General features: G+C 36.2%; 1 protein-coding gene and 1 long non-coding RNA gene across 6 annotated transcripts in view; one reads left to right on the top strand and one right to left on the bottom strand.

The window, feature by feature from the left end:
* LOC148130440 (uncharacterized) overlaps positions 1 to 3,093 on the bottom strand; it is a 3,750-nt gene extending 657 nt beyond the window's left edge. The window contains exons 1-2 of the long non-coding RNA XR_015749797.1: positions 2,981 to 3,093; positions 2,247 to 2,322 (exon numbers count right to left, since the gene is read on the bottom strand). This is a non-coding gene — a long non-coding RNA (uncharacterized LOC148130440). The remainder of the gene's footprint in view (positions 1 to 2,246; positions 2,323 to 2,980) is intronic.
* A 55,658-nt stretch (positions 3,094 to 58,751) lies between these two features.
* On the top strand, positions 58,752 to 140,591 carry CBLB (Cbl proto-oncogene B). Of its 5 annotated transcripts, XR_015749796.1 has the most exons (20): positions 59,231 to 59,854; positions 60,419 to 60,593; positions 68,088 to 68,338; positions 91,643 to 91,789; positions 96,166 to 96,322; positions 97,204 to 97,325; positions 98,028 to 98,165; positions 99,080 to 99,167; positions 100,786 to 100,917; positions 109,745 to 109,948; positions 112,674 to 112,859; positions 114,867 to 115,235; positions 116,107 to 116,201; positions 122,082 to 122,219; positions 124,426 to 124,514; positions 124,604 to 124,732; positions 126,769 to 126,912; positions 130,746 to 130,865; positions 131,569 to 131,697; positions 136,664 to 137,852. XR_015749796.1 is itself a non-coding variant. In XM_087966497.1 (19 exons), the coding sequence occupies exons 2-19, from the start codon at positions 60,426 to 60,428 to the stop codon at positions 136,918 to 136,920; spliced, it is 2,934 nt and encodes a 977-aa protein (XP_087822623.1). In that variant the 5' UTR covers positions 58,752 to 58,885; positions 60,419 to 60,425; the 3' UTR covers positions 136,921 to 140,591. The 5 variants fall into 5 exon arrangements, 4 of the variants coding, with proteins under 4 accessions (XP_087822623.1, XP_026519742.1, XP_087822624.1 ...); XM_087966497.1 differs by lacking the exons at positions 59,231 to 59,854; positions 131,569 to 131,697 and adding an exon at positions 58,752 to 58,885 and having other exon boundaries at positions 136,664 to 140,591; XM_026663957.2 differs by lacking the exon at positions 131,569 to 131,697 and having other exon boundaries at positions 59,227 to 59,854; positions 136,664 to 140,591.
* The last annotated feature ends 3,588 nt before the right edge of the window (positions 140,592 to 144,179 follow it).

Genomic DNA, 144,179 nt, shown 5'->3' with positions numbered 1-144,179 from the left:
ACAACTGCAGCGATTCACTTAACAACTATGGCAAGAAAGGATGTAAAATGGGGCAGAACTCACTTAACAAATGTCTCACTTAACAACAGGCATTTTAAGCTTGTGATTGTAAGTCCACCTGTTTTATCTGTATGGCAGAAATAAATAAAACAGGACCACCTGTTTTATCTGTATGGCAGAAATAAATAAAAAGCCAAGCCATATATACTGGATACACTGGATGCAAAGTATAAAACAAGCAAAAACAAGCAATACAAAAACCCTTCGGCTGAACTTTAGCTGGTGCTTCTAATTGAACCATAAACCAATTCTTTGAGGTGCAACTGGATATCATTATCACTCTATCTTCCACAATTATGCACATTTAAAGTGTTCCAGAAAATAGTAGAACCAGATGAAAAGGATATAAGGGACCATAAATGTTTTGTCCTACTGAAAAATTAGAAAAAGGTTGTTGCATTTCTGCTTATTGGTGGAAAGTTTACTAAGAGTGGGAAAATGGATAGAGAAAGTTAGACATGGAAATATTAATAAAAAGGTTACCAGAGGGCTTGCAGAACCACTGGGTTAAAATTCAAGGCACTTCAGGTTAAATATTAGGAGGAACTACTAGACCAGATTGTTCCTCCCACCCCTTTAAAACAGTGAGTTATTTTGTTTTCTGAAGACCAACATCCTATTTCTGCCCAGAGGTGGTATTTAGCAGGTTCTGACTAGTTCTGGTAGCAGAAATTTTGAGTAGTTCGGAGAACTGGCAAATACCACCTCTGGGTGGAGATTTTACAGTATCCTTTCCCCTGCCCCACCAAGCCACACCCACAGAACCGGTAGTAAATTTTTTTGAATCCCACCACTGTACCAGACTCTATGAATTAGCAGCCATTGGAAAACACTGCCACATGCAATGGTTATGTACACTTCACCAAAGGTCTTCAAAGAGCCCTTTTTAAAAAGAATTTGCATGGAAGAAAGAGTTGGATGAAATAACCTCCAAGGTCATTCCCAATTCTTTAATTGCATGAATTTAAAGCAGATACATTCCAGTTCTCTATTTATAAAATCTCAAACTAATTTCTTCTCTGTTTTTTATCTCTATTAATGAAATATCCTGCCATAATTATTTTTAAAGGGTAATAATAAAGTCTGTGGGTCTAATGTAGTGAGCTATTATTATCAGTGCATACTTTGGCCTCAGAGTCCACTTCAGAAGTAAGGATGTGAAACAGCAAATACTGTGATTGGCTGAGAGTGTGAAGCATCAGATTAGTTTTGAATCTTTGCCATATCAGAAGGGTCGGGTAAGTCATTAATTTCAGAGACCCTGGACTGGAAAGTGATCTTGTAGCCTCGTACTTCAGAATATCAATTGACTTTCCCTCTCTGAATAGCCACATAAAGTGTATGTGTGTGTTTCTAATGTCTACAGCAGGAAGGCAGTGAGCATGTATATTTCCTATGTACATAATAATGTCTTATAAATTGAGGGGGAAAATAGAGGCAAGAATATGGTGAACATGATTTGTATTTTAAGCAGCATAATTTCACACAAGGAGAGCACATTCCTTGATTTTTCACTACACACAGACACAAACACACATCCCACGTTCCCACCCCCACACATACACACACATACACACTCACATACATAGACACACACATTCATTTGTGAGTCATGTCTCTAGCTGAGCCTCTTAGTGCTTGAGGTTCTGCCTTGCCAAAAACTGTGGTTTTAAAAAGCTCTCTAGAGAGCATTAGGCATAAAAGGTTGAGCAATCCATGCCTAGTCATGCTTCTCATTAAATGCATTTTTTAATGGGTCATTCAAAAACAAAGCAGCTCTGTTTGTTGGGGAAATCACCACTTGGAGGTCAAAACAGATAGACATTTTTAAATTGCTTCTGTTTGTTTATGGGAATGAAGTGTTTAGGGAGCACATATAAACATTTAACCAATAGTAGTGGGTCTGCAAAAGCCTGTATACATTGCAAATTATTATTAAAATTTTGTAATAACATTTAAAAAATATGGATTAAATGTTGAGATCACAGGCTGTTTAATGGGCTACTGAACCATCAGCATTAGGATTGCTTATTTGGGTAGTTCTTCAATGCACAGTGGTTTTGATGGAGATTGTCTTCCATTATACAGATAAAGACAAATAAATTTTGGAACTAAGTTTTCCTTCATCCAGAGATCTATATCAAAACAAGGACATGAATTAACAGAGGAGGCAACCTTCCACTCACCTTCTGGTTTCAGTTACAGTTTCCATCAGCATGATCCTGTACATTCAATTACCAGGAATGATGGGAACTGTCAACTCTAAAAATTTAAAGGTGTGAAGTTAACAAAAAAAATATTGAAGATCCTTCAGAAACACATTCCAAACTGATTGTATATTTTTGAAACCAGCAAGAAACATTTTTTTACAGTAAGGGACAACAATTTGAACATGAAATTTCATGAAAACTTCAACTGACATGTTTGTAGTCTTATGAGATCAAATGTTCTGAATCATTAATTTAATGAATTTAAAATAAATTAAGTAATAAGCAAGTGCACAAACAAATATCTTATCTACAAGCTAAGAAAAACTGAAAACCTTGGCTCTGGCCCACCCTTTTTCATTATTGCAAGTACTGCAATATTACAAAATACATTAGGTACAGCTTATTACCACTAAACCTGGCCATTTTTTATTCACTCACAGTATATATTAGACAAATATAATAAATACCTACATTTTAGGTATTTCATTGCCCAAACAGAGAAACAGACTGACCATGGGTATGAAAAAAAAGAACAGTGGGAATGACCTCTAACTTCCTTCCAGCTTCCCCATTGAGTTTCCTTGTGGGAAGCTGGCAGGAAGAATCAGAAATCTTCCTTCCTTCTTCCCTTCCCTTCCCTTGGAAAAAGACCTAGTTTCCCTAACAAAAAAACTTTATGGATCAGCTCAAAGATGTAGAAGATATGGTACCAAGGAGTGAGTCCCCTTGTCTGATACATCTCATTCTGTGTAAAATGTGAGTCATTGTACCCGGATCAGGAAGCCACTGTAAGAATAGAATATGGAGACACAAAATGGTTCAGAATTGAAAAAGGCTCTTGAAAAATTTCAGCTTGTCACTTATACATGTAGTTGTTGAGTTACGAATGTAACGGAGCCTGCCCATTCCATTCATAACCTGAGCATTTGTAGGAGCGAATTACGTAACTTGAAAGCAAGCACTCCCTCCTTTCGCCGACACATTCACTAATCAAATGCATGGTTTGTTAAGTACACATAAGATATCTCTGAGTGGGGAAGGCCATGGGGCACCTAGCAATGGAATAGGCCACCTGCTTCAAACCACCCAAGGCCTCCCTCGACCCATTGAGATACCTCACTCTCCCATCCCTGGGGTCCCCACAATTGCTTCCCCCACTATCCTGCTGCACCGGGTCACTTACATTATGAAGATCTGTCTCCTCTCCGCCTCTCTGATTCTTTGCCCACTCCCTCTTTCTTATTGGCAAAGCACTTAATGAAGCCTTCATGAAGCCCTTCAGCAGTGAAAAAGGAGGCCTGGAAGGGTGTGCGTGGCTCTCTGAGCCTCATTTTTTTGCCACCGAAGCCTTCATCAAGTGGTTTGGCGGCGAGAAAAGAGACCCAGAAGGATGCTGAAAAAGAGAGATAGAAGAAGGTGGATCCCTTTAAACTCTGGTATTGGAGGCAACTATTATGTATCCATGGACTGGAAAAATAACAAACAAGTAAGTGCTAGACCCAGACCGAACCTCAGCAAAAATATCACTTGAAGCCAAATCACCAAACAGAGGTTCTCGTATCATGAGAGCTGACTCACTCGAAAAGTCAATAATGCTGGGAATGATCAATGGAAAAAGGAGATGGAGATGCCCTAATCTCATAGCTGGACAGTACAAAGGACGATGACATGATGACCATGGTGGATCTGAAGGAGGCAGTGCAAGACAGAGGAGCATGGTGAGTGCTGATCCATAGAGTGGCTGAGGATCAGACATAAAGGAATTATTGATGACTATGACAACCTTTCCTTCCTCCTTTCTTTCCTGGCATAACTCTAGGTAACTACATTCAGTTTACTTGATAATACTAGGAGTGGTTTGTCATAGCATCTGTCTGGACTGTTATTCACTTTTTAAGTGTAACTTATTATTTTGGAATTCTATGGTACTTTCCCATCCAGGTACTAATGAAATCCAAGGCTGTTTATTTCTAACCGTGACAATGTAAGACTGCTAATACAAAACTTTTATTACTGCTCAAAGTTCTGTTCAATTTATTTATTTAACCTCTGTTATCATTGATTATATTCCCTCTGTCAGAGGCACAAAATCTTGTCTGCCTCTTGTTCTCCATGCTTCATGAATCTAGTATTAGAGAGGTGAGTAAGGACATGAAGAAGGAAATGACATGATCATCTATTCATATCCCATTAGTATATGTTGTAATTTATGATACTAATATAATTAAAATAGATCCAGCTCCAAATTGCATACAAATTATATCTAGAGGTTATGGGAGAAACAAAATATAAAAAAGTGAAACAGGGTGAAGAGATTTTATTTATTTATTCATTCAATCATTTAAAATATTTGTATGGCCACCCATCTTACAATATAACTCTGGGCGACTCACAACAATAATAAAAATACAAATAATAAAAACTAAAACCATGAACTAAAAAAAACAGTGAAAGGAGACGAAAGAATTTCACTAGGCTTTATTTTTGCTATGGTAAAGACCAAAATTGGAGGCTGCAAGTTATAGAAGGACCAAAGTACAGGTTATTGGGGAAAACATGCTTCCAAGCTAGCTGTTAATAAAGACTAATGTCAGCATTCTGCATGTCTGAAACTCAGCTGCCTGTGTGACATTCAGTTTCTATACAAGAATGCCTGCAGGATAATCACATGACATGTTTGGTATTTAGAAGTCACCTAGTGCAGGGGTCCCCAACCGCCGGTCCGCGGACCGGTACCGGGCCGCGGAACAACCCTTACCGGGCAGCTGGTTGCTGGGCGCCGCATCTTTTTTGGTAAAAAGCGCTTCTGGTGAGCTTTTCCGGGTAGAAAGCTCACCGGGCGCTGTTTCGTCATAAAAAGATGGTGGCGCTAGCGCCGGTGAGCTTTTCCGGTAGAAAGCCATTTCTACCCGAAAAGCTCACCAGAAGCGCATGGCGCCTATCTTTTATGACGAACAGCGCTCCGGTGACGTCACCGAAGCGCCTTTTCGTCATAAAAGATGGCGGCGCCCAGTTGACGCCGATACCGGGCCGCGCGCCCAGCTGATGTCGGAACCGGGCCGCGGCGTCGAAAAGGTTGGGGATCCCTGACCTAGTGAACATTATATAAAGGACACAGAATTTAACTTGCCAGCTTTCTTTGCATATTGTTGAAGACATCCTCATAGGTGTTCAAGTCCAAGAAATAATGTGATTATTTAATATGCACATTGTGAAAAACAGAATAAAATCACCACCATCATCTTCATTTGTTGATTAACTCAGTTAAAAGTCTAACTCCTGCCAAATAGTGGCACTGATTACCAAAATATATTCAGTCTGTTACAAAAATAATAAATAATTAAAAAACATATTATATACTAACAGCATTAAAACATATAATTAATATTCAGATTAACAGTTGTATTGGAATGTACAAGACGAGTGGAATAAATGAATCTTTATTTCATTTATTTATTCAATTTCTATAGCTGCTCAACTCAACCAAGTGACTCTGGGCAGTTTACAACGCCAATCATACAGTGAATATCATTACATGCTGTAGAAAGTGAATAAATTATAGATTTGGATCAAAGAAACCAGGTCAGGTCTTTGCTCAGCCATGAAGTTTGCTGAATAGTGTTCCATTGCATTGAATGTCCTCATGTTTTTTTCTGTTTGGTTGTGATTTTATTTTAATTTAATTTTATTCATTTATTTTTGTCAACTGCTTACAAGATAATAGGTACAAGTAAAAACATAGTTATGAATACATGCATACATATAAGAAAAATAAAAGAAATAAAAGAAACAATAGGACAGGGACGGTAGGCACGTTGATGGGTTTGTAATTTTCACCTAGGCTGGGGTCTCCCCTTTTTTCAAGATGCGGATGACCGTGGCTTGTGACCATAGTTTTGGCAAGGAGCTGGTCCTGAAAGATTATGCTTAGAGGTTCGGTTATGGCAGTGGATAGCTTTTTGAAGAAGTAGGCTCTATCTTAATAGATAGAGATGGTTTTAGATTGTGTAGTGCTTTTTCAAAATTGTCTTCTGTAAAATACGTGATAATTGGTGCCTTCAGTTTTTATCTGGTGCCATAAATTTTTGTATCGGCTTTTGAAGTTGGCAACGTGACCAGATTTGTTTTTCCGCCAAAATGATTTCTTTTGGGATTGAAGCTTCCTTATTGTTATGGGTAATTTGTTTTTTTCTGGTTTTGGGAGTTGTTAATGGTACATATAGTTTGATGACTCTTTTGACTTCAAGTAAAAATATGTTGTAATGGTCTTCTACAGTATTGCATCCAGAGAATAGAAATTGCCAATCAAGGGATGAGAGATCATTGTTTATAAGATCATAGTTGCCTTTTTTGAAGTGATAATTGAGAATTTCATCGTTGTGATGATTTTTGTGTGGACGTATATTGAGACAAAAGTCAATCATGTTGTGGTCACTGTTGGAAAAGGGTTCTTTAATTTGTATTCTGTAAATTGAATTCAAACTATTGCAAAAGATGAGATCAAGACAGTTGTTAAGTCTAGTGTTGTTGGTTACTAGTTGTTCTAGTCCCAAATTTGTTACTGCATTGTAGAAGGTTGCATGTGTGGATTCAGTTGTACATTCGTTAAGGGTCCAGTTAATATGAGGTAGATTGAAGTCACCAAGAAACATAAAAGTGTGTGGGCAGGATGCTGCCCATGTTAGCAGTGTATTTAGCTTGTTTGTGTGTTCAATGTCATAATCAGGGGCTCTGTAACATAGTAAGAACTGAAATATGATATTTAAGGTCAGTTCACAGATGATGGTCTCAGGAATAGCAAGCTCCTGGGTAACTTGGGTGTTTTTTAGATGTAAGGACTTTTTATATAAGATAGCAACACCACCTCCTCTACGAATTTCATGATCTGATTGGTAAACATGATAGCCTCTTACTGTGGTAATGGAGTCAGGGAGAGATGCGTTGAGCCATGTTTCACAGACAAATATAATGTCGAATTTAGCCATGTTTAGTATTTATTTTATTTATTTATTTTGATTTGTCAATCACTTACAAGATAATTGGTATAAGTATATACATAGTTATGAATACATGAAAGGGATACATATAAGAAAAATAAATAGAAACAACAGGACAGGGACGGTAGGCACATTGGTGCGCTTATGCACGCCTCCTACAGACCTCTTAGGAAAAGGGTGAGGTCAATAGTAGACAGTCTAAGGTTACAGTTTTTGGGGTTTGGGGAAGAAACCACAGAGTCAGGTGGAGTATTCCAGACATTGACCACTCTGTTGCTGAAGTCATATTTCCTGCAATCAAGTTTGGTGCGGTTAACTTTGAGTTTGTATCTATTGTGTGCTCTTGTGTTGTTATGGTTGAAGCTGAAGTATTCATTGACAGGTAAGTCATTGCAATGTATGATTTTATATACCATACTTAGATCAGACCGAAGACAGCGTAATTCAAGGTTTTCTAGGTCTAGAATTTCAAATCTGGTGGCATAAAGTATTCTACAATGAGTAGAGGAGTGGAGAACTTTTCTTGTGAAATATTTCAGGACTTTTTCAACTGTGCTAATATTAGATACGTAATGTGGGTTGCAGACTGATGAGCTATATTCGAGTATTGGTCTAGCAAATGTTTTGTACGCTCTAGTTAGTAGTGTGATATTACCAGAGAAAAAGCTACGTAGGATTAGGTTAACAACTCTTAATGCCTTTTTGGCTATGTAGTTACAGTGGTAGCTTATAGTAATAGTAATAATGGTAACTATGTACTTACAGTAGTAAGAGGAGAAATTCAGGTATTTTATTTACAAGGCTTCTTGCATTGAGTAGCTTGCAATTAAGGCCAGTTGTGGTTGGAATAGAGGTAGTTAGGGTAATGCATGCCTTGTTTTGAGTGATGTTGGATTGGATGAGGAGTTGCGGGTTGTGTGACTTTCTTTTGATGCAATCAGCTCTGTAGTCAATGTATAGATCCTTTTCTTTTTTTGTGATGGTTTATACTAATATATAATATTTTATATATATAATATTTTGTGATGGTTTATACTAATATGGAGCCATTTGCCTTGAATTAGGTATAAAGCTGTCAACTATGACAAAAAGGTGTAGATATGACAAGCATAAATCATTTAATAATAATGCAATGAAACCTCAATATTTGGCAAAGAAGTGCTATAATAAATCCATTTAATAGAAACTAATTAGGGACATATGTCAAACATTTGGAAAAAAAACCCCATAATTTTTCACAAGCATCTTAACATGAAAACACAGCTGTTAGGACATCTCAAATCTGTTAGATTTGATTTTACAAATCAAATGCATCATTTAAGGGTTAAATAAACACGCTCATCTTTTAAATTGAATCACTGGCTTTTTAACACTGTCAGAATTAATTCTTCCCCATTGCTTCTGATTGTTGGTACTTGTTGAACTAACTGTTCCCAATCTGTACGTTATTGTTCATTCCCTCCTAATTAGTTAATAAAAAGAGATATTCATTTTAAATTGTACTGCATATCGTATCTCAGTTAAAAGGTACCTTATTCTGGCTTCTTCTACAGGCATGCACAAGATAAAGTAGCTCTGACAGCTGGAAGACATTTAGATTAATATTTACAAAAGGATAGAAGAACCCCCCCAAATATCCTGTTATTGATAGGCATGGTGTATGTCTTCTCAGTATTATCTTTCATTTGTAGAATTTCATCTATGATTGAGCATTTGTTTGCTAATTTTCAGGAAGTATCTTCCAGTTTTACTAATTTTTGGACTAACTTTAACAAAGGTGGATTTCTCAGTATTTATGCTGAGATTTATTTTTATCTAGCTATTCTGAAGGTATCATTTGTTTGTATTACTATTGTGTTTAGTTACTATTTTATATTTGTATCAAGTCCTTTTTTTAACATTACTTGTCATGTTTATTTGTCTATTGTATGATGCCCCAACTCTGTTTAAGTTGGGTCACCTTATAACTCTAAAAAGTAAATAAATAAATTCGACTTTAGAAGTATAAATGTTGATGGTTAATAATACTGCTGCTTTTTAATTTTGTTTTGTTTTAATTTTTGCTGTAAATAATAAAGAACAACATTGAAAAGTGACCATGGCCTTATCAGTAATAAATAAATATGAATAATCAATAAATATTAAAATACTGTTTTCAGATCAGTTACATAACTCAGAAGAAATAGAAGTTTTAAGTTCAGAATGCCTGTGTCTTATGTCTTATAATAATACAGTTCATAAGACAGTTGTGAGATGAGAAAATCTTTCTATGTTCTAAAGCATGCAAGATACATAAATAATTGACAATTAGTATAAATCTCCTGGCTACCCAATATATATTTAATAAATCAGAAAACTGGTACCTATGCACATAAGAAGTCTTATTATAAACATCTATGAAACTGACAAAGTAGAAGATGCAGGATAAAAAGATACTGTAGATTTAATAAAATAAAATAAAACAACCCCAACAAAATGCATAACATTACCGTGGTGTACTGCTATTCTACCAATAAAGACTTACAAATTCCAGTTCCTCAAACCACTGCTATCTGTCTGATTCACTGACCTCAGAAAAATCTCTCTCCAGTAGTTTTTCCTGAAAGAACAAAACTGCATTCTTTGCCATAACCATTGTTTGTCTGTTCTTTTCATAAATGTCAGGACTCTCATGCCAATGTTCTTGCAATGTTCATATTCCTATAAAATGGGTACATTTTATTAGGGATAATAATGAATTCAACTTATTTTCATCAATATACTGATCAAGTAATGTATTTTTAACATTAGGTTCTATTTTTAAACTATTTTTAACTATTAGGACTGTTAAATCATTAAGTATCCAGAATGTATGATTAAATACTGTTTCAAAAATCGTATTGCATAGGAATATTTTTGAAAAGCAGGACATTGGATGGGTACAATCATATTAAATCATATTTTTGTTATTGCCATATACCCAATAGCATTTTTTCTGTCAGTTTGTTGGACGTTTTTCTCCAGACATCTATATAAATGATAAAAAAACACAGCACCACTTTTAAAAGCCTCTTTGTGTCAAACTGATACTCTCTTAACAGTTGAGCAAATAGTAGCAAAAAATGCCCAACGAGAAAGTGAGTGATTTACCTAAGTGCCATCTTAGTAATTATTTGATTGTTGATATCTGTAGGTTAATTGTACTTTAATTAATACATAGATTTTTTTATCACTTAATGTGATTTAAATACATTTTGGATATTTTGGGCAAACATGACTTACAATACTTGTACACCACATATGTGAAACTGCGTACTTGTATACCACATAATGATATATTCCGCTGATTGAATTATTTGCCTATTTTGTAAACATTCAAGAAACAATTGTAAAATACATAATTAAATCCCCAATTAAAATCTGTAGGCTTCAACTCCTTTGTTTTCTATTTTGTAAATGTCAGGCCCAGCAATAATTGCAATTGTAGTCACAGTTTATTGCTGTTATGGTGGAAGGCGGAGGCAAAAATGAAATTGAAGTGTATGTCTTAACATTTTAGTTTTAGATACAATTAGATCTTCAAAGCAAAATAGTTATCACCTCATTGACACCCATTACAACCTTATCAATTTTTTATCCTCTCACAATCCACTGTCTGGATCCATTTCTTATTCTATCATTTGGTATTTTAATGTGCTACAAGGGCTGATGCTGTGCCATCTTTAAACAAAAATGGGGGGAAAGTATTCAGAATTTACATAAAATTTCCTGGTTGGGGAAAAAGTGAAAAAGAATGTAGAAGCCAAGGTTTATCAGCTGGGAAAGACCCTTGTGCTCAGGTCATATCCATTGCCTAAATCACAGTACCTTATAGAAATGGAGACATTTTTCATCTTTTTTCCCCCTCTCAATTTAAACTAGTCTATTTTCCATATGTTGTGTGTTCAGAATCATTGGCCCCTAATAAAACAACAACAACACTTCATTCATAGTCTTTCAGGTAAAGATACATTCCCTATTCATTCTTATTAACAGCTGTATTGGAATTGCTCTATAGAAATGATTCCATATCAGTTGCCCCTATTAATAAACAAAAATTGATGTATTTACAATAGGCCACTCATTTAACTGGACTATTGTAACATTATCTAAACTTCTGTTTCTTTATAAAGTCTTTATTTTATAGTCTATATTTTAAAAATGGAAATAATTTTGAATCTGTGTCACATTAAAACTAGAAAAACAACATGCATTAACATGGCATGTATAAGAGATGTACTTGTACATTCTACTCAGTGTGCTAAAAGCATTTAAATATATTTTCTTCTACTATTTAAAAATATGCTTTTCAAAAATTACACGCTACATCTTTATCAGCATAATCATTTATATCCAAAAGTGTAATATTCCCTGCCATAATATCATTGGATTGTTTACCAGTCCAATAGACATCAAATAATGTGTAGCATTTTGTGACTGTTAAAAGACATAAACAAAACTTGGCTGGCATTTTTCTCCAAGGGTGGGAGAAAGAAATACATAGGCAGCTGCAAAGCTGATACATTAGTTTAATTTACAAATAAAAATTCCTTACTGGCATTCTAGTGTACATTTAGGCCTTCCAATAAACTTTGGACTCTTTCTGCACAATTTGCTATTCATAGTCCAGTGATAACCAGCAAAGAATCTTTACAGGAGACATCCTTAGGACACAGCTTTTGACTCACCTTCAGCTTATTAAGGAGGCAGCCAAAATTTGTCTACAGCCATTTCAATCTTAAAGTGGTTTTCCCCCCCCTTCTTTTCTTGCTGTATGAAAGAACTCTGACATATCTTTTACATCTTGGCCATTATGCGATCAAGGCTTGCATTTGTCAAAAACCTATTGGTTAGTTAAGGCTACTGTAGCCATACTCTTTTTTTTTTTAGTCACTTGGCACTGCCATCCATGGTCAATTTGGCTTATATACAATGAACATCAATACTAAAAAGATGTTGTGCTTATGTTTATACCATGTGGAGATTGTGTTAGCTTCTATTTCACTTACAGATTGATTGAAATATATAATTTGACTAGGGCAACAAAACATTTGCATGTAGCTGAATATTCTTCATATAAACTTGTGCAGACATCTTCAAACTGATTATGTAAGTTGGGTAGAGATAATTTACCCGGGATAGATTTAGCATTTCTTGTGTGAAGTGTTTTTTTAAAGAAAGTAACTTAACAGTTCTTGTGCAATATTTATTCTACATAGTTTTAAAATAATATTTCCTTCAGCATTCACTTGTTGAATGGCTACTTTCAGGCAATGGTAAATATAACTTCATAACATTGAAAAATGAGGAAGTTTTCTGAAATGTGTTGGGCCTAAATGAAAATTTTGTATGTTATCAAAAAGGATCAGAGAAGAATCCCAAGTGCTAGTACAAAGTGGCACAGCATACCCAAGATGAAAAGATGTACAGAATACCATTCTTCAAGGCATAGTTTAAACCAGCGGTCGCCAACCGGTGGGCCGCGAGAAAATTTTGGTGGGCCGCAGAGAAATCTCACCCTCAGAGCACCCCCCCAAAGCAATTAATCCAGGCTGTGCAGAAACACAAGGCTGTGCCGCCCACATGGCCCGTGGGAACCATCCCCGCTCACTCACTCCTTACCTGGTCTGCTAAATTGCTATTTTTCCTTTTTCCAACCATCATCTGTTCTGCTGTGCTGGAAGATTAGCTAGGAAGCAGGAAATTGTTGGATTTCTTGCTTTCTAGCTAGTCTTTAGATCTTCGGCTCTGCTTTTAAGTACAGCCGAACGTTAGGACTGAAGGTTTGGTTGCAAGCAAATTCAGTGCAGACTCACAGCAAGCAAATTTGAGAGACTGAGCTAGCCAATGGCAGATAGATTGATCACTGAATGATTCTGTGAGCAACTCAATCTGCCTGCCTGCTTTGCCTGATTTTGGGTAAAAGTTGCTCTTTTTTAAATAAAAAATTCAATATTTACATGCATGGTGTGTTGTGAGTTAATTTTGTGAGTTTGCTTGCAAGCAAATTTTATGTGACAGACTGAGCTAGCCAATGGCAGATAGATAGATTTCTGAATGATCTGTGATTCTGTGAGCAACTCAATCTGCCTGCCTGCTTTGCCTGATTTGGGGTAAAAGTTGCTCTTTTTTATAAAAAATTCAATATTTATATAAATATTTATATATTTACATACAAGCCATGCCCAGTCAGTCACATGACCATTAAGCCACACCCACAAACTAGGCCACACCCACAGAACCAGTTAGTGGTCCCTGGGATCTAAAATTATGAGTTTGGTGGTCCCTGAGGTCCAAAAGGTTGGCAACCCCTGGTTTAAACACACTATCTAAAACCAGTTCAATTCCCAATGCTAAATGGTGGGGAAACCTATCCCTGTTCTTTTGAGCCTCAAGTGAATAAAAATGCTTAAGGCCTCTTTGAAAAAGTTTTCCTGTCTAATTTCCAAGACATTTAAGATTCTTAAATTACAATTTTAAAAAATTATTTACATATTTTGTCTGTGTGTCTTGGCATTTGTATGATGAGATAAATAAGTTGGTTTATTATAATATCACTTTAACCTTTTATAGTCATTTTATTATGATTATGATTATTTTGTCTTCAAGTTTTTCTTGTCTCCTAGTGACTACCTGGGTAAGTCCCTACAATAGTTTGTAATTGTCTTCTTCCTGAAAGAGAATGACCAGTCTCAAATCACCAAAATGGCAAAGCTAGAACTCACAGTGTCTTGATTTCTTAGCTGTTGCCTTTGTAAATAGTCTCCTTATACAGACCTTTGTACATCTTGGGAGGTGGAAAGCTGTTTATTAATTTGGTAAAATAAATGAGCTAAATGCCTATTAGTCATAAAATTGGGATCCAAAACAGCAGACTAGTTTTCAATCCCCTCACCCTAGATCTCATCTTACTGAGTATTCTTTACAAGGTGATAATGAAGGGGTTTTCCTGAATACACTTCGCAGTAAAACAGAAATGCCTATGCCATAATTAATTAAAAAATAGTAATGTCAATTTAAATTAAATAATATACTATTTGTTTGTTTATATTTATATTTTATTGTTTTTTCATTAAATTGAAAATGTACTGTAAGTTTGTTGAAATAAATATTATTTAAATAAGTATTTATTCATTCATTCATTTATATCACATCTATATTGTTTTTAAATGTCCTTAGAAAGTTTTTTCAGAAGAGGAGAGTGGAAGATACCTAAAACTAGTTGGTTCCATGTACTGTGAATGCCATCTACTATTACCTCTGCTGTGTCTTGTTTTTATTTCTTTTTGTGGTTTCTTTCTTCTGGTTTGGTCTTAATGAGGTATTAGTGGGGAAATAATTACGGATTCCCCTGTTAAATTCCCAAAACTCTTTTTACTTCTCTCTGTATGCTGGATCAGGCTGCCTTATATTTTTTTTATAGTCTTAGTTTATTCAGCAGGAAGTAATCCCCCACAATGGACAGTAATCTCCAATCAGGACATGCACTACACAATCCACATCTATTCAGGTAATGCCTTTTTCTTCCATCTCAACTTAGCAGACAATCCTAGACCAGCTTTTCTGGTCATTCCTTTTTCTTCCTCCTATTGACTTCCCTGGCAAAATCTTCTTAGTTATCCTGTTTGGCAACTCAGTGAACAGAACATACAAAGGATTTACTGCACAGACTGAGTAAATAGCTGGCCTTGTTCATGCACAACATTAAGCAATAAATCGTGGTTTAATAACTGGACTCAATTGCTGGACTCAAACAATATGCCAAGCTAAAACAAAACTAACAGTATTATGGCAATCACAATATGAACTAATTATTCTTTCTTTGTCCATTCTATCATCTATATTTATTATGAGAATAATAAACATGATTCTAGTCTGAATACTCTATGGGAAAAAGTAGAATAAAACATAATAAATAGAATATTGTTCAACTTAAGAGACAGAAAGATATTGTTCAGTTGGTACATAAACTCAGAGACACAGCTATATTGTGATGGACTAAATAATGAAAAATGACAAAACATTTTCAAATGTTTATTTGTACTTTATAGATCTTCAAATGCATACATTTGGCTAAGAATATAACTGGATATAGTAAAGAAGAAGAGGAAGTGAGTTTTGTTTTATGCTATCACACTGAATTGAAGATCTCCCTTATTATGTTTGAAAATACATTGAATTTAAGGTGGAAGTTCAAACAACTTTCCCCAACTTTTCTGTTGTATTGGATTATAATTCCTATTATCAAAACTGAACTGAAAGAAAGTACAGGATAACACATATGAAGCTGCATAGTTAAAGCTGGAAGATTCTTTTGGAGAAACAGAGGGAGCAGATATTTTAATACCACTGTTATGAATTTCCAGTAAAAATAAAATAATTGTTACTAATACAAAAACATGCTCTTAAGTTTACTAGTGAAGATTGAGGGAGGGTTTTTAGTACTCAATGCTGCTAAAGAACAGTAGAGAATCTTCAGCTTTATACTGAATTCCATTGGGCTCCTTTATCTTAACTTTCTCTGAGGCACAATGACAGATCTGCAGGTATTTCCACAAGAATAAGTTCATAATGTATGCCTATGTATGTATGTATGTATGTATGTATGTATGTATGTATGTATGTATGGCATTCAGCTTTGTTTGGGTATTTTCCCACGTCATAGTACTTGTGCTTTTAAAGTTGTAGCAACGTTTTGGCAGAATCTCATCTGCCATCATCAGGCTTCTGTATAGTGTTCATCTGTGAGTCAGGCTTTTACAGTGGTTTCAGATTTGAATTTGGGGCAGCCTATTGCTGTGCCAGAATGGTTTTTTCTTCATCCTGATTGGTTGAGAGTCTTGGTCTGTGTTTATTGGTCTTGGAGTTTGCTGTGTTCTGCTTGATTGGTGTTTCTAATATCTTCTGTCTGTTTTTTTGGCTCTTTTTGTATCTTGATTGGCTGGCAACATTGTGTTACTTTATTGGAGGCCTTTAGTGCAGCTTGGCTCCGGGTAAATGGACGGCTATCATTAGTTAGGAAGCTAGGTTTCATCTGGGTGCCTGGTTGGGGTGTGTTTGAGCTGGAGGTATCAGGGGGGATCTGTTTGTGCCCAGGTGTTTGCCTGGCTTGTGGTGTGGAGATTTTTTTGTTTGTGAGTGCAGGCTTCCAAATGATTGACAGTCTGGTGGAATCATCTCTTCTGTTCATGCTTTCTGGTCTTTTTTCAATCTCTATGGCTTCTCTGATGATTCTGTGGCTGGGGTTTTCTATAGTGGCTAGGGTTTTGGTGCCATTGAAGTTGATGCTATGACCTGTGGCTTCCATGTGTTGGACTAGTGAGGAAGTGTGTTACAGCTTTTTGACTGCATTTTTGTGTTCATCCAGGTGGGTACTTATTCTTCTATTGGTCTGTCCAATGTTGGCTGTCAGTACTTTGGTCAGGGTGCATAGTTCAGTCTTAATGTGTGTCTTGGCAGTCAAGGCAGCAAAGTGGGGAATAAATGGCAGACAAGACACACATTAAGACTGAACTATGCACCCTGACCAAAGTACTGACAGCCAACGGCTTCCACAAAAGCAAAATCACCGGCTTGATCCACAAAAACACACTGAGACATAATAGAGACCCAGAAGATGAACAGACCTATGGAACAGCTGTCCTGCCCTACATAAGAGGCACTACAGACAAAATTAGTAAGATACTACACAGACACCACATCAAGACTGCCTTCAAAACAGACAGAAAAATAGCAGCCATCCTCAGAAACCCCAAAGATAAAATTGACCTGGAAAACCAAGGCATATACAAAGTCCCCTGTGCATCATGCCCAGCCACATACATTGGACAGACCAATAGAAGAATAAGTACCCACCTGGATGAACACAAAAATGCAGTCAAAAAGCTGTAACACACTTCCTCACTAGTCCAACACATGGAAGCCACAGGTCATAGCATCAACTTCAATGGCACCAAAACCCTAGCCACTATAGAAAACCCCAGCCACAGAATCATCAGAGAAGCCATAGAGATTGAAAAAAGACCAGAAAGTATGAACAGAAGAGATGATTCCACCAGACTGTCAATCATTTGGAAGCCTGCACTCACAAACAAAAAAATCTCCACACCACAAGCCAGGCAAACACCTGGGCACAAACAGATCCCCCCTGATACCTCCAGCTCAAACACACCCCCAACCAGGCACCCAGATGAAACCTAGCTTCCTAACTAATGATAGCCGTCCATTTACCCGGAGCCAAGCTGCACTAAAGGCCTCCAATAAAGTAACACAATGTTGCCAGCCAATCAAGATACAAAAAGAGCCAAAAAAACAGACAGAAGATATTAGAAACACCAATCAAGCAGAACACAGCAAACTCCAAGACCAATAAACACAGACCAAGACTCTCAACCAATCAGGATGAAGAAAAAACCATTCTGGCACAACAATAGGCTGCCCCAAATTCAAATCTGAAACCACTGTAAAAGCCTGACTCACAGATGAACACTATACAGAAGCCTGATGATGGCAGATGAGATTCTGCCGAAACGTCGCTACAACTTTAAAAGCACAACTACTATGACGTGGGAAAATACCCGAACAAAGCTGAATGCCATACATACATACATACATACATACATACATACACACACACACACACACACACACACACACACACACACATATATATATATATATGGATCTTTGATTAGGATCTTTGGCGAGAACCTCAGAAAACATATATATATCAAGATACAATCAAGATACAAAAAGAGCCAAAAAACAGACAGAAGATATCAGAAACACCCATCAAGCAGAACACAGCAAACTCCGAGACCAATAAACACAGACCAAGACTCCCAACCAATCAGGATGAAGAAAAACCATTCTGGCACAGCAATAGGCTGCCCCAAATTTAAATCTGAAACCACTGTAAAAGTCTGACCCACAGACGGACACAATACAGAAGCCTGATGATGGCAGATGAGATTCTGCTGAAACGTTGCTACAACTTTAAAAGAACTACAATGACGTGGGAAAATACCCGAACCAAGCCGAACACCATACATGTAAGTACCCGAAAACTTAAGAAAACAAATATCAAACCTCTACGGGAGGAAATAAACAGCCAGATCAAAACCTACGAGAAACTGGAAATTAAAAGAGCAGGAATACTATGTGACCTCCAATTCCTACGCAGCTGCAGAGACAACAATACTACACCAACCTGCTTCAAATTAACATTTCATCAAAGCACAGCAGCCACTAAACGTATCCTGAAAAGAACTGAAATGGCTTTACTACGGAACGAGCTCCACAGTAAGAGATTCCGATTAGATCAGTTAAACAAAGATTTGCTAGCACTACACCTGGAACTGAGCAGCAAAATCCACCCTCTACTTTGGGACAAGATAAAACAACTTACAACTTGGAGAGCTGATTCTGAAGGTATTTACAAACAGGAAAAATTATTGAAAAATTAAAGAAATTAGAACATGACAAGAAAACCCCCAACAACTCACAACAACACCTGAAACAATTAGTGCACAACGTTTCCAACAGAGAACTCACCAAAACAGAAACAGATGTTCTAACCAAAGGATTCAATTATGCTATAGCACCCAAAAAATCCCCACAGAATCCATCATATGTGCAGTAGAATCCAGCCTAACTAAATTAAATACAGATGAAGCTGATAAAATAAGACACCAAGTTACCAATATCCTATGCACAAGCAAGCCACCCAAAAGCAACTTACAGAAAAATGAAATTAAAGCACTACAAACCCTGAAAAGAGATAGCAGCATAATCATCCTCCCAGCAGACAAAGGAAATGCCACTGTAGTAATGGACAGAAAAGACTACGAAACAAAATTGACAGACCTACTCCAAGACTCCACATACAAACCCATAAACACAGACCCAACCACATATCTGGAAAAATTAACCAAGAAGAAAATTATAACCAGCCACATAAGCAAAGAGATCCAACACACGATTATACCCAGAGAGAAATCTTCCAGATGCCCCAAACTATACGGCCTCCCAAAAATACACAAAGAAGGCATACCTCTCAGACCCATAGTCAGCTCCAGAGGAGCACCACTACAAAACCTAGCCAAATACCTAGCAAAGCAGCTACAGCCCCATGCTGAAACAGCAGCTTCACATGTACAAAACTCATACCACTTCTTGGAAATGATCAAAGATCTACACGTGGAGCAAGAAGATCTGCTTGTAAGTTTTGACGTGGTTTCCTATTCACTCAAGTCCCGATAAAGAGACCCTTGAAATCATCAAAAATAAATACCAACCAGCCAAACACCTCATGGAACTAACAGAACACTGCTTAACCAACACATATTTCATATACAAAGGACAAAGATACAAACAAATAGAAGGAGCCCCATGGGATCACCACTGTCACCTGTCATTGCTAACCTGTTCATGGAAGAATTGAATCCAGAGCCCTGGCCAATGCCATCCTCAAACCCAAACTATGGTTAAGATACATCGATGACACATTCGTGATTTGGCCCCATGGACAAGAAAACCTAAACAATTTCCTAACACACCTAAACAGCGCACACCCCAAAATCAAGTTCACCATGGAAACAGAAACAAACAAACAACTACCATTCCTAGATGTACTAATCTACAAAAAAACAGATGGCACACTAGGACACACCATATACCAGAAGAAAACACACACCAACCGCTACCTCAACGCCCAATCCCACCACCACCCAGCACAGATAAACTCCGTGGCTAAAACACTAATTACCAGAACCAAACGCCTGGCAGACAAGACACACATTAAGGCTGAACTATGCACCCTGACTAAAGTACTGACAGCCAACGGCTTCCACAAAAGCAAAATCACCAGCTTGATCCACAAAAACACACTGAAACATAATAGAGACCCAGAAGATGAACAGACCTATGGAACAGCTGTCCTGCCCTACATAAGAGGTACTACAGACAAAATTAGTAAGGTACTACACAGACATCACATCAGGACTGCCTTCAAAACAGACAGAAAAATAGCAGCCATCCTTAGCAACCCCAAAGATAAAATTGACCTGGAAAACCAAGGCGTATACGAAGTCCCCTGTGCATCATGCCCGGCCACATACATTGGACAGACCAATAGAAGAATAAGTACCCGCCTGGATGAACACAAAAATGCAGTCAAAAAGCTGGAACACACTTCCTCACTAGTCCAACACATGGAAGCTACAGGTCATAGCATCAACTTCAATGGCACCAAAACCCTGGCCACTATGGAAAACCCTAGCCACAGAGTCATCAGAGAAGCCATAGAGATTGAAAAAAAGACCAGAAAGCATGAACAGAAGAGATGATTCCACCAGGCTGTCAATCATTTGGAAGCCTGCACTCACAAACAAAAAAATCTCCACACCACAAGCCAGGCAAACACCTGGGCACAAACAGATCCCCCTGATACCTCCAGCTCAAACACACCCCAACCAGGCACCCAGATGAAACCCAGCTTCCTAACTAATGATAGCCGTCCATTTACCCGAAGCCAAGCTGCACTAAAGACCTCCATTAAAGTAACACAATGCTGCCAGCCAATCAAGATACAAAAAGAGCCAAAAAACAGACAGAAGATATCAGAAACACCCATCAAGCAGAACACAGCAAACTCCGAGACCAATAAACACAGACCAAGACTCCCAACCAATCAGGATGAAGAAAAAAAACCATTCTGGCACAGCAATAGGCTGCCCCAAATTTAAATCTGAAACCACTGTAAAAGTCTGACCCACAGACGGACACAATACAGAAGCCTGATGATGGCAGATGAGATTCTGCTGAAACGTTGCTACAACTTTAAAAGAACTACAATGACGTGGGAAAATACCCGAACCAAGCCGAACACCATACATGTAAGTACCCATGAAAACTTAAGAAAACATATATATATATATATATATATATATGCTGTGATGACCCGTAGTCTCTCAAAATAACCCCAAACCCAAAACATACATTAAACTCTGGTAATGCCTTCAACTTAACTTCACTATTTTATTAGGCACAGTTTAAAGTCACAAAAGTAAATAATGAGGCAAAAAGAAAACCAAAACAAACCGCATTGACGAGAGTTCCAAAGCAAGCCAAGATAATTAATCATACATTCCGGAAGATAAGTGAGGAGAGTCCATGGGAAGAACTCCAGCAAACTTAAACCTCTTTCAAAGTAAACACTAAACTTTGACTCGAGCAATTCTGACAACGCAGTTACAAACTTATATACATAGCTCCTAGCTGCAAGCCACGAGGAGGATCATGTTAATCTCCTCCTGAGTAGACCTCACTTTTCCCTGATCCTCTCCTCCCTGCATGACCTAGGATGGATAGGGGATGGGCCTGGATCCTCCTCTGATTGCTCAGCCGGCCTTTGCCCTTCCCCAGCCTTCTCCAACACCTCTGGAGCCACATTCCCATTCCCTGTTGGCTGTTCTTCCTCTTCCTCAGAGTCAGTCTCCACCAGGGGCATGACACTATTCCCCCCCTCCCCACATGGCCCCCTCCCCTGGGACCAGGCGGACGAGGACATTGAGGAAACCGAGCATGAAATTCCTGGACCAAACGAGGAGCATGAACATCAGTGGAATCGACCCAGGTGAAATCCTCTGGTCCATAACCTTTCCATGCCACCAAATACTGAAATCAGCCTAGCAGCTGGCGTGAATCTCAGATGCTATCCACTTCGTACTCCTCCTCTCCCAGAGGGGCTACTGGGGCCGGCTGTGATGGAGCCGGTCTATGTGGACTGTCGGCCGAGGCAGGGGCTAACAGGGAACGATGAAAAACAGGATGGATATGCATGGTCCGTGTCAGGGAGAGACGATAAGCCACAGGAAAAGGTCTCAAGTAATGGTGATCGAGCTTTTTCGATGGTCGCATCATTGGTAAGTATCGAGTAGAGAGCCAAACCCGATCGCCTATCACTAAAGGCGGAACATCACGATGATGTCGGTCTGCAAACCATTTATAGTCCTCCTTGGTTCTCTCCAGTTGATCACGGACCATGTGGTGCACGGCTTTTAACTCCTGCAAGAACATATCCACTGCCGGGACTGGGGAATCAGACAGGGCTAAAGGAAAAAGTCATGGATGAAACCCATAGTTAGCAAAGAAAGGGGGCACACGGGTGGATGCATGTTGAGCATTGTTATAAGCAAATTCTGCCACTGACAGCACTTCCACCCAATTGTCTTTTTGAATATTGCTGAAACAGTGGAGGTACTGCTCCAAAATAGCATTCACTCTCTCTGTCTTCTGTCAGTTTTGGGGTGATGAGCAGACGACAGACATGCCTGAACCTGCAATTTCGCGAGTGGGTCTGCCAGAAGCGTGCCGTAAATTGTACCCCCGATCTGATTCCATGTGGTCTGGTAACCCATGCAACCGGAAAACATGGGAGATAAACAATTGAGCCATTATCTTGGCCGATGGAAGACCCGCACACGGAATAAAGTGGGCCATTTTAATCAACATATCCACCATCACCAAAATGGTTGTGGCACCATTTGATAGAGGTAACTCAATGATGAAATCCAATGAAACTGCCCCCCACGGTCATTCTGGCATGGGCAAGGACTGCAAGAGACCAGGGGGAACACCAGGAGCATACTTGGCTTGGCGACAGATCCCACAGGACGCTACATATCCCGACACGTCATGTTTAAGTCTCGGCCACCAAAGTGTCCTAGAGATGAGGTGCAGTGTTTCAAATACCCCAAAGTGTCCCACCACCAGACTATCATGACATTGACGTAGGATAAGGCCATGAAGAAGACCTCCAGGCACGTAAATGCGATCACGGAACCGCAATAGGTCCCCAATATATGCCCAAGGAGTCTCTTGTCTCCCATTCTCATCCAATTCTCGACATCAAGCTGCCACAAATGGGTCCAGCCGCTGCACCTTCTGAATCCTCACTCGGAGGTCCACAGGTTCTTCGGCCGCAAACTGCTCCAACGGAATCACCATCCGGGGCAAGATTTTATCCTCCCTTCGGGTATACTCAGGCTTCCGAGATAGGGCGTCGGTGCATTGATTCCCTCCACTCGGAACATAGGTCACCTGAAAATCAAATTGAGCAAAGAATAAGGACCATCTCAGCTGACGCTAGTTCAATGTCTGAGCTGTATGTTGGTGTTCCAAATTGCGATGATCCATCCGAACCTCGATTTGGTGTCGAGCCCCCTCCAGTTGGTGCTGCCATGTCTCAAAAGCGACCTTAACTGCCAATAGCTCCTTGTCCCAAATCATATAGCTGCACTCTCAAGCCGACAACTTCCGGGAATAATAAACGCATGGGAACAAGGTGCCTGCAAGAGCATAGGCCTGGAGGAGCACCACACCAACAGCCACATCAGAAGCATCTGTTTCCACCACAAATGGCTGGCCTGGATGAGGGTGTTTGAGGATAGGCTCGGAAGCAAAGGCGACTTTCAACACCTCGAAAGCTGCCTGCTCCTCAGCACCCCAATGGAACTTCTCCCCCTTCTTGAGCAGATTAGAAAGGAGAGCAGTCAAGGCAGCAAAGTGGGGAATAAATGTGCAGTAGTAGTTCGCAAACCCCAACAGTCATTGCACATCCTTAACCCGCTGTGGAGGTTCCCACGCCTGCAATGATTGTATCTTTTCCGGGCCCATTTCCACCCCAGCAGGTGAAATACGATGTCCCAAGACGTCAATCATGGTTTATGCAAACTGACACTTCTCACGTTTAGCAAACAGGTGGTTATCACGCAAATGTTGCAACACCAGCCGCACATGTTGCCAGTGTTCCTGCAGGGAGTCTGAGTAAATTAAAATGTCACCTAAATAAATGACCACGAATTGATCCAACAAATCACGGAAAACACTGTGTATGATATGCATGAACACAACTGGGGCACTGGTTAATCCAAAAGGCATCACGGTATACTCAAAATGCCCATACCTCATCCCAAAAGCTGTTTTCCACTCGTCCCCTGCACGAATGCGAACCAGATTGTAGGCCCCATGCAAGTCCAACTTCATAAAGATCTTAGCTTGACAAAGCCACTCAATCAGTTCAGGTATGAAGGGAAGCGGGTACTGATTCCTCACTGTGATTGCATTCAACTTGCGGTAATCACAACACAAACGTAGCTCCCCTGATTTATTTTTTACAAAAAGCACCGGTGCAGCCAATGGGGAGGTAGAAGGCCAGATAAGCCCTTTCCGGAGGTTTTGTCAATAAAATCCCACAACGCGGCCAACTCCGGTTCCGACAGGGAATATATCTGACCCACTGGCAATTTTGCATCGGGCAACAAGTCAATTGGAGATTCATACGCCCGATGCGGAGGCAACTGATCCACCTCCTTCTCCCCAAACACATCAGCAAAGTCCACCAACTCCACAGGTTGATCCAGGTCCATGGGCATAACCACACTCCCTGCACAGGAGCGCAAGCAATGGTTGGTGCACTTCATATCAAGGAACTGCACAGCTCCAGAAGACCAGACAATCTGTGGATCATGGGCCTGTAACCACTCCAAACCCAGCACCACCAGAAAATGAGGCACTGCGATAATATAGAACACGGTTTCCTTCACATGCTGCCCAATATGCACGCATAGGGGTTTTGATTGCAGCAACCACAGGTCCCGAACGAAGGGGCCGACCATCAATTGTCTCTACCATTACTGGCGGGGACACTTGTTGCTGAGGAATGAACCACTGCTCTGCAAAATGAGCATCCATGAAATTGGCTGTGGCCCCTGAGTCGATCAAGGCTTGGATCTCCACCACTCCCACACCAGGCACAAACACACTTGCTGTCAGCACAAGATGCTTCACCAATAACAATTGTGGTGGAGATGTCAAAGGTGGCAAGGATGGCAAGGTTGGCGAAGATGGTGGGCCTAAGGACTTCACAACCCGACCTACAGACCCCCGTAGGCTGAGCAATGCTCGTTTCCCACCATCGCAGGCGTCGCTGCTGTGGATGTCTTAACAGAACACTTGGCCGCAAAATGGCCTCGATTGCCACAAAAGAGGTATAAACCATCACAACGATGTCTATTATTTTCTACTTGAGTCAGGCAAGGGCGGCCAGCCCCCAGCTGCATGGGTTCCTCCAAGGGCACTTCCACCAAGGACATCGTCTTGCTGGAAACAGATACGGTCTCTGTCCGTCATCGCATCCATCGCTGCTGAAGTCTAGCATCGATACAAAGACACAGATGCATGAGCTCCTGAAGGGTGCGAGGGCATTCAGTGCGTGCCAACTGGTCCAGGAGCTCCAACGACAAACCCTCCTGGAACTGGTCATTCCATTGTACATCCTGAGCAACCACCTGAAAACTTGCAATATAATCCATGAGTGAGCCATGCCCCTGCTTTAACTCACTCAAACGTCTGTTTGCTATTTGGCTTCGAACAGGGTCCTCAAACATGGCCTGAAACTGATGGCAAAACTCGGCGTAATTGTCCAATACCTGGTTGGGCTGGGTCAACAGAGGCGTCGCCCAACATGCTGCAGAGCCTGACAACAAACTAATCAAAAACCCCACCTTATCCCGGTCAGTGGGAAAGTCCTCAGGCCGAAGGCTCATGTAAAGCTGGCACTGCCCAAAAAATGCTGGAAATTGGGCCAGCGAACCATCAAATTTATCTGGCACTGCCACTGGGCATTTTTGGCATGTCCGGCCAGCTTGCATTTGTGCCACCTGTACAGTCAAAAGAGCCACTTGCTGGCTTAACTGGGCCAATCTCTGCTCTGAGCTGATCCATGGACACTCCACAAAAAGCAAAAATAAGTTGAAGGGGTGGCTGGAGTCAAAATGTGATGACCCGTAGTCTCTCAAAATAACCCAAAACCCAAAGCATACATTAAAGTCCAGTAATGATTTCAACTTAACTTCACTGTTTTAATAGGCACAGTTTAAAGTCCCAAAAGTAAATAATGAGGCAAAAAGAAAATCAAAACAAACCGCATTGACGAGAGTTCCGAAGCAAGCCAAGATAATTAATCATACATTCCAGGAAGATAACTGAGGAGACTCATATGGGAAGAACACCAGCAAAGATAAACCTCTTTCAAAGTAAACACTAAAGTTTGACTCCAACAATTTTGACTATGCAGTTACAAACTTATATACATAGCTCCTGGTTGCAAGCCACAAGGAGGATCATGGTAATCTCCTCCTGAGTAGACCTCACTTTTCCCTGATCCGCTCCTCCCTGTGTGACCTAGGATGGATAGGGGATGGGCCTGGATCCTCCTCTGATTGCTCAGCCGGCCTCTGCCCTTCCCCAGCCTCCTCCACCACCTCTGGAGCCACATTCCCATTCCCTGTTGGCTGTTCCTCCTCTTCCTCAGAGTCGGTCTTCACCAGGGGCATGACAGATGCATTTGAAAGAAGGATTCTGTGGCATGGAGGAGCATATTTGCCACTATTTATTTTGTAATGTTTTATATTAAATTTTTAGTGCTTGTAATAATGTTCTAAGGCATGGGTGTCAAATTCACCATGTCACATTGCCATTATGTGACATTTTGTGAGTTTTTTCCATTCACAGAGCTGGGGTGGCCGTGGCCTGTGCAAGACGCAGTTTGTTCAGGTTTGGATATTGCAAATATTTAAAAACTGGTCATACTCCTGCTCGTGGTTAATACATTGGCATCTTGAATGAACTATAATAAACAATTCATGTTGCTAAGCAAAAAGTAAATGACTTTGTTATTTAGGCAATATGTAAGTCTATCCATTTACAGCTGAAGAAAATAAAGGAAGAAAAGCTAATTATATTACCGACATTTTCCCATTACTTTTTTACATAATTTCTCATATACAATCCCTCCAAAAAAGAAATGTTATGAAACGCTTCCTACAATTTCTCCATCTATAGAAATAATGGAGTATTCCCAATTATGTGTTCATATTTAAAGTAGAAAATATATAAATTTTTGCCTCTGCTGAGGAAAAGCTAGCAGTTACAATTAATGAAGAAGAAGACAAAACATGCAGATACATTTCAGAATCACAACAGTCATGGACAATTTTCTAAATATGCATCAGTCTATTTTTTATATGGCAAATAAAAAAAGAATTAATATCACTATTCCTTCTTGTTAAACATGCTAATATTATTTTGAATCATATTCATAAATTGCAGAATGTTTTAGAAACATTTAGGTTCAAGATAATTATGTTAAGAGACTGGAAAAAATACTAATATCCTGGATAGAAATGATTGGTTTCAAGAACTCTGCAATAGATCAATTTTTGAAAAGACTGTTAATGTTAAAATGACATAAGCAGTCCCTTTGGCACAGACTTCATAACATTTTAACTTTGGTATGTGAATTTTTATACTGTATTGTTTATTTGTTCATTTTATTTTATTTTTATTATGTTTAGAATTACAGTTTCATTAACTAATGGATTTGTTGAGTGTTATTTTCTTTTGATTTGTTATGCAGTGTTTTCACTATATTCCTTTTTCATGAATTTAATGCTACAATGTCCTATTTCAACTTGCAAGTGAATGGTCACAGATCTATGTAATCCTTCATAATATAATATATCTATGTTTTATTTATTTAAAAATAACTTCCACAGTTTACATCATTTAAAAAAAATCCATGAAACATATTAAAAACATAACATCAAGTTAAAAATAAACCTGCAATAATAAAGTAGGAATAGTGATATGAGCAGTGATGACCACAAGCCATTTAATTTTTCGCTAGAATAAAGTAATACAGAAATAAGTCAGCCTGAAGAAAAAGGTCTGAGAAAAATCTTGATCCATATATCTCTTTTGTTTTTGTTCTTTTTTAAATTGGATGACAATCCTTGTTTTGCATGAAATTCATTCATTCATTCATTCATTCAATATTTTGGCAGCCCATCTCCAGTGGGGAGATGGGAGTCCTAAAGCTAAAAGACAACTAAAAATATATCAACAGACAGCGTGGACTAATATGCTCTATAACAAAATCCCCAAAACAAAACAAAACAAGGGCCATTAAACAAATAACAAACATCAATGGTCTGGGACCATTGCCAGGTTTTCAAACCTTTCCAGAATCCTAGAAGACAGGGTGCTGTCTTTACTTCTGGGAGGATGCAGTTCCAGAAATGGAAATGCACCCATATTTAAAGAGATTTTGCTTGTCTGTTCCTTTTCAGAAGGCAATATTTCTTTAGCTTCCCCTTTTCATTTAATAACAGATGTTTTCCACGAGTATACTTGGCATGAAAAGTCCTATGACTGCTTTAACTTCCTTTTGCAAAGGTATTTAAAGCTCTTAGAAGTGATAGTTCTGGGAACAGCTTAAGAACAGAATGTTCCCCTGACTGCCTTCACGCCACTTCATTGAATGATTTAACTAGCCCATTAGTACTGTATAGGGATAACATTGGCTGAAATACATGTGAAAAACCTAGTTTTCCTGAAATGAAGAGAAATAACTTGGTCATTAAAATAATTACTTCTGTTAGTTGCAATTTAAGTCATATATGATATATTAAATTAATATAAATTAATATATATATAAATTAATACAATGCAAGCATTTGAGATGTTTTATACTTTAGATATGCAGTTGGCATAGTATTGATAATGCAGAATTAAGAAGCCATATGCATCAATGAATAGAAGTTCATTTATAGATTATACTATTTAGGACAGTCTCTAGGTTATTATTTTTTCTATCCCTACCTTGATTATATTTATTAGTGAGAAGAAAATCTCTTGCAGACAAATTTATCAGGAGTTAAATCCTGACTAGAGTAGAGCCTAGCAATATGATAAGTTTTATATTCAGGTATAACTCTACAAGGAAGAAACAGTAACAAAGAAAATCTGTCAGCAGCAACTCATACCATGTTTTATGAATTCACATAAATATGGTAAACCAAACTGAACTACTCATTATGTAAAATAAGAAATACTTTCCTAAAAATCAATCCATACTGAGAAAAAAACACCCTGTTATGTCCTTGAAGTTTGATTTTTTTTTTTATTGGCAAGCCAAGTCTTGCTTCTTCCTCCACTATCCAAATGCATGCACATATACTAGTCATGCCTCATTTACTATTTGTTCATTCCATTCCATTCATAAGTGATTGGCTGAGAACTCTAGTTCCAATACCCAAATTACTTCAAATAAAAGGAGGGATAGAGCAACAGGAAGAGGGATTTCTAATTTAATACCTCCCTATTTTCAAACATTTTTTTTAAATGAAAACATTTCCTTGTAGATGCTCACCACTCTTTTTTTCAATAAACTTTCACATTGGTGAAGAACCATTTCATGGGACATTCATGTTCATTGTAGAGTAAACATTTTAATCCAGAAATCTGTATAGCATAAAGCTAACCTATCCCCCATTTATACATTTCGTCTTAGACAGATAAGTGTTACTGTTGTGACAATTACCAGTGGCATAGAGATAAAATCAAACTGTCAATTCAGGAAGATACATCAAAATAACTCTTGAATGTTTTTGAAGGGGCACTCTTTGCTATCTTATAAATATATTGCCTGAGGCAGTTCAGTGGAATCCAAAGCTGGAATCAAAAGCTCAGCTGTCCTCTGGCTTTGAAAAGTAAACAAACAATCCTCGGCAGCAAGTCTCTTTCTTTGTAAAATATGCACAATTTTAAAAATGTACATGAACACAGAGAAGTCTTTACTGTATGAATTCTAAAGCCAAGTGCGACTTGCTAAAAAAATGCTTAGCCTTGATCCTATCTACAGTAAATTTGTAACAACTTTAGAATTTTGAAAACAACAAACATTAGTGCCTTAGAGCAAAAGCAATGCTTACTAAAAACAGTATAGCTACAAATATAGAGAGAATTGTCACATTAATATGGAACCGAAAAGAGGAATGTTGAGTATTAGGCGCTCTGGAAGCTAACCCAAATGTATTTCAGGTACTTCCCTGAAGTTGCAATGACGTAGACCTCTTATACAGCCTCTCATTCTACTTTTGAAAAACTTTATTTTAACCAGATATATGTTTCATCAGAAATGCCTAACAGTCCTCTTTGTTAGAATGCACCTTGTGATTAGGAGGGGGAAAAAAATCACAACAATTTTCTTTTCTGGTTTTATTATCTTAGTGATGAGTTGGAGGGGGTGGGGTATTTGTTTTTTTACATTTTCTCTCTCTTTTTTTCAAATTTGTGCACCAATTTTAATCAAATACATGTTTACAAGAAGAGTGGGTAATCCTGGCATCTTGATACAATTTTAAAGTCCCTTGGTATATATTTTATTTATTTTTTACATAGATTTAAGAGAACACCCAACTGCAATTGCCTCTAAGCACTTTTCATAGTAGAAAGGACCTATTCTTCCCCTAGCCTTCACATTTGATAGAGAGAAACAGACAGACAGAAAGGAAAAAAAAACATTAGATTGAAGATAATGGCTTTACATAATGGAAAGACTGTATGAGAGATAAAGGCTTATAAAAGATGTATTTTTAATTTAGTCTTTCTCTAGGCGGGTGCTTGTATGAAAGAAAGCTAAAAATAATGTTTATTTATAATGCTTTCTTTCATTATGAAACGAAAATGGGTCACCAGGGATACCTGAAGTGCACAGGTCATAGTCAGTGCTGAACTGAGAGGGGAGGGAAGTGATGAAGGCCCTGCAAAGGACACTCTATCTACTAGGAAGCATGATACAAAGACACATGCAAAGTAAGTGATTTGGACAAGGAAAGGTGATTAAAGTGAATAATCCCTCTGCTAATTATTTTAACATGTCCCTTTAATACTAGTAGTAGTATGAGTGGATTTTTGGATGCAGGGAGCCATAATGTAGCTTGATTCCAACAAAATTGATTCCACTTATGATTCCACTTATACTTATTCCACTTATTACTTGATTCCACTTATACTTATTATCTTGTAAACAATTGGCAAATCAAATAAATAAATAAATAAATAAATAAATAAAAGGATGGTTAAAAAAGAGAGAGACTCAACTTTTTGTTGTTGTTGTTCTGCCCTTCCTTTTTCTGCCACTAAGGTTATTGATAGATTGTTACCAGAGAGGTGTGGCCCTTGATACAGAAAAGATTCTTATTGAAGTTCCACAGATTTGGTGCCTGATGTTCAAAACAGATTCCGATGTACCTTTTAGAAAATAAACTGCTATAGAAGCTTAGACTGCCATATGGAAGACTGATGAACATTTACTTTCCATATGTGTATTTCAGTAATCATTGTTAGCAAGCTGGATATGGATGCATACTGTACTGTGCATATGTGTGCTCATATTGTACATACAAATAATACATACAAATAGTAATCACATCTTGAAATGCCTTCAGTGTAGGAATGCAGCATAGTTGAACTCCACCTTCGTGGCTAAGTAGTCACTGAATGATCAAGTTAACAAAGTTTCAAAATGGTTTTCTTATAATAATATCTAAAAGTATAATTTTGTAACTTAATATGGATCCACAAAATCAGGGAGCTGTGCGGGAATTGCCTGAATATTTTTATTCCCTATATATTACCTTTTATAAAGATATAAAACATATGATGCAGTGGTGGGATTCAAATGTTTTTACTACCGGTTCTGTGGACGTGTCTTGGTGGGTGTGGCAGGGGAAGGATACTGTAAAATCTCCAGTCAGAGGTGGTATTTGCCGGTTCTCCAAACTACTCAGAACTGGTCAGAACCTGCTGAATACTACCTCTGATATGATGGAAAATTTAATATTTGAGTGCATAACCTGCCTTTCCATTTTGCCTCTAGGTGGTTCAGCGGCACAATTACTTGTTTACTGGTGACCTTATAAGTAGCAATGCATAATTTCCATCCTTGAATTGAGTCTAAGAGTTTGGAATAAGAGTCAGCATCTTATGGAGCTAGGACAATGTGATGGAAAACTGAATTGAGAAATACAAATAATTGAAAAGGATCCAAAGATCATTTTATTATTTCTAAAGCTGCAGGCTATAGTAAATCAATGTCTCTTCCACACAGGCAAGTAAAAAGCAAGAGCCATAAAGTTACATAGACCTTGCATGTATATTGATCAAAGTGAGTATATTCTGTGTAATGAGTTTCTTTCTGACAGATAAAGGATGCAGGAAAATGAGAAGAAAGACAAGAATATAATTTAAAATGTGAAGATACTACAGTAACATTCTTTGAAATGCAATACTATAGCAGCTTTGATATACAAGAGGTGTTACTCTTAACAAGATGACTCTATCCTTAGCTGTAAGGAAAGATAAGACATGACTATCACCTTTCTGTGCCTGCTGCATTTCACTAAAGACATACATTCTATAAGTTTTTTACATTCTATAAGTCATTGAAGGAACAGTGGCACAAATATAAAGAATCCTATAATTAAATGAAAAGCAAGATTTTGCACTTAGGCAAGAAAAAAGTAAAATTTTACATTTAGGCAAGAAAAATCAAATGCACAAGTATAGAATAGGTGGTACCTGGCTCAACAGTAGTAATTGCAAGAGGGATCTTGAATTGCTCCAGAAGTTGTGGGTGCTCCAACACTGCAGGTTTTAAAGAAGAGATTGGACAGCCATTTGTCTGAACGTTTCCTGCTTGAGTAGGGGGTTGGACAAGAAGACCAGTGGTGGGATTCAATTTTTTTTACTACCAGTGGGCGTGGCTTGGTGGGCGTGGCAGGGGAAGGATACTGCAAAATCTCCATTCTCTCCCCACCCCACTAACCTGCTTTCCTGCTCCGTTCTCCTGTGCAGGGCAACAAAAGAGGACCCAGCTGATCAGCTGGGACTTGGGAGGCAGATAATAGATTGGGGCAGGCCAGTCAGAGATCTCAAAATTTCCGCTACCAGTTCTCCAGAACTAGTCAGAACCTGCTGAATACCACCTCTAAAAAAGACAATCAATTAATGGAATAGCTTGCCTTCAGAAGTTGTGGGAGCTTCATCAGCAAAAGCTTTTAAGAAAAGACAGGACTGCTATCGTCTGAAATGGTGTAGGGTCTCCTGCTTGGGTGAGGGGTTGGACTAGATGACCTCCATGGTCCCTTCCAATTCTGTTATTCTATTATATTAAAGACTTCCAAGGTCCCTTCCAACTCTGTTATTGTTGTTCTGAATACTGAACTTCGTTTCATGCAGTCACACATACCTCTTTCAAAATTTCAAAAGCTGTCTGTAATTACTCCATTGGACAAGGGAATACCAGGAAGAGAGAAGAAATAATCCATGCTCAGTCTTTAATATATTTTAAGATCTATATATAACTTTATGGTTTATTTACAAATGTATATGTATATATGTGTTGTACATGTCACTGCAGGCTACAGTGAATCTGTGGTCTCTTGCACCCAAACAAGTCAAAAGCAAAAACCATAAAGTTAGGTTTTTGCTTCTGACTTGTTTGGGTGCAAGAGATCATAGATTCACTGCAGCCTGCAGTGACATGTACATGTGTGTGTGTGTGTGTGTGTGTGTGTGTGTGTGTGTGTGTGTTTGATATTGTACCTCTGACTCTTGTTCCTCCCATTCTAGATGATGATGATGATACTGCACCTTTTCACCAAGCACTTAACGTATCTTATATCAGTGTCTCCATTTAGTTTATTTCTAGTAATTTTAGTAATTTAACAATTAACATTAATTAAATTTATAATTTTAGTCATATCCTAAAATTGCCTTCATTTCTTTAAAATGGAAACCTTGTTTTGGGTTCATGTATTATTATACATTCTTCATTTTATTATTTACTGTGTTAAGCATGACCAACTCTCCCAAATACAGTATTTAAGGTAATTCATCACATTGCAGGCAGATGCTAGAAAATATTTTTTTCCAAGATAAGCCCATTTTGACCTAAAGGCCCGGATTGCAAACAAACCTTGACATCCTCATATGTATATTAAATATGTAGGGTATAACTTGAATAAGATAAATTGATGACATAACAGATATTAAACTGCACTTCATTTCCTAAGGAATCTGTTATTATGTATGAAATGAAGAATACTAACCTTTAATATTCATCTGTACTGATCAGTTTCTTCAGGTTGTCAAGATAAAATAGCAACAAAAAGTTATGTGCTGACCTTCTAAAACAATTCATTTTCAAATAGAAGTTCAAAGTCTCTCTTTTCACATTTGGATGCATGCTTAAGTTTTCCTTTGATTTTTATACAAAGTCTGTATAAAACAGCTTCAAAGCCCATTTGGGGAAATTGAGAGAAAAGTCCAAAACCATGAAAATGTTTTAAATCCCCCCCCCTCCCCCCAGAATAGCTGATAGCTTCTGAAAAGAGGCAGTTTTGAAACTTTAACAGTTCCTTGAGAATTGGAAAGGGGGGAAAAGTCATTACTACAGATGACTTTAAAAAAAAAATCCATCTGATTAGTTCACAGATTCTGGAAATAATTAATTAAACATTGCCTTTGCATGTACAGGGTTTGCCAAGGGTTACAAAAAGTAGGACTAGATCAGGAGTAGTGAGATAGTCCCAATGCAACCCTATGGACACAAACTCAGTAATGAAATTTTTTTATTGCATATAAAACTGCAGAATTTATCTCTACATCCCCTCCTGAATCTCAAAATTGAGCCATTTGAAGAAGAGCAAAAAATTGTAAAAAATAAAATAAATAAATATCATATGCTCTCCAGAAATAATAAATATCGTCTGTGAAATTAGGCGTAGCTGGAAAGATTAAAAATGGCTAGTGAATTATTGACCACATATCTTGCATCATGTGCTGCCTGTACCTAAAAACGAATTTATAGACTAGGGAGAGGATGCCTGGGTCATTTGTGTTGTGCTTCAAATGTACTTTCTTGTAAAATGCTGCTCTGAACAAAGATCCATTCATTTCAAAAGAAAAAAAAAGTACAGTGAGCATATTCCTAAACTGGTCACTATGTTTTCATATTCAAGCGAATTTCCAATGTTTTGGCTTCCTGTTGCTTTGTTTATGAAAGCATTTGCTTTGTGTGATTGCTTTCTGCTCTTTTACTGAAGCCAAATGAATAAACAAATGACATCTCACTCCCACTTCCTGCTCTCCCACTGACAATCCTACTTCATTCTTATGTGGGATGTAGTATTTAGCAGAGCAAGCAATTTGTGATGTGACAAGATATGTGGCAAATATTCTAAGGTAATCCAAAGACTGTTTCACTACAACAGTCTGAATGTTGTAGTACTTGAACTGACTAAGACGTTAAATATATCTCTAAATGAACTTAAAAAAAAACCTGTACAATTAGGCTGCCTTTGCTTAACTAAGGAAGGATTTTGAGGTTTTATTGCACCATCAGCAGTTTCTATATTTGTTTTATGCAAAGATACTGGAAAAATATTTAAAACTTTTTTCATCATTATAGTTTTGTCACAATATCCTAAGGACAATTTTTTAAAATTATCTTTTGAATCTTGAAATAGATTGAATCAAATAGGGCTTTTTCAAATGGTGATTCACAACTTAAATTGAATCAGACTTCTTTCAGCTGTAAATCTCCAGTTCAGTTTAGGTCTGACCCATGTAGGCCTACCGACTATTGTACATTGGTTAATGCATTAACAGTCAATAAAAGGTGTGTCTATATGCCAGGTTTGACCTATGTTAAAGAAGAGCAGGGCTTTAACTGATTTCTTAATCTAGATGCACATTGCATTTTGGGTATGGATGCATGCACGCTTTGGACACACACACGCTTTGGGTGCACACATGCTTTGGGTACTTGGTGCCGAAAAGATAAGCTATAACTGATCTAGAATACATCCCTATCATCTATCTTAAAAGTTTTGAAAATTAAATAAATGCAGTGGGCCTATCAGGACAGGACCCTGAACGATTTTGCTGGAGCTGTAGTAGAACTTTGTTTTTCTGAGGGCATCAGGGAAAGAGGTTTATTTCCCTACTAAGCCCTTTTTCTGTTTGTACAAGACAGTGGACAGGACGGAGTTAAATATAGCTGCGAACAGGTCTGCGGTTGTTTAAGGTTAAAGCTATTCTCTTTACTGCTGACTGGGGTTATAGAGTTCATGTGATACATTAACTCTGACCCCAATAGGATGTCAGGTGAAAAGGGCCATTAGGATGTTTTGAGAAGCCTTATTTGTTTAAAAAATTTTTTTCTCATTTCTGCAAACCTTTTGTTTCTTGAAGTATTCATTTCAATTCTCTTAATTGTAACCACAAAAATCTTTTAGAAGAATTAGATATAACAATGTCACTGGACTCATTATTTATTTCAAATAATAGCTTGAAGCCATCCTTCATTGGATAATTCTAAGTCATATAGAGAATAAAATAGAAAAAAAAACTCAATTATAAAAAAAAATTATAAATAAACCTCTCATACAACTTATATTAATAGAAGTACTACATTAGATTTCAGAAAACACCTGAGCTAAATAGAGAGAGAGAGGTATCTATGTACTATATATATATATGTAGTCGTGTATGTACACACACATACACTCATACTCACACCCCACCTCAGCAATAGGTAGGCCAGCATTCCACCTCAGCAATAGGTAGGCTAGAAAACAACTATTAACTGAACATCCTACTTTAACCCCAAGAATGTTTGGAGAGAGAAATGGTCTAAGGTCCTTTCTTGTGGCCTGTTCATTAATGATCACTCTACCAAACCACCTGATTTTAATCTGCCTTGCTCTGTCTGGATGAAATTGAACAACATTAGGTGTGATACTGGAAGAAGTGCCTCTGCCCTGTAACGGTGGGGATGGAAAGATTCCCTTGTTGTGTCTGTGTTCCTGATATGCAAACTATTAAACATATTGTGCAAGATTGCCCAGAACTGTATTCTCTGGTTTCCTAGAAGATCTGCACAAAGAAACGTCAGAGGCAAACACCTAAACAACTAAATTGGGCATCCAGTTATAAGGCCATCTCCAAACCTCCATAGAAAATTTGTATACATTTATGTGGGTTGTGTTTATTTCTCTTCTGTCATGTTCATCATCATATGCTAAAATAATAATAATATGACTATGTATGATGAAAATTAAATTCTGAGGAAGGTCAGGTTTAGTAGCTAAAATTGGTCTTTTATAAGTGAGTGCTCTTTTTGCAGTATGTACTATCACTAACAAAATCCTCCTTATTGACTGTAGCTATCTAACAGAGTCTAATAGGCAGCATTCCAAGTAATGTAGGCCAAGTTATTCAAGACTCATAAGTTAGCAACATTACAATAAAGTTTAGCATCTGACTTTCATCTCAGCAATAATTTATTGTAGGTAACTGTGTTAGAAGAATATAGTCTACATCAAAAAACCAAATTTGCCAGATTTGAAAACTATTTCTTTTAACTGTAATTCACAGCAATTGCATGTTCTTTTTTTATATTTAATGATCTGAACTGTTCACATGTACAATCATAAGGCACAACCATTAGTCAGTCTTCAACCAAGTTCAGTGAACCAGAACCAGTCACTTCTCTGCAGCATATCATTAAGTGAAATATTCAGCTTTGAACTTGCAGCACATAAATAATTAAAAGTGGAAGGGAAATGAATTGGAAAAAAAGAGAACCACCCTAAAATATAAGACTAATGTAATGCTAGTGTCTCTGAAGGTCTGCTCTAGCAAGAGAACAAATGGAATGTCAAAATTATTGCAGTCTCCATTTTCCTACTAAAATCTGTTCAGGGCAATAAGAATTCTCTCTCTCTCTCTCTCCCTCTCCCCACCTCTCTCCTTCCCTTCCTCCCTCCCTCCCTCTCTCTCTCAATGCATGTGTGTGTGTGTGTGTGTGTGAAGTGCAATGCTTCTTCAGATCCATTGACAGGCCACCTCTGTTTCTGGACAAACAAGGTAACCTGAAAGAGAAAGGAGTGACTTACAAGATTTAAAAGTAATCCTAGGAGATTCCAAAATCTAAAAAGTTATTGAATATTTTAGGAAAGTTCAAATGACTGTGGCTAATAGACTTGTCAAGACAACAAATTTGCTGTGATCCTTAAATCTTTCTGGGACATCCTTAAATCTTTCCAGTGGCAAAGAGCCTGAGATTTTGTTTGTTTATTTTTAATAATAAAAGACTATTCTACAGCTAGTGACTAAAATGGCACATGAGTTATGGTGGAACTAAATGTACACTTGAGTAAATAGTCATGCCCCTTGGGAATCAGCAAAGGCATTTTTCTTCTACCTGTTCAAGAGGTGAAAAGTTTACTGATATTTGCTTCAGTGAATAAAATATGTGTCAGAATCTTCCAGTTTTGTGATCTATCAGTTATGGAAGTCTGAAAATATAGACAACAGCTTGTAGCTATATGACCAAGACTGTGTTCCCTTGGCTTATATCCTCCAGGCTTTCCAAAGTCAGCTAGGGATAATTTTATTTTTACAAGTCCATTTCATTCTGGCTTCAGATTTATTTTGCTATTGTAGATTACCACCTTTGGAAGAGATATATCAGAGATATAGTATATCTAGCTATACTTACATGAAATCTATAATGGAGTCAGGGAATTGGATTAATATATCATGTGTGGTGTAGCCTAATGAATTAATTATCTTCCAGAACTAATCCAAAGGCTTCAAATAATCCTGGAACTATTTGAGCTAAATGATTTCCCCCCTAACAACAGTAGATCAACAGTAAAAGAACAAGCAATAACAAAATATGCTGTAGACTAGCACTTGGTTCAACAACATAAAGGCCTCAATAAAGATATTCAGATCACATGGTGTGCCCATACCTGCAATGATCAAAATAGTGTAAGCAACAATATTTCCTGTGATACTCTATGGAAGCAAATATTGGACTTTGAAGATGCACTATAAGGAGGAGTATTGATGCATCCATTTGGTGGCGAAGAGGACTTTTGAGAATAACATGTCTGAGAAAAAGCACCCAAATCAATCATTGAATGAGGCACAAGTGAACAGTTCAAATTATCCTATTTTGGACACATTATTATAAAAAAAAACCTGGTTCTCTGGACAAGGCTCTGGTGCTTAGAATGGGAGAATAAAAGAGAAGACAAGGTTGACCAAGAGCAAGGTAAGTGAACTCAGTTGTAGTGGCAACGAGTGCACTTGTAAAGAGTAAAGAACCAGGTGAGGGCTATGGGCAAACAATAGATGAAAAAGAGATAGAGATAGAAAATAGGAGATTGATTGTGTCTGCTAGCTTATAAAACCCCACATATCTTGGTATCAAAGAATTTGCAGGATTGCTGACTTCAACCAATGTTTCTCACCCAAGAAGCTTCTTCCAGGAAATCCTAAAGACAGTGGTCTCTTTTTTGTGAGGTGAAGAAAACATTTTTTAAATCAAATGAATCTGTTTTTTGGAATGGCTACCTTAGACTACCTTACTTAGCAATGTTCTTTTAGGAGCTAGCAAGGGTCAAATTCCAGACCCTCTATTGAGGGAATCTGAGATGTAATCCTTTGATATAATTTATTCTTTATTGTGTATATATCTTGTGTTTTAATATTGTTTGAGGCTTTTGAGTTATTCAAGATTATGGTACTGGGGGACGGCTGTAGAACAAATTTTAAACTATATCCCTCCCCATTAGGTTTTCTTATTGGGTTTTCATTTATTTTTCTTATTCTGACTGTTTAATGTACTTTATTTTGTTTAAATTGCTGGGAATCATAATGATTCAGGAGCTTACAAACTTAATAAATAAGATAAATACTGACATTGCTTGCTAGATTAGTTTTTCTGAAGTCATTGATCTTTAAAGCTAACTGGTCCCAGGTCATTTAAAATTTGCCTTTATCCATATGTATCTATTCCAGCACATGTGCAATTTCCTCTATGTTGTAAGGCAAAGAAGACCTGCATCTTGTAGGTTATGGAATATCTCCTAAGGCTTGATTGATGGTTATTAATGGCTTCTGAGGTGCCACATGTTGCACTTTTGCACTCTTTAGGTAGTATCTTTTTGGTATTTTTCCTTTTAAAAATACCACAAGCTATCAACACTGCATGTTGCTCTTTTCATTTAGCCACTTAACATTAGATACTGGTTTGTGAAGCATCAAATTTTGTCAAAAATTACAAATCAAATGTTCTCAAGATCTCTTCCAAAGATATTTCAACCTTTAGAAATTTATCATAACATCTAAAGAAGCGAAAACATCTTGCCAACATTATCAGTTTTCACTTATACTCACAGAAAATTATTATGTGTTCCAGAAAGCATTCTGAACTGACAGTAATGGAACTGAAAGCTCTGGGTATGTATTACATTAATTAAATCTGCACCCAAAAACATGTCCTTGAATCTGGAAACTCACAGAGATTATATGGCAGCAAGGTTTTTTTTTTAGTAGATGTTGTCAAGGAATATTTTCCTTAACATTCAATGCTGGTGTACAGCAAGGAATTCAAATTCTAGTAAGATTAAACTTCTAGTATATAACCATTTCATTTTAGATAATTATATCTCAGAAATGTTAAACTGTAATTTCTTTGTACTTCACCAATTCAGCAGAGTATTAAATTACCCAATTCATTTATTGGACAAAAATAAAACTACCAATCAAATGCCTTTTAAAAAATTATATGTACAGTATATTTGTATATATCATCAAAGTACTGCATTAAATTAAGATTTTTACCAATTTTAGCTATATTTGAAATTGTTGTCAGAGTACAGAGAATCTATACACTGCAAGTCTCTGAAGTATTGTTAAGAGCATCTGATTGTTTGGGCAGAATGTGCCAGTATTTTTACTTCAGGCAGAAATAACATTCCATAGAAGAAACTATTGCTCAATCCAAAGCCCTCGTGTCCTTATAAGGCTACTGGAAGTGTTGAATGAAGGTAAAGCTTTTTCTTCAGTTTTAGATTCCCAACTAGTGGAATAATAATTAAGTTTCCAAATGACATAGCTAAATTTGTGGTTGAGAATCCTGTCTAAAGGGGAGGGGGAGTCAAAGCCTAGATTAGTAACATCAACAACATTTCCCTTTCCTGCAAACAGTCAGAAAGGGTATGTGCAGTTATTCACAAAAACTCAGCAGAAATACATACCACATGGGAATGAAGCATTACTGGAGAGTCACAAATAGTTGGAAAGATCTGCTCTTATGCAATTCCTTACGTCAATAAAGTTTTCCTTCATTCTTTTTTCCCCAAAATCCCATGAATCATTAAAACTGGAAAAGGAAAATATAGCAGATAAATATTTCTCCACCAGAGCTAGGTCCTTTTGTAACCAAATGAACCTTTTTTTTTTTTTTTTGCAAGGATAAGCAGGACATTTGATAGATCCAAGTGTTAAAATATTTTATAGATTCATTTTATAAGATTGAAAATTGCTTTATATTTCTAAAAACAAACAAACATATTTAGACACAAAATGGCATTGGGAGGCTTTACCTCCAAATAACTCAAATGTTGTATATCCATTGATAGTAGCCAGTATTCAAAGATGTTTCTTGGTGCACAAACATTCCCTGTTTGAAAAAATGTGACAAAACTAGAGAGCTGGCTTGCTGAAAAATACTTTCCCATACCACATTTATTTGTAGGAAGTCTGGACCCCACCAAAATAGAGAATGTAATAAAGCTAGCTGGTTTTCTGGTAAATAGGTGTTTGGCAGGGGTGTTAGAATAGTTTGTCTCAAATGGTGCTTTGCATTACAGATGCAATAGAGATTGCCTTATTGTGGCATAGAGGCAACATCATTTATTGCTATCATATTACCTCAAAGCCTCAATTGTCAATTCTATCATGCAGAGCAAGTTTCCGACCTTGTGTTATGCATTTACAGAAGCCATTTGCTATGTTAGCAGTAACTGATACAGGTTGGCCATTTAATTTTTAAATTACATGGCCGTGTATTTTTGGAAAATACACAAATTTCCACAGGCCTACTATTTTGTGACCATTGACTCTTATGAAACTCTTACATCTTCCATGGTAGCTATTTTGTGAATGAATCCACTATGTGCTTTCAGAATTTAACTGTGTCTTGAGCGAAAAGGTTGTCTACCAGTGGTGGGATTCAATTTTTTTTACTACCAGTTCTGTGGGCATGGCTTGGTGGCGTGGTGTGTGTTGGTGGGCATGGAAGGGGAAGGATACTGTAAAATCTCCATTCCCACCCCACTCCTGGGGGGAAGGTTATTGCAAAATCCGATCCCTCCCCACTCCACTAACCTGCTTTCCAGCTCATGTGCAGAGCAACAAAAGAAGACCGAGCCAATCAGCTGGGACTCGAGAGGCAGAGAATAGAGGGGGACAGGGTCAATCAGAGGTTCTGTGGGCATGGCTTGGTGGGCGTGGCAGGGGAAGGATACTGTAAAATCTCCAGTCAGAGGTGGTATTTGCTGGTTCTCCAAACTATTCAAAATTTCCATTACCGGTTCTCCTGAACTGGTCAGAACCTACTGAATACCACCTCTGTTGTCTACCCTAGTGCTGCATCATAGTTTTGAATCACTTCACACCTAGTAACAGTGTGCTTATGGTGTCAAAAATGTAGGGATACTTGTACTAAGTACTATTTTTCTAGTAATATGTATAGTAATTTGTGGGGAAACCTATAGGGCATGGTAAACAAACAACAATCTAAAAGTCTGAAATGACTTTTTTGTTAAATATAAAAGGTGTTGTGAAGATTTATAAAGTAAATAAAATATTTATAAGGTACACTTGGCTGATGTTTTTAAGCTTCTACTCTACCAAAATATTGCAATAAAATACAAGAAATGTTGAAAACCATTTTGTCTAATACCTGCCCATCAGAATCCACTATCTTAGCTTTTCAAACAGATGGTCATCCAGCTTCTGTTTAAACACTTCCTGCAGTTAGTTCCTCATTTCTCCTGTTGTTCAAAAAAAAATCTATTTGCTTGCAATTTATCATCTTAATCACTCTTCTCTGTACATCAACATTTGTCAATGTCCTCTTCAATGTGGCAGTGCCCAGAATTCGACCTTAAAGTTTCTACCCAGCAGTAGGTGGATGTCAGCCTTACTAGGTACATCTGATCATGTTACCTAGTTTGTAAGAAACAATCAAGCTCAAAGAGCATCAAAGACCCCATTTACCATGTAGACCTGATTCGAAACATAACTATATAAACTAATTCTATTTTATTGTAAAGCCATATTAACATAGTCTTGCAAGTCTGAAAGTATAATTGCCCCAGACTCACCTTTATAGCCCAAGGACTTAGGGAGTCTCTCCTGAGACTTTTGCTCTACTCATTAGGTAGCTACAGACTATGCTGTGTCTAATCTGACCATTCCCTAGGCAATACCGTCTATCACGGTCTATCTATCCCACATATAATTACACTGGAAGCTTTATGGTGCGATATCCAAACCTCACCTAACAAGGAATTTCCTGGCCATAACAGCTATTAAGTATGAAACAATGAGCTCCCTAAAGTTGTGGGTGCTCCATCGCTGGAAATTTTCAAGAAAAACAAGACAGCCATTTGTCCAGAATAGTATGAAGGGTTTTGGCATTGGGCAAAGGATTAGACTAAAAGACTTCCAAGACCTTTCCAACCCTACGGACCCAGAGGATGCCACAGTCACACCCACACGATGCACAACAAATAAATGCTTTTTCAATTATTTATTTTGGCTTCCATCTTCAATGGTGAGCTTGCTATCTGGAAACATGTCTTGTTTTTATGTCTTATGATGCCTCAATTGAATCAGCAGCAAGCAACATTTTCAAGCATACTTTAATAAGTAAATTTCTGAGAATAACATAATAGAAATAACATCAAACAGATATGGTTTATTTTCTGATTGTAGATGCATCAGATTTACCTACATTTGGGGGGGGGGGCAACAAGAGGGTCCATGTCAAATAAAGATTTCATCAAAATGCTGAAATATCCATTGTGACATCACAGTGTAAAATAGTCCCTTATGTACACCTTTAAGAGGTAAAGGGAAAGGTAGCAAAAGTCGCTCCTCCATCCTCATCACAGATATCCCTTGTACACAATGTTTTTCAATTTGTCAAACATAACTACAAAGAAGCAAGAAAGAAGCAAAGATTTCGGAAAAGCATTTCTATTATTAGTCAGCAGAAAAAATACATATAATCTTGAAAAAACATATAATCTTGAAAATTCCCAGGCAGACTTCTTTGAATAGCACCCATACCAGGGCTGTATTGTTTCTGCTCATATAAATTGAACTTCTCTTCTCCTACTTTCTTTCCTAAAATTCTCACTCAGCTGAAGATAATGTTTATTTTAGAATGTTATAAACTTGCCCTTTTAGTAGCATTATAAAAACTCTGTTCCAATAAGTGGGCAAAGTTGTGGGTGAAACCATGAGGTAATGAAATTTGATGCATATTGATTTAATTGATATGTTTAATATCTATATTTAATATCATTTAATATATAGATATTATGACTATCCACTTTATGAAATATAAATCTGACTACATTGCAGTAAAGAACAAACAATAAGCAGAATGTCAGCCATACCTCTTGCTTTAAATAAAATGTTCAATAAAGAATTGAAAGAATAAGGAATAAAGCAAGAAAGTAGAAATCATTGAAAGATAACTTGGCACCGACCGAATTTTAAATATATAAAGTAATACAATGAAAGTCCCTTTGTTTTAATAATTTTATACCGTAGATAACATAGGTGCTCTGTGTTGTTCTTTGTAAATAGAGTATCATATAATAAAATACATGAGATCTGCAAATACAGTGGATATACTGTATTTGTATAAACCTGGCAAAAATCATGCCAGGATTTTGAGATGTAAAAAAACAATAAGACCAAGTTAAATTACTTCAGATTTTTTCCCCATGCTTAATATGGTATAACTATATGTACCGTATTTGTACAATTCAACTGAAAAACAAACTGAAATCTTTTGGGGGAGGGAGGGATAATAACAACAGCAAAAAACCCCACCTTACAATAAAAACTAGGAAACTGCGAGCTCTAGTCCTATCTAAGGCTTGAAAAATGGCTGGGAGACTTTGGGCCAGTCACACTGTCTCATCCCAGCCCACCTTATGGGATTGTTGTGGGGAAAATTGCAGGAGAAAGGAGTGTTAGATATGTTTGCCACTTTGAGTTATTTATAAAAATAATAAATATGGGAAATAAAAACATTAGTAAACAGTTATAAAGAACACTGAACATTTTATCTCTCATTAATTCAGACTGAATATTTATCTCATTTGAGATTTTAAGATTTATTGCTATGGAGGCCAATAGAATTCTGACTCATTCCTAATGACTTGCTTGTACTAGAAACCCTTAGATATGATGAAATCTGGATGTATTCACAACTGACTTCATTCATATGATGTAGCATGATAAAAGCACAATCAACTACATTTTTATGTTGTAGCTTACAAAATTACCAAATTTTATGACTTCATTGTACTGAAAAGACTAGACAGAAATTACAAAAGTAGCCCATCAAAGATTACTTGCTGTCTAACACTGGTTTATTTCAGTTTCTCTGAAAATTCATCCGAAGCCTCTCTGAAATGAACAGATGTTAACAGTACTTGGGCTAAAAGAAAAAAATAAATGGTGACTATTTTAAGGACACTGAAGAATCTAAACAGAAAAATGAAGGTGGCTGCAGCAATTTTTAATTTTTTAAAAAGTGATCCTTCTACCAACAGAATAAAATTTCATGATCTTTTTGTACTGATGCAAGTTAACTGCTTATTTCTGAGTTGTGTTTCTATGTTGTGCTAACTGGTTAAATAAGATTCTGATACTGCTCAAGAATACACAGTGCATAAATATAAAAATGTGTGATAGAAATATTGGAATAAGGAAAGATTCTTAAAAGGGTATAAGTTTCATATTTGCAGAATCAAGAAAAGGGAGATTTGACAACTGCAAAGACACATTGCCTGTGGTTACAGTTCTTACTTCCGTTGACATTAACAAGGCTAATTCAACTGAAAAGGGGAAAGCCCCTTAGCAAAAGATCATGGACACTTACGGTAAGTATTTAAATTTACTCGTTCATAGTCCAATGTTGTAAGTGTTATGTGGTGTTTGAAACTGTGAGTTGTCAGAATATCAGTCCAAAATATACTTGCAGAAGTAGTTAGTCTAATCTGTTTTTCCCCGTTTTGTTTTTCAGATAAACCTAGTATAGCAGTGTGAAACCCAACACTCACAATAGTATCACAAAGAAAATGGTTAACGCAAGACCACACATTCTTAAATGAACAGTGGTATTTTCAGAGGTGGGATTCAAAATTTTAAGCAACCGATTCTGTGGGCGTGACTTAATTTGTGGGTGTGGTTTGGTGGTCATGTGACTGGGTGGGTGTGGCTTGGTGGTCACGTGACTAGGTGGGCATGGCTTGGTGGTCACGTGACCAGCTGGGCGTGGTTTGGGGGTCATGTGACTGGGCGGGTGTGGCCAGGTGGCCATGTGACTGGCAAATCAAATACAAGTGGACCTCGCTTAATGGCCGGTTGCTTAGCAAGTGTTCTAATTTATGACTGACCTCCCCAGTTACTTGACCTATTTTTGGAGTTTTGACAGCCACGCACCCACACCCACCCACACCCACCCTTCTAACCCTGCTGGAGGGGTTGGATTAGAAGATGACCTCCGAGATCCCTTGCAGGCCAGCCCTAGATTGCTGTGCTGTTTTGAAGAGTCTTCTGAAGCCAGGGTTTGTGTCCTTCCTTCCTTTTTTTTTCTCTCTCCCTCTCTCCCTCCTTCCATGTATCTATCCATCCATCCATATATCTCATTCACTTTCTCCTCCCTTTTTCTTTCTTTCTTTTTCTTTTTTCTTCCTTTCCTTCCATTCCCCCTTTCTTTGCCTACCCCTTTTCTTCCTTTCTCTTCCTCTCTCCCTTTTTCTTTCTTTCCCTTTTCTCTTTCTTTTCTTTCTTGTCTCTTCCTTCTCTCTTCTCTCTCTTTCTTTCCCTCCCTCCATTCATTCACTTTCTCCTTCCCCTCTTCCTTTCTCTCTCTTTTCCTCTTTCTTTCTCTTTCCTCTCCCTCTTTTTTCTTCCTTTCCTTCCATTCCCCCTTTCTTTGCCTACCCCTTTTCTTCCTTTCTCTTCCTCTCTCCCTTTTTCTTTCTTTCCCTTTTCTCTTTCTTTTCTTTCTTGTCTCTTCCTTCTCTCTTCCTCTCCCTCCCTTCCTCCATTCAGTTTCTCCTCCCTCCCTCTTCCTTTCTTTCTGTCTTTTCCTCTTTCTTTCTCTCTTTCCCTCTCCCTCTATCTTTCTTTCTGTTCCTTCCTTCCACCCCTTTTCTTTGTCTATCCCTTTTCTTCCTTTCTCTCCCTTTTCCTTTTCTTTCTTTACTTTCTTGTCTGTTCCTTCTCTCTTTCCCTCTCTCCCTTTTCTCTCTTTCTCTTTCTCTCTTTCCTTATCTTTCCCTCTCTTTCTATCCCTTCCCTAATGTATCTACTTATTTTCTGCCCAGGCAGACCTAGCCTACTCTGTCAAAGGCCTGGGCTAATCCTGCCTGCTGCCTGCTCTCCCTTCACCAATCACACGCATCACCCCATTTCCCCTTTCAGAGGCCTTGACCCTTAATCTCCCCATTTCCTCCTCCCCGACCGCCTTTCATCGTCCCATGGCCATGACTGAGACATTGTTGTCACTGGGCTCCCTGCCAGCCCATGTCACCCTTGTCATGAAAGCTTGCAGCTGCCGTGTGTTTTTTTCAGTGTGGCTGGACTCCAGCCGCATCAAAAAAAAAGATGCAGTGTCTGGAGGCTTGTTGCAGTGAAAATTACCGACCTCCAGCTTTGCTTGCTCTGCTTCTCCAATGCGCCACCATGGCCACATTCTAGGCACCGGCCATGAAGGTCCACCCCATTGATCCTGCTGCACTGGAGAGACTTGCCTAAGGAAATCCAAGCGAAGCAGTACAGCAGTCAATGGGATGAGCCTGCATGGCCAGCACCTAGAATGTGGTGGCAGTGGTGCATTGGAGAAACAGAACAAGCAAAGCCAGAGGTCAGTAATTTTCACTGCAACAAGCCTCCAGATACCGCATCTTTTTGCCGTTTCTTTGCTAGCCTTGCCACTTCTTTGCTAAAACAGTCCTGATTTGAGGAGGTTGTCAATTTTTGAATCAATACACCTATACTAGTGATAAGTTGGAAGTGCTCCTTTATTGGCTTAGGAATTAATAAATGCAAGACAAAACCCTGATCTCAGTTTCACATTCAAAAAATATAATATTTATTTATTTAAAAAATTGATATAGCTGCCCAACTCACTCTTGATTATTCCAGGCAGCCCTATTTTTCGCAGAATGAATAAGCCACGGTGAGTAACAGGGGCAGAAGTAAAGGAGGACAACAATGGCAATGTCTCCGCTGTTACCATTCAGCCCACCACAACTATTCATCTGTCCCAGAAGACAAAAATTAATAATTCACCTTCAGATTTGGCAAAAAAACAGCTTCATTGCTAGTACTGTATTTAAATAATAGCCAATTTCAAGCCAGGAGGCCTTCCAAATGTGAAATGTCTTTTGTCCTTTGCCATATACTGGGATGGGCCTAGCCAAACTTTCACTTATGTTGTGATAATGTAACATAAGATTGCTGGTCTTACAACCCAAGGCCATGGGTTTCTAAACTCTGTTAGCTTTTTGTCATTCTCATGACTACAGTGGAGATTCAAGGACTCAGATGAGATCACCAAAACACATGGTTCTGCTGCTTTTTCTTATAGAGCAATGTGTGATAACCCGGGGTGTGGCACAAAAGCAACAAAGTCACAAAAATAGGTAAAGTCCCTTTAATACCTCCAACTTGGCCCCCAATGTCCAGTTATCATCAGCTGGAAAAAAAACTCTCCCAAGAACAGTTTTTAAAGGGAAGTAATTCCGTACAAATCCAAAGTACATATAAATTATAAATAAAAACCAACACAAACTATGCTGCAGCAATTAACAAGACAGGGAAGGATAAGGAATTGAAGACTTCAAAAGATAACAAAACACACACAGTTGGACAGTGATGGGATTCAAAAATTTTTACTACTGGTTCTGTGAGCGTGGCTTAGTGAGCATGGCAGGGGGAGGATACTGTAAAATCTCCAGTCAGAGGTGGTATTTGCTGGTTTTCCGAACTACTCAAAATTTTTGCTACCAGTTCTCCAGAACTGGTCAGAACCTGCTGAACACCACCTCTGCAGTTGGGAGGACGCCAGTACTCAGATAAGACTTGACTAACCAAAATAATTCATGCTTTGCTTCCAACAAGGAGCTGTGCACAAACACCCTCTTTATCCTGTTTCCCCAGCTGCAGCTAATGAAGGGAATCAGGGCCTTTTTCTCCCCCATAACCCGCATTGCTCCCTTATCCATTCCTCCCTGTGTGCCCTAGGATGAAGGGGGTGGGTGGGCCTGGGTCTTCCTTTGAATACCCAGCTGGACTGTGCCCTTCCCCAGTTTCCTCCACAGCCACCGGAGCCACACTCCCACTCCCTGTCACCTGTTCCACCTCTCTACCTGTTCCTTGGAATCAGATTCCAACAGGGTTATGTAATTTTACATATAAATATGTGGATGGATGGACAGGCATAGATAGATAATTAGTCCAGTATAAACAACCTGCATGCTCAGGGGAACATGGAATTCACAGTGATCCTTGGAATACCTTTGATTCTGATTACTATTTTTTTTTAGAAGTTTCTATGGGAAAATTAAATTGAAAATTGTAATATATGATTTGAAAGAGGCATATGTTCCAAAGAAACTCCCCAAAGCTATCCCACCCACATGTATAATGTGGTCTACAACTTTGTATCTTTTAACCATCTTCAAAATGTAAAATACAATCAGTGGTCATACAAAAATTACCAGGTTTCAAATCTTTAATTTAAAATGTATACACTGGTTACTTATTCCCAGCATATTTATTATTTTTGCTAGAAAATCTATAAATAGTTTAGTACATTCAGTCAAGAGACACTACACACACAATCTACAAACTTCTAAACTACTTCATTTTTCAAGAAATGTAAATGATATACTTAGAAGGATGATAATTACGATCATACTCTTGATATTTTGATGTGAAGGTTTTGCCAGATTTGTCTCAAAAACTATGTTTTCATATATATTGTTACAAACCACCTTTAAGTTAAACATACTTCTTATTGTGGGATCCTTGGTGTTGTTTGAGCTCAGTGGTGTTTCTGCAAGATGCGCTGCACTGATGATGTTATCTAGTTTGGTAATGAAACATTTGCAAGCAAACTCCCAAGCTCAGAGACCACCAAGGATCTCACAATTTAATCCAGAGTTACAAATACTCTCTTTTATTGATATTTTATTACTGTTCAATAAACATCATGCAGTGTGGATATGCAACAGCAAATAATTAATGCAACAGCACTTAGATTTCACATATCTTACAACTTTGCAAGATCACTCTTTCAGGGCAACTCTATACCACTAAAAATAATCATTATAGCAATGTTTTTAATAATGGGAAAGAATATAGAAAAGGTACTTGGTATTTATACTCATAGTCATTCTGGTAAATAAGTAGAGAACTTCAGTTTTTCTACTATTGATTCCTGAGCCACTATACAGGTATGACAACAGAAAGGCATAAACAGTTTTTAGTAGAGGAAGCAGAACTGAAAGAGACCAACCCTATTAAGAGACATGATGAGACTTAAATTTTGGCTGCCGTGAAGGCATGACAAATTATCAACTTTTATCAGCGTGTATTTTAGGATCCACTTAACATAAATAGATTAATAAAGATGAGCAGAACATGTTGATTCATGGAAAAGTCAAGCTGCATGAAAGAAAGAGACTCAAGAATAAACAATAAAATATTGTAGGTTTAAGCTATAGGGAACTGTGACTATAGACATATAATTTTGCATTCTCTTGCTTTCACCCCTCTCCCCCAGAAGACACTTAAGGCTTCAGATGAGTTTTCATTCCAAGGGAAAAGAGTGGACAGAATTATCTCTGGCAATTATTTTACTGTAAGCGAGGAAGCCATCTCGATTCTGTCTCAAAATATAAATGCCTTGCTTGTGCCAAATCTAAGTACTAGACAGATACAAATTCATGTTCAAAATCTTGACCTTAACCTTGTAATACTTTACAAACTATTTTTGCTGAATCAAATCTAATGCAGCAGGATTTCTTTTCCCACAGCAAAAATATTGTGAATACCTTAAAAAGACAAATATAAAAATACAAAGTATTGGTTTCCATATAATTTTTTGCACAATTATTTAGCAGGTAGTAACATCTGGCTGACATTGTTTGGTTTAGAAACTATGTATGATTATGCTAAGCCGTTACACGGATTGAAGATCTGCAGGGAGTACAGGATTGTAGGCAATACTAGAAGTCGCAAACTGATCCATGATGAAGATAGTGCCAATTATTTCTGCCCCTCTAGCAAAAATGCTACATCGATACATTCATACAGGGTCAAGCTCAAACTAAACCATTTTATTTACTCTCCACACAGTGACATCTTAGTGCTTTTATCTTTGCCATTCTTCAGAAACAAGCTGAAGACATAATACTGTAGAACATTTAACTTTTTATAGCTCTCCCACAGCAAGCTAAAAAGATAAGAAAAAAGAATGTTAGGAATTGGTTTCTATATCTGTTTTTTTATTTTGCAATGCTATTTTAATAAAATTAGCAGATACACCACTGCTCTGAATTGCACAGAGCATGACATTACTTATTTAAATTAAATCATTTATTTATTATCAAAGATTGTCAATATATTACCACCAGATTAAATCAAATAATTAAAAGAAAGGATTGTCAAGCTACATTTGAAGTGAGTTGTCACTTTGTTTTAACTACTGTAACTATACATTTGCCTACCATGTGATTTTGTAGTTTGACTCTCAGAATAGGCATAAAAATTATCCATTCTCCCAGGTGCACTTAGTAAAAGACAGGTCACAATGTCCTTTTTGAGGTCTATATAAAGGTTCTAGTTAAAAAAGAGAGAGAGATGTTGAATTGTATCAATTTCCCCAGTACAGGTAAGTATGCTGAGCTAGATGAATATTGGCAATACTTGCCAGATAGAGGGATGTTATATGTGGTGCTACTTTTAGTATCTTGTAGGTTTATAGCATCCTATATCTAGCATACTTCTGGGATTCTGAGACCATGAATATCAGACTGATATTCAATGTCATCCAATCTTTGCATCACTAGTTTTTTGGCCTGAACGAAGTCAAGTTAATAAGAATATACAGGCACTCCAGATAGTCTTAGTTTTCTGCTGTACTGCTTTTGTCCAAAATGAGAGATAATGAGCCTATAAGGATAAACTCTGATGTTTAACCAATATGCTGTTGATAGTCTCTATGCCACATTCAGTTTCAGCAGGTGTTTAATATGGCAAAATCTGGGGGCCCTGTTATTTGCCTCACTGAGTTCTAGGTATAGAGCTCTAAATGTTCCTCTTATATTTGTTCGAGAGAACTGATTATGAGAGTTCTTAACAGTTTCCATTCAGGGTCTTGCCTTGGCACAGTACTTTCTCTGCTTGATCTTTTTTCCGTGTTTCTTGCTGCCTCAGGCATTCTCTCAGAACTCAAAGAAACTTTATGGTGAACTCGCGGGTGTTCTGGGGTTCAATCAGGACAGTGGCTTTGACAATAACTCTGTCCATCTTCTTTCCAACTGGTGTACAGCCTCTGGGTTTGGAGTTGGCATGGAAATCTCTGAACATTGTGAGCAGAGGTGATATTCAGCAGGTTCTGACCAGTTCTGGAGAAACAGTAGCAGAAATTTTGAGTAGTTCGGAGAACCGGCAAATACCTCGTCTGACTGGCCCCACCCACATCTATTCTCTGTCTCCCGAGTCCCATCTGATTGGCTGGGTCTTCTTTGGTTGCCCTGCACAGGAGAATGGAGCTGGAAATAGGTTAAGTAGGGTAGAGAGGGAATGGCATTTTGCAGTAACCTTGCCCCAGGAGTGGGGAGGGAATGGGGATTTTACAGTATCCTTCCCTTGGAGTGGGGAGGAAATGGGGATTTTACAGTATCCTTCCCTGGAGTGGGGTGGGAATGGAGATTTTGCAGTAACCTTCCCCAGGAGTGGAGCAGGGCTAGAGATTTACAGTATCCTTCCTCTGCCACGCCCACCAAGCCACACCCACAGAGCTGGTAGTATTATTTTTAATTCCACCGATTGCGAACAGCTTTGGAGTCTTTACATCGGTAGTCTACATGTCCCTCTTTGGAGCTCACAGTACTAGTAGGGTATCTGATAAATTGCAAGGTGTATGAGTTGATAGTGAGGATCTTATAAAGGAGAATATTTGTAGCTCAGGATTGAAATGATGGGTGCTTGAAGCTCTCTGAGCTTGGTTGTTTTCTTGCAGAGGTTTCATTACCCAAACTAGGTAACATCAGTGCTAGTCACTGCAGATCTTGTTTTCCCCACTGAGCTGGCTTTTTAGGACCTGTAATGTCCTGTAATGTCTTGCATTGTCCTGATTGTCATATGAGTGTGGGATACCAAGATCTGTGTGCTGTATTGTATACTAAGGTAGTTCCATCCTATGAGTCTTAAATACCTTCCCTCTTTTAACTACCTGTCTACATTTCTTCAATCCAAGTTACTTGCCAATGTCCTCAATGTAGATCCATATCAGGTGAATCAGCAAATGAATGTCTTGTTCACTCAGCATACAGCTTGATCTCATCCATAAAGACAATGTGGCTAATGGTAGTTCTGTATTCTAACCTTATGGCTGCAGAGGTTCAAGCCTGTGCTGAACAACAGCAGAGATAGCATATCACCTTGTCCTATCACCTTGTTCTACACTTGTTAGCTACTTGTGCAAGCTGTCTTAAGTTCATTTAAGTTGACTGTCCAGTGTTCCAAAGTCCCATTGATTTCTTGAGGGTGGTTCTTAAGATCCTGTTCACTTTGTATAATATCAACTGTTCATGTGTGCAGGATTGAGTTATAGGCTTTCCTGTAGCCAATCTGAATTGTGCTCAGATTGGTATGTCTAGACCTTGCATCCCTGATGACTGTCATATATTAGAAACTGGTGTCTTTCTCTGTGGTGCTGTTCCTAAAGCCCTTCTGAGCTCAGCTTAATGCGACAATAAGTAAGTATGTGTGCATGTGTATGTGTGTGTATTGCAATTTTTAGAATGATTCATGAGTTTGAAAAGTGCTTCAAGATCTTCATCTTCCTATTAGTCAGAAAATATTCTGTGAAAGATTCAGATCAATGTTCCAAAGTGCAAGCAGTTGCTTCTTGTCTATCCAGCAGGTTCTTCCCTCCAGTAATAAAGACTGTAATAAAGACCCAAGACTGTTTAATCAATATTTCACCCTCCAAATTATTCTAAATTATGGAAGTCTTTTTAATTTTTCTGACTGTGTCCTATTTCAACATATATAAATGCAATAGGATAAGTGCAAAGAAAAGTATATTTAAATCCTAGAAATTTTCAGTACTGTATTTATGGTTTTCATTCTTCCTAATTACAGGGAATGCTTTCTAGTTTACAGATTAATGTAATGTTCTAGTATATACATGTTTATGTAGGGTGACATCCTAGAACTACTTTACTGGCATTCATTCATTCATTTTTAAAAAATATTTCCTGAAATACACCAATGCCTGTACATTACAAGGTGATAAGAACAAAATTTATTACTTGTATTTTCCCTAGCAATTCTTAAAAATATAAGGCCTCAAAAATATTCATAATCTTATCTTCTAAAGATAAAGTCCCTTTGTAAAATTTAATTAAGAATGCAACAAGATTGTCTAAAATTTACTGTACTGTGCCAAAAGCACTATGCCTATTATATAATTTAATTGGTTAAAGTACATATTCCCTCAGTTTAATTTTTGACAGCCAGATCCATTTATCTATGTTATATTCCTCACAATAATAATTTCAAGTATGCCATCTTTATTCTATATTACTGTCCTGTAAAGCAATACAAATCACTTTTCTGAGGATCAGAAGACTACCTAAAAGACTAAATGCACCTGCAGTTTTAGAATCTCAGAGACGAGAAAGTAGCTTGCACTATTATAAATGCTTCTATTGTAAATACAATTACTACACAGATTAATACTCTCAAATACATTTACATTGGTTAGAAGAATCTGAATTTCAAATCATATCACTGGAAGTGATAATGTTAGGAAGAATTCTTCCAAAATTTTACTACATGGGTAGCCTGTAATATCAAGATTATGGAATCAGTTTGACATCCTTTTCTGCAACTGGAGAAACAGCTTCAACGTCAGATGAATCAATTCTCTTCCTATCTCCCTGTCACACTTTTTTCTTCTGAGATGGCTGAATTTGGTCTAGCAGGGGTGTACAAGACTGTACTGGTAATACCTGTATAGCTGAAATAACAAAAAGCAAGTTTGTCTGCCAAGACCTTCTTCTGTTCTTGAAACAGCTGGCAGTAGATGGCAAGAATGAAAAAAACAATGAATGACTGCAAAGCAATCTATTCTGACACTTTTTGTCTAGCAAGCTACAGTATTTACTTTCTTATTTGTAGGATATTGTCACTGAACTTTTGAAATTAGTTCATTCAAATGGATTTTTAGCCCTTCTTGTGTCCTATGTCTAGTCCAAGTCTAATTTGTCTATCTTAAATTAAAAACAAAATAATTCTCCTCAACTGCCAGACAATTAAACAACCATCAACTTAAGCCGGCAATAAACAGTCAAAAGCTTGTAGCAAGGACAGGCCTTATGCTAATAATTCTTACAAATGAAACAAACGATTATTTGAGCTCCTCTTTCTTAAAAGTGAAAATGGTATTTTGCAAACCACACAATTTTACTACTCATAAAAAGTCAATATGATTAGAAGTCCTATTTTCTAATGTGGAAAAAAACACCAAATTTGTCAGAAAAACTGAAAAGATATATTTCAATGAGTTTTCAATAAATCAGAATGATTTAATGTTCTGTAATATTATAGAGTTAAGAAATAAAAGAAGTGGTTTTAAGGCATTAGAATACTGTTACATTTTAGTTAGAACCCCAGCACCTGTTTTAGCAGCTGAAATAAAATTATTTAAAAAGTGACATGGCAATGAAAACAAATAAATCTCCTCAGGGGAAAAGTGGTTTTGAACCTAAACTTATGCATTTTTATAATATGATAAATTAAAATTAACTTAAACATTAAACTTTAGTTAAACAGTTGTTCATCAAACTGTTCTTTACAGACTGCTCCCGTATGAGAAAACAACTTTTGCCTGTAATACTGATGAAATCTAAGATAAAGAATAAACTAACTTAATCAGTCTTATTACTTTAATGCAAGGAAGAATACCTATGCAGTATAAAGGGCATTAATTTTGGAACAAATTATATATGTACATGAACATTGGATAGAAAGTCCACCTAAAGTTACAGTGAAATCTATCAACTCTTAGCAGGCCATACAAGATATTTCAGTACTTGGAACAAACTACTGCATTCATTTATTCTATAGTGCTTCCTGAAGTGGGTTATTTTTTCTGTCTTCAGTATTTATTATACAGACTTTATACAGTTAGTTTTTGCTTCATTCATTCAGTGATCACTCAAAGTTACAATGGTTCTAAATGAAGGGGAATTAAGGTTAGTCCTAGGAGTTGAGGCTGTTGCAGGTCCCTGTGAGGACCCAGACTGTTGGGGCAATATGCTGACTCTGTAAACTACCTAGAGAGGATTGTAAGGCACTGTGAAGCAGTATGTACGGCAAGTCTAAGTGCTATTGCTATTACATGATTGCATTCTGAGCATTTGGTGCCCAACTCAAAATAGCAATAGCATTCAGCCCTAAGTGGTTTACAGCATCAGCATATTGCCCCCAATAATCTGGATCCTCATTTTACCAACATCTGAAGGATAGAAGGCTGAGTCAACCTTGACCCGCTCAGAATCGAACTGGAGTGAGCAGTGAGTTAGACCTGCAGTACTGCATTCTAACCACTGTGCCACCATGGCTCTACTGCAATCATGTAATTGTGATTTCTGCTGGGTTCCCATAAGCAAAGTCAATGGGGAAATTGGCAGAACTTGGAAGATATGATTATATGAGATCCTTGCTTAATGACCTGAAAATGGTAAAAGCTACAAAACTAAGTTTTTCTCTCAATTTTATCAGAAAAAGGAAAAAGAAAGGGGAAGGGAAAGCTGGTTAACATTAAGGAGACTGTGGGCATACTATTCTTTGGCATTTTCAATGTTAGTGTTCAAGCCACACAGGTAAGCAGAGATAAAGGTGGGGAATATCAAATATAGAAGATCAATATGACTGTCTATCTAGCAGCAAAAGGTTATGATGTCAGGTTCAGGCGTTCTAGCTGCTTGGATACCTTAAGTCAGGTACTGTAGCTAGAGATGCTGCTTTCATCTACATAAGATCCTGGAAGTCCAGATTTATAATTGTAAAAATAAACTCCTGGAATGAGTCACTTTTTATCCACTTGGTTGAAGGACTGTGCATAAATCTGTTGTGTGAACTCTATGTAAACTGGAAAAAAACCACGTATAACCTACCACTGCCATGAAGCATATATTCAGGAACATTTATGTGTGCATAGGACATGTCAACAGCCTACAAGAGCCATGGTGGCACAATGGTTAGAATGCAGCCCTGCAGGGCTAACTCACTGCTCGCTCCAGGAATTCAATTCTGACCTGCTCAAGGTTGACTCAGCCTTTCATCCCTCCGAGGTCGATAAAATGAGGATCCAGATTGTTGGGGGCAATATGTCAACTCTGTAAACCACTTAGAGAGAGCTATAAAGCAGTATATAAGTCTAAGTGCTATTGCTACTTGCTATTGATCTTATATACCAGCAATTTGTGTTTACTGCTGTGGATGCTCTTACATAAATTTGCAATTTATGGGCAATATACATGTAGTTTAAATTACATGCTGTAAATTAAAATACTTATCTTTGTGTGATGCTGAATTCTATATGATGGGGGGAGGGGAAGCTTTGAATTGCGTAGACATAATTCTCAACATTCATGCAATGCCGTCTTTTTTAGGTCTAGTCAACATTTAAGTGCTGTGGAGTTCAAAAATATGTTGTTTCCAGTGTTATCAGATTACCAATTCCACAGACAACATGACACATTATTCTAAATATTGGTTTACAAGCCCATGCACGCGCTGGCGGGGGAGTGAGACAATATAGGACGATTAAATACATCAAGATTAGGATTGCGAGTACCATTTCCCTTAATGACTATATAAGCATTTCCCCACCGTCGTAATCAATAGCTATTTACTTATGCAAGTCATCCCCCCCCCTCCTCAAAAAAGTCGTTTCAGTCTCTTTTCCGTAAGGGTTACTTCCGGCCCCTTTACAGATGTTCTGCAGAAGTCCCGAAAGTCGCCCACCACTTCACCTTTTCAACTGATTCATGAAATCACAGTCAGAGTAGGAGGAGAGCGCAGAGCCGGAAGTCCTTCCCCGAGCTCCCATTGGTCTTTTACTTTATCAATCAGGCGCCGGAGGACCAACACACCGCCAACCGCTGCCCCGCATTTTCCTTTAAGTAGGGAGACCTAAGAAAAGGAGTTCTGTGCCTCTCTTGCCCTTTCCCTTCGCGAAGTCTCGTTTCTTTGTGGTCTGTGAATGTGAGTCCTTTCAGCGTTTTTGTTTCAATCCAGTTCTCCCTCTCTCCGCCCCGCCCCCGCCGCCTGCTTCCCCGTCGCGCGCTCACGTTTCATTGGGCAACATCTGGCAAGGGAACCCCAGTACCGTTAGAACGGGAGTGGTGGTGGTGGTGGAGTGGAGGGCCGGCGCGAGGCATTTTCAGCTCGCAGGCAGCGTGTCCGGGTTTCTTATCCCAGGATTCCGAACGGCGGGGACCATCCAAGGCAACTCGCCCGCCGTTTGGGTTGCAGCGGGTCTCGCCGCCGCCGCCGCCGCCGCCTTTCCCTGCCTTTCCTTAGCTCCGCCCTCGCAGCCCGCCCCCACACGCCCCTTACCCTCGCGCCGCCGAACCAGGAGCAAGAGCGGGCGAGAACAGCGCTGCTGCTGCTGTTTTTGCTGCTGCCGCCGCCGTCGCAACGGGCCCGCGGTGGCGAAGTAACTACCCATGTTTCCTTCTGGAACCCCAGCAACCGCAACGACTTGGGGGAGAGGCGTCCCATCGCTCTTGGCTCTGCCGGCCTCGCTGCGGAGGCTTAAGGCGTGCCGTGTAGTGCTGCTGGCTGCTCGGGCTGCTCCGAGGGACGGAGAGCGTTTACCAAGAAACCGGAACCAGGAAAACTGCTGGGATTTAATAACACGGGCTGCGCTGCGGGCTGTTGTGTGCCCGGAGGGAAGGCAGGGAAAAGAGAAAACAAGAGATCGCAGTGAGGCGGCAGAAAAGCTCACCAGGCGGCACTTCTTGGGGACACAGTTGCCTAACCTTCGACCTCTCCAAAGCCGGCCAGAGAAAAGCAAAGGAGGCTGACGGTTGTTTGAAACTCGTCTTGGATTCTGTGGATTTCACAAAAAAGCAACTTTCCCTTTCCATTCTGGAATTTATTTTCTTTTCTCGGTACTTTTAAAAACTATAACGGTACCCACAGACAAGTATCGCGTATAGTCGCCGACTTGTACGTATTTTTAATGTATTTGTCCCATTATATACACGGTGTGTAAGAGAAGAGATGTAATTGTGTGGTTTTTTTCATCCCCCTTCTGCTACCAGATGCTGGGTGGGGGAGGGAGGTTGATAATATGGCTGTTAAAACCTTTGTTATTCGACAGATGTATTTGTCCCTTGTGAACCATATGTGAAAAGAATTATTTGTGAGAAAGTGTAAGTTTTAACATGGAAAAGTGAGCATCAAAACTGAGGGGTGGGTTGATAACATTTTTAAAGGTATAAAAAGAGCTAGAAGGAAAAAAATAACATAATGTGCATGATATTTAAAACTATATTTCCATAAGATGTGCTCTATTAACAGATAATGATATTTGATCAAATTTCTTTCTCGATAAAGATGATCAGGTTTTTCTGGTTCATCTTCACTCTCAAAAGTTAAAACTCCCAGTATAGGTTGCATATATTTTTCCGTAGAGTGACTGTGTGAAATCTATGTTGATATATTTTATGGTTGGGCAAGAGAGACCAACAATATCACAGCATTACATTCTTTTTCTTTTCTAAATTTAAGATCCCAGATGGCCAATTCCCTCAATGGCCGGAACCCAGGTGGCCGAGGAGGAAACCCCCGCAAAGGGCGTATTCTGGGATTCATTGATGCTATTCAGGATGCAGTTGGCCCCCCCAAGCAGGCAGCTGCTGATCGCAGGACTGTGGAAAAAACTTGGAAATTAATGGATAAAGTGGTGAGTCTGTAAATTATATTTGTAACAAAAATATATGTACACAGGAATTATTGATGGATTAAACAAAACAATGTGTGCTTTCAGGTTCATTATAGATAGTACATGCTTATTCAGCCTTTAGCTATGTTTATTCTAGTATAAAAGAATATTAAATATACTTTAAATATACAGTTCTTCAATTGTAAAATTGTTAATATGCAGTTTGTTTCATATATACTACTTTGGCATATGTTGTTGTACTGTTTCCTTGAAAATGAAACTTCAGTTCAGGCAATCAGATTGAGATCCAGTTTTAATGTTAATCATATGAATGTAATCAAATTTGCTGAAAAAGAAGCAGGTTTATTATTTTGACTAGATGAACAACAATTTAAACATTATCCTCAGTTGTAAGGGCCCAATAAAATTATATTATGTAACCAAATCTTGAAAAATTATTCATCTTTGGAGGATAAAGTAACATACTAAAATATCATCTGTCTTAAACTAGAATTACTTATTTTGTAGATTATTACAGTAAGAGCATGTATTATGAAATACAGATAAAAGGAAATGAGAGTATGTTTTCTGAACAAAAATGTGTATTGTTATGGAGGATATTCTTAAAATTATGTATGCAATATTTGTGATAAGCTTAGTATAATGGCCCATTTTCAATCCTTGCAAATTACATTTTACACATAGATTTATGCATGTGCTTTAATTGTAGTGTTCATAATACATCACAAGTGTAAGTAGAAAATGCTAAATACATAGAACTATGTAACATAGCCTATAAAACATTTTTAAAAGGTCACCAGTCTGTCTAATAGTACATGTTTCCATGAAGACGTTCATGGATTCTTTATGAGAAATAGACCTGCTATAAACAGTTTAAATAATTTGCATTGATTAACAAAGACACAAGTTCCTTATAGGGTTTTATGCATTATATTATTCCCACTACTGTTGTATGGCAAGGTAGTTACAGTTTTTCCCAGGAATTGAATCCTGATGTGTTATCAACTTTGGTGCCTCATGAAAGTTGTTTAAATATAGTATTACCAAAATTGTGGCAATAACTCAAGATTGAAATATATGTGTATAAAAACCTTATATGTGTATAAAAACCTATTTTCTTAGAATCAGTTCAGAATTTAAAATGTTAGTATAAATTTATTGTTGACTCAAACCTGTGAAGACTGGAAAGTTTTTTATTTAGTTGCCAAGTCATTGTCAATTCCAAATCTGTATTTTTTTAATTGCACTTTTACATTTAGTTCATAGTGGTTTACTACAATTTTAAAAGAACAAACTTTAAGATTAAAACGTTAAGAGTAAAAACAATTACCTGCTGAAGTTATGGGTTATACTCTTCTTAAAAAATAAACTTTTGTTGGATTCCAACATTAACCTGGAAGTTGGACATGGTGACCTCAGTTACTCTTTCTACTCTATAATTCTGTGAAATACAATAAGTTGAAATGTTGGCAAATTAAAGGACATAAGTATGCAATTCTAGTTATATTACACTGAATATAACATAATAAGCTGTCTATACCAGCTCAAAATGTTTTACAGTCTGACTTTGCCTATTAAAGCCTGAATCTTTCACATTATTTTCTATTCTGATGTTTTTGGCCAGAAATGCCAAAAATTGAATGTGGGGCATCTTGCATAACCTCTTGACTTCTGATTATGGTCTTCCCAAAGTAAAAACATTTTTAAAAGATTTGGCCATGGTTTACTTTTACCCGATGACTGATCCATATTCGATATTGCAACATTATCCTGGGACAAGTACATTAGCCTTCATTCATGAAAGTTGGCTATTCTCTAAATGCATAATATAACTCTTATTAGCTTTTCAGTCTTAGTTTTTATTTAAAACATTTATATCTTGGCTGTTTACTTCAGATTTCAAGACATATTATAATAATTAAATATTACTGCTGAAAAATTTCTTCGAAAGAACTCGTTTAGAAAAGCTTATGAACCCAAATGGTTTAAGCAGCCATGTCATTTTTTTAGGCTCATGGTTGTCTCATGACTGCTATATCACTATACTTACTATATCTGCAAGCAATTTGTGCGTGTACATATCTGGAAATCGTCAAGAGCAGTTCCCAAAGCAGCTACATGAGTGCATGAGTCTGGAAAAAGTTTACCAGTTGGGAACCATATTTTTAAATGGATTTGAAAATAATTTGAATTAACTTTCTTGGTTATTTTAATTGTTAAAGAAGAGGTAGCCTGCAATCCCAAATTCATAGAATAGTTAGGTATCTTTTTTCTGAGCTAGACAAAAAAAATTCACACACAGCTGTGTACCTTAACATTAATTCTTGATCTCCTTGCCACATTGTATTTCAATTGAGAAGGGCTTTTTTTTTAAGGATTTGCACAATGTTATGACATAGTAACAGTTTAAAATCTTAAAACACAAATCAGCAGCAGGAATATTAAAATTTATAATTGATAGCATTTTGATGAGTTAGTGTGATATATGGAATCAAGGGCTTAATCTGAACACCTGTAATATTTGTGAATTCGGCCAACAAAATTAAATGGGATTTTTATTTGTTTGATGTGTTTTCTTTTCCTTCCCATGGTCTGTGTACGTGAAAAAAACGTTACTTAGTTTAAAGTTAAAAGATTCTTGTTTTTATCATTTTTCAACTAAAAATTAAGGACTTAAGGGATTCATTTAACAAAAATGGCAAGAAAAGTTGTAAAATGAGGCAAAATTCACTTAACAAACGCCTCACTTAGCAATGAAACTTTGGGCTCAATTATGGTCATAAGTCGAGGACTACCTGTACTAATCATACTATTTATCTAATTTGAGAGAAATTTCCAATGAGATATGTCTTTAGGTTTAAACCTCTGCCGCATGCAATCTGCTGAGATATTTTGGCACATCTTAAAGTTTGTAGCACTGGTTTTAAGTTTCTTCTTTGATACTAGATGATCTGGGATAATAAGCTACTAAGGTCATGTGCTGTAACATAAAACTTGAGAGTACAGGACATAGCTTTGCAGACATGCCAACATGCAGCTCCCCCATACAAAATGACAGAGTATATATTGATTAAATCTGGATTTAGAAAATTGTGCATTAAAATTTGTTTACTCAGATCTATATTTCATCAAACATTATTAGTCTTGGGATCAAGTTTTGAGAAACTTCAATAATATTTTAATATTATAACTGATACTAAAACTATAAGAAAACATTTAATTTGTTTAAACATTTGGTTCACTATCATTATAATTTTTAAGAGCCTTCATATATTGGGCAAAGTTCTAAGATCTGGAAGTTCAAAAAACAACTTCTGGTCTCCTGCTTGCCCTGTGCCCACTACAATTCAGTGTGCTCTCCTGAATAATATATTGTTCTGATATATGAATTTGTTTCTCAGAATTGTTTTCCTCTCCATCTAATTTATAATATTTTTTTTCAAACTTATGATAACCTATGTAGCAATCCCTCAGTCTGATATATATCATGATTGTTAGAAAGATCTTTTGAAAGCTGAATGGAAGAGAGTAGAGATATATTCTTGTGATATAAAACTTCCATATTTGAAGCAATATTTATATTCACATTAATATTTTTAAACAGAAACATCTGATTTATAAACATAAGTAAAAGATTTTTTTAAATATCTTCTATAAATAGGCAATGTCTAATTTTGTACATTGCTTTTTCTTAATAAACAGTAATTCACAACAAAATGTAGCTATTGTTATCTAGCAGTTATTTCTATGATACCATTCTAGCTTACATCACTGGTATTTCCCTGATTGTCTCCTGTCCAAATTCAAATTAGTAGTTCCAGTTTTCCTGATTTGTTGCTACATCTTGTAATAGAAAATTATGTACCTTGACTATGACTGAGTTTATATTAAGGAATGTGAGTTGGGAAATGGGGCTTGGTGTGATATGTAGTCATATATTATGGTCTGTAAACTGGTTAGTGTGAAACAGGACACAGTAACTAATGAATAAAACAATCTGTAACCTGGTTCAGTAGTTTCCCAACTTGAAAGCTTTCCTGATGTATGGACAGAATTCTTACAGAATTAACAGTGCCAAGTAAAGATATATTTGTTTTTTATTTCATTTTTATAGAAGGATCTCTTAATAGAGAATTACACTCGAGAAATATTGTATAAAGAAAACTAGTAATTTTATCAAAATTTGACAAAATTGCAGCTATCAGCTCAACAAACTAAAATGTCATCAGTAAATCTATTCACTGTTTTTTTTTAAACTGACATTTCATATTGCTAATAGACACATGATTTTTATATAATCTAATCTATTTGGATTAAAAAAAATTCTTAAAATATTTTGGAATCTGCTTGTCTGTCTGTCTGTCTGTCTGTCTGTCTGTCTATCTATCTATCTATCTATCTATCTATCTATCTATCTATCTATCTAATCTGACTGACCCAATTTTATTCTGGCCAGATTTTCGCACCTGAAAGTCATTAACTCTGCACAGGAGGAAGTGGTGTAATGGGTGTGAGGCCATTCTGATTTCCTGTGCTAAGGAAGCCTGCTTCATTTACCGTGTAAACATATTTTTTATTAGCATCCTTTGGTATTGAATAGAATGATAATAAGAAAAAATTCTTAGCTGTGATAAAGTATATATTTATTGTATTTTAATGTATCTTTGCTACTAGAATAGAATAGAATAGAATACTTTATTGGCCAACTGTGATTGGACACACAAGGAATTTGTCTTGGTGGAAATACTCTCAGTATACATAAAAGAAAAGATACATTCATTAAGAATCAAGAATCATAACGTACAACACTTAATGATAGTCATAGGGTACAATCAGTAATCAAATCATACTACAGTAAATATAAATAGTAAGGATACAAGCGACAAAGTTACAGTCCTACAATCACAAGTGGGAGGGGATGGGTGATAAGGAGTGATGAGAAGGTTAATAGTAATAGTAGTGCAGACTTTGTAATAGTTGAACAGTGTTGAGGTAACTGTTTAGCAGAGTGATGGCTTTTGGGAAAACCCTGTTCTTGTGTCTAGTTGTTCTGGTGTGCAGTGCTGTATAGCATTGTTTTGAGGGAAGGAGTTGAAACAGTTTATGCCCGGGATGTGAGGGGTCTGTAAATATTTTCACAGCCCTCTTTTTGACTCGTGCAGTATACAGGTCCTCGATGGAAGGCACGTGGGTAGTAATTGTTTTTTCTGCAGTCCTAATTATCCTCTGAAGTCTGTGTCTGTCCAGACTACTAAGTCTGGCCAATTTGCTTTTTACTTTAAGATCCATATAAAGACTTAATTTATAGTTTCATACTTTAAAAATTATTTTGGGACTTTTTGACTTTGTTCCTTATAAAATATGGAATCAATGAAACATTTTAAAGGAACATTGTTCCGCAATGCAGTCTTAATCTAGAATGAAGCTGGTCCTTATGAAGAACTGTTTAAGGACAGATTTACAAGGGCTGCTTTCCATGGTGCAATTGCAGTTAGATATCCACATAGAAGTATGCAGGTAGTAATTTGGTGTGTAGAATTTCTCTTTCTTTTCCTTGAAAAATCTAAAAAAGTTGTTTTTTCAAGAAATAGAAATCTTGGCCTTTTAAAAATGGGGCAGTTTATTATTAGCTAAATGCGACCTATTGCTTAATTATATACTGTACTATGGTACTTATACCAAAATACACACTCAGTCTTTAGACTAAAATGTTCTTGAACAGGGGATTAACAATTTGTAAAAAATTTATGTTACTACATCTTGTTATTATAAAATGAGTGTGCTTTCTGGTCATCTTGTTCATGGAAACTATAAAATAATACAACTATATGAAAGTTGAATTAGAAAATAATCTCAGAAACCCCAAATATGATCCTTGGACTGATTCCTTTCAGCTGAAACATTAGTTTATTTATTAAAACATTTTAAAAAAACAGACAAAACTACACAATAGCTGAAATGTACCAGTAGCTGAAAAGGAAACTTGGTAGGATGGTCTTTAACTTAGAACTATAATTGGAACCAAATTTCTATTACCAAGCAAGGGAATTATTAAGTGATTTTATGACCTTTTATCATGTTTTTTAAGTGAATCCCTGCAATTGTTAAGTGAATCACGTGGTTAAACAACCCTAGTTTTCCCTATTGACTTTGCTGGCTGAGAAAGTCTCAAATGGTGATTGTATGACTTGGGCATGCTACAACCCATGTTGGTTACCAAGTACCGTAATTTTTTTCCTCATAGGGATGCTACAGTGGTTGTAAATATGAGGATCAATTGTAAGTCACTTTTTTAGTGTTGTAACTTCAAATGATCATTAATTGAATTGTTTGTATATTATTTGCACACAACATATGTTTTGCTAAAAGACAAAATACTGACAGTATACTTTTTTCTTTTAATTGGCTTTGGTCTTTGCAAGAACCTTTATTGATATAGGTAGCTGTGCTACTTCTTCGGTTTAAGTTTGTTGGCCTGTGGAGTAAAAGAAGAGCCCTGTTTTCTTTCATGGGGTTTGTTATGTCTTTAATCAGATGGAATACTTGTTACACACAAGCAACATGTGTAAGGTTTTGACTTATCTGTGTAATGACAGACACCTATTTTCATTTCTATATATTCTTTTAAAAAATAGAATTTTTATTATGTATTTGTTTTGCTGAATTTGGAGGCTATCCAACCCTGACGACTTTGAGAAGCTTACTAATAAGATAAAACAATATAAAGATAATGGTATTTGGATACTATGGAATCCCATTGGGTGATTTGAGGGAAACCACTGTCTCTCAGCTCAACCTACCTTACAAAGTTGTTTTGGTGATAAATAGAAAGTCAGTACATGCTGTACTGACTTCTACAAAGGTGAGATATACAGTAAAATAACAACTGTAAGATAAGTTGTGACGAACTGCTTGGGCAGATTTGTGGTTTAAATAGATAAACAGTTCTATACCATGTCCGGTGTGGAAATTGAAATTTCTATCAGGATGGTGAACAGTTAAATACTTCTTATGGCTTGTAATGGAAGGAAAATGTGAAAACAAATACATAGAAGAAAAGAGATGAATATAGTTCTTTCCTCATTTTTGAGGTGTCATCAATAAGGTGCTGTATTTATTCAATAATCTCAATCAATTTTGTCTTTACATCTTGCTATTTTTATTTTTCTCTTTTTGTTGATCAATAATACTAAAATTCTTTCTACAGTCATTCTCAGTTGGAAACCAACAATGTTTTTGACTGGATTCATAATATGTCTCTGTAAGTCCATAGAGATTCTCAGTCATCCAGGTTATGGTTGTCCCAAAGCTGCTTTTTGAGGAAGCAACTGGACTTTTTTTCTATGGGATAGGTTTCTGTATTTGAACAGTTGAGTTCTAGATAATGTTATAACTTAGGTGTAAGCCTTCCACCACTATCTTACTCATGTACAATAAATTTTGAGATAGGTGAACTTAATTGTTAAATTTATGTACATTATTCTTTAATTGTAGGTCAGACTGTGTCAGAATCCCAAACTTCAATTGAAAAATAGCCCACCTTACATACTTGACATTTTACCGGATACGTACCAACACTTGCGACTTATTTTGGGCAAGTATGATGATAACCAGAAACTTTCACAGCTCAGTGAAAATGAATATTTTAAAATCTATATTGATAGCCTCATGAAAAAGTCAAAACGAGCTATAAGACTTTTTAAGGAGGGAAAAGAAAGAATGTATGAAGAACAATCACAGGACAGGTAAGATAATTTACATATCTATCTAAACTGTTTAATTCTTTTAGTATATATTTACGTTTTTTTTCTCTAGGAACATTCTATATGCTTTCTGAACAAAATTCATCAGGCTTTTTTTGCTATTCAGAGTGAAAATACATAACATTTTAATGTATGTGCAAGTTTATATTGTTCAACTTGATAGCCTTTTGACGTGTTTTCCTAGAGAGCCACAATTGAGGTTTGATTTGGATCCTTAGACTTTGCACAAATAAATATTAATTTGTTTGGAAATACCAGTTTGTAATATAATTAGTTTCATTTGTTTGTAAAATAGTTTTGCATATTGTTAGACCAGTTGCAGTTTAATTATATGTTTGGGAAGGCTTTTAAATGTCAGTGCTGACGCTTGTTTTCCTGTGAGCTAATAGTATTAGATGAAGTTTTTGAAGTCGGTTATGGAACTAGTTATATTTCTATATATATATTTATATATATAAAATAATGATTATAATCTAAAATATATGTTCTTTAGTTAATATTCCAGGTATATTTATATTTATTTATATTCCAGCTATATTTTCATAACTAATGTCTTAATATCATTAACAGAAATTTAAATGCCATCTTTTTTTGTCTGCTAGAGCCATTTCATAATTTAAAATGAGTACCAGGCATTTTTAAAATTTAAAATTAAGAATTTTTATGATACAGGAAAAAAGGTACCCACCTATTTGATGTTTTAACTTCATTTATAGAAAGGATTTTTTTTCATACTAAACATTCCTATTTTGGATAAAGTTATTAGCTAAGTAGATAATTAGAAGCGTTGCTTTTAAAAATAAATGCTGAAAAATGAGGAAAACCTTTTGACTTTGAGACAGGAAAGTGGGTGGCAAGCATGAAAAACTCAGTGGAAGAACTTAGTAGTTCTATCCTTTCATTGCATGAAAGGATTTCTTGATTTCTGACTTTAAAGTGGCCTAATCCATCATTTCATATTTGAAAGAGCTTAGGTCCCCCCCCCCCATAAGTAGACTTAAACATCAAATGGATATACACAGAAACAGTTTTATATTTAAAGGTTAAGTCACTTGTTACTAATTGGCTACACTTCAGGTAGCAAGCTAAGTAAATTGAAGTTATTCTGCTTTGGATATGTTCAGTTGTTTTGCATCATTTATAAAACTAGTTAAATTTTGCCTATGTATAAGTGTTGTGCCATGAGAAGTAAAAATGACAATGCAAAGCGCAGGTGAAGTGTATTAGTGCCTGAGATATTACATTGAGTTCCATACAGAGCACATAAGTGTTATTGAATAACTAGACAATCTAATTCATTAAGTTATCATTTTAGAGACATTTCCTTACCAGATTCCTCACTGCCTTCAACAATGGCAAAACTTCTAGTATACATGAAAAGTTCTTACAAATTCAGGGAGAACCTGTCTTGAAAGTAGCTCATATTGAACTATATAACTCACTCAAATATTGACCACGGGAGACTTTTTATGACATTTTATATTGTCATAAATTCTTTTTGATAATTTTTATATCATAAACTGTTTTATAAAATTTGCCAAACATTTTATTCCATGGGAATCAAGTATCCTAGATTTTGGATGCGCTTTGTCAGTTAGCTTTTTTGAGGTAACTGATATAGATATAGAATGATGGCATCTGAATACCTTTTTCAGGGCTTTCATGGCCTATTCTGTCAATGGATAGTTTGTGGCATATTTTATGGTTGCTTGTTCCTTTACTGTTGTTGATAGATCCTAAAACATAGAAGCCATCAACCATTTTTATGTCTTCATTAGTAATTCTAAATTGGCAAAAGTAGACTGATACTAAAAATTGCTTTCCAAATCAAATATCTGATGACATATGCTCCTGGGTACAGAAGTAGTCTGGTGGAGTTACAAGGGCACTGCAAATCAAGAGGAAAGTATTAATATACTGGACAGAAGTTTAGTTTTTCTTTTTTTTAAGTGGCCAAGGCAAGATTAGGTAGTATATATTAACAGAAACATAATATTATTGCCATCAATAGAGGAAGGATGATTTTTGTCTTCTCACACATGAATAAATATTTTTTTCAAATATAATTTGAACAAATTTTATCCCAATAAAATTCATACCAAATTTATTGGATAACACAATCTGGCGTTGGAAATGCTTGGACTAATAACATATCAACTCAACTACATCCTGACTATGTTTTTAGTAATTTAAATATTTTAATTAATTAGGAGCCCAACTTACTAACAAAATTGAAAGTACATAAAATAGAAGATTTCAGATTCTGTTTATTTCTGTTTAATGTAGAAATGTTAATAAAATCAAACTTGGCTCTAGGATCATGATTTAATTAGGGCATCGGTCGGAACCCTGACAGAAACCATCTCAGTATAACTTACTATTGTAATCATGCTAATAGTTTGCCTGAAACTGATGAATATGATTTGTTGAAATGGTAATGGAACACTGTCACTAGAAACATGAACAAAGAAAAATCTTGGTTAAGACTAAAACCATTCTACTTTATATGTCAATAAACTATGGCTGGCTTATTATCACTTTGCTCAGTCTCTGAGTTTCAGACTTCCTTTTCTGTCACAGATCATTTATCTGTTAAGACTAATGGAGCTGTAAACATTTTTCAGTAGAACTTATCGTTTGCCAGTAGGTATATATATCCAATCACTTAAGACCAAAATAATTGGTGCCTAAGCATTGTCAGACTTCAAACAAATGAAGCTAACTTCATTGAATAACTTACAACATATTGTTTTAATTTTAAATATGAAAGGGTGGCTATTTATGTAAGAAGATGAAATAAACAAATATGTATGGCAATCACTTTGAAGTGGCACATTGTTTCTCTAGTTCTGAAAAATTTTATATGGTAGAGTGTTTTTCTTCCCAGTGTCTCTGTGTTTGTATATGCATAAGAGAATTAATGATAATTGCTTAAGAATCTTTATGTTATTCTGTCATTAAAACATCTTAATTTTCAAGTTTTGCACAATAGGATTTCTATAATAATGTTTTTACAGTTTTTCTTTCATCTGGAAACATCAAGATCTATATTAGTTCAACTATATAATTAAATGGAAAGAATTAGATGATCATTCTTTAATTTGAAATCATGAAAACCTTGGTTGGTAACAAAAGTATATTGGATGATTATTTAGCTTATACCTGTAGTTAAGATGAAAAATAGGGTATGTGATTTTAGAAAAATGTTGTACAGTTGTGCCATTGAAAAATTGAATAAGTATACTCATTAACATTTTACTTTTAACATATTTCAACATAGATATTTGATCTTCATTTTAATAATATTAACATATAAAGGGGATGGAATATAATAAATATGTACTTTTATATTTGGTATTCCACTGCATAATTTAAATACACATAAACACAGATTTTGCATGTGGAAAAAATAAATACACTGTTAAATTTATCACTACTCAAGATACATAAAATCAGAATCAAATGCAAAAGACTAGATACTGATGATTAAAACATCATTAGAGAAGATCTAGAAAGGATCTGTCTTATTTAAACATGAGACATTTAGTTTTATTTGTTTTTTGTTATGTGTGATATCACCATTCCTAGATTACAAGACCTCTCTGAGCCTTTCTGAAAGAAAGTTAAAGATGCCTATGAGCCTCAGAAGGGATTTTAAAAGATTGTCAAACAATTGGATATCAGTTATTCCACTATCTGAAAGATCATGTACAAGTGGAAAAGATTTAAAACAATTTTAGCTTGGCTCGGCAAGTTCACCCTAAGAATAGAATTCCGGATGTTGAAAAAAGTTTCTAAAAATCCCAGAGTTTTATTATTTGACATAAGAGAATTGTCATCGTTATTAATGTAAAATTTATGAGTCTACTATTGGAAAGAACTCAACAAATTAGATCTAGGCAAATACCACAACTTCTGAAATAATGTGCTTTGGTTACACAAGGCAAAAACATATTTGGTCACCTTCCTAGAAGACATGTTTAATGAAAACCAATGATATCATTTTGTCAGAAGAACATCTTATCAACAGTAAAGCATGATGGTGGAAATGTTATGATATGAAGCTACTTTGCTGCATCAAGGCCTAGATGGCATACCATCATAGAATCCACTATAGAATTTGTCACTATTTGTCAGTACCTGAGGATAACGTGATTACATCTGTCAGAAGTTTGAAGCTCAATCAAAAGTTGAGTCATTCTTGCCATATGACCATATCACTAAACATTCCAAGAAATGAAGCTTTTTGAAATGGTCAAATTAAAGCCCAGGTTTAAATCACATTGAGATGGTCTGGGTGTTTTGAAATGGACTGTGCATATAAGGAACTTTTCAAACATTGCACAGCTGGAAAAAAAAATACATAGCAAAATGGGGAAAAGTTCCTCTCAGTTAATGTCAGAGAATAGAAAACAATTATTAGAACACCTATTTGAAGTTTTTTTTGCTAAAGGGGACAGTGCGTATTAGAGCAAAAGGTATACTTTTTCATACAAGAGTTTGCATTATTTTAATCATTAATAATCATGCAGAGGTCAAATAAATTGAAAACCACAAACTTAAATCATTCTAGGTGAAGGGGGTGGGGGAAAGAAAAAAGGGTGACAAAACCTGCAAAATTTCATAAGTGTGGATAGACTGAATGGGAATGTGCAATCCATACTGTGATTGGGTGTTATTCGGGATTTTAAAATATTGATTACCATCTCAAATCCATTTAGCTCTTTTAAAATTGCTACAATGAGCCTAAATTCTTGGGCTGTTAGCAGACATGATATTCTTCCGATTAAAATCGAATTCGATTTTTGGAAATCGCTCCCCTTTCCCCCTTCTTCTCCTCCTTCCCCTCCCTCGGAGGCCCCAAGTCAGGAGTTGCTACCGCCGGCGCTGCTCTGCGTGGCTCCAGTCTGTTGCCTCAGGAAGGAAAGGCAAAGGAAGAGCCGCGGCAGCGCTTTGCAACGGCAGCAGCGGCTCCTGGTTTTGCCTTCCTTCCCGAGGCAACGCGGTGCGAGTGGAGGCCGGGCGGGCGGTGTGAGGGGCGGGCGGGCGGTGCGAAAGGGGAGCTGGGCAGCGATTTCTTGGCCCGCGGTGGGGGGTCTCTTTTGGCCCGCCCGATTTTTTTTCAGAGGGGAATATCATGCCTGGCTGTTAGTTTAGTTTAAGGACAGTCACATGCAGAAAACATTGTAATAATTCATAAGAATAACTAATATTTTACCTAATCTTTTATATTTGCATAATTTCCTTCTCTGTACCAAATTGCTTATTCAGTATGCATCCTTCCAGGTGATGGATAATGTATGCTGGACAAAAACCCAAGTGGTTTCTCTAGCATATTTTCCCCACTAGGTAGGTTGTCAAAATAACGGAGAGACAGAGATAAATTTTAAGAGATGGAATCTTCCTTAAGTCTTTATAGTTTAATCTGAAAGAAACTATCCTTAAAAACACATTAAGAAGAAACGTTCCCTACAAATTTTATTTCTGATAATTTGTCATATCCATATAACAACAATATGGTAGTGGTTTGCATTCCCTTGCAAGATGTTTAGATGTTTTCCAGCTATGTCCACAGAATACTAACAATTTTGTCAGGGAAATGAAGCGAGAATTATGACCCAAGCTTTGCCCACTCGGTGAGTGTGTAACTGATATTATGATGCACATACAAAAGGGGAGGAACTTGCGTTGCTGTGTTGTAATATTTGTTGCATAATTTATCTCTTATGTAGACAGTTATGATTAATTCCAGCACAATAGTACAGGTAGTCCTTGATTGATCATCATTTATTCAGCGAAGGTTAGACATTGTGAGTTTTGCCCTATTTTATGACCTTTACAACCATTAAGAGTTACACAGTTGTTAAGTGAATCTGGCTTCTCCATTGACTTTATTTGTCAAAGGGTCACAAAAGGGGATCACATGACCTGGGACACTGCAACTGTCATAAATATGAGCCAGTTGCCAAGTGTCTGAATTGTGATCACATGGCCATGGAGATGCAGCAATAGTCTTAAATGTGAAAAAACGCACATAAGTCACTTCTTTCAGTGCTGTTGTAACTTCAGACGGTCATTAAATGAATTGTTGTAAGACGACAACTACCTGTATTTCCTGATTTGGTCAATCTGCAAATAAGAGATTAATTGGGAAGTCTTCAGTTGTAATAATCAGTTTTCTCATAGAAAAAGGTGGAATATAAATATAATAATAAATATAATATGAAAGGAAGATCACCAACATGAAAATTTCTTTCAGATTGTTAACATTAGGATGTAGCAAGAATAATTTTATTGGAAAATTGATTAAAAAAATAACTTCCTGATAATTAGTTGCTTTTTTACTTTTAATATAATATTCTGCATGGAATTAATTAGCTTCAAAAGTTTAATAGCAGTGAGAAAAAAAGTTGATACCAAAGGCTATTAGGAATATGATTAATCATTGCCAGTTTATAGCCAGATGATATCTAGTAAATATGCAACATGCCTTTATTTCATATATCTAACAAACGTATTTTAAAAAGTAAGTTCGTACTAATACCATATGATGCATTATCAGATTATGGTTCAGATTTATACACCTTTTTACAGTAGTAAGATCCATAAGATAGAGCTAATAATGGTGGATTAAATTTCTGTTATGCACCTCTATTATTATAATCCTTGTCATAGTTATGAAAACAAAGGTAATAAGTAGAAAACAAATTTTACTGCAGTTTTAAAAATAAAAAATGGATGCCACTGTAAAAAATCATTAGCTGAGATGAAAAGGAAACACCAGCCATACTGGGAATAAGTGGGAGTATTTTCAAACTTGATCTCAGAAGAGCTGTGGGTAAAGAGATTTTAAAGAGTGAAAAGAAAAAATGAAAGAGACAGTGAGTACACATACAGATACACACCCTGTTATTGGGTTCTCTTATTATTGTTATTGGGCTGTAAAACTTCTTTAACCTTTCAAAGAGACTTGGATTTGAAACAGCTTATTTTTCTACCAGCAAATAAGTGGGTCTCTCAAAGAAGACTACCAGGAAAGAGGAACCAGAGCTAATTATTGTCAAGAAAAAGGCTGCCTAAATTTTCTCAGCTGAGGCTGGTGTTTCAGACTATTTTCTTGAAGGGAGGAGTAAACGGATTTGTCACTGGACACAGAAATAAACGTTCCTGCTTTATTTGTTTTTATTTTTATTAACTAATGCAAAAAATATATAAAAGAAAGAATATATTTTAAAAATAGCTTCTTTTAACAACCAAGCTGCAAGTCACAATTGTGGTCACTAAAGTAAAGTAAAGTAAATGCAATGAGGTCATTTCTAAATATTATTTCTTTTTGAAAGAGATGTCACCTAAAATGTATTGAACTTTTTTACATCTTTTTCATTCATTAAATAAAACATGTAAAGAGACAAGAAGTATATACAAACACACAAATATTTTGAAAAATAAATTAAAAAGCAACCCCAACCCACATTAAGAAACATTATAAAAATTGCACTCCTGTAGCCACTCTAGTTTTTTTTCTCCCCTCCCCCTTCAGTTTACTTTGGACAATCCTGTTTGGATCATTTTGAAGCATCTCTCTTCAGTTAGAGCTTATATTTGTTAAGACCATAGCTTCAAAAAATACTTTATCTACAGTACATACTTCAAAAGCTCTTTTCTGCAGCCTTTAACTAGAAGAAATAGTACATAATAGGGGAAAACTTTTTGAACCAAGAACGTCAAATGGGCTAATTTACAGAATAGGTCCAAAATTCGGGACTCCTAATTCCTAAGGAATTGAAATTTTATAAAATATTTTGTGACATCAAAATTATGTTATTTTATGACATAATACAAAAGGCTATAAAACTTTTCCTGTGGTCAATTCCTGATATTTGACTGCTGTGCAAATCAGTATGGGCAATATATCCCTGATTTCTAAAGAAGTTCTCAAGTACACTAGAAGCCTACCATTATTGAAGATATTGAGGAATCTGATTAAAAAACATCTCTGAAATGATGACCCAAGGCATCACAAGTTGTTTAGTTTGTTTTAAAGCTGTGTTCCTGAAAGCTTAAAGAGACAGGTGTGAATAAATATAATTGCCCTCTCCCAACGGAAACAATGTTAAAAAGTTATGATATTTATGTGGTTACTTACCAAGCACATCTAAATTATATTATTTGTTTTATTTATTTTATTTGTTTGTCAAACATGTGGCAAGATAACAAGTATAGGTATGAACATAAAGATGAACAAAGGAAGTAAATACAGATAAATGGGGACAGTAAGACAGGGACAATAGACACGCTGGTGCGCTTATGCACGCACTCTTTACAGACATCTTAAGAATGGGGTGAGATCCACGGTAGACAGTTTGAGATTGAAGCTGCGAGGATTTGAGGCTGTAACAACAGCGTCGGGTAGAGCATTCCAGGCGTTGACCACTGTGTTGCTGAAATCATATTTTATCCAATCGAGTTTGAAGCGTATTAAAGTAACCAAACTGTCTTTACAATCTTCAAGGTATGTCACAACTTTTGAGTACCCCTGATGTTTGGAAATTGAAAGTTGAAAAATTTGACATGCCCTACAAGTCCCTCATGCCTTTCTTGTATCCAGTATTTGTTTGTCTGTTACTCCGTCCCTATGTGAAGAGATCACATATGAGCCATTATAGTTTGTTTTGCCATTGGTAGAAACATAAATACTTCTGATTTCTTTGTATAAAAAAACTTAATTTAAAATGTTAATGCTTTTAATGGTTCAATACAGATGACCATATCTTGCCTTTTGGACATCCCCTTTCATCAGGGACCAAACCCAGGAAGCTTTCTATGAAAATTGAGGAAATTTTCTGTTTTCTTGCTTCATTTGAATTGAGCAAAGTGGTTAATAGGCTCAGAACAAGGCAGCCAAAAAAGAGAGAAATTAAACTTGATTTCTTGTCCTAGTTGTTCAAAAATCTTTAACGGTAGTTTTAGATGAAGCAAGAAATTATAGATACTGGAAGATGCAGTGCTGTATTATTTCCATCACAAAAAGATGAAGGGACTGTTTCAACCAGGCTAGAGTATTATATCAGATTGCAAAAAACTTAATTAAAATTTTAATTTTAACTAAATCATGGCTGTTTAACAGATTCTTGCTTATATGTTTATATAACCTTTTTTATTATATAACCACTTTATCTTAATATAAGTTGCCTTGAGTCCTTAAAAGTAGATATTAAAACTCAAATAGATGTATTATTTATAGTTCACCCAGTTTGTATATTTTAAAAATGATTTTCAAGGAATCTTACAATTTATGTCTATAAATATTTAAAGTTCAATCTTTTCCTGCTTATTAAGAATCACAGTATTATTATTTTATAGTATTTATGTATAGGACTTTGTGAAATGAAGTGGCTATTAATTGTTCTAGCAAAGTATTCCTTTTTAATATCTGGACCAGATGTTTAATTGTCAGAAATGAGATGATAGAGAAGAAACATAATCAAACTCATCTTTGGACTTTGATTAACTATACGGCCAATTTTTGGAGATTTTTATGTTATATGCGTTGCAACTTAGAAATCTTGAATAATTAAAATTTGTTGCCATTGTGAAAATAGCAAACATATGTATACAATTTTCTATAGTGTAACATACGGAGAACAGATTTCCTGTTTATATATTTTGTGGTTAGTTAAAAAGCAGGTAAGAACAGCAGACCCATGTTTCAGTTTCTTTTGGCAAATTAGCACTTGAATGGGTAACAGACTAGATAACTAGCTATATCCCTAAGTCCTGTTTTTGACATTCCTTTTCTATAAAAACATAATGGTATCTATTGAGTTTTAAATATTTTTAATCTGTAAATCATTATTTGAGGTTCATTAACAGTCTTGCTATGAAAGTCTCCCATTTTCTGAACATGAAAATGTCTTTCCATTCTTAAAGAATTTTTGCCTTAACCTTGCATTTGATTTAGTCTTTCATGGGATAGTTAAATTCCTATAAAAGTGGGTTCTTTTGATGGCTAGGAAGTTTTAAGCAACCAAAATGGGATTAAATTATAAGAAGAATTAAAGTTTTTCCTTCCAATTTTATGAAATGGCAACAATCTCTCCTTTTTCCACTGCCAGAAGTATACTGCTAAGGAACAGTGCATTCTCCAAGATACTTATGAAATAAGAAAAAATAGTTGTAAATTTGTGTTACCTTTTGAAGTCCTCAGAGTATGTGAAAATGCAAAAATAGAGATTAAAAATGTTATGTAAAAATGAGTTTTAATCTTAGGATATAGCTTTGTCAGATACATATGACTTTTATAATGTAAAATTAAAAACTGTATTAACTACAGTGTCAATGAAATTTCCAAGAAGTTATGTATAATCTATAGTTTTAATTTATTTTTATTGCTTATTGCTTAATAAACAGAAAGAAGGAACAAAACATAGTTAATAATGAGGCAGACCTTGCAGAAGGTCAGAAGCGTAGGAGCCAATCTCATCTCATAGTAAGATATTTCAAATGGCAGGAGCCATGGCAGAGAAAGCTCTTCTCGACCCCGCTAGCCGAAATTTCTTGACTGATGAGATCCACAATATGCCTCTCTGCTGGTGTGGGTGGGGCAGGCCAGTTCCATAATGGTTAGACAATTCTTCAAGTAATGTGGAGTCATGTCGTGCAGGACTTTAAAGGCAATAATTAACACTTTGAATTGCACCCAGAAGCAAATATGTAACCAGTGTAGTTCACAGAGCATGATGTAACATGGGCCACTCTAGAGGCCCTAAGAACTGCCTGTGCTGCTGCACTCGGCACCAGATGTAGCTTCCAAATGGATACCCCCATGTAGAATGCATTGCAGTAGTTCAAATATGCGATAACTAGGGCTTAAGTGACTGAGCACAGGGACTCTTTATCCAGGAAAGGCTGCAACTGTTGTACAAGAGGAAATTGTGCAAAGGATCTCCTGGCTGCGACTGTCACCTGTTTTTTGAGTAGGAGTTGCAAGTCGAGAACACCAAGTTACAGATTGGGTATGTTTGGAGTTGTGCTACCCATCTGGAACTAAGAATATTAAAGCCTCAGATCTTAAAGTTCCCTGCACCTAAAGCCAATTGGTCTTGCAAGGGTTCAGCTGAAGCCTGTAGTCCCCCATCTAGTCCCCCTTGGCCTCTAGGCACCGCAAGAGGGCAACCATAGCATCACTTGGCTCACCAGGGGTGGAGTTATAAAGTAGTATCAGTGTACTAATGATACCTCAACCCATAGTGATGAATGATGTTACCTAGTGGCTTCATGTAGATGTTAAAAAGTTACTGAAAGAATACCAAGCTCTGCGACATGCCACAAAGGAGCGATCGTGGGCTGGACTTCTCACTCCCAAACAACACCAGCCTTGAAGAAAGCCGTCAAACCAGTAAAAAACTGCACTAGCCCCAAATGCCTTAGCCAGCCAAGGGTCATTGAGATGTCAAGGTGAGCAAAGATGATTGCACTATCCCCATCCCGTTTTCACTAGAGATCATCAGTAAGTGCAGTCAATACTATTTCTGTCCCATAACTGGTCTTGAATCCTGACTGAAAGGGATCCAGATAATCTGTTACATCCAGGACCCTCTGAAGCTACCGAACAACCATCTTTTTCACTACCTTCCCTAAAAAAAGAGGATGGGAAACTTGTCCAGGCAGGAGGGATCAAGTGATGGTTTTTTAAAGAGAAGGAGAACTTTTGCTTCCTTAAAAAGCTTTGGGAATGTCCCCTCCTGCAGTAAAGAGTTTATCACTACTTGGATCTATTTTCTGGTCACCATTTTAGAGGCTTTTACCAATCACGTGGACAAGGAGCTAATTGGCAGGTGGTTACACTGACGACATTGAAGACCCTATCCACTTTTTCAGGACCAACAGGATCAAACTGATCCCAGATAACTGTGCAAGACCTCTCCCCGGGCATCTCACATGATCTACACCATGCATGGGTTCAAGCTAGGAATGAATCCAAGTAATTTTGTCTGTGAGATGTTGAATCTGTTCTTAAGGCTTGGCTATGTGCAGCCAGAATCAGCCTCTCAGTCTCTTCATCTTTCCTGTTGTTAGCCCTTACCTGCTTTTTTTTAAATATACTGGCCATGTAATATTTTGTCTTTCCATGTCACTTTTCTGTTCTTCTTTTGCTCTTTCTTATAGGCCAGTTTGATCTCTCAAGTATTCAGTAGACCTTCCTGGTATACTAATTTCAGTGGATCTTTACTATCTTTCAGATTTTCTTTCAATGCCCTTTCTTCTTCTTCAGCCATCTTATGTGTTTGTAACATTTCACATTCACCTATTTTCCTTGTAATATAGAATCTGTCAACATTGCTGCAAGGATGAATGACATCATTCCTTATCATTTTTCTGGTCTTCCTATCAAAGGCTTTAGTTCTGCTTGAGTCTATTTCAGCTGTGTATCTAATAACTGGAAATGCCTAGTTATTAATTGCCTTGCTGGTTTCTTCCACTGAGTTTTGAGTTTAAGAGCTTCTTCATTCTCTGTGCATTTATTTCTAACCCATTTCTTGAATTCAGTGTGCTTGATGTTGTCAGCTTGAAGAATGCCCAGGTATGTGCAGTAATCCAGGATGTTATTGATGTTATTTCTCGTAGGGCATCTTGATTCCTTCAGTTTTGATGGTGAGTGTGGCACATTTCTCCAGTCCAAATTTCATTGCAGTATCTTAGCTGTATAGATGAACAGTGTTGAGCAGTGATTCTATTTCAGATGGTGTTTTTCCATTCAGGTTCAGGTCATCCATGTTAATAATGTGGAAAAGCCTGACAGATGTTTTTGATGTTTGAAATCCATGGCCTGTTACTCAGTATTGTTGACAGAGTAATCAGTGCAACAACAGATAGTACTGGTTATAGTGAATCTTCTTGAAAGATTCCTTGCTTGATATTAACTTATCTATCACCATTGACCAGCAACCGCATCTTCCATTGTGCCATTGAAATTTACACAAAACTTCTGAAGTTCCTACTAACTCCTTTTATTTCTAGACCCTTGGCTATCCAGTCATGTTTTAGGGAGTCAAATGCCTTGTATTTAATCCATGCTACATTCAAGTTTGGTCTTCTGTCATCAGGGAAGGACAAGGAAGGCAAGTGACATCACATGTATTATGTGATTATTGCACAAAATATGTGAAGTATGTAGTTTTTATACTTGACTAAGTGTAAATAAGTCTACCTCTGGGAAGAGATGGGTTAGGTATAACTGGAATTTGGGTAGGGGACATATAAACCAGATAAAGGTCTAACTATATCTAGGAATTGCTATTACGGTTCCTGGCTCCCACATTTTAAGAGTTTTTTTAAAGGACTATAGGCAATACTCAATGCAACTCAACAGCCATAGCTATTAATTCCTGCGTACTAATTCCAGTCATCAAAACCACCAGTATTTTACCTATGGTTACATATGGTGCAAAACTAGGAGAATATATAATTTATTCTTTTTGGAACAGACACAACTTGCTTTCCTGAAATGCATTGCAGAGATAGACTCCAGCATTAAGGTCATCGATTGTTGTATTCCACCTAGAGGCAAACTCTTGTCAGATGGGTAGCTATACAAATGTGATAAATAAATAAAAGCTCAACCTTTTTTGTGACATTACATGCATATTCACCAAAGAGGAGCAGAGTTTGTGGCATAGCAACACAATGCCGTTTTCATAATTTTGACAAAAGAGCTTGAGCTTTCAAATTTCCACAATTATATCTTGTTATACACTACAAGGAATATGTTGAACTTAGCCCTCTGATTTGCACAAAGTGCTTTTTTTGAAGAATATACTAACTGAATAAGAAATGGATTTCTTCTTGATTTATGTATGTGTATTACACATACTCTAAAAGTGCTTTGCTCTAACTCAGATAACATACCATATAAATTCTGACTTGTTTATATGAAGAAAATCAGTGTTTCTCTAAAGATTCTGGAATAGAAACTGGGAGACTGAGTTCTAGTTTTCCTTTAGTTGTAGAACTTGGTTGGTTGACTTTAGACCAGGGGTGTCACACTCGCTGCGTCACATGACGTATCATGACTTTTTTTCCCTTCGCTAAACCGGACGTGGGCATGGCCAGTGCATGACACATCTGGCCACAAGTTTGACACTTCTGCTTTAGATCATTCTCTCTCAGTCCAAGCAAGCTCACAGGAGGAAGGAACATTATATACATACCTGTACAAAATAAAGATGGAATACAAATAAAAATAAAACATAGTTTTGCTTCATATACTGTCAAAATGGCATTTGTAAAAGTATTACTGAAAAGTAATAGTCATTTATAAAAATATATTAATGTTGTTCTTTAGGTAACATTGGTACACATACTTAATCTCCTGAAACAGTTTTCTTAAAAAACAACAACAATAACTGCAAAACATTAGAAGTTAGGGAAATAATTTAAGTTAAACTGCAAAAGATATAGAGGTAGTCCTCAGTCTATGGCCCTAATGGATCCTGCCCTACAGTCGCAAGTGGTGACAGCCATTAAGTGAGACAACCTTGCTTAATGATCCTTACCCCCTGCTCTCTTGATGCCAGTCTTATACAAACGTGGGTCATTAAGTGAGCATGGGGTAACCCATGGGTGGGGAAGGCCCAGGTCACTAACCTGCTGGGTCCATAAAGGAGACAGGGAAGCAGCAAAAAGCTTTGCAAAAACAGTCCAGATGGGGAATGTTCCAATGCCAGAGAGACTTCCAAAAAAGCCTCTATCTTGACCCATGAAGCTGTGCTTGCAGACTGGGCCTCTGCCCAATCAACTGACCATCAGGAGCCTGCAAACTTGCCAGCTTTGGGGAGGTCAGATGTCTGCATGCAAAGGTGACAATTTCAGAACGAACCCCAGATACCCACATTTCTTTAATAAAGAATAAACAAACAAACAAAAACTGCTGGAAGGGAAAGATGTTGTTGATGTTTCTCCTCCCCTCCCCCATTAGGTACTGAAACAAAATGCCCTCCAATATTGATTCCTTTTAATTACTTAATTTGCTAATTTACTGCATGCCTGGAAACAGGCAGAGGACTAGAGAGAATCGAGAAGCTAAAAAAAAAAAGACCAGCCTTGTCACCAGCAATAAGTAACCCAGATAAGCAGAGATTAATACCAAGATTAAAACTAGAGGAACAATTAAGAAGTAAACAATAACCCAATTAAGAAAATATCAACAGCAAAGAAACAATCAAACAACCTAAACAATCAATCTAATCACTACCAAGAACACACCCACTAGCAGACAGGACAAGCCACACAAATGGTGAGCAAACCCCATTCCCTTCTAGAGCTGATAATGTGCCATGAGTCTCCAAAATTAAGAGGAATATAATTTGGAACTGGTCTAGAATCTGCCTCCCTTTCACATTATGGTGGAAATAACCAACAGTCTTATCGTCTTTATCCATAAGAGCTCTATGAGTTAAGAGAATACCAGTGCTGATTAATATAATCCTGTACAAGTAGACCCATTCAATTGACAGTGCTGCTGATGCCAATAAATAGCCCGGCAGATTCAATTATGCAGTTTTTGACCATCCTAACTTCAGCTACTATCTGAACTAGCAACTTGTTATGGAGGAACAATCATCTGTGCTCAGGTCTAGCACCATGGGAAGTGTGGATGGTTAGAGTAGCAGACCAATGTATGAAGAGGGGGGAGTAAGAAGTTCATTTTGGATTGAGATAAAGTAGATGATAAGGATTCTTTCTTGTATTATTAATATGGAGAGAATACTGACTGACTGCTGAAATGAGAGGAACTAGTAGTCAAATGGAGGAAGTGCAGGAATCAGATATCGTCCATTAGGCTGAATGACTGGATATCCAAGTTCAATAGAATAGGTAATGCCTAATGTCTTTGGACTGCTATGCTGCTTGCCCTTGTGATTGCTTCATGTACTGTGCAGGCATTTTGTTCTGCTTGAGAAAATATGCCTTGCCATTAGTTGCCGAGTTGCCCATCACAAAACTGCTGGGAAGTTGGGGCGGGGGAGATATTTGGATCATTTCGTCAACTGGTGTTTAAGGTTATCTAGAGCTAAAAGCTGTTTCTGACATGGTGGCCCCCAGGCCTACAACACATCCCTTCCACTCTGCGCCCTGCGCCTTCGATTCAGGGAGCAGCTCCTCTTCCTGTCCCTTTCCTACAGCTCTTAGGTTGCTAATGGAGGTGAGCATCAATATTTTCCACTTGTCAGAAGAATGGAGCATCAGAATGGAAAGGAAACTGTACTAAAATCAAGTTTCTTCCTCCCTTGGCTAGCAAATCTTGCTCTGATCCTCCTGACTAATCAAGTAAGGTTTATTCAGTGGGATTTTACAGAGGAGATGTACTCATAGCTAGAAGCAGTATACATCTGGTTGGAACAGAAAAAATGGTTCCTGTGTCCATGCATCTAGCAAACAGCAGTGTATTGTTTGACGTAGGGAGGTTTTTGAAGGGAAGATAATTTTTTTAGGTCAAAACAGCGTTATTTTGAAAAGCAAGAAAATGGAAGTGAATAGGATAATCATTCTTTCTTTAATCTAAGTAAAAACATCATTCCTTCCACTACACTGAATTGGAACTGAAACTTTGAAAATAAATCAGTATCATAGTGATGGAGCTTCAGCTAGGCAATCAAATTGTTTACTACTATACACCAGCAGAAAGCACCAATTTAATACTGAATGCTTGGTGCTTCCTTTGCAGTACTGGTCCAGACAGAAGAATTTGAAAGGGAGTAAGGTTATACTCTCCCAAATTGTAAGATATAAGAGACCATACAACCACAAGTTTAGGAGTTATAATTTGTAAGATATATGCTTTCAAACATGAAAGCTTCCTCTTTTCCCCCCACCTTGACTTCAAAAAAGAAAATTGAAAATTGACATCATAAAGATTCAAAAAGATGTATCTAAAGTACAGGTGAAGCACTTTTAAGGGAAACTATTTCATTTTTCCAGTAAATGAGATTTCATAAGCTGCAGAAAGAAATTGAAATGTACCAATAGATAAAAGCAGAAAGATCAGGAGAAACAGAATAGGGAATAAATAAATCAGGGATTTATCAATGCTAAATAATACATCACAGAGTAGCAGTAGATGAGTCCATTCTGGAAGGGCTTCTAAATTACTCATTAATGTACTTTCTCAAGAGAGAAAAATATCATCTGAAGGGTTGCTTCAAATGTAAATATAGATCTGATCATTGTATAACATCATTTCTTAAATGTTTATCTTGTTTTTCCATAAACTGCTACAAAATAGTTAAAAGCATTGATGCAAATAATAAAACACAGTAAATAGTTTCACAGTAATAGTATGCTACAACAGAAAACAAATGAAAAACATAAAAATAAAATATAAAATTATCTGTTAAAAGCTATTTATATCATATTGAAGATATACAAGTTTAAAAGGTGTATTGCTAATTAAAAAAATAAGTGTGAAATATAGCTGCACTCATTTTTATGTGATATTAATTCCTCCTTTTCTTAAGTCCTCTTAAGGAAGGCAGAACAGATTTGGAGAGTAGGGGAAATAAACAAAATCCATATCGGCACTGTATATCAATTCATAACAATTAGGGTTTTAAAGCATCATGTTTCTAAAACAAAACACAAGAAAATAAATTTGCTCAAGTGATAAGAATTGGTTGTTTTATTGATATCCTGAAGTAGTAGTATTGGATAGTTTATTTAAACTCCTTTTTAAATATCCTGTCCATTTGCTGCTAAAGCACCTTTCTGTTTAGCTTTTAATATTTAAAATTTAACAAATACAATATAAAAAAATTAAGTCAGAATCAGAAATTAAAATTGAAGTACAAAAGTATAACTTTCCAACAACAGCCTTCTGGAAAAATATTTTTTTAAAAAAAACCTAAACCCAACAGATGTTCCAGTATCTAGGTTCAGACAATGAAAATATTCTTCATCTATCTGAAAAATAATTCCATTCTCTAGGAAAGAAGATGGAGATTTTATTTTTTGTGACGTGTTTTTGGCTGTTCAATCAGCAGAGATTAAGCCAACAGGAAAATCTAGATGAAGAGAGATTTAAGACTTCTTTCTGTCTTTAAAAAAACCCTCTTCAATCTTCTTCCAATAAGAAGAAAGAGTAAATGGGAGGAAAGTGGGGTTCAAAAAGAGCACAGTACACTCCTGATTTCTATAATAAAAGAAATCCAAAAGAGGGAGAAAAAACACTTATAAATCCAACAAAATAAGACATATGGAATGATGAAGCAAGCTCATGAACCAGCAGTACTGGGAATCAGCTGCAGCTGTTTCTTCTATCATCACCTAAATATCAACAATATACATACCTAATTTCCAATCAGAAGTCTCAGTAGAAGAACATTGTTTAAAATAAGGCGTTAATAAATTAAGTAGAACAGCAGAACTCACATAATAGATCATGACTTTTTTATAACTCATAGTTACCTCCAAGGCCTTTGAGGTACAATACATTGGAGTCAGTGGTTCATGATTCCACTAAACAAGCCAACCTTGCAACAAAGTTCTTCTTGAAGAAGCAGCTATTTGGGAGTAAAGGTCAACTCTTGTAGTATAAAATGAAGAATAAAAATAAATTTTGAACTGAACCCCAGAAGATTAAATGAGGCTATTGGCTGTGACGATAATTGAGGCTCTGGATTTAGAATCAAAGCCTACTTCTATTTCAGTGGCGAGTAAACCTGCTCCTGTGGCTGTTCCTTCTCCCATCCCAGGACCAATAGATCCTTCCTAAAGTTTTGACAAGCTAAATCATTGTTAATTTTAGCCAATCTGGAATAGATCTGATGGAAGAGAAGCCTGCCTTACAAACAGATGAGTGCAGCGATTATGGTTCCGTCAATAATTAATAATGCCTTTCAGCATTTACACCAAGACAAATTCCTTGTGTGTCCAATCACACTTGGCCAATAAAGTACTCTATTCCAACTGGAGCTGAGGATCATTTAGCTGGCTAAGAAGATGTTGAAAGATCAGGTGAACAGGTAGCACTAATTTGCACAATTGTAGAGTATTACAACTAAAGCCTGTTAAAATTGTCAGTGAGGATCAAAATCAGAAAGGCCTTCAAAAAGAAGTCACTCACCAAGTGACTTACTGTATCAACTGTATTCACAGAGTACACCAGGTGCTTTTGCCATTTGCAATGGGATAAAACAAGTTTGAATGTTAGTCCCAGTTCTATTCAATCTGTTTTTCACTTTCATATTGTCATATGCTACCCATAGTCTGAAGGAAGTACCAGTTGGGCAGCATTCTTTGACTTTTGATGATTAAATATATGGACAAAGTGCCTCCCTACAGTCATTTAAGAAATTCTCTTTGCTGATAACTTTTGTTTAGACACACAAAAACAGTGATCTACAGTTGATACTGAACAAATTAATCAGTTGCTACTGTGCTCTTCAGCCTGAATATCATCCTAAACAAGACTGAAGTACCAGTAAAAGAGAATATTTGTAGAGAGAAGTTCAGCGGTGGACTGCTGCATGGTAGCATGGGTTCGGGCGAACCTGCAGTTGTGTTCACTGGCTGGGCCTGCCCACCCGCCCCTGCACTATCCATTCCATATATAACTTTTTGACTCATTCCCCCCGCCCACACTGCCCAGCTGGGTTCCGCACCACCCCTGCTGTACTCACCGGAGCTGTCTAAGTGGATTAACTGCATGTTTGAAGCTTCGTTTCACTCTCAAAGGAGCACGTGAGAGCATAGCGAGCATGCGAGCACTCACAACCAGTGAACCAGTTGGTAATGTAAGTGCAGCCCACCTCTGGAGAAGTTCCCTGAAGATGTGCACCAGCACAAGTTTGAAAGCTAGGAAGACAAAATCTCTGGTCCTGGTGATTGACCCAGATTGGATCCTGCAACATTATCCTGGGACATGTATATTCACCTTCATTCATGAGAACATTTGTAATTCAGAGTTGAATTGGTTGTTGAATTGATTGTGTGGCAGCTCCAGAGGTTTCTGGATGAAATGGATTATCTAGATTCTAGACCCTTTCCAGTCATGGTTCAGGCTTAGTATAGGATGGAAATGCACAGCTTGCACTTTTTGATGATTTCTGGTGAGAGCAGGATAGCGGTAGTGCTTGCTCTGCTTGACGTCTCTGCAGCTTTCAGTACTATCACCCATGGTATCCTTCTGGAATGGCTTCAAGGGTTGGAAATGGGAGTGTATGTTTTCCTGGTTCATTTTCTTTCGCTGATTGCTCTCTGTCAGTGTTGATAGGAAGCAAGAAGTCCAGCCCTTGTCTCCTACTTTGCAGAATGCCACAGGGCTTGCTACTTTTCCTGTCTTTGTTTAACAGCCATATGAAATGGCTTGATCAGATTATCCATCACCATGGGCTAAGGTAACATAAATATGCTGGTGACAGCTATTTGTTTCAACCCATGATGAGTTAATTGATATTGTGACTTCCTTCTCACAGTACTTGGAGGCTGCTAAGGGATGGATGGGGAACAATGGACTGAAGCTGAACCTGGCTCTGGATTTGAGCTTTGTTGGTCCATGGACAATTGCCATCTGTTGCTTTGGACGAGGTAGTAGTGCCAAGACAGATCCAATATATAATCTGGGAGTTCTCCTGGACGCAGGATTCCTATTCACGGTCACTCATCAAGGGGGGCTTCATGCACTGTGCTTTGTGTACCAGTTATGCCCTTTCCTGGACCAACAATTCCTTTCACAGTCACTCATACCCTAATCCCTTCCTGTCTTGACTCCCTTGAATCACTCACACCCTAGTTACTACCATTCTTGCAGTGGGCTTTCCATGGGCTGCCCTTGAAAACTATCTAGAAGCTTAAATTAGTTCAAAACGCAGCTTACTGCATATCTTTCATATTTTGTGCAAGCCTTGATGCTCACCTGTGTCATTTCTCCAGGGAGAGCTGCATTGGCTGCCAATTTACTTCCAAGTCACCTTTAAAACCCTACATGGCTTAATATTGGGTTACTTGAGCTTATCTTTTCCTAGTCTTATCTTTTCCTAGTCACATCTACCTAATCCATTGGAACGGGGAGGCAAAAATGCTATGGGTTCCCTCTTCTAAGGTTCATGTAGCAGGACCAAGGAGCAGGGATTTCTCTGTGGTGGCTACCTCCTTATGGAACATACTGGGAGATAAGATTAGCCCCCATTTTGACAGGCTTTTGCAAGTCCTGTAGACCAGGTTTTAATAAGGGTCTAGGGAAGCTAGAGTGGGGTAAAGCCCATTAAGTGGCTTATTTGACTAATTATTGTTGCCAGGAAGAGGGTTGTGGTTTTTTATTGCTTTTTATATTGTAAGCTGCCCAGAGTCACTGACAGTAAGTTGGGCAGCCATATATATTTTCTTAAACAAACTGGAGCTCCTAGTGCTCTCTCAACTTGGTTGTTTTCTTGCAGATGTGTCATTACCCAACTAGATAATATTATCAGTTCTAGAAGGGAGTGGGGTTTGCTCACTATTTGTGTGGCTTGTCCTGTCTGCGTGTGTGTTCTTGGTAGTGATTAGATTGATTGTTTAGGTCAGGGGTTGCCAACCTTTTGGACTTCAGGGACCACCAAACTCATAATTTTAAATTCCAGGGACTGCTAACCAGTTCTGTGGGTGTGGCCTAATTTGTGGGTGTAGCTTGGTGGTTATGTGGCTGGCTGGGCATGGCTTGTATGTAAATATTATAATATTTATATAAATATTGAACTTTATTAAAAAAGGCCAACTTTTACCCAAAATCAGGCAAAGAAGGCAGATTGAGTTGGTCACACAATCACAGATTCATTCAGAGATCTATCTATCTGCCATCGGCTAGTTCAGTCGATCACATAAAATTCACATAAAAAATAATCACATAAAAAACTCATAAAATTTGCTAGCAAGCATATTCACAAAATTAACTCACAACACACCATGTATGTAAATATTGAATTTTTTTTATAAAAAAAGAACAACTTTTACCCAAAATCAGGCAAAGCAGCAGGCAGATTGAGTTGCTCACAGAATCATTCATTGATCTATCTATCTGCCATCGGCTACCTGAGTCTGTCACGTAAAATTTTCTTGCCGTGAGTCTGCACTGAATAATAGAACCTTCAGTCCTGAGAGGTTCAGCTGTGCTTAAAAGTAGATCTAAAGACTAACTACAAAGCAAGAAATCCAACCATTTCCTGCTTCCTAGCTAATCTAAATCTCCCGGCACAGCAGAACAGCTGATGGTCGGTGGGGGGAGAAAAATAGCAACTTAGCAGGCCAGGTAAGGAGTGAGTGGGCGGGGATGGTTCCCGAGGGCCATGTGGGCAGCGCAGTCTTGTGTTTCTGCGCTGCCTGGATTAATTGCTTTGGGGGGGTTGCTCTGGGGGTGACATTTCTCTGCGGCCCATCAAAATTTTCTCATGGCCCACGAGTTGGCGACTGCTGGTTTAGGGTGTTTGATTGTTTCTCTGCTGTTGATATTTTCTTAATTGGGATATTATTTACTTCTTAATTGTTCCTCTAGTTTTAATCTTAGTATTAATCTCTGCTTATCTGGGTTATTGATTGCTGGTGACAAGGCTGGTCTTTTTTTTTTTAGTTTCTCGATTCTCTCTAGTCCTCTGCCTGTTTGTCCTACCTAGTGGCTGTTACAGTCATTACTATATGTTGTAGAGTACTCTTGTTTTTTCTTCTAGGGCCACTTGTTCTTTTGATTTATTTAAGATATTTTGGAGAAATTTAACTAGTTTTATGGTGCTATATGGTTGGAGTACATTTGACAGTTTTTTTCTGAAATGTTTAAAACTTGAAAGTGTTGAATAAATGGTTAGGACTGGTTCTCAAAATTTTGCCAGATAAAGCTTGCCACAGTCATGTAATTGTGAACTTAGCAACCAGCCCAGATTCCCAACCATTGCAGTCACGTGATTGCAATTTGTGATTCCCTGCCAGTTTCCTACAGTCGTAGGTATTTTATAATGTAAAGCAGTGTTATTAGATGGATGGATTAAATAACTTTTAAAAACAAGTGTGCTTTCTCGTTCTGTTGTCTTTCTCCCTAGAATAGTAACTGCTTTCATGATGGCTCTTTGCTTGTCAGCAATGATTTAAGCTCTTTTATTCTCAGGTTACTTTTCTGCCTTTACGTTTCTTGTTTGTATTTAGGCATATCTTCTCCTAATATTAGGAAGGAGAATTCCTATTATATGATGTAGCCCTTCTTTTTATGTGTTCGGTGGAATTTCGTTGTTCAGTTTTTTTTCTTGTTTTTCTTTTTTGTATTGGCAGGCGAAATCTTACAAAATTGTCCCTCATCTTCAGTCATATGCTTGCAGAAATAAAGGCAATCTTCCCTAATGCTCAATTCCAGGGTGACAACTTTCGTATCACAAAAGCAGATGCTGCAGAATTCTGGAAGAAGTTCTTCGGAGAAAAGTAAGTATCAGCTATATCGGGGTGTCAAACTCAAGGCCTGTGGGCTGGATCTGGCCTGTGGGGTGCTTAGATCTTAGACCCACAAAGTCGGCCTGCAGTGCCTCTGCTAGTGAAAATGGGACGCAGGCAGGGAACACCCTGTTTTTGTCCTGGATGGCCTCTTGCAGCACCCTGCCAACCAAAAAGTGCTGCTGGAGGCTGTCCAGGCTAAAATGGGGCACACAGGGTGCTGCAGGAGGCCGTATATCCCATTTCTCTCCCCCGGCCCGATTCAGGGAAGACAACTATAATACTGATCTGTACCTCCAAAAAATCCAGTTTGACCCCTGAGCTATATCAATATAGAAGCTAGTGGTTATTTCTCCAGACTATCTTTATTACTTTTTATTTCATTTACATTCACTCATGTAAATTGTATAATATTATCACAAATGACATTATTTGAAGTGAGCTACAAATTGAATAAATAAATGCAAGAAATAAATAAAATAAAATAAACAATTCTCTGCAGTGTTACACTTTCACATTTAATAGAGATTCCTGAAAAACTATCATTTTCTCTCTTCCAGTTAAAATGGACCATTTTGGTAGTAATTTAGAAAGAATGGTTGATGCAAGCATACTTCTCAAAAATTGCTAATATGAAGCAGACCTATGGAATTGTTTTAGAACCACAGGGTTATTGTTTGTCTAAAGAAACCTGCTCATGAAAGCTCCTTTAATCAACAAGTCTAATTGCCTTAAATTATCTTTGAAGCCATATTCGTTATAAAAATTTAGTTTGAAAATGCTTATTTGTTTTTTCTTTTTAACTTGAACACAGATATACACCAAATCAAACTCTCAAGACATTATGGTAATCAGACTAAAAACATATAAAGTATTAAATGCCTCTAATCCAATCAACAGTCTATATTTCATTAGACTTGAAAACGGTCTCTGGTATTCAATCTTATTTCAGCTATTTTATCTTATTAGTGTATTTTATCAAATGATATTTCTTTATAGAAACCTGTGATAGACAATTGACAGGAAAATAAACTTTTAATTATTACTAAATATAGAAAATTTGAAGATTTTATGAACAACACATAATTGAATTGGTTTGTTGTATATATCACAGGTCTTTACATAACGTGTGTAATTTACCAAAGGTTATGATGCAAATGTTGAAGATAAAATAACTTTGCAATAGGTAGTAAAATCATGTGTATGAATTAAGTAAAAATTTCAAAAGAAGCTATTGCCATTAGCAACAGAATCTTGGGTAACCACTGTAATGTGGCATCAGTGTTATATTAGTTTTACATTTATAAATAATATAGGTGATTTTGAGCCAGTCACTTTCTCTCAGCCCAACTCACCTCCTAGGTGGTTGTTGTGTGAAAATAGAGAGAAGAAGGCATATTAGGTGTTTGCCGCCTTGAGCGATCTATAAAAATAATAAAGGGGTAAAAAAAATCTAAAATAAATGAATAAAAAATATTTAGAAACAAACACTTATTAATAAGGAAGATTTTCAGAAGAAAAGGCAAAAGGCAGTATTAATTATTATCTACTGGCAAAAATTAAAACATAGATAGCAAAAAATAATGGAGAAACAACAAAAGACTGGCTCAAAGTAGCATAAATAAAAGCCAATCAATATTTTTAAAAAAATGGAGTTATAAAATAAAAAAATTAAAAGCAGCAATTAATACCAAATTACAACCATGCTTTAATGAGATAATGAAGCAAATATGCCTCTTTAGGGCATTCTGAATAATAGTAAATGAGTTTGATGTTAAGCTTCAAACAATTACAATCACATTTGGAATTGGAATTTGGGTTGTAAGTTGTGACAGTTGTAAGTTGTGACAGTTGTAACTACACAACCAGACCTGATTTTACATCTCTTGTTATGGTGGTCATTAAATGAGTTGTACAGTGGTACATCTAAATCACACAATCGTTAGCAAATCACACAAAGCAAATCAGTGTGAATCCATGCTCCTAAATGGAAACCAGCAAAAAACATTGTGGATCACAGCCTCATGACCACAAGACGCTGCAACAAATTGTAAATGTGGCCCAATTGGCAAGCACTCAAAATGCGATCATATGACCACAGAAAAGGGCAGCATAATATTTTACGATGGCTGAAAGAGCTCTATAGGCCATAAAGCACCCTTTCTAAGGTTGTAGTAACTCTGAACAGTTGTTAAATGACCATTCATAAATCAAAGACTACCTTTAATTAAAATAAATATAGTTAAATGTCATGCGAACACAAATATTAAATGTTGGGGTACATACACCAAAATTCTATTTTATGGTTTTGAATATTCCTTTAGTTGTGGATATTGAAGATGTAGGCAGGCTGCATTTGTTTACTTGATTTTTGCTTATCTTGGCTGATATAACTGATCATGTTAGATGCGGCCCCATTCAGGAAGAAATTTAATATCTTTTTTTAAGGGAGACCACTTGTCTTCCAGTTTAAATAAGTAAGCTAAAAGGCCATTTAGAGAAAATAACAACTTTCTTTGATAAGGAAGATGTGGTCTTAAATTTGCCTAAGATGTGTGAAAAAGCAATAGCTTTGTAAATCTAGACACATTTGAAAGAAAAATAAGTAACTGCTTTAACAGGCATTCCAAACAGGAAATTGGAATAAATTGCTTTGGTCTGTTGATAACTTTTGCCAGGAATTGTATATGAAGTATATGTTTTTGCTAGCTTGCTTGAACTTCCTAATGGCTTTTAATAACATTGGCTGTGATAATCTCCTAAATAAATCTAGGGTTGGACCCTGGGAGCACGGTTTTGCAATAATTCCATTCTCTTCTACAGTTGTTTCCAGAAAGTAATGCTATACACTGCTCTTTGACACCTTGGCTATTTGCCCATGATATCCTACACATTTCCATTTTCTCTATATGCTATAGAGGTATTTCTTCTTTTTTAGAACAAGGAACTAGCCACTTCCTAGTCTCCAAATCCTTGCTATCTCACTTGCAAGATGATTTGTTGGTTCTTAAATACTTTTATTAATGTGCTTGAAAAGAGTGAACAAGGTAAATAAGCAAATAGATAGCAAAATATTATTGTATTCTTTGACAATGTGACAAAATTAGTGGACCAGCGAAATGCTGTGGATATAATTTACTTGGGCTTCAGTAAGGCATTGATAAAGTAGACCATAACTTACTACTTGATAAGGTAGAAAAATGTGGGTTAAACAACATTATCACAAGATGGATTCGTAACTTGCTGACCAACTACACTCAATGTGTAATCCTTAATTGAACTGCATCTACATGAAGGAAAGTATGCAGTGGGATTCCTCAATGCTCTATGTTAGGCCCAGTACTCTTCAATATCTAAATAAATGATTTAAATGAGAGGATATAATAGGAACTCATCAAATTTGCAGATGACACTAAGCTGACAGAAATAGCCAATGCTTAAAAAAATAGGCTAAACACAGAAGGATCTTGGCAGACATGAACATTGGGCTCTATCTAACAAAATGATATTCAGTAGTGAGGAAAGTAAAATTCTATATTTAAGCAAGAAAAACCAAATACTCAGGAATAGAATAGGTGATCCCTGGCTCAATAGTAGTAACTGTGAGAAGGATCTTGGAGTCCTTCTTGACACTCGCTTAAATATGAGCCAGCAGTATGCTTCAGCTGCCAAAAAAAACCAACACAGTCCTAGGCTTCATTAACAGAATAAAGATTACGTGAAGTGTTAGGGTTTGACTTTTTCTAAAGTTAGTATCACTTTGTAAGACCACACTTGGAATATTGCATCCAGTTTTGGTTGCCACGATAAAAAAATATGTTAAGACTCTAGAAAGAGTGCAGAGAAGAGCAATAAAGATGATTAAGGAACTGAAAACTGAAACATGAACGGATGCAGGATATGTATATATATACATATGGATATGTATAGTTTAATGAAAAGGACTAGGGTCACAAGATAGCAGTGTTTCAATATCTAAGGGGCTGCCACAAAGAATGGGTCAATCTATTCTCCAAAGCACCTGAAGGCAGGACAGGAAGCAATGGATGGAAAATAATCAAAGAGAGAACCAACCTAGAACTAAGGAGAAATTTCCTGTCAGAAGGCAGCAGTGAAAGTTGCGAATGGCAATTACACAATTGCAGGATCCTGCCATATCATAATTGTGAGCCAATTGCCAAGCATCCAAATCATAATCAACATGATCATGAGGAGGTGATGATGGCCATGATTATGGGAACCTACCATAACTCCTCCTCATTCAGTGCTGTTTTAACTTTGGTCACTGAACAAGTGTTTATTCAAGATGGCTATTTCTAATTTAAAATGGTGTCTTATATAACATATATATTGTTTCCTTATTGTAGGACCATAGTGCCTTGGAAAGTATTCCGACAATGTCTTCATGAGGTGCATCAAATTAGTTCTGGTCTGGAAGCGATGGCTTTGAAGTCTACTATTGATCTAACATGCAATGACTATATTTCAGTTTTTGAATTTGATATCTTCACAAGATTATTTCAGGTAATTTAGTTAAACTGAAATAATACTGAACATGCGTTTCCATATTATTTGAACATAGCTGGATTTTGCAAATTTAAACAAAAGAACGGAAGAATTTTATATTTTTTCTGTCCATTTTTCCTGCTATGAGGAATTTTAAATTAGGATACCATTTCTTTTTAGTAAATTTGATATATTTTATGTTTTTCATAGCAGAGGTAATACAATTAACTCTATATTACTAGTTCTGTGGGTAACAAAACTTTCAAAAGGTACACATACAAATTTTTAAAAATGACCATTTGGAATAATGAATTCACATGAAAACATGAACTGATCTAGCATAATTATCTTGGCTTACTAAATCATGACTTATTAAGTTACAAATTAAATCCCATTTCCCTTCTCTATATGTGTTGCTTTCATTTCTTATTTTTAATTACTCCAAATTTTTATTCAGAACATGGAATTAGTTTAATCTAGGCATGATATGAATGTTAAGGGGTGAACGGCAGATTTATGAAAGCAGCAGATGACAGAAGCTGCCTCCTTTTCACAAAATAGTCCAAGGGGCTTGCAGTATGATACTGCTTTCATCATTTTAATGAAATCCTATATGTATTTCATTAGTTTGGGATCTCAAATTGGATTGTTTTAGCGTGAACTATTTCCATATTCAGATTCTTAATTCTTTGCACACTTTTAAGCTATTTTTTAAAATCTGAACATTATATTACAATGCCTTATTTTTTCACTGTAATTAACTTTAATTGGATGCTAACTTTGATTGGTAAGTATTACAGAAAATGTTTTCTTTATTCTTAGATGAAATTGAGGTGAAAATACAATATATTAAGTATATACATATAAATACATATTTTATATGTTTCACTTACGCTTAGCCTTGGGGTTCAATATTAAGAAACTGGAACTTCTTAGCTGTGACTCATCCTGGATATATGGCATTTCTGACTTATGATGAAGTTAAAGCACGGTTACAGAAATATAGCACCAAACCAGGAAGGTAATGAACTCAATATTTTTTGCCAATTTGCTTCAGTAGATTATGGAAGGTTGCCACTGGTTAGTCATGTTTCTGGATGGCTGGGAAATTATATAATTTAATGACATTGGACTACAACCAGCAACTTTTCAGTAAGAGATGATTTGGTTCAGGGGGATTGGAAGGAAGTAATTCAAAATCATAATAATTATCTTCATGAACAATATGTAGAAATGGAGGAAATTGTGAACATATTTAGCTAGGGGTCTGTTGAGAACAACTAGATTTTCTATAAAAAGAAAATGATTTGTGTTGTTGTCATTCCGAAACAGTGGTGATAGGAAAACTAGTGACATGGTGAACCATATCAAAACAAAAGCACTTAAAATAATGGTCATTATAGATAGGAATTGGTGAAACAGCTATGTAATAAGTCAAACTATTTGACAGTAAAGAAACTTTTTAAATCTTTATAATACTTTGTTAGTCAAACAGTTAAGTTACAGCTGAGTGCTGGGTATGATACAATTAAATTAAGAAATAGTTAGATTTCCATAAAGCTCAACATAAGATTTTATTTATCTACTCTTATAACCAAAGTGGAAAATACTGATAAATTTAGATTACACAAAATTCTAATTTCTCTTTTTTAATTTTTAATTTATTTTTATCCTGCCTTTATCAACTCTTTCATTCACTGTAGCATTGTCCTTTGTTTTACAGCTACATTTTTAGATTAAGTTGCACTCGACTTGGGCAGTGGGCTATTGGTTATGTCACTGGTGATGGAAATATTTTACAGACCATACCCCACAATAAGCCTTTATTTCAAGCTCTAATTGATGGCAGCCGGGAAGGATTGTGAGTATGAATTATTTATATATAGAAGGTATGGTTTGCTAATACAACAAGCATAAGTTAAACCAGGGGTGTCAAACGTGCACCAATGGGCCTCATACGGCCTGCACAGCCTGCACCCATCCTGGCTCTGCAAATGCAAAAACAATCCTGATACGCCTGCAATACAATCAGGTTTGACACTCCTGAATTAAAGTATTCTTGATCTGATTTGATTATCATAATTGTGAAATCTAGTTTCCCTTAAAGCATTCAACTGAGAATTTTTCTTGTGTCCCCAATTAGGGCAAACGGGACTAGAATGATGGCAACTGTGAAGTGAAATCAGCAGTGGAAAGTGAGGTGCAGTTAGTAGAGGTTCTATGTGGAAGACATTAAGAATATAGATCTTTCAATGAAAAACAGGCATTTCTGGAAGGGTAGCAGGAGATACTTGCATAGATGGTCTTTCAATATCATTCATTCAACGATGGTTCAAATTTGTGACGGTGTTGAATAAAGATAGTTACAACTGGTCATCACAATTCGGCCAAATGCAACTCCCAGTTACATTATCATGATCCAGGCACTTAGCAACCAGCCCAGATTTCTGCAGTCATAATTGCAATTTGTGAGTTCCTGCTAGCTTTCCGCAAGCAAGTCAATGGGAAGGCTGGCAGTAAGTCATGGCCATATGAGAACCTTGCTTAAAAACCCATGTAGTCTTTACTTAATGATGGCAACTGGAACTGCTGCAACTGTCATCACTAAGTTGTGCTACATGACATCAAGCTTTTCATTTAGCAATGGAAATTCTTGTCTAAATTACCATAGTAAACGGAAGACTATTTGTAATAGAAAAAGCAAAACGGTTCACTTATCATCTAAATATTCAATAGGTATATAAATGAAGAGCCAAACATTTATTTCCATTTCAGCTATCTTTATCCAGATGGACGAAGTTATAACCCTGATCTGACAGGACTATGTGAACCTATTCCACATGATCATATAAAAGTTACACAGGTATATTGTATGTTATTCACTTGAGTGTAATTCATTCATATCCATTAAGGACTTTAAACAGGGGGTGGGATTCAACCGTGTTACTACCGGTTAGGTAATTACATTTTTGCATCATTATAATTTAAAAAGAGTAAACACAGTTGATTGATAATAAATGGCTTCAGCCAACCATTAACCATGAGTGAAAGAAAAGTTTTTGTGTTATCATTTATAGTCTCTGAAAAATGGCCAAGAAATCATAAATTCTGCCAGTGTATGTAAACTTATGAACACAACTGTAACTCTCCTTCCCCTTTATTAGTTAATTCAGCCAAGGCCTTTAGCAGCTTCGATCTGATGTCTTCTCCTGGTTGTTCAGGTATTCCACGAAATCTTAATTGAAATTCTTTAATCTGAGCTTCCAATTCTGTGATCTCGACTAGCTCTGCCTCACACATAGCAGTGGTCTTCTCCAGACCATGCTCCATAGAATCTACTCTGGCTTTCTTCTGTTTTATCCTTTCAATCTTTAATTTCTTCCCAGAGCTCCCTTACAAGCTCATCAATTTTGGTTTCCAGCTTTGACCTGACATTTTGAATCTGTTCTTGCAATTTTAATGAAAATTCATCCATAAATGGCTTTAAAAGATCTATATCTCCTAAGAGTATCTGAGTCCATGAAAATTCTGAGTACGATTTTAAAATCCAATTTTGACTTGGCTAACCATACTAAGAAAATATTTGCCAAAATACCTCAGATATCTTTTAAGTATATATCACTATAAGCATCTTAGTTTAATGAATTTGTTATTCCTATGGAAAAAAAACCCTCAAACTAGTCTTTATTTAATTTTCAGAAAATTAATCATGACAAAGGTAGATTTTTAAAATTGTTTTTATCATTTTATTTAAATTTTGTTCCCTTCTCTTTTTCCTGTTGTTCATCACTTTAAAATTTAAGATTGTTCTATTAAACTTTTTTACAATATTTTGGGATTTTTACCCATATTTTGTGTTTTCCCCCTAACTTTAAATGTATTTAGTTCAACAATGGCTAGGAGATAGCAACAAATCTTTGTTTGTTTAAAATTCTAAAGGGAAAATTCTAATAATATATACTTTAGGCACAGTTTCTGCTGCTGATCAAGACTTTGTATTACCACCAATATAACAATTGTATTATCAAAAAGCTACTTATTAAATAATACCAAATCCAGTAAATATCAGAAAAATATTCCTTTCTAAAAGGCTTGATGCGTTTAGATAAATCACAAAAAGTATTTGAGCTTTCTGAAACCTGAATTAATCTATTAGGGCAAGTTTTAATGATATTTCTCTGATGAAGTAGATTCTTGTGCAAGAGATTTGAGTCAGAATAACTTATTTTAGTTAAGGTGCTATAAGGCTGTGTGGGTGGTTTGTTATGGTTGTTTATGAGCAATAGAATTTTTATATAAATATATTTACATGTATTTGTTTGAAAAAGCAATAACATATATAAATAATATATGAATATATTCAGTAACAATTTGTCTTACTAGTATATGTTATGATGTAAAAGTTACAACCTGAAGGGTAAGCCAAGTAGCTCTTATATTATCATTTTCAGAGGCTCTTCATTGCAGTCATTCCTTTTCAGGAACAATATGAATTATATTGTGAAATGGGTTCCACATTCCAGCTTTGTAAAATTTGTGCTGAAAATGATAAAGATGTGAAGATTGAACCTTGTGGACATTTGATGTGTACATCTTGCCTAACCGCATGGCAGGTAACTGTCTTTCTGTAATCAAATTCATACATGTCCTTTTTCTATTTCTCATTCTTTTTTGTATTGATACATTAATACGTTTTAGTTGTAGGAATAAATCTTGAAATGATAGTTTCTAGGGAAATAGGATAACTTCTTTCAAAATACTGTAATCATAGAACCCCTTTGTATTCTTTATCAGGAAAATGCAGTGTATCAATAGGTAAGAAGATTTTTTAAAACTGGGTACTAATAAACCTGGGTATTGAATTTAACATTTCCCAGTTTTATGTAACTTAATTCTATTGTCCTTTCTAGTAAATCTGTTTAAAGAATGTTTGTAAGTAGCTGTTAAGGGTTTGACACTTGTAATAGCAAGGGAACATAATGGAGCATGGACAGAAAAATATTCTCAAATAAATGAGACAAAAATCAACCAACAGTATAATTCTCCAACCTAAGATGAATATTTAGTCACTAAGAATATTTTATCTGCAACATTGTCTTGTAACTTCTAAAATCACTTAATCAGAAAAATTAACTAATATTAACATAATATTAGTAAATTAACTAATTAACTAAATTAACATAATATTAAGAGACTGCATAAATGATAGAAATCCTCTTTAAAAATATGTTTCCATTTATTCATTGATAGGGATGTTTTCTTGGGAGCAGTTGTGAAATCAGTATAGAATTAGAAGCATAGTATCAGAATTTTTCTGGGTCAAAGCATCAGTGGGAATGTAGGTTTTTAATAAAACAAAAACATTTAATATATAGTCAAGCTGTAACTTTAGCAAGTGACATCCAAGTAAATGGTATTAGGTTTATTAGGTTTTCCTTCATTAACAGTCATTTTGTTTAAAATAAATTTCACTGCACATTTAACTTTGTATAATTAACAAGCTGATGAAGAGAAAATAATACAGCAGTTCAGTTTCTACTTGCCAATGTTAATGTTTAATTGCTGTCATAATGGCTCGTTAGAGATGCCTAAGGAGAGAGTTCTGGTACTTTTTTTATCATAATAAAGCATCTGTTTTACTTAATAAAATAAGTTACTCCCAGCTCCTTAGTGAATACAAAATCACATTTGCATGATATTTTATGCCGAAGGTCAATCAGTCCCTATACATGTTGGGTATCCTTTGTTTTAAAGGCATTGAAATAAAAATACAACTAAAATGAGATGAGATCAAATTTTTATCTAAAATGAACGTTTCTAATTGATTTCTCATATATACATATATATGTATATGTCATATAATTTTGCATAGATCAATATCTTACCTTAAAGTATAGAGCAGAAGTCTTTGAATAAATTGGCACTTTTTCTGTAGCAAACATTTTAAAATCTGACAAGTACCTGCCCAAAGCCCAAACTGAATGATGTAGGAGTATGCATGTGTTTTTTATTTTGATTTTAGATACTTTTGTAGTTCAGTTCAACAGAACAGACAAACATTCATTTGTATAAGCTTATATTGGTTATAGCAAGGCTAGTGAGGTCCACCAATTTTTCAGCTGACCAGGTCCAATTAATGTTTAAGTCTCTCAATAAAAAGAATATTGGAAATCTTGGTTTGCACTACAATATTTCAAAAGCCATCAGTAAATTAAATGCCTAATTTATGTATTAAAAATGTAAAAGTATATAATTTACATATTTATAAGTAATGTTGTGAATACCTAAGAAGGATTGATAATGATAGTTGGCTCTTCTGATCTAATACTTTAGAATTTGACATCAGTTTAGTCCTTAATAATATAAAAGATTATACTCCTAAGCCCTAAACTTTTCACTATATAAGTTGGAGCTCCACTGTTCTGAAAATCAGATATGAGTTCAATGATATATAAGCAGTATTGGTTATGAAGCCACTGCAAAGTTTGAGCTTCTTCAGTGACAGACCAAAATCTCGTCTCTGCGAGGCTTCGATCCGTGCTCACTGCTGGAGCGCCCTGAGCTGGCTGGCTTCGGGGCTAAGCCACCCTGTAGAGGTGGTGAAGAGGGGGGAGACTGCCTGCAGGGTTGAGGAGAGCCGCATCTCTCCTCCCCAGCTGGCCATTACTCCCTTTCCCGAAGGCAGTTGCAGCAGTGGTCAGAAATGGCCACCACAAAGAAGAACTCCACCGGAAAAGAATGTGCAGGAGGAAGATAAGAGGAGAAAGTTTTGGTTGACCGGGTCAAACAGCAAAAACAACAAATAAGGTACCCTGGAATTGAAACTATTAAAAAATAATAACATTGTTCCCTATGAAGATTTTTAAGCTGTGAAGGAGAGAGAAAAGGGAAAAGATTTGGTTTTTTTTCTCCTTTTCCTATATTGAGAGCTAAGAGACTGAAGTAAAAAATTGGAAAAAAATCCACTTTGACATCAATAGGCATTTAATGCTGAAAATAAAACGTCAAAGGGATAATAAAGATTTCTGGATAATTAAAAGCTTTTGAAAACAGAAAAGGAGAGAGGAAGAATAAAAGGGCAGGATCTGGAAGGGAGGAGGAGACTGCCTGGAATGAAAAAAGAACTTACAGCAAAATCTCAACAAGACTTCCAAAAGATACATTCTAACTAAAATATCGTAACAAAAACCCCAGGATGAGAAAGTCGAAAAAGAAATAAGAATCTATAACTCGGGACTATCTGGATTACTTGATGATTTCTGGATTCTTGGTTATTGTTTTGAATGACTAAAATCAATCAGGTGGTTGTTTAAAACTGTTTAAAATGGCTCCACTTTTAGAAGAACTGAAAATGGAACTTAAAAAGTACAAACAAGATGCACAAGAAGGGAGAGGTTCTTTTGGCTTTGTATTTCAGTTTTTAGAAATGGAGATTTGGAATTATGAGAAACAACAAGAAATGCCTGCAGAACAAGAAGATTGCGACAAAGAAGAAGCTATCTTTAATGAACAAGTAATCTTAGATGAGGGGGGAAGGAAACGGGGGAAAGAGAATGGAAAGTTTAAGATTGGGAAAAACAACTCCCCAAAAAAAAATAGAGTGAAAAATAAGTATAAAATCAGAAAGCAACAGAAGAGGGAAATGCAGAAGAGAGAATTAGAAATAGAGAGACAAGGGGGTAAAAAGGTGAGGGAGAAGATGAGAGGGAAGAAAGAAAGGAAAAAAAGTCATAAAGGACAGAAACAAAATACAGAGAAACAGGGCCTATTTAGAGATAATGGGTGAAAAATTAATGGAAAAAGGGATTCTGCAAAGGTACATAAGATAGTATGGTTCTATTAGAAGCAGAAATAATTTTAGAAAATATGAAACAATGTATGATTAAAATGTCTGATAAAATAGCTATCGTAATTCAGTGGAATGTGTCAATAAATAAATGTAATAAAAGGCATATTTAATGATTTATAAAACGTGAAGAGAAATAAGGGAAAAATTCATTATGCAGATTTTATGTGTTTTTAAGGGAGTATGATATTTAATGGAAAAGAAGTGTTAAAGATGTTAAGATTTTAATTATTGTTAATGATAGAACTGAACTGGAACAGAATGAGGGTTTATAATTACATATATTTAAATCTTTTTTTAAAAAAAAGAATATAGTGTGTATTATAAGAATGTACCAAGCAGAATTCGATTGGAAGTTATGTATTATGTATTATATTGGAGGTCATAACCTTAAGGTATATATTGGTAGTTTAAATAAGAGTTGAATGGATGTAATTAAAAGATATAAGGGTGTCATACTCCAATTAGTAACTACAGGAGAAAACTTGTTTAATGAGAAAAGATAATATGAAATTGAAACAGAACAGACAAAAGTATAAATATAATGATTTGAATTGAGATGAGATAATCAAATTAAAATCGAGAAAATCCAAAGGGGAAAAACTATATAGAAAATGTAAAATAGTATAAGATATGGAATAGAATACAAAAAGGAGCATGAAATTGAGTTTTGTGTCTGTATAAAGAAGTTCAACCCGGGACCGTGCTATTTTCAAAAAAGATGTTTTACTTGTATTTTGTATGTGTGAAAACCCAAATAAAACTTTATTTTTTTTTAAAAAGCCACTGCAATGTGATGTTTGGACTAAGGAGATCCATATTTGTATATCCATTTGTATATAAAATTATGTTGGTAACTTTTGATGAGTTGCTGCAATCTGTTTTACAGGATTGTTGTAAAAATTAAAAGGGAAAACGCCTTAAACTTCTTAATGAAATATTTGATATAAGTGCATTGAATATAGATTTCTTAAAAGAATCTTGTATTGAATTGGTTACTGATCATTATCTTATTGCACTACTTTCTCAAACAAAAACATGTGGTTGCTAAGAGTCAGCACCAATATCATCATCTTCTTTTAACAACCCCATAATCCCTTGCAGGATGGAGTCTGGGCAACTGACTGGAGCTAGCACTGTTTACTGGCGGGATGCCCTTCCTGTCACCAATGCAGAGTTTTATTCAGCAGATATATTCTCATTGTGCCCAGAGAGAGAAATATCTGCCTCTACCTAGGATCAAACTCACAGCCTCTTTTTTGGGGGTTCGTGTATGTAAATTTTTATTTTTTTCTTCTTTTTACAAACATATCATTGTGTGAACTGTGTGGTACCAGAGTGTCTTACATTTTGAAACAAATATGACAATATTCTTCATATTCAATACAGGTGACAATCTTATAAAGTTTCATATTAATACACATATTTTCTTTGATTATTCACCATTTCAGTAACTTATTTTATGTCAATCTCCATATTCTAAATATTCCTCTTTTTACTACGAATAAAATATTATTAATCATATTTGTAGTGTTTAACAAACTTATGTGATTCTAATAATAATTCACCAATTTATATTGAATTATAATCTTACATTATTTATTCCCTTTCTGATTTTTAATTATACCACTATTATATTTTAAAAAATATCCCTTTCTTAATCACATTTTACAACTTATTTAATACAAATAAAATATTATCATATTTACGTTTGACAAGTTATATAATTCTAATGATACAGTTGTTTTTATCAAATTATAATCTTTCATTCTCTTATTCGATATTTCAGTGTTATTTTTATGTTATTCAAATTCTACATAGCATTCCTTTTTCTGAAAATAGAATGTTAATATTCATATTTTTTACATTCAGCAATCTTACAAAGTTTAATTAATAATACACATACTTATGCTGAATTATATTTTTCAATTGTTTGATTATTTGAAATATTCAAAATTACCCTCATTGAAATTCTAAAATCCCTTGTTGTTAATTCACCTGATAAAAGTATTCCATTAATCCTCCTTTCTCTAGCTTCTAGCTCTTTTTTTATTACCCATCATCTCTCACTCCCATTAAAGCTTTTAATTGTTTCTTGGCTTGTCTCCCGTATTCCTCTCAAGGATCTTTAGATCTATCTGCTACCAGTTCTTGGCCCATTCTCTTAAACATTTCTTACTTCTCTACCCATTTCTATTGTCTCTTTTTTGAGTTGTCTCTTACCCTTGTCTCTTTCCCAAAGAAAATTCCCTGAAATTTCAATTCCTGTTTGACTTCTCCTAAAATATTCTCCCCTTGATTTATATTATCAATCATTGTCATTTTTCTTTTTGTCTCCTTGTCATTTCTTTTCGTTTGTTGTTTCATCTTTTCTGTTTTTCCTGTTGCTCTTTTGGTTAACTTCTCCTCTTCCTGGATATCCTGTTTTCTCTTTGTCATTTGTGTCTTAATTTCCAGTTCATCTATGCTCTGTATTTTATTCAGAATCTTCTCACATGTTCTTGACAAAATATCCTTCATATCCTGAATTTCCATTACAATTTCTTCCCAAATTCCAATCATCTTTGTTTTTTATTTATTTTTGTCCAATAATCCAACAATATATTATTCCAACCAAAGCCATTTCTCAAACAAAAAATTCAATGTCCAGTGTCCAGGAGTCTTTGTATCCCCAGGTTAATCTGTCTGTTTTTCTGGATAATCCAAAAGTAGGACCTTTATAGAACCTCCTACCAATTCAGTCTATATTGAAACTTTCAGGTGTCTTTTTAGTGTTAAAGTTTTTCTTATTCTCCCCTTTAAATTTCCAAAAGCCAGGCCTTTCCGGTATTTTGAGAATATATTGTGCCTTTTGACAGCAGGTGGCACTCTTACATCAGTTTTCACTTTATTTTGTCATTTTTATTTCTTGTTCAATTTTACTCAAATTCTCCAAAATATAATATAAAATTAGCTTTTTATATGAATAGTTCCAGCCTTTTACAATGCCTATCCAAAGCCAGCGTCTGTCCAATTTAAAGTCCAATTTTCTGTGTTTCTAGCAAAATTTCTGTTTCCTTTCCCTTCCATTTTAAAATCTTAAACTTTTATTCATGTCAGGTCGCTGTCACTTTAACGATAATTCTGAGTGTCTCTTTTTCTGAATCTTCTTTTTTGGGGAGTTGCACTTTAAATACAAAGGATTCTTCTCACACAGCTCCAGACACTGTTCACCGGCTCTCCTCCATCACTCTTCTTGGATATTAAGCTGTCTCCGGCTGTGTGGCAGCCATCTTGGGTGCCTCTTCTTCCTGCCGTGGCATAGAGAGCATAGAAAACCCTGGGGCTCTACAGGGTAGTTGCATTCTCCCCAGGAACCTCTCAGGGTTACCCCTCTGTTGCTTCACCCCTCCAAGGCGGCTTTGGCATCTTCCAAGCCCACAATCCAGGAGAACCCAGTGCAGGGACGGAGAGCACCGTTCCCTTGCGACTAGTGTCACCTCGACATCACTTCCGTTTCAAATTCACAGCCTCCAGCTCCACTTCTAGGCCATCGCACTAAGAGTCAACACCAACATGATGGTAATTAATCAAATAAAAACCAAGGTCTCGCAAATAGCAGCATACATTTTTTCATCTGGTGTCAACAATTTCTGTATTTTTTTTTAAATTTAAATCTAGAAACAACACAAATATAGACAAAACATAAAATATACTAAAAGCACAATTAAATGAAATAATTGTTAAACTTATAAATGATAGAGAAAGAAAAGTGGTGGGACTCATCTCTGATGGGGGGCATGAGTCTGCTTACCAAGATGAGGTGGACCGGTTGCTTACATGATGTGGAGACAATAACTTGGTCCTCAACACCAATAAGACCAAGGAGCTTATAGTGGACTATAGAAGGAACAGAGCAGATATCCAGCCCTTGCTTATCAATGGAGACCAAGTGGAGCAAGTGGCCAGTTTTAAGTTTCTGGGTGTTATCATAAAAGAGGACCTGACCTGGGGTGCTCACATTGCAGCAGTGATCAAAAGGGCCCAGCAGAGATTATACTACCTGACACTTCTCAGAAAACAACAACTGAATTAAAAACTGCTGGTGATCTTCTACTGCTGCACCATAGAGAGTATCTTAACTTACTGTACCTCTGTATGGTTTGCCAAATGCACAGTGGCATATAGGAAAGCAGTCTAGAGGGTTAATGTCATTGCCCAAAAGATCGTTGGTTGTCCTCTCCCCTCTTTGGAAATGCTTTATAGTTCCCGCTGCTTTAAAAAGTTCAAAACATTCTCAAAGATCCATCTCATCCCGGGCACCCTTTTTTTGAACTATTAACCATCTGGCAGGCGGTACAGAATAATAAAAACAAGGACAGATAGGCTGAAAAACATCTTCTATCCCAGGGCAGTAGCTCTTTTGAATTCTACTGTATAGTGCAATGTTGGTGCACTGTCGGGGATTTTGGTTAAATGTGTGGAGTGTGAAGGATGTTTGTTTGTGTTTATTTTCATGGTCATGATGTGCACTGAAGATGGTGTTTGATTTCGTTGTACAAGGTGCAATGACAATAAAGTAAACTAAACTAAACTAAAAAAGAATGAGGAAAATAATGTCAGAGTATATTCATTAACTGGCAGAGACATGGTTAACAAAGTCAGCAAGTCAGTAAGCATGGCAACAGACCAGCCAATGGGAGCTGACAGCCTGGGCGTGTTTGGCTCTGTGTGCTTTGCTGAGAATTGAAACTGAAACTAGAGCTCTCCTCTGAACTGAATCTGTAATATGTCTGCTTCTGTTTGTGTTTGGTTGTAACCTTTCCACGTTGGAAGAAACTACTGGTATTGTACATTTACTTATTTTATATAAAAAGTTTAATGAATCCTGCTGAGTCAGTCATCTGTGTATTTTCTGGACTTGAATTTCTGCTGCAAACTCTAACAAATAAACAGATTAAGAAAAAAATAAAAAATCAACCTTAATTGTGGGGTCCTTGGTGCTCTCTGAGCTTGGTTGTTTTCTTACAGACATTTCGGAAAACAAACAAATTCACAGACAACCAAGGACCCCATAATTCAACCCTCAGCTACAAATATTCTCTTTAATCTGAATTATTAAACTTGTCAATAGTCAATGGCATATTAATAAATGCTATATAATGTTATAGTATAGTTAAATATAAAATATTATGCAATATTTCCAAAGCAGTACATATTGCTTCATTTGATAAGTAAAGAATATTGTGTTTTCCAAGATGGATTAGTTAAATTCCCTAACATGAGGGATAATATCATTTTTTCAAATTTCTCAATATATTTGAGATATATTAAGAATGACAGAAGGGCATGAATGGATCTTACTCATGTAAAAACAAAGAATGTGATAGTCTGTCCAACTGCAATTGGTCTTTCCCAACATGGTATGTAATAGAAAGTTGCTGGTGCTGTTGTTCATTTGAAGCTTTTTTCCCTCCCCTCTCTCTCTATCTCCATGTTTGCATCGGTGTTTTTAAAAATACTATTAATATACTTTTCATTACCTTAAGAATCTACTATGTAATCAATGCTAAATCGTTCTCAGCATTTAAACATTTTTGTTTTTCATAATTCAGGAATCTGATGGTCAAGGATGTCCTTTTTGCCGTTGTGAAATCAAAGGAACTGAACCCATAATTGTAGATCCCTTTGATCCCAGAGATGAAAACATAAGATGCTGCAGTATTTTGGATAGCTTTGGTATTCCTATGCTTGACTTCGATGATGATGATGATAGAGAAGAGTCTTTGATGATGAATCGGTTAGCTTCTGTGCGAAAGGTGCTTCTCTTTTTCCTGAAATATGCAATGGCTTTGTAGTTTGCAATTATAATTTATACATCAATTAAAGAATTTGCAATGGTTATAAGTGTGAAAACTGGACCTAAGCCACTTTTTTCAATGCCGTTGTCACTTCAAACACTGACTAAATGAACGTGTAATTCAAGGACTTCCAGTAAAAATATGAACTAGTAGACTAAATTGCATCATTGTCTATTCACTGGATGTAAACTGATGCATTCTCTCTTTTATTTTGTGGAGAGTATTGGAAAATAAGAAGAATGCTTTTGTATTATTATAGGAAACTATTTAGCTCATCAGCTTATTTTTAATTGTAGCAATCCAAGTGCTTCCATGAGAAAGGTACGGATACATCAGCATTTCCTGTGTTTTCTGCCTAAAACCAGGTGTCAGAGTCAGATTCACTCCAATATTCCATTAATTATAATAGCTAATCACAGTTGAATATTAATTTCTACAATAGAACAGAATAGAGCTGTGTCGATCCAGATGTTACTGAACTACAGTTGCTGTTATCTATGATATTGTAGTTTGTTGGCATCTGCTGAGTCAGGGGTTCCCTGACACCCTATTTTGTCACCACTTCATGCATATATGTTATTTATAGGTGAAAATCTTTCCATAACTGATTATGCATGTACTACTAATATTTCATATTTTAGTATATTTCAACCCATTTTGAATATTCTGAGGATTAAACAAAATTTTTGAAGGGATCTCTATAAAGCTTAGTTGAAAGCAGGCTTATCATATTTAGAGCAAAATTCTGAGTAGTATATTTAAGCTGTATTTATACCTATAATACTGTTGCCTTAGCCTATATAGCTGTGATGGCGAACCTATGGCACACATGCCACAGGTGGCATGCAGAGCCCTCTCTGTAGGCATGTGAGTCATTGTCCCAGCTCAACTCCACTGTGCATGTGCCTCCTGCCAGCCAGCTGATTTTTGAATCTCTGTCATACATGCGTGGGGGGGCATATGCAGGAGACACACACATGCATGAGGGGTGGGGGGAGCATGGGTGTGGCGTGGCTTCCCGCGCTCTCCATTTTGGGTCTAGTAGGCCTCTCTGTAGCCTCTTGAAAGCAAAAATGGGCCGCGGGGGGACCAGGGGGTGGGGGAGCACGGGGGGTCTCTGTCATACTTGCGCACAGGGGTGGGGCAAGTGGCAGGGGGTTGCACGCGCATTGCATTATGAGTGCAGGCACATGTGTGTGACGTTAGCACACAACAACAAAAAGGTTAGCCATCACTGCTATATAAGTAATTTGGGAATAGAGTTCTAGGACTTCTCCCACCTAATTTGCAAATGGAAACCAATAAATGAAGGTAAAAGAAAGAAGCAAATATAAATAAAATCATCAACAAAAATGTCACAATTTGGGCTGGCTTGAATTTCTTGATTATGTGGCAATCATGTTGACTGCTGGCTGATATCCAGCCTGAATAAAATTGGCCACTGGTATAATTTTATGACTCTTTGTATATGTAACATACACATATGCAGACATGCCTATATGCACCAATATATTTTCAGGAAACTGAATTAGTAAACTGAGAACAGAAATTGAAATTATATGCCAAAGATAGTCTTTTGACATTTACTTATCTAAAGGACTCTTTAGAATTTATTTTACACAGTATGATTCAATATCAAGATATCAAATTAAAGAACCGAAATGGCATTACTGTTATAAAAATGAAATACCTAGTAACTTAAGATCTTTTTTTAAAAAAAATACCGTCTGAAAAACATAATGGCAGATATTGCAGAAAGCAAAAGCAGTCTTGTTTCAGAAAACATCCAACTGTAAAAATTAACATTCTGATAGGGATTAGTTTTCTATTTTAAAGAACTCCAATAAAAACTAAAGATGGACTACTAAATTACTAACAGAGATAAATAACTAGCTTTAAATGGTCAAACAAAAGATTGAGGATTAAATTTAAGCCATTACAATGAAATCTTTATTATAGTCATAGACCAACATAAATGATTTTACAAGATTCCAAAGAGTGAGGAGTCAAGTAGCATGAAACTTCAAATCCTATAAAGCTAGTTGTCTAACTTAGATAATAGATTGGATTATATTGAATTTTTCTGGGTTGCCTCTATTGAGGGAGCAGGATTTCTACCTGTTTTACAAGATACAATCAAATCTGATTTTTGTAAGATGTATCTCTTTCAGTCGCCTGTTTACTTAATGACTATTTCTGTTTTAAGAACAAATTGTGGTTGCTAAATTAGCAGAGAGTATGAATTGTGAGGAAAAAGAAGAGCTGAGTTTTGCTAAGTGCTCCTTTAAAAGTGGGATATAGTATTAATAATGTGAATAATTGTATTTTATTACCTGCAAATAGAACAACTATGGCAAAAGAAAGCAAATGTAGTATCAATAGTCATACATTCCTTGGGTGCAATCCCAAAACAACTAGAGCACCACTTGAACACTATTGGCATTGACAAATTTACCACCAGTCAGTTGAACAAGCAGCTTTACTCAAAACAGTTTGCATCCTGAGATTATACCTGAGATGTAACACCATCAAACATCTACACCTGCCTGTCCCAGGTCCTTAGGAAAGTCTCGATAGAGGAACAAAAAATTCCAAATCCAGTCTGAACATCTTATATTGTTATAATTGACAAGTGCCTAGTAAGAACTTGCAAGTTGATGCTTCATAATATCTTCTGTTGCAGTGTAATGAAAGACAGAATTCCCCAGTGACATCTCCAGGATCATCTCCTCTTGCTCAAAGAAGGAAACAATTTCCTGATCCCATACAAGGATCCCATCTTACCCTTCCACCAGTCCCTCCTCGATTGGACCTAATACAGAAAGGAGTTTGCCGATCCCCTTGTTCCAGCCCAACAAACTCACCAAAGGTAAATGTACAATTTAGTAATAGAACTTAGGAATTTAACGTTATTTTTCTTAGAAGCAATATGAGGACCTCTTTAGTTGCTATTCTCAGGGTTTTTCTGCTTTTATTCAAATACACTGAAATCAATTAACTTGTGACCATTCCTGCACCTAAGCTTTTGCTTCTTTTTTCACTAAGTCAATATTTTGTGTATTTGGAAAAGCAAACAATAATTAGAACAAGTAAAGCATATAAACTGGTGTGTGTATATGTCTTCACTGTTGAACTCTGAGCTTCCTGTTGAAATGTGCAAACATTTTGTCATCATTCGAGAAGCATCGTCAGTGCGTTTTGAACTGATGATGTTTCCTCAAATGGTGATGAAATGTTTGTAACCAAATTGCCAAGCTCGGAGCTCAAACCAACAGCCTAATCTCCTTCCTGTGTTAATACTTCAATACTTTCTGTGACTTTTTATGATTATTATATATACACACTATCCTATGTCTCTATATAGTGAGATGCTCTAGTCAGTGCGGTACTCTATATTCTTTTCAAAAATCACGAGTTACCTTATAAAGTTAATTATTTTACTTATATATTCTACACTTACTTTCACAGATACTAGAACAAATAAAATTATGTGGGATACTCAATTACAATTAGTTGAAAAAAATTATGGAGACTACTTTTGATTACAGTGAAGACAGTATTTTATGAGAAGAGAAATAATTACTTTATAAACGTTCTAAAGAATATCCAGCTTTGGATTATAGCTGGAACACTAAACAGATTTTTAACCAAATATTGGATGCATAGTAAAAAAAGAAAGAAGATATTTAGAGTATGTCTAGTCTAGTCTAGTTTACTTTATTGTCATTGCAACTCGTACAACAAAATTAAATGCCATCTTCAGTGTACGTTATAACTATAGAAACAAAACACAAACACACATCCTTTACATTCTGTACAATTGAAAACCTGATATTGCATTAATATTGCACTACACAGTAGAATTTAATATAGTTACTGCCCTGGGATAGAAGCTGTTTTTCAGCCTATTTGTCTGTTTTTATTATTCTTTACTGTCTGCCAGATATAATAGTTCAAAAAAAGGGTGCCCAGGATGAGATGGAACTTTAAGAATGTTTTGAACTTTCGTAAGGCAGCGGGAGCTATAAAGCTCTTCCAAAGAGGGAAGAGGGTAACCAATGATCCTCTTGGCAATGACGTTAACCGTCTGGAGCGCTGTCCTATCTTGCCACTGTGCAATTGGCAAACCATACACAGGTGCAGTAAGTTAAAATACTCTCTATGGTACAGCGGTAGGTTTTTCATTCAGTTGTTGTTTCCTGAGAAGTCTCAGGTAGTATAATCTCTGCTAGGCTCTTTTGACCAGTGCTGCAATGTGAGTGCCCCAGGTCAGGTCCTTTTTTATGATAACACCCAGAAACTTAAAACTATCCACTTGTTCCATTCGGTCTCCATTGATAAGCAAGGGCTGGATGTCTGATCTATTCCTTCTATAGTCCACAATAAGCTCCTTGGTCTTATTGGTATTAAGGACCAAATTATTGTCTCCACACCACAAAAGCAACCTGTCCACCTCATCTCGATAGGCAGTCTCATTGCCCCCAGAGATGAGTTCCACCACTGTTGTATCATCTGCAAATCATGTGCTTCCATATGTATGCAACATCTTAGCTGTGTACTGTATTAGTATTTTATTTTTCTGATTTGATGAGTTTTTAATTGTTAATTATGGATTGTTATTGATTTATTGAAGTTTGCAAATTGTTCATTGATATTTTAATTAATGTTATCATTTTAACTGACATTGAAAGATTCTGGATGTTATTTATAATACGGTTTGCTTTTATATTTGGGTGTGTTTATCTTGATTCATATAATTTTGCAGTATTAATTTTTAGTTATGTATGTATTAGGGTGACTATACAAAATACTGTATTTGTCACTTAAGTATAGATTATATACTTAATGAAGCATTTTATTTTGTGTTATGCCTCAGTCTTCTCCAGGTATGATGAGGAAACAAGACAAGCCTCTTCCAGCACCACCACCACCAATACGAGATCCACCTCCACCTCCACCAGAAAGGCCTCCACCCATTCCTCCAGATAATAGATTAAGTAGACATTTGCATCATCCTGAAAGTGTATCTGCCAGGGAACAACCAATGCCACTTGAAGCCTGGTGCTCCAGAGAAGTGTGTGGGAATAATCAAATTGTGGGATGTCGTATAGTAGGAAATGATAATTGTCCCAAACCTGGACTTACTGCGAGCTCAAATATGAATGGAAGACATTGTCGTATGGGTTCTGATCCATTATTTCTGCGAAAGCACAGATTCTCTGAATTACCTTTAGAAGGTACCAAGGTAAGAGCCAAATGGTGTGATGCATGAAGCTTAGTTTTAGTTAGGAATATTGAATTTGAAGTCTGATGCTGTTGAGAAGTGTGTGGAATAATTAAATAATAGGAAGCCATTTATAGGAAATGATAATTGAATTTACTGCAAATTTAGATATCAGTAGAAAATATTATTGCATGTGTTATAATAAAAAAATTCTGCAACAATTCTTATGTCGTGAATTACCATTGGAAGATACATGATGCAACAAGTTTAATAAACACGAATGCTCAAATAATAGTACAGTATAAAGGTAAATGTAATATATCATTTAGTGGCCTACTTAATTATAATTTATTTGAAAATTGTATAGTAAAATAACTAAAAACATAATTCCATATCAGATTTTTTAAGGAATATGCTTATTAAAGTCTATGAGGGGGAACCCTAGCTGAATTATTTAGGTAACAAAATACAGAATGTAATAATAATTGGAAGGGGTCTTGGAAGTCTTCTAGTCCAACCCTTTATACAAGCAGATCTTATACCGTTCTGGACAAATAGCTTTCCAAACTCTTCTTTAAAACCTCCAGTGATGGATTATCTACAACTTCTAAATGCAAGCTGTTCCACTGATTAATTGTTCTCACTGTCAGGAAATTTCTTAGGTCGAGGCTGCTTCTCTCCTAGATATCTGTTACATATTCTGTTCTGTTACAAAGTGTGTGAGAAAATCTTAGCTGAATTATTTATAGTGCTGCACACATGAAATTTATATTGATGACAGGCAGAATGAAACATGAAATTAAAGATGAGAATGGGTTCAAAATGTTATAAATGAGCATTTTACTTGCATGTAGTTTGCAAATTACCATCCTGAGAAATCTATCTCTTTCAGATATTTTCAAATGGACATCTAGGTAATGAGGAATATGATGTTCCACCTCGCATTTCACCTCCCCCACCAGTTGTTTCAGCTATGCCAAATATGAAGTAAGTTCAATTTTAAGAACATTAAATTATATATTATATGAATTATGAGGATGCAGGATTTTTTATTTTTATGAATGAGAATTATGTATTGAGTAGAATATGTTCACAAATTTGGGAGTTTTCAGATCTTCATTTATCTAGAAGCCATCAATGTTCTGCAAAGATGAATTTTAAAAAATATATTTGAAAGTATTTTAAAAGAACATTAAAGAAGGCTGTGAATAAATATTGAAAGTTACCATATCATAGTCCCTTCAGATTCTGTTAATAGGCATTTCATAATTATAATCATAAAACAGATCTTTACTGGAGTCTTAAAAATACAGAATTTGTGATGCATACAAACTTTGAAAAATCAGACTTAATAAGCCAATAATAATTTTGTATCAATATGTGATTTACTAATGTGAAAAGATAGTTTCTAGAATTAAGCAGTCATCTTCTCTTTCATCTTTTTGTCGAAACAGTAGGCTCTATGCCAGGAGAAATAAAGCTTGGTTTTGGAAGCCATTAGGGTGATCTATAGTTTCATTTTTAAACAATGATAAAAAAACACTTTCTAAAATGGGGGAAGAGTAGAATTACCTCCCTAAAGACTCTCTCCGGAACTTTTCATAAATCCTGGCAATGGCTAGGATGATCATGCTCAGAGACTTCTGCCTTGTCATGAAGCTTCTGAGTGACCTTAAGCCACGCCCCCTCGCAGCCATAGGGAGGAGACAGTGGCAAAACAGTTCCAAAATCTTGCCAAGGGAACTGTAAAGACTTTTTCAGGCATCAACACTGATTTGAAGGCACATATTCACACAAATAATGCCTACTTATAGAAGTCATTGAAAGAATTTTGATGAAATGTTCAAAAAGTAATTTTTAAAAAAAGATTTAGCAGTTTCAGTATCCAGGTTTGAGGAAAGCGGGTTACAATGGACCCCAACCTACCATCATAAAAATGGAAGAGTCAAAAAAAAGTTTTCCTAAAAGTTCAAATTAAAAATTCAGATTTTGAAATTGGCCTCTCTACGGGAGATAGGATAGTAAATTTTCAGTCACCATCATTCTTTCCTTCTAGTTTTCCACACATTAGGCAATTATCTGAGAGAATAAATAATTATGCATAGTGCTGATAAAAGGACTAGTAATATTTTCTTTTGTCTTTTTTTCCTCTATGGGACTCTGTTTCATAAATGCTGTTTTTCACCACTAGATATAATCCCTTCCCCCACATCTTTCAATTCTTATGAATCTGATGATAAATATTTCTCATGTCACCTCTTCAGTGGTGGGATTCAAAATTTTTTACTACCGGTTCTGTGGGAGTGGCTTGGTGGGCATGGCAGGGGAAGGATACTGTAAAATGTCCAGTCAGAGGTAGTATTTGCCAGTTCTCTGAACTACTTAAAATTTTTGCTACTGGTTCTCCAGAACTTTTCGGAACCTGCTAAATACCACCTCTGCATCTCTTGTATCAACTCTCCAATCAATGCTGTTTATTCTAGGCTGAAAGTATAAAACCAAGAGTTTTCTAGTAAAAAAACCTGTAAACATTAAGTAGCCGATACCAGATCATCTCAGTGAATCTTGAGGAAATTGTTTATTTTTTTATTAAAGCTGGTATTTTACAGAATCCTCATGATATGTACTGCAGGTGATAAAACATGAAACCATTAAGGTTTTTTTTAAAAAAAATTATGTGGCAAAACATCAGATCTGTATTTTATTTATTTATGAGAATGTATATGCCTGCCCAACTCACTGTCAGTAACTGGGCAGCTTAAAAACCCAATATAAAAATAGTAACAAGCCATAACACCCCACCCCCACCCCGATGATAACTATCAATCAAATAAACCACTTGATAGGCTCTATCCTGATCTGGAGTCACCGGGCTCATTGACATGTCTTCAGGACCTTTTGAAAGTTGTAGTGGGAGCCAATCTTATGTCCACAGGATGATTTTCCACTGGGAGGGAGCCATCATGGAGAAGGCCTTTCTTCTTGGTCCTAGTAGATGAACCTCCTTAGGAGAAGGGACCATTAACATTCCCTGCTCCCTCCACTCTAGTGGGTCAGGTAAATGTAATTGCGAAAAGATGGTCATTCAAATAACCTGGTCCCCAAGTATTGCTTTAAAGGTGACAACCAGCATCTTCAATTGGACCTGGAAGTGGATCAGTAGTCAATGCAGTTGCCACAGGAGAAATGACACATGTAAATCTAGGCCTGCATAAAGCCATGTGGACTGCCACATTTTGAACCAATTGAAACTTCTGGATAACTTTTCAAGGAGAGCCCCATATCATCCTTTATTTATAAATAATAAATAATCTATTTATAAATAAACACTACTTATATAATAATATAAATTTATGTATGTATTTATTTAGCATTCATTTATTATATACTGCACATTTCATACAACCCCAAGTGATTTAAAATAAGTTTTAAAATATAGAAATGAATAAAGCTGAACTAAAATTGCAAAACAAGAAGAAAAAAAACTAATAATATATGTTGTAAACTAAGAACATATACTGTATATTAGGTTGTGTCAAATTTTTCAACTTTCGATTTCTAACCATTAGAGGCTCAAAAGTTTTGACATTCCTTGGGGCATATTATAAAGATGTTTTGGTTACTTTAATATAATTTAGATGTGCTTGGTAAGTAACTACATAAATATCATAACTTTTTAACATTTTCTTTGTTTCATTAATACAAAAACACATTGTAAAAAATAAAGTCTTTAGACATTCAAATCAATAGGTCAATTAAGTTACATAATAAAAAATAGTATCTCATATGTCTATAGTATCATTTGCTCACAAAGTTATGCTGAAGCAGGCACTCCAAAATCCAGTTTTGATGCTGCCAATATACAAGCTTATTAGAATAAATCTAACTTGCCAGGGCTTACCAGTTATTCATTAGATAGATCATAAGATGATATGTCGGATGTCATAAAGTATGTCATAGAAGCACTATGCTTGACAATTGAATTTGAGATCAATGGTGTCATTTGGTATGGTTCTTATAGTTGAAAAGGAGCCTGTTATATCTGAAATGATGTCAAATTAATAGTTTCAGTTCAAGTATAATTTTGAATCACATATATCTTCATTAATACAATTAATTCAGTTTCTGTAGTTTTATGTAGCATTCCTGCTGGCAAATGAAATACTCATTTGGGATACTGATAAAAATATATATGCTTGTTTTGTCTTATTTTGTAGACTTTACAGAAAGTACCATAGTAAACTCTTGCATTTTATCTTTATAAGCCTTATATTTCATTGAATGTTACAAACTTTTTATTAAAGAAATTAATTTAAAAAGCCACCTTCCTTTTTTGTTATATTTTATATAGCTTGAACTGCTTTGAAATACAGTTTGTGTAGTACAAAATGCATAATAGTGAAAGTGAACATTTTAAACTGTTTTGGAAGGAAAAATGTTCCTTTTCTCATGAATCTCCCTCTAAATTATAGCTTGAAGCTAGTTATCTCTTTTAGTTCCTTGCAACACATTGGGTATTTTCCCCCATTGTTTTGATGTTTAATTGTCCTAAAGCTAACCGAAATGGACACTAACAATCCATAACTTTGATGTTACACTTTAGGGTGTTTGCATATCTTTTGAGTTCTATAATACTATCTAAATGTCTGAAATGCCTGTTTTTAAAACATCTGTGCATAATTAATGACAGTTCCTAAAACTATCTTTGGAGATTGAGCTTTCAGAGTTGGGAAACACCGTTGTCTTTGGAGCTTATGGAAATAGATTCATAGCATCTTGTATTTTGACATACACTGCTCAAAAAAATAAATGGAACACAAAAATAAGACATCCTAGATCTGAATGAATGGAATATTCTTATTAAATACTTTGTTCATTATATAGTTGAATGTGCTGACAACAAAATCACACAAAAATTATCAATGGAAATCAAATTTAGCAACCCATGGAGGTCTGGATTTGGAATTACACTCAAAATTAAAGTGGAAAAAAACACTACAGGCTGATCCAACTTCGATGTAATGTCCTTAAAACAAGTCAAAATGAGGCTCAGTAGTGTGTGTGGCCTCCACGTGCCTGTATGACCTCCCTACAATGTGTGGGCATGCTCCTGATGAGGTGGCGGATGGTCTCCTGAGGGATCTCCTCCCACACCTGGATTAAAGCATCCCCCAATTCCTGGACAGTCTGTGGTGCAATGTGGCGTTGGTGTATGGAGCGAGACAGGATGTCCCAGATGTGCTCAATTGGATTCAGGTCTGGGGAACGGGCGGGCCAGTCCATAGCATCAATGCCTTCGTCTTGCAGGAACTGCTGACACACTCCAGCCACATGAGGTCTAGCATTGTCGTGCATTAGGAGGAACCCAGGGCCAACCGGACCAGCATATGGTCTCACAAGGGGTCTGAGGATCTCATCTCAGTACCTAATGGCAGTCAGGCTACCTCTGGCGAGCACATGGAGGGCTGTGCGGCCCCTAAAGAAATGCCACCCCAGACCATTACTGACCCACTGCCAAACCGGTCATGCTGGAGGATGTTGCAGGCAGCAGAACGTTCTCCACAGCATCTCCAGACCCTCACATCTGTCACATGTGCTCAGTGTGAACTTGCTTTCATCTGTGAAGAGCACAGGGCGCCAGTGGCGAATTTGCCAATCTTGGTGTTCTCTGGCAAATGCCAAATGTCCTGCATGGTGTTGGGCTGTAAGCACAACCCTCACCTGTGGATGTCGGGCCCTCATACTACCCTCATGGAGTCTGTTTCTGACCGTTTGAGCAGCCACATGCACATTTGTGGCCTGCTGGAGGTCATTTTGCAGGGCTCTGGGCAGTGCTCCTCCTGTCCCTCCTTGCACAAAGGCAGAGGTAGCGGTCCTGATGCTGGATTGTTGCCCTCCTACGGCCTCCTCCAAGTCTCCTGATGTACTGGCCTGTCTCCTGGTAGCGCCTCCATGCTCTGGACACTGCACTGACACACATAGCAAACCTTCTTGCCACAGCTCGCATTGATGTTCCATCCTGGATGTGCTGCACTACCTGAGCCACTTGTGTGGGTTGTAGACTCTATCTCATGCTACCACTAGAGTGAAAGCACCGCCAGCATTCAAAAGTGACCAAACCATCAGCCAGAAAGCATAGGAACTGAGAAGTGGTCTGTGGTCACCACCTGCAGAACCACTCCTTTATTGGGGATGTCTTGCTAACTGCCTATGCTTTCCACCTGTTGTCTATTCCATTTGCACAACAGCATGTGAAATTGATTGTCAATCAATGTTGCTACCTAAGTGGACAGTTTGATTTCACAGAAGTGTGATTGACTTGGAGTTACATTGTGTTGTTTAAGTGTTCCCTTTATTTTTTTGAGCAGTGTATGTTTTAGTGATTATTTGCATTATAAATTATCAATGAGTTAATTTGTTGAATTATTTCCATGCAACAATTGTTTTTTGACATGTACAGCATTTCAAATTTTATTTAAAGAAAATACAACTATAATTTCAGTTCTTCTAGTTTTTTTAAAAATAACATAGTATGGCTTAAACTTCTTAAGTTTTGCTTTGTGTCTCTCTCTATTGAGACATCTGAATTTGTTTTGCAAAGAAAGCTGCAGTTAATCAAAGCTGGAAATTTCTGAGTGTCTTCTTGGCTTGTGGAAAAAGAGAGAAGAGAGCAAAGTGCACAACCTCCATAAGGAAGTGGAACACATTTGTGTCTCATTAAATACACATACCTACTCTATTTTTGGCTTTGTTGTGGCAATAAAATAGAAAAAATGTAATTAAATCCATTTGTAAATGCGGTGATTGATATATTTATTTTCTGTACCAACAAAAACTCATCTGGATCTGGTGTACTTTTCTCTTGAGGTCTTCTGTTGCTGTTATAAATTCCTTTTCTGAAAAATCAAGAGAACATGTAGAAGATGAGTACAAGATTCCTTCATCCCATCCTGTTTCTTTGCCTTCACAATCACTTCATTGCCATAATATGAAGTCCCATATTCGGTAAGGTTATTTAAAGATGATGGTAGAGAATCATTTTACATGACATTCAATTTAGTTTTATATTTTATTGATGTCAATCATAATGTTACTTTTAAGATTACATCTTTACACAGAATTTAACATATTTTGATACCAGGTTTCAGCACCTCTCTGCTAAATTTCCACACAAGAAATAGACATACATCCTCAGAATATAATTCACAGCTTTTAACATATATTTCAGCAAGTACACACATGCACAGACACAAAAATAAACATGATTGGGTCTGGGCTGTAATTAATAACTTCTTGAGGGTGGAGGTGATTCCATCAGCTCTTAAGGAGGCATTAGTGCACTCTGTCCTGAAGGAGTCATCCCCTGACCCAACCAGTCTGGCTTTTGTCCGGTCTCCAACCTTCCCTTTTTTAAGGAAAGCTTGTAAATAAGGTGGTTGTGTAGCAGCTGCAGAGAACCCTGGATGAAGCAGATTATCTGGACACTTTTCAGTCAGAAGTTAAGACTGGGTACAGGACTGAGACAGCATTGACTGTGCTCTTAGATGACCTCTGCCAGTAGTGAGCTGGGAATAGTGCAACCGTCCTTGTTCTTTTTGATTTCTTAGTGGCCTTCGATTCCATTGATCATGGTTCTTTCTGGACCATCTTTGGGAATTGGGGGTGAGTAACATTGTATTGCTTTGATTCTCCTTTTTTCTCCAGGGTCCATTCCAGTTGGTGTTGATGAGGGTAGAGTTCCAACCTATGGCCCCAACTTTGTGGGATATCCCAGGGCTCAATTCTCTGTTCTGTCCTATTTAACCTTCAGATGAGGCCACTGGGTGAGGAGATCCAACAGTCTGGGATAAGGTACCATCAATATGCTGATGCTACCCAGCTTTGTATCTCCACCCTGGACTACCTGTCCTATGTCAGTGCCTAGAGGCTGTAAGAATCTCAGTGGGATGCATTGGTTTTCAACTCAACCCAAGAAAGTGTCTTTGCATATTTGGGCCTTGTGATGATAAGGGTTTTCCACCACTAGTTCTGGATAGAGTGGCACTACCCAGATGGATCCAGTGCACAATCTGGGCGTCCTCTTTGAATCAGAGTTCCTGCTAGAAGATCAGCTGCTAGAGGTGGCTAGAAGGGCCTTTGCACTACATAGGGTAGTATGCCAGTTGATTGATATATAGATTAAATTTTATGCCACCCATCTCCCCTGTAAGATGACTCTGGTTGTACCCATTTCTGGATAGGGAGGATTTGCTGACAGTTACTCATGCATTGTGACCTCTTTTCTGAACTACTGCAATGTCTTCTCCATGGGACTGCCCTTAAAAAGCACTCAGAAGCTTCAATTGATACAAAATGTAGCTATACATGTAGTAAAGTGGGTATTTGATATATGTAACATCACTGCTTTGTGAGTTACCAGTATTCCAGCATGGTTTTGGGTGCAATTCAAGGAGCTGGTTATTGCTTGATCTGCAATCGGATTACTAAGGGGTGGTCAGTTGTTTCTATCTGTCCAATTCGGTCAGGCAGATTGGGCATGCTGCAGATCCCCTCAGCCAAGAATGTTGGCTGGCGGAAATCAGGAAATCAACCCTTCTCTGCTGTAGCTCCTGCCCTTTGGAATATGTCCTGTCAGATACTAGGATGATCCTGACCCTAAGGCCCTTTTGCAAGGCCACGTAGACTTGGTTTTATGCCCAGGCTTGGGGCCTTGAATGTGTTAAGGGCCCTGTGTCCAAGCTGTATTAATATACATAATAAATTTTGCTTGGTCTCATATATTTATTTTGTACTGTTTTAATTGTTTTCAAAGTCACATGTTGCGATGGGCAGTTATAGAAATTAAATACATCCTCCTCTCTCCCCTGCCCCCCCTCATTTTAATTAAGAATTCATATATGTATTTCCCTTTATAGGAACATGAAATAAATTATAATTGTCAGTCATTTCATCAAACTTTATTTGGCTTGAGTTCTTATCTGCCTCTATTGAGTTCATGTGCAATTGGTGCTAGAAAATGATGATGCTGTCTTTTATTAAAAATTAAGATATATGATAGTGATTAAAAATAGGGACAGAGGGGATGAGTTGATGTCTGAAGTTAAATTTTTCTACTACTATTTTAAGTATCTTCATTTTGCATTTCATTTTTGCATCTAATTTCATGTAATTTCTATGTGATTAAAACTACAGGCTTTATGTTTGCTTTCAGTGTATTTGAAAATGGTCAGTGCTCTGGAATAAGTAGTGAAATGCACAATACTTCATCTGAGATGAAAAAATTGAAACAACCTGATATAGGTATGAGTAGTGCATGTTTGGAAGGGAAAAATTAACATGCTGTTTTTGAAACTTTAAAAATTAAGGTACTTTAAATGTTTGGTATTTAGGAGAAGCCTTTGATTCTACTATTCCAATACCTTTGCCGCCTCTGCGACCTCCACTGAGGGAAAATTTGAAACATGCATCTGTACTCAATAGAACGTCCTCTGATTATGACTTGCTTGTGCATCCTCCAGGTTATATATTCTCTTTTTCTTCCAATATAGCAAGCTTCTTATAAATCTTTCAAACACGGCTTTATGTAGACTAAATCTAAGACCCTGCACTAAGTATCGAATAAATGATGCCTCATTGATTTTTATGATTGTACAGGTGGTCCTCAACTTACAACAGTGTTTAATGACCGTTCAAAATTACAACAGCACTGAAAAAAGTGACTTATGACCAGTTTTCACACTTAACAACTGTAGTAGCATTCCCATGGTCATTCAGACACTTGGCAATTGACTCATATTTATGATGGTTGGAAACCAGATTCACTTAACAACAATTTGACTAATTTAACAATTACAATAATTCATTTAACTGTGGCAAGAAAGGTCGTAAAATGGGGCAAACTTACCGTGTTTCTCATATACTAAGGCTGGGTCTTATTTTTTTTTGAGCCCCGAAAAAATGGCTAGGCCGTCTTTTCGGGGGTGACTTAATTCCCCCCCTTGCATTCTCAGGCGGGCGGCGACGGCTTAGATGTTGACCTTGGCGTTGGTGGGGCACTTCGTATCGCGGTCAATACAGGCAGCACCATATCCGGGTGTGCAACAAAAGTACTTCCTAACAGCAAAATATCCCACCATTCCCCCCATTTCTCATGTCTTAATATAGGCCTTAATTTGAGGGGAGGGGCTTAATTTCATTTCATGCCTATAAAACATGCTGGGACTTCCTATTGGGGGAGGCCGTATTGTTGGAGAAACAGGGTATTTAACAAATATTCACTTAGTAGCAAAAAGTTTGGACTCAATTGTCATCGTAATTTGAGGACTACCAGTATTCTACAGTCAGTTCAAAATTATAATACATTTTTCTGCAAATGATAATATATTTGATGCATTAATATTTAGTCGTATTAGATTAAGAGTATGCAGTTTTGTGTATTTGTCTCCCACATGTAAATTTAGCTTGATGTGAACATTTTATTCAAAATCAAAATGAATTAAATTCCATCTCAAATTATCATAAATATAAGCATAATTTATAATACCATAGAAAAATGTTCTGTTTTAATGTATATTCCTAAACTGGGAGAGGGGAAGTTTTAATTTAAAAAAAAAACTAGATTAACAGTTTCATCAAGACATGTTTTCTCAAATTATCTTGATTTGCCTGGCTGTTATTTGTCAAGCAAGTCAACAAACTCTTTTTAATTTTAATTTTGGAGAGAAAGGCTAGAATATTACGTAATATGTTTCAATGATTTATTTGTAGCAACCTAAAACGGTAAGCAATTTCTCTAGCAGAAACTTTACTTTTATTTTGTATAATGGCTTCAAAGACCTCTACTGATATTGGGGTGTTACCAGAATGTGGGCTGTATCTTGGGTTAGCTATGGAAGAGCCTGAATAGTTTTATAACTCTAATTCAAGGAAAACAAGCATTAATAAAGTATTGGCTGTAGGCCCCCACAGTGATGTATTAATTGATTTGGACCATGGAAGGAGATATCTTTCAAATGAATAAATATGGCTTTCTACTAGCAAAAATATTGAGTCTGGACACAGATTCAAAGGCCCACTTATCATAGAAGTTTACATTTCATAAGGAAAATTCTGAGCTAAAAGTATTTGAAAATTCCCTCCCCCCCCCCTCCCAAAAAAAAATTCCTTTATTCTGACTTTTTAGCTAAAGATATTTTACTTTTACAGTGTTAATCAGAATAGCCTTGGAGTTTAACTGAAGAACGATTCAATAGAAATTTGTTCACTCCAAATTCATTTATCTACTAACCAGTTTGACTCCACAAAGGGACAAGTCTAGACTCGAATCCTGAAGTGTTGATGTCTCAAATAACTAAACTGAGGTAGTGCCGATTATCTTTCCTCTAAAAAAGTATTGTTGTGGTGACCCACTTAACAATCACAACTTACAACCAAAATTCCAGTCTCAATTGTGATACTAAGTTGAGAATGACCTATATTAAAATCATTGTACTGCTAGATCAACTTTCGGAAAACAATCTGATAGTGGATTTATATTATTTCTCTGTCAATGCAGGTGAAGATTTGTCCGACAATCCACCACCTTCCCTTCCTCCACCTCCACCACCTCCTGCACGCCATAGCTTCATTGAGCAAACAAGACCACTTGTTGCAGGAAATAGACCCCTGTCTGGACATGAACTGTACCACCCTCCCACTGGTAAGAAATGGTGATGGTGATAATTATTTTATTTTATTGTAGAGAGTTAGTTATAAAAAATGTTCTCAAATATTTGGGACTTCCGGTTTGTCGGCTTCGCGAGCGGTAGGGATTCGCGAAGCTGTGCGATCCCTGCCGCGCTAGCCGTTTTTGGGGCTCCGATCCGGACGGATACGGAGCTAGGCTGCCCTGCAGGGGCAGCTGAAGGTAGGGGGTATCCGGAGAGGGGTTTGGGGGTGTTGCAGACCCCCTCCCCGGCCGGCAGAACCCCCTTTTCCCAGGACGGTGCAGCGGCGGTCCGTAATGGCCGCCACAAAGAAGCTGGCAGCCGGGTAAGAATGCGCAGGAGGAAGTGGAGAAAGTGTTTGGAAGGAGAAAGTTTTTCTTGGTTCCTAGGACTCTAAGACATATTTAACAAAATTCCTGAAAAGTATGACTTTCTGAATGATACCTTCTAAAAGAGGAAAAAAGCGGCAGTTTGATGGTGCTGAAAGGAAAGCTTACCCTCTTTTCCTATGGAATAAAAAGTGAATATTAAGAAACCTATTTTTTTTTAGGTGAAAACTGGCTTTAAGTGATGAGTGGGAAGAGAGAGGATTAAAAAAAAATATCTGTATGCTAAGACTTTGTTGGAGGAGATGCTTTAAGGATTGAAAGACTAAAATATACTGCAATAAGATTTTAAGAAACAGATTTGGACTTTCTTTTTTTCTGATTGACACTACCCTAGGAGGTGAAAGTGAGAACTCTGCCTTGGTTTGGACTGATTGATAACTTTGGGACTGTTTTATCTTTCCTTTGGAATATTTTGGTTGCTGTAAGAAGAAAGAAGGGGAAAAGAAAAGATTTATAATGGCTCTTTCTATTGAGGAACTGAGAAAAGATTATGAACAAGCAAAAAAAATGGTAAAGCTGGTTTGAAAGAAGCCTTCCTTTTTTTAGAAATGGCGCTTATTAACTATCAACAAACATTACAACAGATGAAGACAGCAGCAGAAGAAGGAGAGGCAGCCATCTTTAATAAATCTCAGAACTTGACCAAGAAAGAAGGAAGAGGGGAAGGAAGAGAAATAAAGGACTTAAGATTTAAAAAAACATTGAAGAAAGGGAAAAATAAGATGCAAAATCAATATAATGATAGTAAACAAAAGGGAAAAGGAATACGACAGAGAAGGGAAGCCAGTAAGGCAGAGGCTAGAAGAAGGGTGGGTAGAAAGGTTTGTTGGGAGAAGAAAGAAAGGGAAAAGGTGGAGAAAAGCTACAAAGTTTTGAAATTAAATGGGAAAAAAGGAATCTTTTTTAGGGATAAAGGATAAAATATAATTTCTTCAAAGAGATTTTGCAAGGTACATAAGATGATATTGTAGTATTGTATTAGAAATAGAAAACTTAAATGGCTTAAGAGTTGATAAGAGATTAAAATGTTGAAATGTTTAATAATGATTGGTTTTAAAATTTAATAATATGAGGGGAGGTTTAGTATTGAGTATTAATTAAAGAGTTTAATAAGATTATGGTATTGATGTTATTATAAAATTTTTATTATAGTATTTGTTTTTAATATTTAGATTTATTGTTTAACTATGTATTTAATTATTTTGGATATATTATTCAGATAGAATGTACCAAGCAAAATCGGATTGGGTATTGGGTGTTTTTTTAAAGATTAACTTGATTAATTTAGTGGGGAGATAGAAAGGCATCATACTCTGATTAGTGATTTCAGGAGAAATTTCTTTTTTTTATAAGGAATGAGACAAAGGTACAATAAAGAATGGACAAAAGATACAAATATAATGACTCAAATTAAGATGATTAATTAAGATAGAATTAAGAAGAGTGAAATATGTGGAGAAGTTAATATAGAAGACTTAGAATGGTAAATAAAATAAGTAATGATATGTAAGATGAGCATGAATACAGTTGAAGTCCATGAAGAGAGAGATACCTGGGTCCAAGTTACTTTCCAAAAAGATTTTTTTTTATGTTTTGTGTGTTGTGGGTATATGTTTTTTTTTTTCTGGGGAGAATTAATAAAACCTTGTAGAAATATAGAATGAGAATAATGGTAACTAAGTCAGAAAGAAATAGATGAAATAATAATAATAAAATTGAATAAGAGTAAAGAGAAATAAAGAGAAATTGGATAAGAGGTTTTTGTATGTTTATATGGAAATGGTTTAAAACAGAATTATAGTTTATCTGACTTGTTAAGTTTATAATGGAAAAAGGTTTAAATATGTAATGGATAATGATGACTTGTGTGTTTTGAAAATTAATAAAACTTGTTTTTTTTAAAAAAAAATGTTCTCAAATATTTAACTACTTGTCGGCAGAGATCTAACCATACATTTGGAGGAGTACACTATAAAATGGAAGTTATGAGATTATGGAAAAATAAGTTAATTTCCTACATTTCTGAAATATATACTATTAATGGTATAGTGGTCTGCAAATTAAGAAATAGTTTATGTTTGGAATTTTGTCATATGAGAAGACATGGCAGATTAAAGACAACTCTGCAAAAACCAGAGCTGACAACCACAGAGGAATGAAGAGCTGGCCAGGCAAGGAGAAGAATTGAGATCACCCACAAATGCCCCAGACAGCTGCTCCTTGTGAGGAAGACCCTAACTGTCTCCAGTATAGAATAGGATCTATAACTGTTAGAGCTATTGGCTCTGCATTGCTGATGGGGATACAATTTATAAAATGGTAGTATTAGCACAGTCTAATTTTGCATAATTTATACATTTTATAAATGTTATTGCCGTCTTAATTTTTTAATGCTTCTCTCATTAAATATTGCTAATACTTGCTTCTCTAATTTTTACATGAGGCTTTAAAAAGTATTTAGGGCTGGTCCTCAGAGGCTTTTAAAGATTCTCAGATGATAAAGGGACATGAGAGAAAAATTAAAAACATGATTAGAGAGTAACTGTATTTAATATTAACTAAATGCAAAACTAAATCAAGCAAAATCAAATTTAGCCATTGCCCTGACTCTAGTCATTAGTTTAGGAAATGAAGCTCCCAGCATGCCATTGAAAATGAAGTGCAGCACTTGGTCTGGAAATGTTCTAAAGTCCTATCTTGCACAATAATTTATTCTCATATTATTTCCTTTTGAAACAGCTATTAAAGTTCCAACAGAAAGGTTCCAATCATTATTGTAAAAAGTTAATTGCTTTTATTTATTTTTATCTATTAAATATAACTCTTCTCCATTGATGAAAGAGAGTAAGTAGAGCATACGTGTGTTTACTAATGCTTTGTCAATATTGTTTGGTTTGAAGCACTCTTCATGAAAGGGTAGTGTTTTTTTTTCCCACTGAGGGGAAGATATGCCACACATTATCTAATTTCTTTTAGAGGCCACAAGAAAGCTGAGAATCTTTGTTGGATGGGTGGATCTACTGTGAATCTACTGTACGTTAAAAGATTATAAAATACAATTGCAGCAAAGCAGTAGCAGACAGTGTGGTGTTCCACCGCAAACGAGTGATAGATTTCCGGACAACTAGATGTTGAAGACTTCTAGAGTGCATATACTTCAAGTTTTCTTTGAATTCTTTATGACATATTTCAATAGTTGATTAAAATTAGCCACAATTTTTATGATTAGCAAAATAAAGCATTAAAAAGAAAATGAAGTTTTCTTTTTGGAAGGGAGTCCTTTTCATGAAGGGGACCTTACAATTCAAGTCAATTGAATTAAAATTTAACATATTACATCATTTGTCTTTTGTGTATTTTTAACTGAATTATTTTTTTGTCAATTTATGTCCTATGAACAGAAATACACAAAATGATCTTTATTTTTCCTTTCACAGATCTTTTTTTTGATCCTACAAATGGCTCAGTTCCGTTACCACCTGTTAGAAGATTAACCATTGAAAATATAAAGGCCCATAGAATATCTCAGGATTATGACCAACTGCCATCTTCTTCAGGTAATTAAAATCCAATATACAGGAATAAAATTACAGAACTGTTTATATTCTGCATAATTTTTCAAAAAGATGAATTTGTTACTTTAGTCTTTCAGATTAAATCTCTCAGAAAGTATATTAAAATTGAAAATGGAGAATATGTGATTTAGGATATCAGCCTCCCTTTCTAGAGCTTCAGTTTAGATTAACCCTTTAATCTGTTTGCAAGATAGTGAAATTAGAGCTTTTCCCTATCACTTCCAAAGAGCTTTACTATTGTCCTGGGATTTTCACATCAGGGTTATGTGCTGCTGTTTTCATTCCTGCTTTTATTCTATGTTTTTGTTTTGTAAACTACTGGGAAGTCAGTCTTGATTATGGTGGTTTATAATAAACAAAATTGCTATGTGGTGTTAGAATCTACATATTCACTATTAGCAAAAAAAAAAAAGAGAGAGAGAGAAGAAAACATCACAGTCATTACCAGAAAAAAATCCATTATTAAATGTGCTGAAATATGCAAACTCAAGATGCATTGTTAATGTTTCATAGTGCTTCTCATACAGTCAGATACTGGACTTGTTTACAATCAAAAGGATTATAAATAAATAACAAAAATAAGGATATGTTAAGCAAAACCAAAACTGTCCATCAGTTTTGATAGAAGGAAATCCTAGCACAAGGTACCTAAAAGATATAACAGTAGGTACCTCATGAATTTCAGGTGGCCGAGCATTCCAGGGTACAGGCATCATTACAGAAAAGGCTTGTCTGCGAGTAACCGCAAGATGAGAATCAGTCAGTCTCGGCTCACACAGCAGAACCTCCTCTGATGATCTTATCAATCAACCAGGTCTGTAACAGCATAATTGATCTGTTAGGTATCCTAGTCCCACATTATTTAGAATCTTATATGTAAAGAGCAGAATCTTCAACCTGGCATAATACTCAATTTGAAACGAGCAGAAGTTCAAGTGCACAATCATGAGCCATACTGACCTGCTATGCCACATTTTGTATGCACTTCTCTTTTCAGATCAAGCACAAGGCTACCCTTGTAGCAGATATAAGAGCAACAAAGACAATTAATCAGGGGACTGGAGGCTAAAACATATAAAGAACAGTTGCTGGAATTGGGTATATCTAGTTTAATGAAAAGAATGACTAGGGCTGACATGATAGCAGTGTTCCAATATCTCAGAGGTTGCCAAAAGAAGAGGGGATCCATCTATTTTCCAAAGCACCTGAAGGCAGGACAAGAAGCAATGGGTGGAAACTAATCAAGGAGAGAAGCAACTTGGAACTAAGGAAAACTTTCCTGACAGTTAGAACAATTAATCAGTGGAACCACTTGCCTCCAGAAGTTGTAAATGTTCCAACACTGGAAGTTTTAAAGAAGAGATTGGACAACCATTTGTCTGAAATGGTATAGAGTTTCCTGCCTAAGCAGGGGGTTCGACTTAAAGACCTCCAAGGTCCCTTCCAACTCTGTGATTCTATTTGTGATACATTACAGTAATCTAAACACAGTTTTCCTTTCCTCAACAGGTACAGCTAAACTGTTCCCTCCATGTAAAGATATAATTAGTACACTTACCAAAACTAGAAATATGTCAGGTTCCAATGGTAATAATGTCTTTAGGAGCAACATTTTAGAGCAAGCAAATTTCTGAAATTCTAATGTGAAAACCACCCATTATAAAATGTTATCAAGATAAAGTCTCTGTTTACCGGTTGTTATCTACCCCATTGCTGTGTCCTGATTTTGAATATTGTCCTGGTTTAGAACCTCCTAAGGCAGAGGTTACAGAGAATTTTATTACCCAATTACTGATCTTTAACCTCAAACTCCAGATAACCTCCCCAAGCAATTTTTTATGGATATTATGTATCACAGGACAAAATAATATCTTGAGGTACCCCACAGTATTGTTGCCAGGAGAGAGAGGTAGTCACTCAACTCTGTGCAAACATTGTAATACGGCACCTTCAACTCACAGAGATAAGCCAAGGAAATACTTTGGTTGACAGTATTAAGCTACATGGGCATCAAACATCAATAGAATTGCATTGTATTTATCTCTGTCCCATAGAAAAGTATCTGATATGCTAATTTGCAAATCCAGGCCTAAGCCCAGGAAAGAGTTAAAATCATGTCATTTGAAAATATCTGCAGCTAGCCAGTTGCTACATTATTAAGCAGGTTGCCCACACAAAGGCTGGACAACTCATTTTTATTGGATGTTTTAAATTGTATTCTTGATGATTTCATAGTTGGACTTGATGACTCAAAATACACCGGTGATCTATGTTTCTAGTAACAAAGAGGTGCTTGTAACTGGGTGGTACTTGGTGTAACTTTAGGGAGAACTTTTCAATAATAGATTACTATCTCCTTTAAGATTTGTGGTGGAAAGGTACAGTTATAATTGGCTTGGAATCCCCAAGTATAAGGCTATGTAAATAAAGTGTCTTGTCTGCCATCTGAGCATTGCTATATTTTAACCATTAGACTGAACACTTGAGTAAAGTATGTCAAAAGTAGAATTCCAGCAATTTTGCTCTTGAAGTGATCTGCAAATTACTACAATAGTCTTTGAGATTTCAATATACTTTTCTGGGGAAGGTGATAATAAAACTCTGATGACAAGCTGCTTCAGAATACAGAATTGAGTGAATTAGGGAATATCCAATAGATCCCACATCATGTTTTAACCCTCAGATATGCTGATCTATCTCATTATGCACTGTTAAAAAAAAAGGAGGGAAACAAAGCTGGATTTATACTTTTAAAATTTAGATTTCTAAAAATTCCATGTAAAATGTGAACAGAAAATTCCTATGTTCAGATTATGTGCATATTCAGATTATGTGGATATATGAATGTCTGTTGAACCAAATGCATCTCAAGTTCTGAAGAAGCAATCTTAATTTTAGCTTTTCTGCTCCAACTGGAGTCTATAAGAGGTATTATTTGGACCAAGTCATATCCTCCAAGATTGGGTGTGTGTGTTCATTGTTGTTATGTTTGTTGCCAAAAAAACAAAATTAAATTACATTGTTCAATTGAGTGACACTATTAGATAGCTGTAGGCAGAAAGTCTTTCAAGCTGTGGTAACTGTTTTTTTTTTTAAAAAGAACTGTATTTTAAAAGACAACAGGTAATCCCCAGTGCATTTGTTGGTACAGTATAATCTTCTTGTGTACCTATACTTACTAAGTGTATGAATTTAAATTTAACTTCAACATATCTTCCTTTATAATAAACTCTGCCCCATGGATTTGAAGTTCTTATCTAATAGTAGGGGTGGAAAAAATATTTTCAAACTCTTATATTGCTTTAGTGTGCATAGTAATGCAATTAGTAGTAATACAGATCTTTTCCAAAATTCAATTTCATCAGTTTTATGTAATATGTTCCCATATGCATTTTGTACAAGTTAAACCATTTGGATATGTTTTTAATGTAGATGTTGGTATACTTGATATAGCTATGCATAAGTTACATGCATCATTTATTCCAATAGAAGATAATATATATAGCTCAGGGTTGAATATATGGCAAATAACTAAGCTCAGGAAGCACCAAGAACTCCTCATTGTTTACTAATTCTATCTATAATTTGGCATGTATTATATATAATTCCCATCTATTAATTGTGGGACTTTGGATACTAGTAAGTGAATTAATGTTGCTACTGGAAAATTCTCATTGCTGACAATTTCAAACAATTTTTTTTAAATTATAAGGACATTCAAATATTAAGATATCTATTCAAAATACAAATTTCTAAATATCCATCCCCTTAGTCACATTGCAAGTACCATAATGCAGAATTGTTTCTATCAATAATTTACATTGAAGCCAAATTAATTGGAAATTTGTGTATTAGCTGAAAATATTTTTTCAAATAGAGTTAGATTCTATAGTTCATGGATAATTTATTCACGTTTTTTCACCCAAATCAAATAAAATATTGTGAACAATACTTATATTCTTGAATAAAAATAAAGAATGTGTTATATTTATTTCAGCTCATTTTATGATCAGAATTGGTGTAGCCATTTGATGGAATAAAGATTTTTTAAAATCAATTTCATAGGTATTATTATTACTGCAACCACAGCTGATAATAACTAAATAATCCAATTCATATGTATGATTAAAATATAACGTAACAGCATAAATAATAATACTAATCATATGATGAAGATTGTATAGAGCACAGAACCCCAGAGCTGAGAGAGTGTCATTAGCATTCAAGAAAGTGTTGTAGCCTATTGGCCACTGGCCCCTCCAGCAGCCGAATCTGATGAGGCGGAGTGGGAGTCAGGGTCAGCATCAAGGCAACCTGAGAGCTCTGAGGGAGAAGAGGGAATGGAGCTGGCAGAGAGACAGAGGTGGAGCCTGGGCCGTCCCATCAGCCTTCAGATGAAGAGTCAACAGCTCCCAGGTCTGGAGGTGGCTGATGAGGAAGAGGAGGAACAGCTGGGTCCAGTTCCTGATGTGTGGATATACAGAAGGCAGAGGAGAGGAGAGCAGTGGAAATCCGTGGGTCGATCCATGGGAAGGAAGAGCCACCACTGCTAGCGAAGCCTCACTGTAGCTCTGGTGATAAAAGGCAGGGGGCAGAGATGATTAGATGTGGCAAGCATGTGGCAGCCTGCGGTGAGAGAGAAACTTTTTGCTAGGGTTGCTGGCACTCCTAATAAAGGAATCATTGAGTTAACTTCAGAGAACTTCTCGTGTTTTGGGGAGCTGAGAACAAATACTCTTGAAGGAGAAAGAAAGCTGATAAAAATTCTTACTGTCTTTCATTGTAATTAATTTATTGGAATGCATTGAATCAAAAACCTTAAGAATGGAAGTTCATCTGATATGTAATTACAGGTAGTCCTTGATTTACAACAGTGCATTTAGTAACTTTCAACAGTACATTTAGTGACTGTTCAAAGTTGCAACAGCACTAAAAAAAAGTGATTTATGACTGTTTTTCACACTTATGATCATGTAGCATCCCCATGATCACGTGATCAAAATTCAGACACTTAGCAACTGCTTCATATTTATGATGGTGGCTGCAGTGTCCTGGGGTGATGTGTTCACTTTTTGCAACCTTTTGACAAGCAAAGTCAATGGGGAAGCCAGATTCACTTAACAAATGTGTAACTAACTTAATAAATGCAATGATTCACTTAACAAATGTGGCAAGAAAGGTCAAAAAAATGGGGCAAAACTTACTTAACAAATGTCTCACTTAGCAAGAGAAATTTTGAGCTCAGTTGTGGTCATAAATCAAGGAGTACCTGTTTTTCTGAGATAATTTATTTTCATTTGTATTTATTAAAATATGCTTTAAAATTCCATCCCTAGTTTTCACAAATTCCAATTCCCATTCATAAGAAAATATTCGAGAAAATTAATTAAAGTTCAGATGAAGTAGTTTTATTTTTATCTTTCTTGTATGGTTTGGTAACATCTAGTAGCAATAGCACTTAGACTTATATAACGCTCCACAATGCTTCACAACTCTTTTTAAGTGGTTTACCGAGTCAGCATATTGTCCCCAACAATTTACCCACCTTGGAAGGATGGAAGGCTGATCAATAAGTAGGGGTTGTTCTTAAACCAAACCAAACAAATAATAATTCTTTTGCATCAATCTTTGAAAAGATTAAATGCGTATAAATTCAGAAATTCAGAAATTATCTTTGATAGTGAGATAATAGAATAGAATCAATGACTTTGAATTAGCCAGGAATATCTTTTTTTTCTCCATAAAAAATTACCATTCTTTTTTCTTTTCTTTTTATGTAGATTGTTCACAAGCACCAGCCAGACCTCCAAAACCACTTCCTCGTAGGACTGCTCCAGAAATACACCATAGGAAGGCACATAATACATCTATAGAAAATGTTGATGCAAAGATCGCAAAACTTATGGGAGAAGGTTATTCTTTTGAAGAAGTGAAGAGGGCCCTTGAAATAGCCCAGAATAATCTTGATGTAGCACGGAGCATTCTAAGAGAGTTTGCTTGCTTTCCTTCATCAGTTTCTCCACGACTCAATCTATAGTATGGAAAATCTTGCAGCAAGCCTAATTCTCCGTGGGTGTGTGGGTGGGTGTGTAAACATGAGAAATATTGTCCAGTGTGAGATGGGATTCAAGTGAGATTTTTTTTTCCTGGATGTATCTTCAAAGAATGAGTTGGAACAATTTTTCAGAATAAGATCAGCTGCTCACTTCAAGATATAACTGAATTAAATCTGTATTTTTGCTAGCCATATTTTTGAATCAGGGTTGAACTGACAAATAATTTAAAGATGTTTACTTCCCATGAACTTTTAATCTGTGAAATGCTTTTTTCATGTTTACAAAATGGTAAATGACAATTTTAAAGCTGATAGTCCTCCTTTGTTCTTGTTCATATTTTCTACTGTGAGGCATTTCCAGTTGTCTTTATACTGATTTGCCCCATTTACTAAGTCAAGTTACTTTTTATATACATATAAGTGCACTCTCCATTTTTATTTTTCAAGGAGCTTTAAATGCTTTTTGCATTTCTGCTCAAATAAAATGCAAGAAAAATGAGGCCTTCACTACTGATTTTATTTTTCTGATAGACCATTGCTATTTACACAAAGTAAAAAAAATATGAATGTGTAATGCATTACTTTGTTACTGGTCTATTTTAAAAGAGATTTTGACCAGCAACACTGAGTAGTTTTTCTTTGTGGTTGTTAAGCTTCAAGATCAGTATGGTTAACTTAAAAAATTAAAATATACAGTATTGCATGATAATGACCTGAAAACATAAATCCTTTTTTGATATAGTTATTCAAAATCCAAAAATTATGGGATTGAAATTAGACTTTTGTTCATTGGCAAGCTTAATAAAAGGCTGTGCGTGCCTTAATATTGGCAGATATATGAAATCCATCAGAGTGAATTTTATTATCAGTGGCCAGGTAAATTATTGTCTTATGGAAAGAAATATTTGATTAATTTCCTGTGTAGATAATGATTTCATCACAGTTTTGAGGACAGGATCATTTTAAGAACTCTTTAAATTTTCTATGCTGTCGCTGAATTCTATATCTACCAATTTTACAAGGATTTTAATTAAGTTACATTATACCTTAAATGTTCATTCAGTCTTCAGTTCAACTTATTGTGTTGTGCCTGTATTCTTGAACATAACTTTTTGCCATGAGTGGCTGGTAATATTTTAAAGCACAAGCCAAATCAAGTTCTTCAATGAATTTCATTTTGCCCTAGATCAGTGTTTCTCAACCTTGTCATCTTTAAGATGTGTGGACTTCAGCATGCTGTGTGGGGATTTCTAGGAATTGAAGTCCACATCTTAGTTAGATCTTCCAATTCCTATTTTTAAAAAACTTAATAGAAATTGTTGATTTGAAACAGTTAACCTTGAAATGGCTATTTTCCCTATCTTCTCTTAAATCAATTGGCATTTATATTACACTTCGACATGGTTCACCATCACTGACCTGTTTAAGTTAATATGTTACATAGTATAAGAGGACACACATGTGTAGGTTGACCCTCCAGTCTTCTCTATCCCATATAATTGAGGGAGGAAGATAAAACATTTAGAATATGATATGATTTGGTAATATTTCAGCCGATGAGGCCAAAGTGGTAGTAAACATTTCACAAAGATCGGACTTGGTTTAGTAGAATTTGCAAGTAATATAAGAAGCCAGGTATGCCTGCATTCTGTAATGCCAGTATTACATCTTTTATCCTTGGTCATTGGAAAATTATAAATATGTACTAATAGAACTATAGAATTGACATCACTTATACTGATAGTTCAAAAATAGAATTTTCACTGACACATCAATCCCTTCTATTCCCTGTGAAAAATAAACATGAAATATGACTACATTTAAATCAAAATGTATTAAAAAGGGTAGACAGAGTCTTGTTACCTTAAAGTCAAAAAAATAAAAAATGATTTCTAATACTTCCAGTGTAAGTATATATTAAAAAGCTAATATGCTGCTAAATTAAAGGATGTAATTCACCTACAATATAATTTTTCTTAGAATAAAATTTCCCAGTTGTGGTTGAGAACAATGGATTTTATATGTGTCTGTTGGCACATACATTGCCTGTGCATGGTTTTAATTATAATAGTTTAGGGTAATCAGAAGATCATGGCCAGTATATTTTTAAAAAATTCCTATGAATGTTTGAAATTATATCGGTTTGTGCCAACATAGTAGAAAAGTGTATACAGGATTCATCTAACAAAATAAAGAGGGTTATCATGTCCCAATGAACAATATTCCTACAAATTTCTTCACCATTACAGAAGTCATCTATTTGTCCTCAAGTGCAGCTTTTGAAGAGGGTCAAAAGGAATAGAAAGCCAGTGTAATATAATTGTGATGAACTAAGACTTGGGCCAGATTCAAGTCCATCCTCAATCAAGGAAACTCACTGGATAGTTTGGGATTGGTCAATGTTAGTTCAGCCTCACATTTTTTGAGAGTGCTGTGTATGATGTAATTGGTTCCTCAAGGAAAAGCAGGATATAAATTTAACAAACTACAAACATTCTTTTATAAATTGCTTAATGTACACATGTTAGTAGCCAGAAGAATAAATAGCAAATTATCTTTACACGATTTCTGTGTTTCCAGAGATAAAGGGCACATACTTACAAGTATACAAACATATTTAAGCAATCATATTGTGCTATATGACCTCTTCCTAAATTAATCAGTTTTAGAGTCTATCCATAAGCTGCTTTCTAGGCTGGAAGTATGACCATGTTTCTGCAATGGAGAGTCATTCAAAAACTTAAATAATGTTATCATACTTTAACCTTTATATTCTTTAGCTGTATTCAAAGTGTTGTTCAGGTGGAGGGGTGATCATCAGGCTGCTGGCTTTGAAGGAGTTTCTATATAAAATGGAAATTGATTTAAGTGAAACCAGTGATTACTTGCCACATATTTAGTATTTTCTTTTTCTGATTTCTTTTTAAAAAATCTACAATTAGATGGCAGTTTAGGAATGACTTTGGGCTCACATATGTAAGTATTGAGGGGAAGGCAGGGCATTTTATGCATCCTTGCCTTACAGCTAAACTATTTTAAATAGTTTAAACAGATATATATTTAATGTGGTATATATTAACATTATTAGTGATGTATACTAGTAATGTTAATGATATACCACATTATAGAGCAAATAGACATTTAGCATCTAAATAACAAGCCTCTGTTTTAACATTCTTTCCATAGTACTCTAATGTCAGTTTCCTTCTATCCCGAGCACATAACCTATATGACTTTTCATAATGTGAATTCATTTTGGACCAGAAACATTGTTCTGTTTCTCCTGTTTCCAGCTTGAAGCTTTACTTTGCACTGACCTGGTAAATGTTTTAATTTGTGTCTTAAAACTGATACATTTGGAAGCAGACAAGTGAGTTCTAAATCAGGCACAGCCTTTTGACCTGAACCATAATGCTTCTCAAACTGATTTCTTGAAAGGACTTCAAGTTTTTATTTTGAAGATTTTTCTTCTAAATAACTATTTTATCTGAAAGAAAAATACTTTTTATAAACTTGTTTAATGTGGTAAAATAGTGATGTGATCAATTTATATTTTGTTCAGCCTTTTTTTTTCAATTCTGAATATTATGTAACCTGAAGTTACTATATTGTTCTTGTAAGGTATTTTATAAAAATTAATGTTAACAAAATGACTTCTCTTCGTTTTCTATCATGCATCAACCAGGTTTTGCTATATCATTTCCACATACGCGTATGACCTTAGAATGTACAGATGTATATTTGAAAAATAGTTTTTCATAGTTTTTAGCTACTATCCTAAAGACCAGTTGAGTTGTTCGTCCTTTGCTAGGATGTAAAGAGATATTTTGAGTTCATTCAAGATCTGTCTATGCAAAATTTGTCTCCTCATAAACAACAGACCACAATATGTTTAGCAACCATATTTGTTTTACAGGGATACATATTTGTTTTTAAAAATTGGCATCAATAATAATAGCATGTTGTCTTATAGCAGGGGTCTCCAACCTTGGCAACTTTAAGACTAGCGGACATCAACTCCGAGTTCCTCAGCCAGCTTTGCTGGCTGAGGAACTCTGGGAGTTGAAGTCCGCTAGTCTTAAAGTTGCTAAGGTTGGAGATCCCTGTCTTATAGGACTACTTTGCGTGATACACAAAGCATTACCAAGCATTACCATTACTGGTGAACATGTTCATGCCACATCTCGAGCTGATGTCGTCAGCAAACTATGCGAGAGCCTACGTAGGATTGACACAGTCCTTTAACAAATTAACATTTTGCAATCCATGCCAAAATCCCTCTCTGCAATGGTTATCATTTAAGGCATTGTCTTGATTGTCTATTAAGTTTTTTTTTTTAATCAGTTCATAAGGTAACACACTCCATTAACATCGAAGGGGGCTGTGTGGAGAGAGTTTCCTCTTTTAAATACCTGAGAGTCTATCTCAGTGAAAATTGTACCTGGAAAATCAACACAACCCAGGTGGCAAGAAAAGCCCAACAGAGACTCCATTTCATTAGGGTTTTGCAAAATAATAAAGTAGAACAACGATTGATTACCTCCTTTTACCGGTCCACAATAAAAAGCGTCCTCTCATATTGCATTACAGTATGGTATGCTGGCTGAACAGCTGCCGATAGAAAGACATTACAAAGGGTGGTGAGCACAGCACAAATATCACTAGATGACATTGTTAGGGCTCGCTGCCTTAAAAGAATAAGGAAAATTGTCAGAGACGACTTACACCCCGGTCAGCACTTCTTCACTCTCCTACCATTCGGTAGGAGATACAGAAGCATAGCCAGCTGCACCAACAGGCTGAAGAACAGTTTCTATCTGTGGGCTGTCAGACTTCTGAATGGAAAATAACTTCATGTTAACATAGTATGATAGACTTGCACGTTGTGCAACAAGGTCACATAGGGTAATAAGATTGGGACTGGGTTAGGGACTTCTGTCCTCACTGTGAGTTGGGGGCGGGGAGTTGCACAAAGGGAGGCTCAGCCAATCTCATTGTACACATGTACTCTGACAAAGGTAATAATAATGACATTTTTATACTTCTACAAATATAAACAAATTTTAGAAATGTCATAACTTGTGAATTTCAATGACTCAGTATAGGGCAAAATTATTCTTACAACATAGGATCACCTTTACTAGCTCATGTTTTTCTTATGCGACATTTGTGACCAGCGGTGGGATTCTGTCCATTTCTATAGAACCGGTTGCTCTGAAAAACAGCAAACAAGAGAGCATACATAGAACCAGTTCTATGTCTGCTGCTGTTTTGGCCCACCTGACCTTTATTTCCTGCTTTTTAACCGCAGATGCTTTGCATGACACAGCTGCGGTTGAAAAAGCAGGAAAAAAAGGCTTTTTCAACTGCTGCACACTTGCACGCAGCACTGATCAGCTGTCCGGGCAGCTCAGCAGGTCGTAAATTGCACTCGTGCAACTCGCATATGCACACGCAATGCAGAGCAACAGAACCGGTAGTTATACCAGTCGGATCCCATCCCTATTTGTGACTATTTACCAGTTTTTAATTTCTGCAATTATTATTCATGGAAACAATGTTGCATGGAAACCATTTCACTATGCTTGGAAATCAGGTTTTGGGAGAATGTTGTGCTCTTAATAATTAATTGTAATCTCAAAAAATATAAAACGGCAAAACTGGAAGTTTTTAAAAACAACTGAAAGAATTGTGAAGGGGTGGTATTAGCCCTGCTACCTCAATCTGTCCTTCTAAATTAAAGATAGTCTATGTATTCTATATACCAGTAACTAGGAAGTTTTGTAGAAGCCCACTCTTCCTTCACCATTAGTTCATTGTTAAGCTAATGGTTGCTCCATTCCCTCAGCTGCAAATGCTTCCTTTCTACTTTCCCCCACAGCACAAAACTTCCTCCAAACACACCCACACACCAGTGGTGGGATTCAATTTTTTTTTACTACCGGTTCTGTGGGCTTGGCTTGGTGGGCGTGGCAGGGGAAGGATACTGTAAAATCTACAGTCAGATATAGTATTTTCCGGTTCTCCGAACTACTCAAAATTTCCGCTACCGGTTCTCCAGAACTGGCCAGAACCTGCTGAATACCACCTCTGCCACACACCCATACGAGTGGTTTCAGCATTTTACTTTTATGATTGAAATTAGTACAGTAATACAGTATTCTTCAGGCTTGCCTTGAACCTTTTTATGCTACCTTTCTCCCAAGGAAGTAAACCAAGGGAAGGAAGAACACATGATGGCCACTGCAAAGCTTTCCTTCCACAGCTGTCTACTCCAGTAGACTGGGCTGTAATATTGCAATGAGAGATTAATGCTTATTTCAGTCAATGTTCTGTAGATAAAATCTTACGATATACAATATGTCAATGACTTATGCAAAAATGGCAGTTTTTCCATTTGTGATGCACACTAAACTAGGGAGAGATTTATTTACTCAAATAGAAGCTGAATATTCTTGGATACAGATTAATAACTTAATAGAAAATGAACTAGAATTTTTATCACCTGTGTATAAGCTTTACTCTTGCCCTATCATAAAAAATTATCTGAAGAAAAATAGTTTCTCCTTGTTTAAAATATAATTTTTATGCCCTTGGAATACAGGGCAATTATATTCTCAAGTAACTCCTAAGTATGGAAAATGTAGAGAACTAGTATAATAAGGGAGATGGATTGTAACATACATTTGTTTTATAACCAGTTATAATTATGTGTACATCATATTTAACAATGATAAAATGGCTAGATTTGCTTAGTAGGAAAAAATAAACCAGGGTTTATAAATTGTATTATGGCCTAGCTTGATATGTGAATCATTAGAATGATGGGTAGCTGATTGAAATCAAAGCAGCTGGGGGAAAGAGGCATTCAAAACAATAATTATTAACAGCCAAGCTTTTAGCGGGGCTCATTTTGGCCACTCTTAAACCTCAAAATCAAGTTGGATATATATTGTATGTATAGACCACTTCTATACACCTGTAACTTGCATAGGGAGCTACCTTAGAACCATAAAAAAGCTAAGTCAGATATTTAGTTGTGAACAGTTTTAAAGTTGCAGGGATATATTCCCTATTTTTAATGTGAAAAACCTTTAAGGTGTGTTTCTGAAGTGGGGTTCTATTTTTTGAGCTGCAGGATCACATAGTCAATATATGCACTTCATGATCATAGGTTTTTTAAAAAATCAGATACGTAAATGTGTTCGCCTGCTCAGTCTCTTGATTCTGTAGTTCAGGGT

The sequence above is a fragment of the Notechis scutatus genome, chromosome 5, assembly GCF_049901735.1.
Source record: "Notechis scutatus isolate UNSWTSFEM ecotype Mainland chromosome 5, rNotScu1.2, whole genome shotgun sequence".
NCBI classification, from domain to species: Eukaryota; Metazoa; Chordata; class Lepidosauria; order Squamata; family Elapidae; genus Notechis; species Notechis scutatus.
The sequence above is the reverse complement of the archived record's forward strand: the minus strand, read 5'-3'. Positions and strand labels throughout refer to the sequence as shown.

What these genes read in the sequence shown, in the direction of transcription:
- CBLB (XM_087966497.1), top strand. Translation starts at nt 60,426, where the DNA reads ATGGCCAATTCCCTCAATGGCCGGAACCCAGGTGGCCGAGGAGGAAAC. An exon ending in GGAAATTAATGGATAAAGTG is followed by an intron (nt 60,594 to 68,087) that starts GTGAGTCTGTAA and finishes CTTTAATTGTAG; the next exon opens with GTCAGACTGTGTCAGAATCC. An exon ending in GAAGAACAATCACAGGACAG is followed by an intron (nt 68,339 to 91,642) that starts GTAAGATAATTT and finishes TTGTATTGGCAG; the next exon opens with GCGAAATCTTACAAAATTGT.